At 50.8% G+C, this 121,739-nt stretch overlaps 6 protein-coding genes and 1 long non-coding RNA gene across 7 annotated transcripts; 5 read left to right on the plus strand and 2 right to left on the minus strand.

Moving 5' to 3' along the window:
- Nucleotides 1-635: 635 nt before the first annotated feature.
- COQ8B (coenzyme Q8B) lies at nucleotides 636-21,834 on the minus strand. The gene is made up of 14 exons (XM_083516215.1): nucleotides 21,460-21,834; nucleotides 18,696-19,007; nucleotides 18,171-18,237; nucleotides 17,522-17,599; nucleotides 14,686-14,808; nucleotides 13,323-13,408; nucleotides 12,938-13,078; nucleotides 12,656-12,737; nucleotides 10,372-10,465; nucleotides 8,364-8,505; nucleotides 6,819-6,926; nucleotides 6,656-6,721; nucleotides 5,029-5,115; nucleotides 636-2,204 (listed from the first exon to the last, which is right to left on the minus strand). The coding sequence occupies exons 1-14, from the start codon at nucleotides 21,595-21,597 to the stop codon at nucleotides 1,902-1,904; spliced, it is 1,827 nt and encodes a 608-aa protein (XP_083372341.1). The 5' UTR covers nucleotides 21,598-21,834; the 3' UTR covers nucleotides 636-1,901.
- A 17,458-nt stretch (nucleotides 21,835-39,292) lies between these two features.
- Nucleotides 39,293-70,071, plus strand: ITPKC (inositol-trisphosphate 3-kinase C; the record flags this gene model as incomplete). The annotated part of the gene is made up of 7 exons (XM_083512577.1): nucleotides 39,293-39,745; nucleotides 60,041-60,140; nucleotides 64,150-64,363; nucleotides 64,479-64,683; nucleotides 66,251-66,352; nucleotides 67,088-67,159; nucleotides 68,894-70,071. 7 exons carry the CDS (start codon nucleotides 39,293-39,295, stop codon nucleotides 69,095-69,097), a joined length of 1,350 nt encoding a protein of 449 aa, XP_083368703.1. The 3' UTR covers nucleotides 69,098-70,071.
- A 2,056-nt stretch (nucleotides 70,072-72,127) lies between these two features.
- LOC310712944 lies at nucleotides 72,128-74,397 on the plus strand. The gene is made up of 2 exons (XR_014529026.1): nucleotides 72,128-72,536; nucleotides 72,861-74,397. It is a non-coding gene; the product is annotated as an uncharacterized lncRNA (long non-coding RNA).
- On the minus strand, nucleotides 73,400-87,025 carry ACTMAP (actin maturation protease). Its single transcript, XM_083516328.1, has 6 exons — nucleotides 86,643-87,025; nucleotides 83,750-83,818; nucleotides 81,248-81,372; nucleotides 79,978-80,107; nucleotides 77,729-77,799; nucleotides 73,400-75,562 (listed from the first exon to the last, which is right to left on the minus strand). The coding sequence occupies exons 1-6, from the start codon at nucleotides 86,816-86,818 to the stop codon at nucleotides 75,219-75,221; spliced, it is 915 nt and encodes a 304-aa protein (XP_083372454.1). The 5' UTR covers nucleotides 86,819-87,025; the 3' UTR covers nucleotides 73,400-75,218.
- A 245-nt stretch (nucleotides 87,026-87,270) lies between these two features.
- Nucleotides 87,271-93,912, plus strand: SNRPA (small nuclear ribonucleoprotein polypeptide A). Its single transcript, XM_083516340.1, has 7 exons — nucleotides 87,271-87,425; nucleotides 89,080-89,178; nucleotides 90,261-90,433; nucleotides 91,143-91,319; nucleotides 92,348-92,521; nucleotides 92,793-92,881; nucleotides 93,362-93,912. The coding sequence occupies exons 2-7, from the start codon at nucleotides 89,106-89,108 to the stop codon at nucleotides 93,519-93,521; spliced, it is 846 nt and encodes a 281-aa protein (XP_083372466.1). The 5' UTR covers nucleotides 87,271-87,425; nucleotides 89,080-89,105; the 3' UTR covers nucleotides 93,522-93,912.
- Nucleotides 93,913-95,479: 1,567 nt separating this feature from the next.
- On the plus strand, nucleotides 95,480-102,130 carry MIA (MIA SH3 domain containing). The gene is made up of 4 exons (XM_083516397.1): nucleotides 95,480-96,266; nucleotides 99,475-99,608; nucleotides 100,731-100,841; nucleotides 101,847-102,130. The coding sequence occupies exons 1-4, from the start codon at nucleotides 96,134-96,136 to the stop codon at nucleotides 101,868-101,870; spliced, it is 402 nt and encodes a 133-aa protein (XP_083372523.1). The 5' UTR covers nucleotides 95,480-96,133; the 3' UTR covers nucleotides 101,871-102,130.
- A 7,944-nt stretch (nucleotides 102,131-110,074) lies between these two features.
- Nucleotides 110,075-115,947, plus strand: LOC310712908 (rho-related GTP-binding protein RhoU-like). The gene is made up of 3 exons (XM_083516360.1): nucleotides 110,075-110,349; nucleotides 112,153-112,211; nucleotides 114,577-115,947. Exons 1-3 carry the CDS (start codon nucleotides 110,163-110,165, stop codon nucleotides 115,027-115,029), a joined length of 699 nt encoding a protein of 232 aa, XP_083372486.1. The 5' UTR covers nucleotides 110,075-110,162; the 3' UTR covers nucleotides 115,030-115,947.
- Nucleotides 115,948-121,739: the final 5,792 nt, after the last annotated feature.

A 121,739-nucleotide genomic window follows, 5' to 3' on the forward strand; every position in this document is an offset into this window, starting at 1 on the left:
GTTTGCTGTCTTTACCTCCCCGCTCCCAGGTAGCCTCCTTTATTGCTAGCATCCCTTATCTCCCTCCCGATCGCTTGCCGATTAGCAGCTTAGTTTCAACACCCACTTCCCTCTTTCAAAAAAAAAAAGAGCATGATCTGCTTTTTGCCCCTGGGCAATTCGGCTCCAAGAACCACACATTCGCTCCATAAGACGCACAGACATTTCCCCTAACTTTTTAGGAAGGAAAAAGTGCGTCTTATGGAGCGAAAAATATGGTAAATCACCTTTCTAACACATTTTAGTCCCAGAAATCAGTTGCCTCTTTTCATCCCTCCCTCTTTCTCTGTTTTCTTTCTCCTTTCTCTCCCCCTTTCTTTTCTCCCTTCCGCGCTGCCCTCTCTCTTAATTATTCCTAACCTTAGTTTTGTTTCTATATACGCTTTTCTCTCATTTCCTTGTGTCTTTCGGATTTGATTATCCTAATATAATTTCCCCACAGATGGGGTCATCAAGTATGTGATCGTTGTCTAATGAGATGTGCTATGTTTCTCCCTATTTGTTTTCAACTTTTCCATTCTTCAGCCACTCCCTCTGCCCTAAAAAATAAAAAAAAATAAGCAAGGATGAGGAGCTAAGACGTCAGAGCCACAGGACAATATCAAAGCATTTATCTGAGCTTTAAAAAAGATTATATATATAGAGAGAGAGAGAGGGAGGGAGGAGCCCCTTCTCCAATAAAAACCGATACCAAGCAGTGAAAAGCCTTGCTAAATTTGCAGAAGTGTGACAGGTCATTCTGATGGATCAGATGCTTCTTTCATTTCTCAGACTGGGTGTTGGCTGTTTTGGACACTCTGGGGTGGGGGCTGGGAGGCCCTCCCTGCGCAAAAATGCCCCCAAACTGCAACTCGTGCCCACTTTTGGCCCACAAAGGAACAGCCGCTTGCTTTTCTGGTCCTCAGCACCTCCCCGTTTGGATGGCAGAGAAAACACACGGACACCGTTTTTTCATTTTAAAAAACACCTGGTAGCTCTAATGGGCAGAGACACTTACAGACACACACACACTTTGGCCACCCAAGTCAGGCCCGAGACCCAGTTGCTTCTGCCAGATCCCTCTCCCCCCAGATCTCTCGCTGCCTTTCTCTCTTCTACAACACTTAAGCCTTCGTCTAGCTGCCCCAGCTTAAAGTCACACCCAAGTTTATATATTAAAAGCAGGAGGAGGGGAGGGGTCCCTTTCACGGGTGGGACAAGCCCCAGCTCAAGGGCAGTCTAACAGCGCTCATGTCCTCCTGATTCAAAGGCCACAGATGGAGGAAGCCAAGACTCTCCTGGCTGGAGTTAGGAACCGGAAAGGGACATGGGGACGGATGGATCTCCTTGGGGGCAGCAGCGAAGCTCTTTTATCATTCCCGGGAGACTGACAGCCCCCAAATCACTTGAGCTTCTTCAAGCCTCTTTGCTTGGCAATGAGAACCGTCGGTTCCTACAAGGGAGTCGATTGCAAGGAGCGCCAAACCTCGCTGATTTGACCGCACCCTTTTGGGCGGCAGCGGCGGCACCTCAGTTCTTGCTGCCTTAGGGACACCGGGCCTGTAGGGGGCAGGAGAGCAGGCAGGAGGCCAAGTGAGGGTGTGGGGCAGAGCCGGCTGGCGCTACCCCTTCCCTTGCTCAGAGGAGACCGCCAGAGGGGTTGAGGATGGAGGTGCCAGGCCAGACGGCCATGTTAGAAGGCAGGTCTAATACCGGCCAGCGGCTGGTCCAAAGAAAGACCCCCGCTTGGCCGAGATGCTGCCCCACAGAGGGCCCCTGCCCCACACAAGCTGTCCCGGCAGCAGAATGGTCAGGGCTCCCTTGTGGAGAGTTCCGGCCGGCTGGCGAGCTGCAGGATCCACTGGAAACAGCGGAGGATCCCCCTAGACCCTGCCGGCCATGGGAGCTGGGTGCTCCCCGGCCAAGTACCGGGCATAGGCCTCTTCGAACATCTCCCGGCAGGGGATGGCGGCCCCGAGTCGTGCGCAGATGAGGAAGGACCCGGCGATCTTGCGGTGCAGCGAGTAGCTCTCCTCCGGAGGGGGGCTGAGTCGGTGCTTCAGCATCACGGGGATAAGGTCCTGGATGCAGCGAGTGGTGCGCTGGGTGCTGAAGTCGAAGGGGCCTGGCGTGGAGAAGGCCTCTCCCAGGATCATCACGGCTTCCACATGGGCGTCCTCAAATACCTGCCGGGAGAAGGAGGGAGGTCAGTCCAAGGGCAGGGGTTTCTGGGACTGGCTGCACAGGTAGGGGGTCACAGGGGCTGACAGGAAGGGGAAGAGGGGTTCCTGGGCATGGGCAGACTGCCTTTGCCACTTCCTTCAGCCTTGGTCAGACCCCACCTGTGTCCAATTCTGGATGCCGCAGTTTTAGGAGGGTGTTGAGAAGCAGGAAGGCGAGCAGAGGAGGGAGACAGAGATGATTGAGGGTCTGGAAACCAACCCTGATGAGGAACGGTTGAAGGAGCTGGGAATGGTTAGCCTGGGAAAGAGGAGACTGAATGCTTTAATAAGTAAGGGGAATGAGATAAAAGAATGAATCTACCGTATTTTTCAGTCTATATGACGCACTTTTCCCCCTCCAAAAATTGAGGGGAAATGTGTGTGCGTCCTATGGAGCGAATGCAGGCTCCTTGGCTTCAGCGATAGCAACGCTAAGCCTCCAAAGTGCAAAGGGAGCGCTCCCTCCGTGCTCCAAAGGCTTTGCGTTGCTTTTGCTGAAGCCTGGAGAGCGAGAGGCGTTGGTGCGCACCGACCCCTCTCGCTCTCCAGGCTTCAGGGATAGCCGCGCGCAGCCCCTCCGGCAGGGAGAGGTTGCGGGGGCTAAAGAGGAAGCCCAAACAGCCAGCGGGATGGATCCTGCTGGCTGCCTTGGCTTGTGACATAGCTGCGCGCAACCCCTCTGGAGGGAGAGATTGAGCGCAGCCTGTACGCTGCTGTTTGGGGCTGGGGGGAAAATATTTTTTTTCTTGATCCCCCCCCCCCAAAAAAAAACTAGGTGTGCCCTATGGTCCGGTGCGCCCTATGGAGCGAAAAATATGGTACTTGCAGGCCATAATGTGCCTTTCCCAAGCTGTGGGTCCCCAGATGTTGTTGAACCACAACTCCCATCACTCCATAACTAGCAAGGCCAGAGCTCAGGGATGATGGGAGTTGTAGTCCAACAACATCTGGGGACCGACAGGTTGAGAACCACTGAGATAGAGGCACTGGGTTTCACTAGGGGGCGCTGCCCTACCTCGAATCGGCCAGGAAGGAGGGCTTGGCCCCAGGGCTCTCCTGTCTTGCGTTCGAATCCCCTTTTCTGGGTGCAGAACCCTTGCAGGATTAGGCAGGCCCAGCAGCACAACATGGGGTGGAACTGGGTGTGGGTGGGTGCTGGAGGAGGCGAAGGGGATGTGCAAGGAAGGAATTGTTCGTCGCTGCCCCCTTCTCTTCCTTTTTAAACTTCAAAAGATGTGTCCATGAAAGAGCCTTTCTCAACCTGTAGGTCCCCAGATGTTGTTGAACCACAACTCCCATCACCCCTAGCTAGCAAGGCCAGAGCTCAGGGATGATGGGAGTTGTAGTCCAACAACATCCGGAGACCCACAGCTTGAGAACCGCTGCCATAAAACCTTCAAAGAATCTAAAACAAACAAGCCAGCCCCCCACCCCCAGCGAAATCACCCAATGGCAGGAATGGCAGAGCAACTGCCCAGAGGAAGGGGGGGGCAGAGAATGGCACCCCACTCTGGACAGTATGGGACTCATCGACTTTGCAAACCTAGTGCCCTCCTAAGAAGAGCCTGGCTGTGGGATTACAGAAGAAAAGCCTCCTATTCTACCCAAAAGAACCGAAGACTCCAGATAGACTGCCGCTGGATCTGGAGGCTCCATAAGAGCGTGAGAATAGCCTGCCGGATCGGGCCAAAGGGGGCCCCATCCAGTCCTGTTCCCACAGTGGCCAAGGAGACGATGCCTCTTTGGGGAAACCCACAAGGATAAGGGGGCTCTCTCCTCCTGCGGTTCAGAGCAAAGGGTGCCCAGAGGCGTCGCTGCCTCTGACTGTGGAGGCAGAGACCCGCCATCCTGGCTAGCAGACGCCAATAGCTCTCTCCTCCTCTGTGAATTTGTGCAAGCCCCTTCTAAAGCCATCCAGACGAGTGGCCTTCACTGCCTCTTGTGGCAGGGAGTTCCACAGTTTATGTGCTTCATGAGGAAAGTCTTTTATCTGCATTCAGCTTCATTGCAATGACCATGAGTTCTAGAGTTATGAGAGAGAGAGAGAGAGAGAGAGAGAGAGAGAGAGAGAAACTTTCCTCTCTTCCTACGATTGTTGTTTAGTCGTTTAGTCGTGTCCACCTCTTCGTGACCCCATGGACCAGAGCACGCCAGGCGCTCCTGTCTTCCACTGCCTCCCGCAGTTTGGTCAAACTCATGCTGGTAGCTTCCAGAACACTGTCCCACCATCTCCTCCTCTGTCGTCCCCTGCTCCTTGTGCCCTCCATCTTTCCCAACATCAGGTTCGTGAGGTGGCCAAAGTATTGGAGCCTCAGCTTCAGGATCTGTCCTTCCAGTGAGAACTCAGGGCTGATTTCCTTCAGAATGGAGAGGTTTGATCTTGCAGTCCATGGGACTCTCAAGAGTCTCCTCCAGCACCAGAATTCAAAAGCATCCATTCTTCGGCGATCAGCCTTCTTGATGGTCCAGCTCTCACTTCCATACATCACATACCATTTTATAATCTCCTCTCTGTAAGCAGCAAGAGCTCTGGTGCTCCTTGAGAAACTTTGTGACTGTTAAACTAGCCTAAGGTGGACAGGCAGGGACAAAGACCATCGCAGCAGATCGGTGGCAGGGGGGGGGGGAGATTTAAACCTCCCCTCCTCTTCCTTCCCCCCCCTTCCTGGCTCACAGCCTCTTGAAATCCACCCGCTCTGCCCAGCGCCCCTCAATGCCAACCCAAAACGTTGGTTCCTGCTCAATCTGGGGCAGCAGCTGAGATTAATCTCCCGACGGACACACTCACCTTAGTCTCGAACCCCGTCATGAACTTGAGGTCTTTGGACTTCTGCAGCACTTTGGCCCGGTCTCCGTCTGCCGCGGCCCTCACCACCTTCGCAGAGAGGAAAGAGAGGGGCTGAGGGGTGGATATTGGGGGGCTCAGCCCTGCTCTAGCCAGCAGCTGACATTATATAGCCACCACTGGAACCCCACTTCCCCAACCTGCTAAATATGCGTGGGGGCTAAATATGCGTGCTGCTATTAGGATTATTATTTTTTTATTATTTTGTGTATTATGTTAGGAATGAGGTTACAGGGAACCAGGCAGAGGGCCTTCTGGGTAGCCTGCCCTGTGGAACGCCCTCCTGTAAGATGTCAAACAACTATTTGACTTTTAGAAGACATCTGAAGGCAGCCCTGTAATAATAATAAAATAATAATAATAATAATAATAATAATAATAATAATAATAATAATAATAATAATATTTATACCCTGCCCATCTGGCTGGGTTTCCCCAGCCACTCTGAGCAGCATATGGCATATATAAAGGTAAAGGTAAAGGTAAAGGTACCCCTGACCATTAGGTCCAGTCGTGACCGACTCTGGGGTTGCGGCGCTCATCTCGCTCTATGGGCCGATGGAGCCGGTGTTTGTCCGCCGACAGCTTCCGGGTCATGTGGCCAGCATGACTAAGCCGCTTCTGGTGAACCAGAGCAGCGCACGGAAACGCCGTTTATCTTCCCGCCGGAGCGGTTCCCATTTTTCTACTTGCACTTTGACGTGTTTTCGAACTGCTAGGTTGGCAGGAGCAGGGACCGAGCAACGGGACCTCACCCCGTTGCGGTGATTTGAACCGCCGACATTCTGATTGGCAAGTCCTAGGCTCTGTGGTTTAACCCACAGCGCCACCCACGTCCCAATGGCATATATAAAACATAGTAAAACATCAACCATTGAAAACTTCCCGATACAGTGGTACCTTGGGTTACATACGCTTCAGGTTACATACGCTTCAGGTTACAGACTCCGCTAACCCAGAAATAGTGCTTCAGGTTAAGAACTTTGCTTCAGGATGAGAACAGAAATCATGCTCCGGCAGCGCGGCAGCAGCAGGAGGCCCCATTAGCTAAAGTGGTGCTTCAGGTTAAGAACAGTTTCAGGTTAAGAACGGACCTCCGGAAGGAATTAAGTACTTAACCCGAGGTACCACTGTACAAGGCTGCCTTCAGATGTCTTCTAAAAGTTATGTAGTTCTTTATCTCCTTGACATCTGATGTTTTATTCTGTTTTTAATATTTTGTTTGGAGCTGCTCAGAGTGGCTGGGGAAACCCAGTCAGATGGATGGCATATAAACAAGAGAATTATTATTATTATTATGCTCTGAAGTATGTTGTTATTATTATTAAATGACAGAGATAACACATTACGGAGGTGATGGAAAAGGCCAGGAAGTTAAAATGGACACATGCAGGCAAGAGGCGACTCAGGCTGATGGATTAAAGTAGGGTGAGTATGGAGACCCTGGCCTTTCCAATGGCCGAGGGGACGCCCACCTGTGTGATGCCTGGACCATCTAGAAAGCAGCCATCTACCCCAGGAGGGATGTGAGATGCTGTAAAAGGAGGAGGAAAAGATAACTGGTACTCACCTCAATGTAATTGTCAGTGAACTCTTTGCTGAAGTCTCGGCTGGCCCCAAAGTCCAGCAGGGTCACCTGCGAGGAACGAGGACGAGGGGTTAGACGCGCCTGCAGTCTCTCGCGCCTGGGAAATATCTCACCCCCACCCCGGGAATCCGGCCCAAACTCCCACCTTGTGCCTCTCGGCATCGTAGAAAAAATTGGACCAGTTTGGATCGGTCTGCATGAAGCGGAACTCAAAGACCTCTCGGAGGCACAGGCGAAGGATGTGGGAACAGATCTGCGGGGAGAAGGAAGAGAGGGAGCCCCCCTTTATTTTTTAGATACTTTTAGTGGAAGGAAAGGCAAAATTTAAAGGAAGAAAGTAAGAAAAGGTACCAGAAGAAAAGCATTAGGCGGCAGCAGGGCAGACACAGAACAGGAATTTTGCTGCTTAATGAATACTTTAAAAATATTACCAATATGTTGAACACACGGTGGACTTTACAAAATCGTTAATCTTAATTCCCTTGCTTTCTTATCATGTGTACACCAGGTGAATGGAGAGATGGAAAGAATAAAATGGAAGAGAATGCGCGAATTGTGTCTTATTTTCATGTAACCTGGAATGGCCATTCATCCGTTTGCCTCCTCGTTCACAAATGATGTGAAATCAAACCATACTGCAAGAACCCTTCCTCTTTTACTAGATCCTACTAGAGACTGTTTATTATTATTATTTTCCTGCCAGGCTACCTGCCAGACTCTTGAGTGCCACTAGTCCAGAGAATGACTAGCTAAAGCGTTTCCCAGAACCTCGCTAGAGACATTCTCGCTGCGAGAGATGAACTCCTTGGTTTTTTTCCATCTCTTTATTGGCTTCAGAAAATCAATTTCAAAGCGCCAAATACAGAGGAGGCACAACAGTTCGATCGGGGATTGGAGATGTTTCCTTTAATGCCTGGCCCAGAAATCTGCAGCCTTGAGATCATCCTATTGCACGGTGCTTGCCATTTGGCAGCATTTATGCATAGCTGTCAACTTGCAGATTTGAAAATAAGGGACCAGCAGCCTCGAAAATAAGGGATCAGCAACCAAAATAAGGGATTTTTCGGGCACAGGTATGTACAACATCTGAGCCCCTCCGAGCCAAAGGCAGAAAGCCCAACCAGCAGCCCAACGAAGCCTCAAGCGGTGGTTCCCACAGCGCAGCAACCCGGCATAGGGGATGCAGCAAGGAAAACCACTGTCACCTCTCCGCTGGGAAGCGCTGAGCAAAGGCGAGTCCCCAGGCAACGCGGCCAATTTGATCGGCACAAGGCATGCAAGCTCCACCCCCCAGTCGTTCTTAGACTCCTTATTGGGTGAGCAACGCAGCCAAGCAACACAGTTGGAGCCTCCCTCCTCCCTGGCCGGCAGGGAGGGAGGGAGAGGAGCTGCTTCCTTTGAAACCTGGGAAATTTAAGGGACATCATCAATAAGGGACAGCAGCGGGACACAGTGCTGGGATAAGGGACTTTCCCGCCAAATAAGGGACGGTTGACAGCTATGCATTTATATAGCTTTCCCTGGGAAGGCAGGAAAGGGGGCTGCAGCCGCCTGGGGGGGGGGCAAATGCTATGAAGATCTCCTATAGAGACGCTCCGTTTTGGGGGGTAACGCCATCCACAGAAACCTCTCCTTCTCTACCCAAGCTTTCTCTGCAAAGAGAGCCCTGTATCCCTGGCCCCCGCCTCACCTCGTTCCGCAGCTCCTGGCTGAGATCCTGGCAACGGTCCAACGGGACGCCCCCCGCCAGCTCCATCGACAGGACCCTGTGGGTGGACAGCTCCTCTACCACCTTGGGCACTTCAAAGAACGGGTCTCCTTCCAGGAGGTGCCTGGGGGAAGATATGATTCACCAAGTGGGAGAGCCGCAAGACACCAAGCCCCCCCCCCCCAAAAGGGTAGTTGGTCCTGAGGCTACAGGGGTCCTCCAGCCGGGTCCCAAAAGGCACCTCCCTTTGGAGGAGGTATTATTGGGTTATTACTTTTATTTTTATTTTATATACTGTGATGTTTCTACGTGAACTGCCCTGAGACCTCCGGGTATAGGGTGGTACATAAATTACCGTATTTTTTGCTCTATAAGACCCACTTTTTCCCTCCTAAAAAGTAAGGAGAAATGTGTGTGGGTCTTATGAAGCGAATGCAGGCTGCACAGCTATCCCAGAACCCAGAACAGCAAGAGGGATCGCTGCGCAGCGCTCCCTCTCACTGTTCTGGCATCTGAGATTCAGAATATTTTTTTTCTTGTTTTCCTCCTCCAAAAACTTGTGGTCTGGTGCGTCTTATAGACCGAGCAATACGGTAAATAAATTTTAATAGTGGGCTCTGCCCCAGCTCCCGCCCACTCCTGTGGCTCAGTGTGGCACAGCGTCCGCTATGGAGACAGAAGTCCCTGGGTTCAGTCCCTGGCAAGAACTCTTGAAACCAGGTCGTGCTGTTGCTGCCAGCCAGGGTTGACTCTCAGGGCAAGGCAGCTCCCCACTTTCCCGAGTCAATTCCAAGAGCTGGCAGCCCTGAGCAGGACCGCCCGGGGAAGCCGTGCTGGCATTTCCTTGTTAGGGGAAGGGTTTGCAGGGAAGGGTCTTGAAAGGCTGGGTAATCTCCCAGGAGGAGCAAGGCCAGGCCAGGGGTTTGCTCTCAGCTACCTGAACTTCCTACAAATACCTAAATACAGATGGTCATTTACCCTCGCTAGATTCAACGTGCTGCCATCTGCCTTACTGCAGGGCAGATTCGAGGGTGAAGCATACGCGGAACGTGTCTGCCCCTGTGGCTTGATGGAGGTAGAAACTGTCTCTCATGCCATTTCTACGGGAATATACGCTCGGTATTTATTACCCCTGCTATGCAAAAATCTCCAAGTGAATCCGAAGTTCAATGTCTAAAATCCCTGGTAGAGGACAAGGATCCTGAGATCACGCTAAGGGTAGCCAAATTCTGTGCGACTGCCGTAAAACGTAGGGAACAAGCTGTGCTATCATAATGATTAAAGCCTTAAATGATAATTTTAGGTTACATGTTAGTGACTAAGTTTTAATTTACAGTTGTGCCTCGCAAGACGAAATTAATTCGTTCCGCAAGTTTTTTCTTCTTGCGAGTTTTTCGTCTTGCGAAGCACAGTTTCCCATAGGAATGCATTGAAAATCAATCAATGCGTTCCTATGGAGACCGTCCGGGGACAGAGGGGAAGCGCCGCGCACCTTCCCCTCTGTCCCCGGACCTGTTTTAAAGCAAGGGAAGGGGCAGCGGGGAGAATCGCTTCTCCCTGTTGCCGCCCCTTGGTTCAAAAGGGGTCCGGGGACAGAGGGGAAGGCGCGTGCGCGCCTTCCCCTCTGTCCCCGGAGATTGCGGGGCTGGCAACGGGGAGAAGCGATCTTCTCCCCGCCGCCCCTTGCTTCAAAAGAGGTCCGGGGTGCGGGGGCAAGCTTCGTTTTGCGAAGCAAGCCCATAGGGAAATTCGTCTTGCGAAGCAACTCGAAAACGAAAAAACCTTTCATCTTGCGAGTTTTTCATCTCGCGAGGCGTTCGTCTTGCGGGGCACCACTGTATATATATATTTTTAACTGTTGCTACATCTGTATTGTCCCTGTTATACCTAATTGAAAATTCAAATGTATCCCTATCATGTTTTATGACTTCCTTGATATTGTTTGTGGGCTGGAACTGCTCTGTGGCCGAAATAATGAATTCATTTGTACCTGAACTTCCGGGCGCACTGAGCCTCCCGCTGGTAGTCGCATTCCCACTCCAGCTCCTTCTGAAGCACCTGCAGGGTGTTGTCAGCAAAGAGGCCTGCAAGGAAGCAGAGACGGGCAGAGGCTGCTCAGCCATGAGAGCACAAAACTGGGGAACTCCCTGCTGCAGGAGGGAAAGACCCGCCATCCACCTGGACGGCTCTCAAGGAGGACTGGACAGATTCAGGGAGGAGGAGAGAGCTCTGGCGCGCAGGTCCCGCTTGCAGGTTGCTACGTGGTAGGTCATGGGTAGGCAAACTAAGGCCCGGGGCCCGGATCTGGTCCAATCGCCTTCTCAATCCGGCCCGCGGACGATCCGAGAATCAGCGTGTTCTTACATGAGTAGAATGTGTCCTTTTATTTAAAATGCATCTCTGGGTTATTTGTGGGGCATAGGAATTCGTTCATCCCCCCCCCAAAAAAAATATAGTCCGCCCCACCCCCCCAAGGTCTGAGGGACAGTGGGCCCAGCCCCCTGCTGAAAAAGTTTGCTGACCCCTGTGGTAGGCCCTTGTGAGAAGATGGACTAGATGTGAAAATGTACAGAATGGAATGGCATACTGTCAGGGAACTGACATCGGAGCTAGAGGCAGAGGGAAGGCTCTCAAATGATGCTGGAGAAGGGCCCAGCAGGGAGAGAGGAAGCTCCGCAGATGGGGAAGCAAATCAGCGCAACACCAGGGATATAAAGGGGCTGATGGGGGAATCGGCGAGAGGGCTCCAGGACTCTTCACCAGACACCAGCGGGGAGAGCACAGGTCCTCCGCTACCCACGCCCACCCTGCGCAGAAGACTTCCGCGCAGAGAGAGGAGACTGGGTGTCAAACAACTTTTATGTTGGAAAAGATTTAAGAAACGCCCACTGACGGATTCTGCTAGCGACTGAGGCAGCCACGAAGGCAGCTGCCCAGACTGAAAGGTTTAGCAAGGCAACAAAGCCTGGAGAGGCGGCAACTTACGCACGAGCAACCCATACACATTACACATACAAAAGGTGAACAGGTAAAATCTGTAATGGTACACTGGGCAAGGGATCTGAGGCATAACATTCAGATTGCGGATTGGGAAAGGTTATGGAAAACAGATTTGAAATTCACAGCATGTCCTACGCTGAAAGAAAATTATATGAAAATGATGTGTTGGTGGTATTTGACTCCTAGTAATCCTAGTAAGCTAGCAAAAATGTATAAAACAAGTACAAATACCTGCTGGAAATGTAAAGAAAAAGAAGGTAACTTTTATCATATGTGGTGGTGGTATAAGGCAAGAAAGGCTTTCTGGGAAATGATATACAATGAACTGAAAAACATGTTTTAAATAAAGTTTAGGGGGGTGGAATCCAGAAGCCTTCTTATTAGGAATTGTAGGTACCAACATCCCAAAGGAACTCTTCATGTACACGACAACAGCAGCACGGATGCTACCAGCCCAGAGATGGAAAGAAGAAATTGAGTCCCTAGCAGAGAGGAATAGCAAACCAAGCTATTAGACTACGCTGAAATTGCAAAACTGACCGGAAAGCTCAGGGACCAAGAAGACAAAAACTTCCAAGAAAGAAGGGGGGGGGGAAATTATAAATTATTTAGGAGACCATCGGAAGCAGATGAAAACAGGATTTTAATCTCACTTGTAATGTAACAAATACTATGGACAATATGGACAGATGTAAAATATAGATTATGAAATAATATGCTGTTGAAAATGTTGACAATAGGACCCATGGAAGGGATTGGGCGGGAAGTCTCGATTCAGATAAATCTCTCTATATGGATATGTATTTGGTTTTGTTATAAATTTATACCTGTAAAATCAAATAAAAACGGTTTTTCAAAAAATCTGATTTCTTTCCACAGGGCCTGCAAGACAGTTGTTCCGCCTGGCCTTTGGTTCGGAATCAACTTGATTCCCTCCCCCTCTTTCCTTTCTCCTCCTGTGTTGGAACTCCTATTTGGGGACTTCCCTGGCTTTTTTCTGGCCCACGTAGGGCCAGTCTGGAAAGTTAGCCTTGGTGAAGACTTGACATTTTTATCCCCCCAAAACTGAGTTTCCACTGAAATGAGGCTGCATTTTAATGTTGCATTTTAATCTTGTTTTTAAGCTGTATTCAATTGTTTTAAATTTGGTGTTAGCCGCCCTGAGCTGGGGAGGAGAGGGAATAAATAAAATTTATTATTATTATTATTAAGAAGAGGAAGAGAGAAGATGGGACTAGATGAGCCCCCTTTGGCTCACCTTGTGTTCTCCTTACCTTCTGGGAGCATCATGCTCATCTTAAGCACCACCAACAGGTTATCCACATCACTTCGGATGCTCTGAGCAATGCCTGGGTACTGCAGGAGGAGAGGAGGGAGACGGAACGTCAAGACCGGCTGCGCTGCCAAGGGCTTCCAACCCCAGCAGACCAGAGTCTTGCCTCGCAGTCAAAGTCTCTCCCTACAGGCTCTGCCCTCGCCCCGTGGCCAGAGCATCTTCCTTGCACAGTCCTGGGTTCAAATCCCGGCAACTTCTCCACGTTTGGGCCAACATTTACCTGGATCTTCATGGCCACTTCAGTCCCGTCCTTCAGCACCCCAAGGTGGACTTGGCCGATGGAGGCGGCCGCAAAGGGCGTTTCCTCAAAGGAGGCGACTCTGTCCCGCCAGTCAGTGCCCAGTTCTTCCACAAGGACACCCTGGAAGGGGAAGAGCAGAGAGTCCCTGGAGCAACACGCTGGAGAGCTGCCTCACACCATCAGCGGCTGCCACCTGGACCGAGGCAAACCCCGCGGGCATCTCCCTGCGCTGGCAGCGTCTCAGTGTGGCAGCTGAGCCGGACTTCCCTGCTCAGAGCATCCATGCCAACCCTCCCACCCAACCACAGGCAGAGGGCAAAGGCGGCTTCCCTCGCAGCCCCTGCCCCACCCCACGGCAACGCACCATCATCTGAGAGGGCGGCATGAAGTCGGCGCTTTGTCGGACGCGCTGGAAGATCTGCTGCAGCTGGGGGCTGATGAAGCTGTTGTCTGCGGGGAGAAGCGGGCGTCCCAAAGAAACTGTTTTTTAAATATCGTTTGCACTGCTGCAACCCACCCTGCTGGCCTGGAGAGGCTCTTTGGTTTTGGCTCGGGAGGGCAGTCCTTTGACGGGTGGGGAGGACTCCCTGGTCCTGAATGGGGTAACTGTGCCCCTGAAGGACCAGGTGCGCAGCCTGGGAGTCATTTTGGACTCACAGCTGTCCATGGAGGCGCAGGTCAGTTCTGTGTCCAGGGGAACTGTCTATCAGCTTCATCTCATCTGGTACGCAGGATGAGACCCTCCCTGCCCGCAGACCGTCTCGCCAGGGTGGTGCATGCTCTGGTTATCTCCCGCTTGGACTACTGCAACACGCTCTACGTGGGGCTACCTTTGAAGGTGACCCGGAAACTGCAACTAATCCAGAATGCAGCAGCTAGACTGGTGACTGGGGGCGGCCGCCAAGACCATATAACACTGGTCTTGAAAAACCTACACTGGCTCCCAGTATGTTTCCAAGCACAATTCAGAGTGTTGGGGCTGACCTTTCAAGCCCTAAATGGCCTCGGTCCAGTATACCTGAAGGAGCATCTCCACCCCCATCGTTCTGCCCAGACACTGAGGTCCAGCTCCGAGGGCCTTCTGGTGGCTCCCTGACTGTGAGAAGTGAGGTTACAGGGAACCAAGCAGAGAGCCTTCTCGATAGTGGCACCTGCCCTGTGGAACGCCCTCCCACCAGATGTCAGGGAAATAAACAACTATCTGACTTTTAGAAGATATCAGAAGGCAGCCCTGTTTAGGGAAGTTTTATTCTGTTTTTAGTATTCTGCTGGGAGCAGCCCAGAGTGGCTGGGGAAACCCACCCAGATGAGGGGGGTATAAATAATAAACTATTACAGCGGTACCTCGGGTTAAGTACTTAATTCGTTCTGGAGGTCCGTTCTTAACCTGAAACTGTTCTTAACCTGAAGCACCACTTTAGCTAATGAGGCCTCCTGCTGCTGCTGTGCCGCCGGAGCACGATTTCTGTTCTCATCCTGAAGCAAAGTTCTTAACCCGAGGTTCTATTTCTGGGTTAGCGGAGTCTGTAACCTGAAGCATATGTAACCTGAAGCGTCTGTAACCCGAGGTACCACTGTATTATTATTTTATAACGTTCCAGGCTTGCGGGGGCGGACCTCTTTGCCAACCAGCCAGCAGCCCCACCAACCCTCCCATCGATTCTGAGCATCCCCCCACGGGAAGATGCAGGAAGGAAATGGGAACACCCCATTCTCCCCCCGAATACCTTGAATGCTCAACATCTGGCCAATCTTGAGGGCAGCCCCACGCATCTTGCAGAGGGTATCCACTATCCGCTCAGCGTTTGCTTCCGACAGGAAGGGGTTGGAGTCCAGCAGGAAGCTTGCGTCTGCAGAGGGGGAGGGAAGAAAGATTCGCTTGTGCCTGGGGTAGCTGGTCTCTCATGGGAGCAGAATATGAGCGTCTCCACCCCCATTGTTCAGCCCAGACACTAAGGTCCAGCTCCGAGAGCCTTCTGGCGGTTCCCTCATTGCAAGAAGCAAAGCTACAGGGAACCAGGCAGAGGGCCTTCTCGGTGGTGGCACCCGCCCTGTGGAGCGCCCTCCCACCAGATGTCAAAGAGAACAACAACTACCACTAGTACTAAAAGAGCTTTAGAACTGATTCAAGAATTTGGTCAAATGGCAGGTTTTAAATTGAACAAGTTAAAAACTAAGGTTTTAGAGAAAAATTTAACACCGATTGAAAGAGATAGGTTTCAGAATGAGACAGGATTGACTGTGGTGAAGAAAGTGAAATATTTGGGGATTAACATGACAGCCAAAAATGGGAATTTATTTAAAGACAACTATGAAAAATGCTGGGTCGAAGTGAAAAAAGATTTAGAAATCTGGTCAAACTTGAGGCTTTCACTGCTGGGTCGTATTGCTGTGATAAAGATGAACGTATTGCCAAGAATGTTGTTTCTGTTTCAAACATTGCAAATTGTGCACAAAATGGATTGCTTCAAGAAGTGGCAAAGAGATATCTCTAGATTTGTCTGGCAGGACAAGAAGCCCAGAATAAAATTTAAGATATTAACAGATGCAAAGGAAAGGGGTGGATTTGCCCTGCCAGACTTTAAACTTTACTATGAATCAGCAGCATATTTATGGTATGATAAGGTCAAAGCACATAAAGCATTCAAAAACCACATTGTCAGGAAAGCATTGTTTAATGTCTGGGTAAGATATAAAGACTTATTGGAAAATAAAACCCCAAGGTGGTTGTCACCAATGGAAGCAAAAGCTCAGAATAGGCTCAATATGGAGGCCAAATGGCCGACATATTGGGAAATTTTGGAACAAGAAGGAGACAAATTGAAATTGCAGAGTTTTGAAAAATTAAAAAACAAAGTGAGAGATTGGTTTCATTATTATCAGATAATGGAGGCATATAATTTGGACAAGAAAATCGGCTTCCAGGTGGAAAAGTCAAAATTAGAAACAGAACTGTTAGAACCCAAAACTAAGAATCTGTCAAGAACGTATAACTCAGGATGAAACAGTGAAATCCGCTATGATTAAATGGGCACAAGATGTTGGACATAATATTATGTTTGCTGACTGGGAACAGTTATGGACCACAGATATGAAGTTTACGGCATGTAATGCTTTAAGAGAGAATATTATGAAAATGATATATTGGTGGTACATGACCCCAGTCAAGCTTGCAAAAATCTACCATCTGCCCGATAATAAATGTTGGAAATGTAAAGAAACGGAAGGTACATTCTTTCACCTTTGGTGGACGTGCCCAAAGATTAAGGCCTTCTGGGAAATGATATATAATGAACTGAAAAAGGTATTTAAATATACCTTCCTGAAGAAACCAGAGGCCTGTCTCCTGGGCATTGTCGGCCAGTTGGTGCCAAAGAAGGACAGAACTTTTTTATGTATGCAACAACAGCAGCAAGAATACTCACTGCAAAGTATTGGAAGACACAAGATTTACCCACTCTGGAAGAATGGCAGATGAAGGTGATCGACTACATGGAATTGGCAGAAATGACTGGCAGAATCCGAGACCAGGGAGAAGAGATAATGAAAGAAGACTGGAAGAAATTTAAAGACTATTTACAGAAATATTGTAAAATTAATGAATGCTAGAAGGATGTTGGATAGAAACTAAGGGGTTTCCAGCTGTAATGCTTTAGGAGATACGAAAAAAAGGTTTACAAATGGGTAAAAGCTTAATGGTAAGGATTTGCTGAACTAACAAATTGAAGTGGAATACAAAGAAGGGAGGTATGAGGAGGTCTGGGGAAATAAGTGTAAGGAAGATATGTTATGGAAAATTATCTGTTTTTTAACTGTTTTTATGTTGTATTTTATTTCTTTTTATTTTTTATTTTAATTGTTATATTTTAAAAAACTTTAATAAATATCTTTTTTAAAAAAGAGAACAACAACTACCAGACTTTTAGAAGACATCTGAAGGCAGCCCTGTTTAGGGAAGTTTTTAATATTTAATGCTGTATTGTTTTTAACACTCGATTGGGAGCCGCCCAGAGTGTCTGGGGAAACTCAGCCAGATGGGCGGGGTATAAATAATAAATTATTACAGTGGTATCTCAGGTTAACTACTTAATTCGTTCCGGAGGTCTGTTCTTAACCTGAAACTGTTCTTAACCTGAAGCACCACTTCAGCTAATGGGGCCTCGTGCTACTGCTGCGCCGTCGGAGCACGATTTCTGTTCTCATCCTGAAGCAAAGTTCTTAACCCCAGGTACTATTTCTGGGTTAGTGGATTCTGTAACCTGAAGCGTATGTAACCTGAAGTGTATGTAACCCAAGGTACGAATGCTATATTATAATATTATTATTATTATTATTATTATTATTATTATTATCCTGCTGGGTCAGGCCAAAGGGGGCCCAGCTAGTCTGGCATCCTCTTCCCTTGAGAGCAGAAGAAGAGTCCAGCCACTTTTTGAGGCAAGGCCAGCCCCAGCCATGCACCCCGGCCCTCCAACTCCTTAAAAGCAGCCCCTTGTGGCCTCGCACACACATGCAAGAGATCATGAGTGCACAGGGCAGGCCCTTCTCTCACACCTTCCTTACCCTTGATTTTTTGCTCCCCGTTAAGGGAGTTCCTCGCCACTTCCACCAAGGCTCCGAAGCCCAGGCCCACAGCCAGACCTGGAAGGGAGAAAGGATTGTATGAATGGCAGATGGGGGGGCGGGGAATAAAATGAGTCCAGTCTCCCCCCCCCCTCAGCCCAGTCTCTCCCACCAACAGCTCCAGCTGCCCCTCCCCACCAATGTGGAACCCATAGGAAGGTCTAATCTGCAAACATAAAGTACATTAGGATCGTTCTCATGAAATGCTTAGGATTGTAATTTTATGAGTGGAATATTCATTTCAAGCCATTCATTCTCAGCCCTCTCCAATTCCCAAATGACAAGATTTATTGCGATAGTTTAATACTTCTTTTTCAGGGGGGAACTTGCTACAATTCGAGGGCCTGTCCGGGTTAGTTTTTGTAGATGCGCATTCAACTTCCACGCTCCTGCAGCCGTTTACAACGTTCCACGACTGGCCCTTCCTCTGAGCAACTGGCGTCTGTCTAAACATTCCGTGACATCACGGCAGCCAAACCAATGGCAGCAAAGCATGCAAACGAATGGCAAAATCGAGTCGCATCACCCTGGCATTCTCTGTGATGCAACAAACCCTCAGCTGCGAATGCTGCCGCCTGGAGGATCTCACCTCCAAAATTCGCAAGGCGTCCAACGCGGGTCACTGGTACTTTCCGCTCGCGGGCTCTCTCGCTGAGCTGAGGAACAAAGCAGGCGGCAGAAAAGTTAAGCCAGCCAGATGCTGGGGGACAAGGAAGGCTCACCCCCTCTTGCGAGCTCTCCAGAAACATCTGGGAACAGAACGTTAAGGCAAGATGGGTCCACCTTGGCGCGTCCAACCAGCTTATTTTTATGCTCTTAAGCATAAAGTTTCTAGAGTTGCGATCTGAACTATTTTCCCAGCCAACAGCGGCAATTAGCAGCAGTACCTGTGCATATACCTTAACCCAGAGCTTTCCAAACTGTGTGCCGCAACACACTTGCTTGTTGGCTGCGTGTGGGTGTGTTGCGAAACGAAAAAGTGTGTCACGAACAGGGAACGTTTGGAAACTTCTGCCTTAAGCGTTGTGCTGAACGTTGCATCCCTGCTGGATCCTGGTTGGCTCAGGGTTCAAGCCACCCACTTCCCCCCCTCCCCACGAGACCCAGGCCTTACCTTCTGCCTCATTTTGCCCAGACTCTCCTGGTCTTTCCTCGGCCGAGATTCCCTCGCCTTCTGGATGTCCTCCACTGTGAGACCTCGAAGCGGCGCACTCTGATGAATCAGACGGGGGCAACCAAAGCTGGAGACTCCCCAAAGCCCGGGTGCCCCTGTGGGCATGGGAAGTGGCTGGTCACCAGAATGATCGGCAGCCCATCCTGTGGCACTTGCGGTGTGACAAGAGTTTTCCCCCTGCAGGAACCACCTTCCCGGGCAAGGCAGGTTTTCCTGCTCCTCCCGAGGAGATGCTGGGAGCGCCACGGTTTCCTGCGAAAAGCAGAAAGCAGATTGCTGTTTCCTGCCAGGTCCAGGACACAGAGATCTCAGCCCCCCAAACCCAATTTCTTCTAAAGCGCTGGGATCAGGTGTGCCAACTCTCAGGGGCAGAGGTTTCATTAGCCCCCTCAATATTCCTTAGCAGGGCGCTCAGCCCCAGCCCCCCAATATTGAGGGGGCAGAGGAGGGCAAGCATCAAAGCATCTACCACCTCCCCCTGGTACGCAGGCTAAGACCCTCCTTGCCCGCAGACTGTCTGGCCAGAGTGGTGCATGCTCTAGTTATCTCCCGCTTGGACTACTGCAATGCGCTCTACGTGGGGCTACCTTTGAAGGTGACCCGGAAACTGCAATTAATCCAGAATGCGGCAGCTAGACTGGTGACTGCGAGTGGCCGCCAGGACGATATAACACCAGTCCTGAGAGATCTGCATTGGCTCCCAGTACATTTCCAAGCACAATTCAAAGTGTTGGTGTTGATCTTTAAAGCCCTAAACAGCCTTGGCCCAGTATACTTGAAGGAGCATCTCCACCCTCATCGTCCAGCCCGGACACTGAGGTCCAGCGCTGAGGGCCTTCTGGTGGTTTCCTCATTGCAAGAAACAAAGGTACAGGGAACCAGGCAGAGGGCCTTCTCGGTGGTGGCACCCGCCCTGTGGAATGCCCTCCCACCAGATGTCCAAGAGAACAACAACTACCAGACTTTTAAAAGACATCTGAAGGCAGGCAGCCCTGTTCAGGGAAGTTTTTAATGTGTGACATTTTAATGTATTTTTAATCTTTGTTGGAAGCCGCTCAGAGTGGCTGAGGAAACCCAGCCAGATGGGCGGGGTACAAATAATAAATTATTATTATTATCAATGGAAGGCTAAACCAGCCTGCAGGGGCAGGGAGTCCCACATGTACCACACGCCGCCACCCCCCACCCCCCCAAAAAATGGAAATTGCAGAGGTCAAGTAATGGAGCGATTCAGCATCCAGGGAAAAGGTGACCTCGTTTTCTGCTTCTTGAGCTTTCAAGGCCATTACCCAGCAGGGAAAACTGAGCCTGCCTGTGTGCTAGACATGTATCTATCTATCTATAAAAATATATAATATTGGGACAGCAGTTCCCAGTGGAGGTGGACATCCTGGGCTCCACAAGGCACAGTGGCTTTTGTGTGTTCATCAGGAGGCAGATTGGGACGCGGGTGGCGCCATGAGTTAAACCACAGAGCCTAGGACTTGCCGATCCGAAGGTCGTGGTTCGAATCCCTGCGACGGGGTGAACTCCCGTTGCTCAGTCCCTGCTCCTACCAACCTAGCAGTTCGAAAGCACGTCAAAATGCAAGTAGATAAATAGGTACCGCTCCGGCAGGAAGGTAAACGGCGTTTCCGTGCACTGCTCTGGTTCGCCAGAAGCGGCTTAGTCATGCTGGCCACATGACCCGGAAGCTGTACGCCGGCTCCCTCGGCCAATAAAGTGAGATGAGCGCCACAACCCCAGAGTCTGCCATGACTGGACCTAATGGTCAGGGGCCCCTTTACCTTTACAGGAGGCGGATTGGACTTGTGCCGTGTGGACACATCTACGGACGAAGGACGGTATACAAATTTAATACACAATAAAAGCATCCTCCTCCGAACCCCTCACTTCCCTGTAGCAGTGACCTCCCCAGGTTGTGTAGAGAAGAACACTGCTATTTAAGTGGCAAGCGATTTCTATTTTGGCTGCAGGCGTCAACATGCTTAACCGGTTGGGTCTGTCTCTTGGAGCTGATTTTCATCCCTGAAGCCAGGAGTTTGAGTTTCAAAGGCCATTTCAGCCCTGTTCTCCAGCCACCTTTGGGCAGAGTCAGCATCCATGACCCTCTTCCAGCAGGGAGGGTAATGGCATAGTGGTTAAAGTGTCAGACTGGGAGAGGCTGGGGTTCGAATTCCCACTTTGGATCTTGGGGGACAGCCGCTGCCTTTTCTGAGCCTAACGCACCTCGCAGGGTTGTGGTTGTCGTTGGGATTAAACAAAGGGGTAGGGAAATTAACTAAAGAAGAGAAATTAAGAAAAAGGGGAATTTTTTTTTCTGTATATGTGTTTTTTCCTTTTCTTTTTTGCGCTTAATGTCTGTATTTTTGTATTTTATAACTTTGTATGTTGTGTTTTTTCTTTTCTTCTTTCGTTTTTGTGCTCAAAGGAGGGCTGTAGATGCAACATATTAAATAAAAGCAGCCGCACAGAGGCCTCTGCCCTGCAGGGATCAGCGCAATCATAGAGGCCGGTGTGCAGTTTCACGCTCACAAGGGCATTGCACACTTGCGAGACTTGTTGCACACTTATGAATGAGCACTGGGTGCTGGACCCTTGACCCTGACCCAGCAGGGTCCTTCTGACGTGTAGGTTGGTGCCCAGAGCCCCAGCCCAAGACTCTCCACACACACCCCACTTCCACATACCCCCACTGACTCACCCTCCTCTTCCTGCAGCTGTCAGGTCTCCCCTCGGAGCTGTGGGTCCCGGAGGAGGGTCGTGCCAGCCTGGCCCCCTCAGGGGCGACCCTCCCCGCAGAGCAGCTCCCCAGGAACCGGAGCCCCCGCTTCCAAGGCATCTCGGCCGGGGGGGGAGAGGAGGGGACCCAAAAGGCCCTGAGGGGGGCAAAGGTCAAAGGGCGCCAAGAGAGAGGGGTTCGGGTGAATGAGAAAGACCCCCCCCAAAAAAGAGCGGGGTCAAAGTTCACCAAGTCCGGGTATGGGGGGAGACTGTTCCCACCGCGGTCCGACCCTCGCCGCTCGCTTCTCCCCTCCTCTGGCCACCGGCATTTGCTTCCGGGTCCGGCTAGTCCCGCCTCCCTTCCGGACGGGCGCGGCGGGCGTCCAATCAGTGGCCCCGCGTGCTTCCCCGGGCGCTGGAAGGCGTCGGCCAATCAGGGCGCGAGGACCCGCCCCCGCCCGCTTTGATTCATTCATTTCTCTCCCGCTCGCCCCGCCCTCGTTCTAGCGCCCATTCAGGAGGAATCCGTTCGCCGGTGGAACTCGCTGCTACGGGAGGAGGGCGGCCGCGCCCCGCTGCTATTCTTAGCTTACGTTTTTAATTTATCTCCCGCCCGAAGATCCCCGGGCGGGTTGGCAATATTAGAAAGAGATGGAGCCTGTCGGATGAAGCCTCCTGATCTCCCGGTGGCCTTGCAAAACAGCTCCCGGGGGAAATCCGCCAGCAGGATCCGGGCACAGGGGCAACTCTCTCCCTAGCCCTCTCCTCCTCCGTGAATCTTTGGAATCCGCTCTTAAAGCCACCCAGGCTGGGTCATGGGGCAGGGAGTTCCACCGTTTAACTAGGCGCCGTGGGAAGAAGGACTTTGTATTGCTGTTAGCATCCGTTGGTCTCAAGAGTCAATGGCGAGCGGAGGGGGGGGTTGAAGTCAAACCGGGTCCCCAGATGTTGTTGAACCACAACTCCCATCACCCCTAGCTAGCAAGGCCAAAGCTCAGGGACGATGGGAGTTGTAGTCCAACAACATCTGGGGACCCACAGGTTGAGAACCACTGAGATAGAGGCACTGAGTTTCACTAGGGGGCGCTGCCCTACCTCGAATCGGCCAGGAAGGAGGGCTTCGGCCCAGGGCTCTCCAATCTTGCATTTGAATCGTCGCTGCCCCCTTCTCTTCCTTTTTAAACTTCAAAAGTGGGGATGTGTCCATGAAACAGCCTTTCTCAACCTGTGGGTCCCCAGATGTTGCTGAACTACAACTCCCATCATCCCTAGCTAGCAAGGCCAGAGCTCAGGGATGATGGGAGTTGTAGTCCAACAACATCTGGGGACCCACAAGTTGAGAACCGCTGCAGTGCCCCCCTTTGGCTGCAGAGGCTGGAAACTTGCAACTGCTGCCTCCTTTGTGGTTTTAGCAGCACCAAATTGACACCCCTGGGTGCAAGCCTGTGCCTGGAGGTCCTAGGCCACCTTTGTGACAAGGCCTTCCTGATGAGGTCCCAAGGAAAGCGGAGAAAGACGTTGGGTACCCACTTGGCTGCAGGAATTGCCAGAAGGAGGCGTACAAGGCACCGTCCAACTGCCTTAGGGACTCCGCTCCGGATTTCTGTTGTTAATGGAAAAATCCGAGGGCTCCCTTGGACAAAAACAAAGACACCAACCAGGATAACTTGGAGCAAAACAGCAGCCTGTAGGTTTATTGAAGACTGTCGTGACAGGACTCCCACCCACAACAAGATGAAGCAAAACGGAAGCCCCGAACAAAAGAAGACCCCAACTTTAATTAGTTATTAATCCCCCAAACTACACCCCCAAGACTACATCACAAAAAGGAGGAGTTGAGGGAGGGGTGGTGGTGGTAACCTGAGTGTCCTGTCACCTGGCTGGTTCCCCCTTTCCCCCTCCCCATGAGTACTTTCCAGGTGACAGAGGGGAGTTTGCAGTTTCCTGCCCCCAGAGGGAAGAGCTGATCATTGTCCTTTGTTCCAGTCCATGCTGAATCCACTCCCGTATGCAAGTTCTTTGTGATCTTGATGGTCTTCTGTCTAGGACCATCAGGGTTGGCATAGCAACTGGGCAGGGCTCCTGTGGATGTACAGTGGTACCTCGCAAGACGAAAAGAATCCGTTCTGTGATTCTCTTCGTCTAGCGGTTTTTTCGTCTTGCGAAGCAAGCCCATTGACGGATTAGCGGATTAGCGCTATTAGCGGCTTTTAGCGGCTTATCTGCTGATCGGATCAGATGATAAGCGGCTTAGCGGCTTAGAAAAAGGGGGGGAGGGGAAAAAACCCGCAGGAACTCACAAGACATTGTCGTCTTGCAAAGCAAGCCCATAGGAAATTCGTTTTGCGAAGCACCTCCAAAACGGAAAACTCTTTCGTCTAGCGAGTTTTCCGTCTTGCGAGGCATTCGTCTTGCGAGGCACCACTGTACTGGTATGCTCAAGGGTTATGGCTGCCCTGTATCAAACCTTCCCCATTTTGTAGTCTTTCCTTCATGGAGTAAGATAAAAGTGGAACGGTGCAGATCCGATGTATGGTTGATTTTCTATGAATTTATAACAGAAGCGTAGCCTATGTAGTGTGTGTGTGTGTGTGAAGTTTGTACAAACTGAATGATTGGGGGGGGGGTTTCCTGCGACACTGTAGAACAGGGGTCAGCAAACTTTTTCAGCAGGGGGCTGGTCCACTGTCCCTCAGACCTTGTGGGGGGGCCGGACTATATTTTTTGGGGTGTGTGTGTGTGGAAATGAACGAATTCCTATGCCCCACAAATAACCCAGAGATGCATTTTAAATAAAAGAACACATTCTACTCATGTAAAAACACACTGATTCCCGGACCGTCCGCTGGCCGGATTTAGAAGGCAATTGGGCCGGATCCGGCCTCCGGGCCATAGTTTGCCTACCCATGGTTTACTCCCGAGCCTTTTCTTCTCCTGAAGATATCCCACAAGGCAATGGAGATTTAGGTTCAGAGTTTTCCTTCTCCTAGATGGGCTCCCTTCCCAGGTGGGCGAGCCCCACCTGACCCTCACGTCCCTAAAGCATTCGCAGAAACCACCTTTAAAAAAAAAATATTTAACATACAGTGGTACCTCGGGTTAAGCACTTAATTCGTTCCAGAGGTCCGTACTTTACTTGAAACTGTTCATAACCTGAAGCACCACTTTAGCTAATGGGGCCTCCCACTGCTGCCGCACCGCTGGAGCATGATTTTTGTTCTCATCCTGAAGCAAAGTGCTTAACCTGAAGCAATATTTCTGGGTTAGCGGAGTCTGTAACATGAAGCGTATGTAACCTGAAGCATATGTAACCCGACGTACCACTGTAATTGTTTCAAAATACTGCAAAATATTGCAAATACGTACATATATTTCTAATAAGCACATATATATGAAAAGATGAATAAAAGAGAAGAAAAGAAAAAAGAAGAAGAAATAAAGAGAAAAGAAGAAGAAAAGTTGGAAGGATTTCTTCCAAGTTTATTCTACAAATATCTTAATATGAAAATAATAATAAAATTTCATTGATTGACTTCTATCGCTTACGCTGCACTTCCTATATACATTTTAAGCAAGATTGTATCTGTCATTCTGTATTTTTCCCATACAATCTCACACAAATATTCTAATCAATAAGTTCAGAAACCACCTTCTTGACCTTTGGACCCACCCTTGGCCTGGTCCCCTCCATCTGCCAGAGCCAGTTTTCGCATGCAGGATCAGTCCCTAACAAGCAGAAGGTTTGAGACCCATCAGCTCCCCTCACCTGTTTTGGCCGGCCAGTCGAAGCTGTTTCCCAGGGTGTGACCATCGCATGCTGGCCGCTTCTAGGAGCGCCAGGTGAGAGCAGAGGGCAGGATGGGGGATCAAAGGTGGACAAACTACCCCAGCAGGAGCATGGTTTGTCTCCCAGCAGAGGTACCATCCCTCCCCTAACACCCCAGAAGTATTTATTATTTCAATATAGTTTCAAGGAAAAGGTCTTCTTGCATGGTCAGTAATGTATGAATATTGTAATAAACGAAAATCTGCCCTTATTCCCTTATAGAGTCCTTTGTAGGTTTTCCATCAGTCGGAGAAAATAACAGAGGCCAAATGAAAGTTGGATATTATATCCAAAATCTCTAGCCCAGTGTATCATCACTGCTTTGACTTCTGTTAACCAGAAGGTTGGTGGTTTGAGCCCAGCCAGCGACAGATTCCAGGCAGATTTCCTGGAATTGCAGAGGGTTGGACTAGATGACTCTTGGGGGTCCCTTCCAATTCTATGGTTCACTGTATCGCTGCCTGCCTGCTTTGGCTGCCTTCTCCTCTGCCACCCAGGTGGTGGTACAGCTACATTTCCTGCCATTCTCAAGCTTATCCGAAAAGACATCGCTCTCGCGAGGGACTTCCCGTCTGTGCACAAAGGAGCTGTAAGTGGAACCGATATTTTGGTCCAGCGCTTGAGCAGCTTGGGAGTAAGATGTCCTCAGCAGCATCCTGGAAAAAGCTGGGATGGTGAATGCAAAGCAGATGGAAAGTATCAGATGGAGATTTGGAAGGGGCGGAATCGCAAGGCTGCCATCAGTGACTCAGGAGGAAGCAAGTCACAGGGAATCAGGAAAAGCACCAGGCATTTAACAAGACCTCGGATTTTCCCAGCTCACAATTCCCGCCTGCACATATTGTGGATAAAACATTTGGCTCAAGTTGGTGAACATCAGCCTTGGATGAGTCAGGTCCCGAAATTCCAAAACCGAATGAAAACCTCTTGGGATTATACTACAATACGCTCATTCCTAAACATTTCTTCCAGAAGGTGTGGTTCTATAATGGATCCAAACTACAAGAAAGAAGATTCCACCTAAACATTAGGAAGAACTTCCTGACAGTAAGAGCTGTTTGACAGTGGAATTTGCTGCCAAGGAGTGTGGTGGAGTCTCCTACTTTGGAGGTCTTTAAGCAGAGGCTTGACAACCATATGTCAGGAGTGCTCTGATGGTGTTTCCTGCTTGGCAGGGGGTTGGACTCGATGGCCCTTGTGGTCTCTTCCAACTCTAGGATTCTATGATTCTATAAGGATACAGGCCCCCACAAGCAGTGGCGTAGCGTGGGGGGTGCAGGGGGGGCCGGCCGCACCGGGTGCAACATCTGGGGGTTAGGGTTAGGGGGCGCAAATCCACGGGTTAGGGGGGCGCAAATTACTTGCCTTGCCCCGGGTGCTGACAACCCACGCTACGCCACTGCCCACAAGGGATGTGATATGTGTGTTTCTGGGATGGCTAACCTGCTTCCCAGGGCTTATATATATAATAAGGTCTTATATATATAATAAATGTTCATAATTGTACCAAGCAAACACATACATAAATATATAAACCCCATGTCTGAAGCAGCACAGGAAAACAGCCTGGAAACCATTTTGACTCCGAAACTGACCAAATGATTTCTCTGCAAGGTCAAGGAAAATGGAAACGCCTCCCCATTGTCTTTTCATTCACAAATCCCGTCTTAAGGGTATATGTCTGTGTATGAATAGGGTGAGCCTGCGAGCTGGCTCAGGAACTAAGTATTTATCATTTCAAAAGACTGGCCAGGTTCCCCAGGGTATCCAATCAAGTAAGCGTTAACCTGCCAGACAGGAGGTAAACAACGCACTCAGATTTCTGTTGTAGACCGCCTCTTCTGTGATGTAGGTATGATGTGTCTGGGGGGATGGTCTTGAGCTACACCCCTTCTGTGATGTATGTATGATGTTTCTGGAGGTGGTCTTGGACTCCAGGGCGGGCAATTTAAAATGTTTATATAAGGGCGGGCACACCTTGGTCTATATAAGGGCAGGGCTGCGGGTGGTGCTGTGGGTTAAACCACAGAGCCTAGGACTTGCCGATCAGATGGTTGGCGGTTCAAATCCCTGCGATGGGGTGGAGCTCCTGTTGCTTGGTCCCTGCTCCTGCCAACCTAGCAGTTTGAAAGCATGAAGTGCAAGTAGATAAATAGGTACCGCTCCGGCGGTAAACAGCGTTTCCGTGCACTGCTCTGGTTCACCAGAAGCGGCTTAGTCATGCTGGCCACATGACCCGGAAACTGTACGCCGGCTCCCTTGGCCAGTAAAGCAAGATGAGCACCGCAACCCCAGAATTGGCCACAACTGGACCTAATGGTCAGGGGTCCCTTTACCTTTACTCCTTGGTTCTGGGTCCTCCTCCTTTCCTGCGTGTGAAGGGAGCACCCTGTTGCAACTGTTCAATAAAGATTAGACTTACTAGCTGCTTTGCTTCTCAATATTCTCTGCTTGGCCTCTGTTATTTTCTCCTACCAATGGAGAACCTGCAAAGGACTCTATCAGGGCTTTTGTGTCCCCCATAAGGGAATAAGGGCAGATTTTTGTATATTACAATTCCTCACTATCCCTGACCATTGGCCCTGCTGGCCAGGGCTGGTGAGACTTAGGGGCCCCACAACATCTGCAAAATGTTTGACAAGGGCCGTGGCTCAGTGGCACAGCCTCTTCTTTGCACGCAGAAGTTCTCAGGTTCAGGTTCCCAGCAGCATCTCCAAGCAATTCAGGGAGTGCTGAAAAATTTGACAGTGCAGCCAGCTGCCAGTCAGAGTATGCACCGCTGAGAACTGTTACACAGATTTTAAGGTGAACACTAATAATAATAATAATAATAATAATAATAATAATAATAATAATAATAATAATTTATTATTTATACCCCGCCCATCTGGCTGGGCTTCCCCAGGCACTTTGGGCAGCTTCCAAAAAAATATTAAAATACTGTAATACATCAAACCTTAAAAGCTTCCCTAAACAGGGCTGCCTTCAGATGTCTTCTAAAAGTCTGGTAGTTGTTCTTCTCTTTGACATCTGGTGGGAGGACGTTCCACAGGGCAGGTGCCACTACCGAGAAGACCCTCTGCCTGGTTCCCTGTAGCTTGGCTTCTCGTAGGGAGGGAACTGCCAGAAGGCCCTTGGAGCTGGACCTCAGCATCTGGGCAGAACGATGGGGGTCGAGACGCTCCTTCAGGTATACAGGACTGAGGCCGTTTAGGGCTTCCAAGGTCAGCACCAACACTTTGAATTGTGCTCGGAAACGTATTGGGAGCCAATGTAGGTCTTTCAAGACTGGTGTTATATGGTCACGGCGGCCGCTCCCAGTCACCAGTCTGGCTGCCACATGCTCCAGAGAAAACCAATCCTTCACTTTTCAAAATATTGAAATATTGCCGGGAGGGGGGGGGGGGAGATAGACACTTTATTTGAGTTCACAGAGCAGTCCCAGAGCTATCTTGACTCTTATGTTTATTAATAACATTATTGAATAATTAATTAAATATACTGCCCTGTACTTATAGATCTCAAGGCAGTTCACAACATAAAATTACAATATAAAAACTCCAAATAAATAGCAAAAAGAAAAACAAAGGCAACCCAATAATTTCCCCCTTCCACAACACATTTAAAAGGGCATTAATGACCCCAAATATTTCCTCTGTAGTAGAAGGATTTGCTATGGAAAAACCTTTCAGATAGACTGGCTGAATCCTTGTCACTTGCAAATCCTTCAAAATCCTATAAATAGATAAACTTCTCACATGAATGGGGTAGCAGCAATGGATTCCAGAACTGATGTATTTACCATTTCAAAAGAATGTCCAGACTGGTCAGGATAATGCAATCAGCCAGCATTATCAGGTATCCTGACAAACAGGTGACAAGCAAACACTCCAGTTTCTGTTGCATTTCTTCCTCTTTCCGTGATGCTGATATGATCCTTTTGGGTGGTCTTTGGCTAAAGGGTTGGGCAAATTCTTAAGTCTTTAAAAGTTGCCACACACCTTTCTTCTGGGTCCTTTCTTGCAAGGGGACAGGGCAGGTTGCTTTATTGCAACAGAAAATAAAAGCCTGCCTTGCCTGGAATCATTCTTCTCTGACAAATACCGGTACTTAGTTCCTGAGCCAAGTCATAGGCTCACCCTATTCATACACAGACATACCCTTAAGACAGGATTTGTGAGCAAAAAGACAATGAGAAGGTTCCCCACCTCCTCCCTCCTTGCAGAGAAAACATTTGGTCAGTTTGGAAGTGAAAATGGTTTCAGGGCGGTCCTCCTATGCTGCTCCAGACATGTGATCTACACATCTATGTATGTGCTTGGTTGGTACATTTATGAACATTTATTATATATATATAGGACCTTAATTTTTTTTTATTTCAAAGGGTAAAACAGGGAGTTGGCTTTTACAGCCCAACTCCCCATCAAGGGACCCCGTGTCCCCTAAGTTTCTCAGAGAAGAATGTGTTTGTCATTACAAAAGACTGGCCAGGCTCCCCAGGGTATCCAATCAAGTAAGAATTAATAGGTAACCTGCCAGACAGGAGGTAAACAACACACTCAGATTTCTGTTGTAGACCGCCTCTTCTGTGATGTAGGTACGATGTTTCTGGGGGTGGTCTTGGACTCCAGGGCTAGACATTTAAAATGTCTATATAAGGGCAGGCACACCTTTGTTCTGGGTCCTCCTCCTTTCCTGCGTGTGACAGGAGCACCCTGTTGCAACAGTTCAATAAAGATCAGGCTTACGAGCTGCTTTGCTTCTCAATATTCTCTGGTTGGCCTCTGTTCTTTTCTCCGACCGATGGAGAACCTACAAAGGACTCTATAAGGGCTCTTGTGTCCCCCATAAGGGAATAGGTAAAGGGACCCCAGACCATTAGGTCCAGTCGTGACCCACTCTGGGGTTGTGGTGCACATCTCACTTTATTGGCCGAGGGAGCCGGCGTACAGCTTCCGGGTCATGTGACCAGCATGACTAAGCCGCTTCTGGTGAACCAGAGCAGCGCACGGAAATGCCGTTTACCTTCCCGCCGGAGCGGTACCTATTTATCTACTTTTTGATGTGCTTTCAAACTGCTAGGTTGGCAGGAGCAGGGACCGAGCAACGGGAGCTCACCCTGTCACGGGGATTCGAACTGCCGACCTTCTGATCAGCAAGTCCTAGGCTCTGTGGTTTAAGCCACAGCGCCACCCGCGTCCCCCATAAGGGCAGATTTATGTTTATTACACCTTATATCATGAACTAGATGGAATAATGGGTTCAGTAGAAGACAGCGTCCGATGTTCCTCTGCAGGGCTGCCGGCTGGCCACTCTGATGTATCCAGAAAACATCAGCAATGCATAAACAGAATAAGGGAAGGGAGGCAAGATTTGACAGAAGGCAGCTGAGGGGTTTGGCAGCAGCAGAGAAGCTTCGAAATCAGCCTTTGACGGCCTGGCCACTTCCTGTGGTTTTGGACTAAAATTGCCACCAACCCCAGCCAGCTGATTTAAGCCTTTGCTTTACAAAACACCTTTCTGTTGTTTCGGGCATACTGTATTTTAGGCAATGCTGTTATGATATTTGAGGTGCCAACGGACAGGAGAAATGGGGGGTGGGACAGCGGAATTGTAGGCTCCCGCGGTGGAGAGGGGCAGGATCATGCAAGAGGTCAGAGCTGGGGGGATGCTCAAAATCCAGACGCAGTTCTAGGTTAACAGTGGGAGAGAGAAGAAAACCAAGACTTTGGGGTGTGGGGTGGGGTGCCATACTGGAGTAAATGTTTTGCATGCAAAAAGCTTCAGAGTCAGTGCTCTCCCTGCTCATGCAGAAGGATTGTGATAGGAATTTTGAGGTCTTAGATATACAGTGGTACCTCAGGTTAATTACTTAATTCGCTCCAGAGGTCTGTACTTCACCTGAAACTGTTCTTAACCTGAAGCACCACTTTAGCTAATGGGGCCTCCTGCTGCTGCTGCGCCGCCGGAGCACGATTTCTGTTCTCATCCTGAAGCAAAGATCTTAACCTGAAGCACTATTTCTGGGTTAGCGGAGTATGTAACCTGAAGCGTATGTAACCCGAGGTACCACTGTATGGTAATGTTCATAAGCGTACCAACCAAGCACATACATAGATCAGCACAGGAAGACCGTCCTGGAACCATTTTGATTCCTGAACTGAGCAAAGGTTTTCTCTGCAAGGTCAAAGTGGAAAACCTCCCATTGCCTCTTTCCTCACAAATCCTGTCTTAAGGGCACATTCAAGATATTAAGGGCACATTCAAGATATGAATAGGGTGTGAGCCTGTGACCTGGCCCAGGAACTAAGTATTTATCATTACAAAACACTGGCCAGGCTCCCCAGGCAATCCAGTCAAGTAACACAGGAGAAAAACAACATTCAAATTTCTGTTTAGACCACCTTTCTGTGATGTAGGTATGATGTATCTGAGGGGTGATCTTAGGTTACACCCCTTCTGTGATGTATGTATGATGTTTCTGGGGGTGGTCTTGATCTGTTGTTTAGTCGTTTAATCGTGTCGGACTCTTCGTGACCCCATGGACCAGAGCACGCCAGGCACTCCTGTCTTCCACTGCCTCCCGCAGTTTGGCCAAACGCATGCTGGTCTCTTCGAGAACACTGTCCCACCATCTCGTTCTCTGTCGTCCCCTTCTCCTTGTGCCCTCCATCTTTCCCAACATCAGGGTCTTTTCCAGGGAGTCTTCTCTTCTCATGAGGTGGCCAAAGTATTGGAGCCTCAGCTTCAGGATCTGTCCTTCCAGTGTGCACTCAGGGCTGATTTCCTTCAGAATGGAGAGGTTTGATCTTCTTGCAGTCCATGGGACTCTCAAGAGTCTCCTCCAGCACCATAATTCAAAATCATCAATTCTTCGGCGATCAGGTCTAGGTTTGCCATCGCCTTTCTCCCAAGGAGCAGGCGTTTTTTAATTTTGTGGCTGCTGTCACTATCTGCAGTGATCATGGAGCCCAAGAAAGTAAAATCTCTCACTGCCTCCATTTCTTCCCCTTCTATTTGCCAGGAGATGATGGGCCCAGTGGCCATGATCTTCGTTTTTTGATGTTGAGCTTCAGACCATATTTTGCGCTCTCCTCTTTCACCCTCATTAAAAGGTTCTTTAATTCCTCCTCACTTTCTGCCATCAAGGTTGTGCCATCTGCATATGTGAGGTTGTTGATATTTCTTCTGGCAATCTTAATTCCGGTTTGGGATTCATCCAGCCCAGGCTTTCACATGATGAATTCTGCATATAAGTTAAATAAGCAGGGAGACAATATACAGCCTTGCCGTACTCCTTTCCCAATTTTGAACCAGTCAGTTGTTCCATATCCAGTTCTAACTGTAGCTTCTTGTCCCACATAGAGATTTCTCAGGAGACAGATGAGGTGATCAGGCACTCCCATTTCTTTAAGAACTTGCCATAGTTTGCTGTGGTCGACACAAAGGCTTTTGCATAGTCAATGAAGCAGAAGTAGAAGTCTTTCTGGAACTCTCTAGCTTTCTCCATAATCCAGCGCATGTTTGCAATTTGGTCTCTGGTTCCTCTGCCTCTTCAAAATCCAGCTTGCACTTCTGGGAGTTCTCGGTCCACATACTGCTTAAGCCTGCCTTGTAGAATTTTAAGCATAACCTTGCTAGCGTGTGGGTCTTGATCTACCAGGTGGCAATTTCAAAAGTTTTTATAAGGCTTTGCACGCCATTTTTCTGGGTTCCTCCTCCTTCTCCTGCGTGTGAGGGGAGCACCCTGTTGCAACAGTTAATAAAGACCAGGCTTACTAGCTGCTTTGCTTCTCAATATTCTCTGGTTGGCCTCTGTTATTTTCTCCTACCAAAGGGAACCTATGTAAGGACTCTATATGGGCTTTTGGATACCCCATAAGGGAAGAAGGGCAATTTTTGTTTACAACAGGATCTCCAGTGAAACAGTGCTGGGGTTTATCTTTTCTCTCTCTGCCTCAGAGTTGCTAGCCAGAAAGGGCAGCCAAGGCTGGGCTCAAAGGGGGGCTGGCTCTGGCAGCTTTCTGTGCTCACAAGGTCTGCTTTTCTTTGCCACTTTCTAAGCAAATAGGGTGGAAGTCGAACGGAACAAAGGGATCTAAAAATGTAGGTATTATCATCATTTGGCTAGACCCCAATGTGTCCCAAAGTCAAGAGATGTAGTTTGCGGGCACACGAACTAACCCTGTCTGTGGTGCCTACCCCTTTACCCGAAATGACGAGACAAGAGACCAGAGTATGGGTTCAAATTGGCCACAACTTCATTGAACTTCAGAAGTGGGAAACTTGGCACAGGCCTTGGCAGGTAACCCTCTCAGCCTGCCTGGCTGAGGATATGCAGGCAGATGAGGTCCAGCGAGAGGGCGCTGCAAAGCGCAAACTTACATCATGCCCTTCCACCAACCTCGTCCTGGGAGTTTCACCTACATGCCGCCGCTCTAGGGCCAGGGACTCCCGGTTTTTGCCCTTTAACGGGCCCTGCAAGCGCCGCCGCATGGGGAGGGAGCATGAGTGTAACCCCCCCCCAACTTGATGTTAGACTAAAGGATACCTTGCCAAGGCCTAAAAACCACCAAAGTTGTGACGAAATACTACAGGGAAGGCGAAACCTGCCAATGCAGGGAAAATTCCTTCCCAGTTCTGAATGCAGGAACCATCTTATGACCGCAGCAGCACCCGCTGACCTGGAACGCAAAATATTAGTCTGTAAGGAAAGAATCATTAACTTGAAGATCGCTGACCTAGGATGAAATTATGGAGGCAAGCAATTATTAATTTGAGGGTGGGTGGGTGGGAGATCCTGGAAGGAAGAGCAGCAAAAGAGGCTTGAGTCCAGGAGTCAGCCTCTTTTCTTTTGGCCTCAGGCCCACCCCTGGCCGGCTGTCCATTGTCCTCCCTGGCCGAGGGCGGGTCAAAGGCCGGCCCAAGCAGGTGGGTGGCACCTGCCCAGGTGAGCCTCGCTCGGTGCCACAAACCCCGCCCACCTGTGGGGAATGGAGGGCGGATAGCCTTCCATTTAGATAGGTCTTTTTTTAATTCCCCACAAGAGAGGAGTGCAATTTCAGGAATGCCATTGTATCAACGCATGCAGGGGTGATATGATAGCCATGTTCAAATATATAAAAGGATGTCACATAGAGGAGGGAGAAAGGTTGTTTTCTGCTGCTCCAGAGAAGCGGACACGGAGCAATGGATCCAAACTACAAGAAAGAAGATTCCACCTAAACATTAGGAAGAACTTCGTGACAGTAAGAGCTGTTTGACAGTGGAATTTGCTGCCAGGGAGTGTGGTGGAGTCTCCTACTTTGGAGGTCTTTAAGCAGAGGCTTGACAACTATATGTCAGGAGTGCTCTGATGGTGTTTCCTGCTTGGCAGGGGGTTGGACTCGCTCTTCCAACTCTATGATTCTAGGATTCTAGGATTTTTTTCATTCTCTGCTTTGCCATGACCCCTAATAGGTGGGTTAAGATGTAACGAAATTGCTCATGGTTCCAGGGAAAGCGCCAAGAGCAGCCTTGCTCGAGGTCTGCTTTTCTGCTTTTGGCGCAGGGCCTTGGATGAGGCAGGGAGCGAGCCCTGACTCCTGGGTTCTGCTCCTGCCGGAATTTGGGGGCGAGAAGGTTGCTCAGTTTCTTCTGCTCCTTCTTCCTTTCGCAGGGATCTTATAAGAGGAAGAGATGCTCAAGGGGTGTGCTCAAGAGAGCGCCAGGACAAGGACGAAATTGCTGCGCAGAGGAAGATGTTTTCTCCACCAAGCAAGTGTGCAAGAGCCTGTTTCTCAAGCCTCTTCCTGTGTGCGGTTTATGTTGCACTTGGCCGAGCGTCACTGGGGCAAGGAGCAAAATCAGGGAGCGGTGCGGAGAGCTTCCCCTCCCTTTACAGCAGCTTGCAAGAGCTATCTTAGTCGAACTGGCTCTTTGCTTTTATTTGCTTTTAATTTTTTTAAGACCCTTATGACTTTGATTTCCAACAGGCGGTGCCTGAAATAGCCCAAAGCCTGCCGGAAACTTCTGTGGTATCAAACACCCAGAAATAAATTCAGAGCAAGGACACAAACCTAAGAAGAGCATCAGATGCCTCAAAGCATACATTAGCCAGTACTGGCGACTTTCTCGAAATCTGGTGCCCTTTCATTGCATTTTCAATCATAGAATTGTTAATGGAGAAATCTGAGGGCTCCCTTGGACAAAAAAAACAAGGACACCAGCCAGGAATACCAGAGCAAAACAGCAGCCAGTAGGCTTGGTCTTCATTGAAGACTGTCGCGACAGGACTCCCACCTGCCACCAGGTGGAACAAGATGGAAGCCCCAAACAAAAGAGACCCCATATTTTATTAGCTGCTAATCCCCATGTTACACCCCCCCCAACTACATCACAGTTACATCATGAAAGGGGAGGTCTGGTGGCAGTAATCTGGGCATCCTGGACCCTGCCCCATGGTTCCTCTTGCCCTTCACCAAACACCTATCAAGTGTAGCAAGAGAGATATTTACATTTCCCTGTTTCCCAGTCAAGTCAATCACACCCTTTGGTCTTCATCTGGGTTTGTTCTTTCTGGAACGGCTACCTGTCTGGCACTCAGGTATCAGGATGCCAGGAATTATCACTCAGGCAGAGGGGCTGCTGAGTAGCTGAGCTCACAGGTCTATATGATTTTTTTGAAGTTTCCCCAGTGAGCCAGTACATAGGAACATTTATCAGTGAATTCTTACATTTGGTATCGTGCAGCAGAGGCCCTTTGAATAGATAGGAAGAAACTGTGATGAAGTGTTTTGTGGGGACAAATCACAAAAATGATTGTGCTGATTTTGGTAGTGGGCTGCATGTGCATGATATCTGCTGGAGGGACAACCCCCCCCCCAACCTATACATAAATTCCTGCAACAGAACATGGCATGGTGTATTTTCTTGATTTTCTCCCCTGGAGGGACAGGGTGGGAATGAGGGAAGGGGCGTTTCCTGGAATTTGCAGACTTCATCAAAAACCAGCGGAAACAATTTCTTTAAAGAAAGAGTACCCCTGAGCATGTACAGAATGCCTGAGTACGTTTGACCTGGACCGGGAAGACTTGGGTTCAAAGGTGGACAGCACTCATCCTGATGACCAAGGAGCCAGTCACTCCTAAGCTTTCCGGGAGCCATAAATGGCGAGGGCCGCATTCTGCCCAAGAGTGATTCACTCTGCCCTGGGGGGGTTATGTCACTCATTCTCTGGAGTCGTGTGCCGGATGGATGTCTCCTGCCTCCGTCATCCTCCTGAATGTGTCAGCAAATGCCACAGCGCTGAGAAAAAGGCTCTCTTTTGTCATTGCAAGACAAATCGCCCCAGCGGGGTGTTGAGTAACCCACACATGCCAGCCAGTTTCCTCCCATGAAGTTCTTTTTAAAGTTCAGAGATTTGAACTATGAACTTTTAGAGAACAACCAGCTTTCAAATTTGCCTTTTCTCCCCACAAGACGCATCGAGTCATCAAACGATGCATACATTTAAAAAAATAAAAAATAGCAATAATTACGTAGGTCACCATCGTCTCTTCCATGCCGCATTTTGGTCATTTCAGAATTTGATTTGATTCCTAGGTTGCTTTTCACTCACATGAATCTCAAAGCGGCTGACAGACAATAAATAACAATAACCTAGTAAAATATAATAGGACATCTCAAATACAGCATAAAGCAATTAACCAGCCATCAATGAAACAATTACTGTTGCACACCACCCTGGGATATTCTGATAAAGGGCAGTACTGTATATAAATTGAATTAACAACAATCTATAAAATACTATTAACAAAACAGCAATTAAAAAATAAGCTGAACATCAAAATTACAGCAGGAGTCTAATTATTATTTGATTAGCAAATCAATACGGCATTTATGATTTATAAAACAAATGTGACAACAGCAACGAAACAGCAACTAACAAAATAAGCTAAGCGTTGTTAAGTTCAGGCTGCAAAGTTAAGAGCCTTGTGATGCTTGCAAGGGGGCCATGACCTTTGCGGCATTGCAGGGGGTTGGACTAGATGACCCTCAGGGTCCCTTCAAACTCTAGAAGCCCATGAGATCTTGTGGCACCAGAGATCTCTTGATGTGCTGGGCTCTGGCCCACAAAGATAGCTGTGGCGGCAAGTGGTTCCGATGAGACACAAAGCAACTTAAAATAATTATTTTAAAATGTGATGTGGTTGTGTTTGTGGGGGATTCGTGTTTTGGGTACCATGCTGTGTTATTTCTCTTTAAAATTCCGAATAAATCGAATGGCGCATAACAGAACAATATAAGGACAGCAAATGGCTGCTTTCATTTCACATTTGCCTGCGCAGGTTGGAGAGGCGATTGCCGTGACCAAAGCAGCTTTCCTAAGTTTCTGAGAATCCCAATTGGGGAGAGTTCCTTGTGGTCGGATCCTGCTTGTGGGCTGTTGTAAATAAAAATATGCCCTTTTCCCTTATGGGGTATCCAAGAGCCCATATAGAGTCCTTACATAGGTTCCCTATTGGTAGGAGAGAATAACAGAGGCCAAGCAGAGAATATTGAGAAGCAAAGCAGCTAGTAAGCTTGATCTTTATTGATCTGTTGCAACAGGGTCCTCACTCACACGTAGGAGAGGAAGAGGACCCCCAAAATTGCTGTGCAAGGGCTTATAAAGACTTTTGAAATTCCCATCCTCTAGATCAAGACCACCCCCAGAAACATTATGCATACATCACAGAAGGGGTGTAACCTAAGTCCACCCCTCAGATACCTCCCACCTACATCACAGAAATTTTAATGTTGTTTTTCTCCTGTCACAGTTTATCTCCTGTCTAGCAAGTTACTTGATTGGATTTCCTGGGGAGCCTGGCCATTCTTTTGTAGTGGTAAAATACTTATTTCCTGGGCCAGGTCACAGGCTCACACCTTATTCATATCTTTGAGACAGGATTTGTGAGGAAAGAGACAATGGGGAGGCTTTTCCAGTTTAACCTTGCAGAGAAAGGATTTGGTCAGTTTAGGAATCAAAATGGTTCCAGGTTGGTCTTCCTGTGTTAATCTATGTATGTGCTTGGTTGGTACACTTATGAACATTACCATATATCTAAGACCATAAAATTACTATCACAGGCTTTCCCCCCGGGATGTCTGGCTGGCCACTGTGAGTATAGGATGCTGCACTGGATTGACCACTGGCCTGATCCACCAGCCAGGATCTTATGGAACCTCCAGGTCCAGAGGCACTCTATCTCGCTTCCTATGTTTTTAGGCCATTAGGCCATGGCGAGAACAAGATGCTGGAAATGTATATTGTTGTTGTTGTTTATTTAGTCCTGTCCGACTCTTCGTGACCCCCTGGACCAGAGGACGCCAGGCACTCCTGTCTTCCACTGCCTCCCGCAGTTTGGTCAAACTCATGCTGGTAGCTTCGAGAACACTGTCCCACCATCTTGTCCTCTGCTGTCCCCTTCTCCTTGTGCCCTCCATCTTTCCCAACATCAGGGTCTTTTCCAGGGAGTCTTCTCTTCTCATGAGGTGGCCAAAGTCTTGGAGCCTCAGCTTCAGGATCTGTCCTTCCAGTGAGCACTCAGAGCTGATTTCCTTCAGAATGGAGAGGTTTGATCTTCTTGCAGTCCATGGGACTCTCAAGAGTCTCCTCCAGCACCATAATTCAAAGGCATCCATTCTTCAGCGATCAGCCTTCTTCGTGGTCCAGCTCTCACTTCCATACATCACTACTGGGAAAACCATAGCTTTAACTATACGGACCTGTGTTGGCAGGGTGATGTCTCTGCTTTTTAAGATGCTGTCTAGGTTTGCCATCGCTTTTCTCCCAAGAAGCAGGCGTCTTTTAATTTCGTAACTGCTGTCACCATCTGCAGTGATCATGAAGCCCAAGAAAGTAAAATCTCTCACTGCCTCCATTTCTTCCCCTTCCATTTGCCAGGAGATGATGGGCCCAGTGGCCATAATCTTAGTTTTTTTGACAGGCTCTCCTTACGTCCTGATGAAGCCTCCGGGCCAGGCGCAGTCTATCTGCCTCCCTGGGTTCTTGGGGGCATTTGGCTACTGCGTGACCCGGAGGCTGGCCCTGATCCTTGCGCCCCGATGCAGCCCCCCCGCCACTGGGGCTCCCGGCCTTCCCCGCAGGGTTGTTGTTGCGAGGGTAGACCTGGGGCGGGCGGCGAGAGCAAGCGAGGCCGCCGTCGGGGCTCCTCCCGCGGGGCGCGCCCAGGGCGGCGGCTCCACCTCCCGGGGCGGAGCGCAGGCGGCGGAGCCAGCCGGGCAGCTCGGGCGCAGCAGCCCCGCGGCCGGAGGGACGGAGCGCGCGATGCGCCTCGACGTGGGAACCGCCGCTGCCACGGCACCCCCGACGCCCTCGGCGCCTGCCGGGCCGGCCGCGCCCCCCTGTCCCGGTCCCAGCAGCAGCGGAGGAACCGGCGGGTCCGGAGATGTCCAGGTGAGGCTTCCCCTCCTCGCTCCGGGGTCATCCTGCCGGGCAAGGGTCCTCATCCTCTTGCGGGCTTTCTGGGGAGCCAGCCCCGAGAGGGCGGTCCGGTCCTAAGCCAATGCGCCTGGCTTGCAAGGTCCGGAGGGCTCGGTCCGATTTCCAGAATTGTGGTTTTGAGTTGGGATTACCTGTGTGGCAGCGGGTAGGGCTAGATGGACTCTCGGGGTCCCGAACAACTCCGCAGGTCTGTGATTCTCCCCTTATTACAGAGGGGACTCCGCGTGCGCTTGAAAGACCCAGCGGAGCTTTTCTTCCTTCCTTCCTTCCTTCCTTCCTTCCTTCCTTCCTTCCCCTCCATTCATTTCTGCGCGTTTTTTTAACGGGGAAAGAGGCTAAATATCTAAAAATGGGAGAGATCCGCATAGGCACCAGAATCCAGAAGCTGGTCTCTCTTGGGCTTTGTTTCTTAAATTTCCGTGGCGAACTTGCATCCCCTTGAAATCGGTTGGGATTACTTTCGAGTAAGCACGTTCTAGGGATGCGTTAAGTGAACACTTGCCCTTGCTGTAGTTGTATTTTTGAGATATGGAAGGTGCAGATTGGGCTGCTCTGGCTCATAGGACTCTTGTGGGTTACCGAGATAACGCAAAGCACTTTGAACTCTTGCAAGAAGCCGCACGCCTTCAGCGTTGTCCCATTTGCCCCCCCCCCCCGCAATCCTGTATGGGGATCCAGGGTGCTGGACAAGGGCCAGAGAGACCCACATGCAAATCCTCCTTCAGCTGGGATGCTCATCTTTGGCCAGGGCCTCTCTCTGCAAGCCTGACCTACCTCAGAGGGTTGTCGTAAGGTTGAAACAGAGTGAGTGTTGAGAATCAGGTACATGCTGGCTGTACATGGAGTAAATGATAGATAGATGCGTGTCTACATGGTGGCAAGTCCACTGATTCCAAAGGGGCTAGTAGTATAAGGTAAAGGTAAAGGGACCCCTGACCATTAGGTCCAATTGCGGACGACTCTGGAGTTGCGGCGCTCATCTCGCTCTATAGGCCAAGGGAGCCGGTGTTTGTCCGCAGACAGCTTCTGGGTCACGTGGCCAGCATGACTAAGCCGCTTCTGGCGAACCAGAGCAGCGCACGGAAATGCCGTTTACCTTCCCGCTGGAGCGGTACCTATTTATCTACTTGCACTTGGACGTGCTTTCGAACTGCTAGGTGGGCAGGAGCAGGGACCTAGCAACGGGAGCTCACCCCATGGCGGGGAATCGAACCGCTGACCTTCTGATCGGCAAGTCCTAAGCTCTGTGGTTTAAACCACAGCACCATCTGCGTCTTATAGTCCTATAGTAATAATAAGAATTTATTATTTATACCCCGGCCACCTGTATGGTTTGGTTAGCGAGTGAGTGTCCTGGAAAACCACCATCTACAACAGGGGTCGGCAAACTAAGGCCCCTGGGCTCAGTGGCGTAGCGTGGGTTCTCAGCACCCAGGGCAAGGCAAGTAATTTGCGCCCCCTAACCCGTGGATTTTAGCACTCGAGTCTTTTCCGTGCCCCCCCAGATGTTGCGCCAGGTGCAGCAGGCCCCCCTGCACCCCCCACGCTACGCCACTGCTCCCACCACAAGTCTTCAGGACAGCCAGGCTGGCGCGGGGAGAAGGTCTCTCCGCCCCACCGCCAGGCTTCGGAGCATCCTTCCGAAGGCTGGCGCGGGGAGAAGGTCTCTCCGCCCCACCGCCAGGCTTCGGAGCATCCTTCCGAAGGCTGGTGCGGGGAGAAGGTCTCTCCGCCCCACCGCCAGGCTTCGGAGCAGCCATCCGAAGGCTGGCGCGGGGAGAAGGTCTCTCCGCCCCACCGCCAGGCTTCGGAGCAGCCTTCCGAAGGCTGGCGGCGGGAGGAGGTCTCTCCGCCCCACCGCCAGCCTTCGGAGGAGGTCCGAGGACAGTGGGGTTCCTGCTTCCTCGAGGAGGGCCGGCCAAACGCGCCCCCCCTCCACAAGGTCTGAGGGATTGTGGACCGGCCTGCTGCTAAATCTTTTGCCAACCCCTGCTCTACAAAGTGGGCCAGGAGGACAGGATGAGACCCGGCAGCCCTTTTGCTAACCCTGCAATCCAAGGGGTGGACTAGATGACTCGTGGGGTCCCTTCCAACTCTACGGTGCTATGAATCCCATGGTGGAGAGGTCTCTCAATGGCCCCTAGCCAGGGTGGCAATGCCCTTCCTGCGCAGTCGGAGGCAGTAAATGTTTCTAAATCCCAGTTCCTAGAAGCCCCAGGAGGAGGGGAGAGTGTTGCTCTTGGCTCGGATCCTGCCTGCGGGTTTCCCATAATGGGCATCTGGTTGGCCCCCATGAGACAGGAGGCAGGACTAGATGGGCCCCCTTGGGCCTGATCCAACTGCGGCCTCTTCTGACATAGTCTACACACAGACACATGCATTCAAACCGGAGTTTCGGTTTGCTTTGCATGCTGCAAAAGGGAAGGGAAAATTACACCGGTAGGCAAATGTTTGCAATTGCCGCTGGCTCACCTGAAAAATGTTCCCGTTGGCCCAGCGCATGGTGGGAGGTGGAGCAGAGGAGAGGAATCTGCATTATACTCAAATCAGGCTGCTGGCGCGTCTAGCTAAATGTTGTTGTTTAGTCGTTTAGTCGTGTCCGACTCTTTGTGACCCCATGGACCAGAGCACGCCAGGCACTCCGGTCTCCCACTGCCTCCCACAGTTTGGTCAAACTCATGCTGGTAGCTTCGAGAACACTGTCCCACCATCTCATCCTCTGTCGTCCCCTTTTCCTTGTGCCCTCCATCTTTCCCAACATCAGGGTCTTTTCCAGGGAGTCCTCTTCTCATGAGGTGGCCAAAGTATTGGAGCCTCAGCTTCAGGATCTGTTCTTCCAGGGAGCACTCAGGGCTGATTTCCTTCAGAATGGAGAGGTTTGATCTTCTTGCAGTCCATGGGACTCTCAAGAGTCTCCTCCAGCACCAGAATTCAAAAGCATCCGTTCTTCGGCGATCAGCCTTTTTTATGGTTCAGCTCTCACTTCCATACATCACTACTGGGAAAACCAGAGCTTTAACTATACGGACCTTTGTTGGCAAGGTGATGTCTCTGCTTTTTAAGATGCTGTCTAGGTTTGTCATCGCTTTTCTCCCAAGAAGCAGGCGTCTTTTAATTTCGTGACTGTCTAGCTAAACATGGTTAGCTAAATATTGTCAGCACTGACCCCCGGCAGCAAAGGTTTGCCAGGGTTTCCGGCTGGGGACATTCTTGCCAGGCTTACCTGGAGCTGCCAAGGATTGAACCTGTGTCCTTTTTCTTCTTGCTGCTCTGGCCAGCCTGCTGCTCAAGGCTGCTCCCCCCCCCATGGAAACCCATGAAATATGTCCTCACCCATCTTATGGGCTTCTCTCGCTCAGGCGCAAGGGCTCACACTGTGCTGCCAAGGGCCTTTGCTTGGCCTCTTGGGCCTTGTATGGGGTGGGGGCAGGCCCTGCCATCTGAAGCTGTGCTCTGGGGCACACCCCCTCCCATATACACACTTGTAAAGTAAAGGTAAAGGGACCCCTGACCATTAGGTCCAGTCGTGACCGACTCTGGGGTTGCAGTGCTCATCTCACTTTACTGGCCGAGGGAGCCGGCGTACAGCTTCTGGGTCATGTGGCCAGAATGACTAAGCCGCTTTTGGCGAACCAGAGCAGCACACAGAAATGCCATTTACCTTCCCGCCGGAGTGGTACCTATTTATCTACTTGCATTTTGATGTGCTTTCGAACTGCTAAGTTGGCAGAAGCAGGGACCGGGTAATGGGAGCTCACCCCGTCACGGGGATTCGAACCGCCAACCTTCTGATCGGCAAGTCCTAGGCTCTGTGTGCTTTAACCCACAGCGCTACCTGCGTCCCATACATACTTGTAGGATGGGGCAAATGAGCCTTCCCACTGGTCAGATCTTTTCTGCTTCATAGAAATATGAATGGTTGGCTTCTCAGTGGCAAGGATTCCTGAAGCTTACTATTTTTATCTGTTGCGTTTATTATATCCCACCAGTTTCGGCCAGGAGCTCAAAGTGGCATACGCCGTTCTCTCCCCCCCCCATTTAATCCTTTCCTGTGAGGTGGGTTAGGCTGAGAGGCAGGGACTGGCCCCCACGCTCGACCAGTGAGCTTGGGGGCTGAGTGGGTGGATTCGAACCCTGACCTTTCTCAGGTCACAGTCCAGCACTCTAACCACTACACCAGCTGGCTGTTTCATCCTAAAAAAGCTACCTTGTGGCCACATCAACATCCTGTGGGTTAGCTTGGTGGGAGAGCATCTCTGTAGCATGCAATGGGGGCATTTTCGCAGACCCCTATAGTTGGAAGGTACCCCGAGGGTCATCTAGTCCAACCCCGTGTAACTCAGGAATCTTTTGCCCAACGTGGGGCTCGAACCCACAACCCAGAGATGAAGAGCCTCATGCTCTACTGACTGAGCCATATAGAATCATAGAATCCTAGAGTTGGAAGAGACCACAAGGGCCATCGAGTCCAACCCCCTGCCAAGCAGGAAACACCATCAGAGCACTCCTGACATATGGTTGTCAAGCCTCTGCTTAAAGACCTCCAAAGGAGGAGACTCCACCACACTCCTTGGCAGCAAATTCCACTGTCGAACAGCTCTTACTGTCAGGAAGTTCTTCCTAATGTTTAGGTGGAATCTTCTTTCTTGTAGTTTGGATCCATTGCTCCGTGTCCGCTTCTCTGGAGCAGCAGAAAACAACCTTTCTCCCTCCTCTATGTGACATCCTTTTATATATTTGAACATGGCTATCATATCACCCCTTAACCTCCTCTTCTCCAGGCTAAACATGCCCAGCTCCCTTAGCCGTTCCTCATAAGGCATCGTTTCCAGGCCTTTGACCATTTTGGTTGCCCTCCTCTGGACACGTTCCAGTTTGTCAGTGTCCTTCTTGAACTGTGATGCCCAGAACTGGACACAGTACTCCAGGTGAGGTCTGACCAGAGCAGAATACAGTGGCACTATTACTTCCCTTGATCTAGATGCTATACTCCTATTGATGCAGCCCAGAATTGCATTGGCTTTTTTAGCTGCCGCGTCACACTGTTGGCTCATGTCAAGTTTCTGGTCAACCAAGACTCCTAGATCCTTTTCACATGTATTGCTCTCAAGCCAGGTGTCACCCATCTTGTATTCTCTCATTTTTTTTGCCCAAGTGCAATACTTTACATTTCTCCCTGTTAAAATTCATCTTGTTTGTTTTGGCCCAGTTCTCTAATCTGTCAAGGTCGTTTTGAAGTGTGATCCTGTCCTCTGGGGTGTTAGCCACCCCTCCCAGTTTGGTGTCATCTGCAAATTTGATCAGGATGCCCTTGAGTCCATATGATTAACAACAACAGTAATAATAATAATAAATTTGCATAACACCCTATTCCCACAGGTCACAGGGCGGTTCACAGGATAAAACCACAATATAAAAACACAACATAATCAAAATACAACATAATAAAAGCAAAACACAACATAATCAAAACTAAAACAACCCTGTAACTCCCGAGGGTTCAGTCCTCGCTGGCTTCCTCTCCAGGAAGAACTGAGGGAGATTCTTGCTTGAAAAGCAGCCAGCCGAGAAGTGCTGGTGTTTGTGTGTTATCACAAAGTTCCCCCCAGGACTCCTGGCTGAGCTAAGCCTTTTCAGCTGAGACTTCCAGCAAAAAAACACACCTTGTCCTCGGTCCTTTGCAGGTGAGATGGAGCTGACAGACAGTCATGTGATGGATAGTGTGAGGCTCTTGGTCTGGAAAGTTGGGGGAAATGTAATTAACCAGATCTAATTATAACCCAGGAGGCGGCCAAACGAGGAGCAAGCCCTTCCCCTTGACCTTATCTCGTACTCTTCAATTCATAATTTGTTCCCCTGACCCAGTTAGCCACTGACATGCAAAGTGATTTTTGTCAACCTGAGATCTGAACGGCAAAGCAAAATACAACAACATTTAGCTATTTTCTGAATCCTGGACCTTTTGCTGCTTCTTGGCAATTTACAGTCACACTTTCCTGTTTTTTTAACACACGTTTTTCGTAACAAAGGTCTTGGGGAGAGAGGGAAACTTGACTCTTAACCTTATATATTTTTCCTCCTGTGAAGCGAAAGCGCTTTTGGGTGAGCCAAACCGAGAGGGTTTCCCCGGCCCTGACTGGAGTTCGAGGAAAGTATTGGTGTCTTTTCTAAAACAACAACAACAACTAGTTGACAACACTGAAACTTTTTTTTTAAAAAAAAAGAAAGACTGAACCGTGAAGTCTTGCACCTTTTCTCTCTCTCTCACCAAAACATTTCCACATTAGCTGGCAGCTCTTGCCCCGGGTACAAAGCAAAATGTTCCCCTTCCTGATGACGCTTTTTGAACTTTGGCACTTGCAGAATGAGTGTGCATTTGTGTGTGATCTTTTGCAGCAACAGACTGGGGCTTTTCTCATTTAGGGGAGAGGGAGAGATTAGCCTCAGAGGGCATGGCTTCTCAAAGGATTGTTGAAAAACATAGCTGGGATTCTGCGAATTTTTGAGAACTGCTCATTTGACCACAGATCTCTGCTACCATAGCAGAATGGGACCTGGATTGCCGGGGTTGGACTAGATGACCTTTGGGTACCTTCCACCTCCGCACTTCTGCGATTCTATCTTGCACAGGCCAGAGATCTCTGGTTTCTCCTTCTTTTCATAACGTAAAATCAAAAGGTAAAGGTAAAGGGATCCCTGACCATTAGGTCCAGTCATAGACGACTCTGGGGTTGCGGCGCTCATCTCGCTTTACTGGCCAAGGGAGCCGGCGTACAGCTTCCGGGTCATGTGGCCAGCATGACTAAGCCGCTTCTGGCAAACAAGAGCAGCGCACGGAAATGCCGTTTACCTTCCCGTCGGATTGGTACCTATTGATCTACTTGCACTTTGACGTGCTTTCGAACTGCTAGGTGGGCAGGAGCAGGGACCAAGCAACGGGAGCTCACCCCGTCACAGGGATTCGAACCACCGACCTTCTGATCACCAAGTCCTAGGCTCTGTGGTTTAACCCACAGCGCCACCCGCATCCCTGTGTCAAAAGATATAGACAAACAAAAGCGGAAACATCAACAAAGTCACAAATGACAGAGGGTATATTTCCCAAATAGGCAGAGTAAAGTAAAAGCAGCAAAACAGATCCCAATATTTTGTGATGGGGGGGGGGAGAGGATATTGTATATATGAATCTGACACATCATAAATGAAATTCCACCGATCAGTGTGGAAACGTCCTGGTTCTTCTTAGAAACACACAGTTTGTGGGTTCTTTCCTCTACAATAGCCAGAGTCTGCATCTTCCTCTCTTGCAATGAGAGATTTCAAGGTCTGCAGTGTCTTCCATTTCTGTGCCAAAGAAGTTCTTGCGGCGGCCAGCAACCCGGGCAGAGGCTCCTTAGACGAAGTTTCTGATCATCCTAGAGGCTTGACCGGCTTAGGGTTAACGCTGTTAACATTCCTGGCAGTGCCTCTGAGAATGTGCAGAGTTCATTTCCGCACCACCGCGAAACTGCCACATGTGGGTAGCAGGGTTAACGGGCCGGGCTTCTGGGTCACAATGTGGCCTCAGCGCCTCTTTCTGTGAGCAGCATCCGGGTGGAATTGTTCGCTCTGCAAAGGAGGTGTTCACTTCCTGCTGCACAAATAATTCCCATTTCCAAAGGCAGCACCAACCTGCCGGTGATTCACTCACGCTTCTCTCAGAGGCACCGAAACCAGGCCTGGCAGGGCTGGATGCGGCCTGGAACTCGGAGATGCCAGCGGGCTGACTCACCCTGCAAGAGATGGCTCACCCGGGACTGGAGATACCTGTTTTCCCAAGAAGGTTGGTGCCTTCTTCCTGGCTCTGATGCTGCCGTTTTGTGGCTTGTTTGGGCAGGAGCTGCGGGGAATTGAGGGGGATTTTCTGCTTACGCTCATTCCCAGACTGGGCATTGCGTGGATCTGGGTCTCCCGAGACTGGCAGATGCCAACTGAATCCAGGAGCGCCTTTCAATTGCGCATTTAAGCGTGGAAAGGATCGCATTGTTTCGTTCTTGTTTCTTCCTGTGATGGTGATGATGCTTGGGGCATGAATACTACTATTATTACGATTATAGCTATTTATAATTCAACCCTTTTCCTGCACCAGGGACTCAAGGCAGCTTGCGCAAAACTAGAAACAACACGGTTAAAATGCATAAAGCTAAATGCATAAAATGGATGCGGGTGGCGCTGTGGGTTAAACCACAGAGCGTAGGGCTTCTCGATCAGAAGGTTGGAGGTTCGAATCCCCGCAACGGGGTGAGCTCCCGTTGCTCCTGCCAACCTAGCAGTTCGAAAGCACGTCAAATTGCAAGTAGATAAATAGGTACCGCTCTGGTGGGAAGGTAAACGGCGTTTCCGTGCGCTGCTCTGATTCACCAGAAGCGGCTTAGTCATGCTGTTCACATGACCCGGAAGCTGTACGCCGGCTCCCTCGGCCTATAAAGCGAGATGAGCGCCACAACCCCAGAGTCGGTCACGACTGGACCTAATGGTCAGGGTCCCTTTACCTTTAAATGCATAAAGATCAGTTTCAGTCATTTGTTTCGTGAAACCTCCACGTCGCTTGATTGTAAAAACAGGCAAACCTCAAAGCGGTTTACAAAAAGAGAAAACAGTAAAATCAAGAAAAACATACGATGCTTTACAACGTGCAGAAAATCAAATTAGAAAATAGAGAAAAGGCAATCATTAAAAGGTAAGGAGACACTCATAAAGTTAAAGCAATATAAGAAACAAATCTATTAAAATATAGCAAACAAAGCACCACAGCACTGTTAGCAGCCCTTTCCTTGCAAAGCTGTCAGTTCCTGGAGGCCTGTAGGAATAAAACTTTCCTCATGGTTCATGGATGGAGGCCGCGGACTGGCAGGGAGGCCCAAGGATGGAGCTCTGAGTTCAGGGCAAGGTGAACTTTTGGAATTTACAACCACAAAATGCAGCAGCCATGGCAGCCCTTTAAAAAAAACCAACCCAGAAGCGTTTGACAGAATGAGGGCTGTCTTTTTGCAGATTCCTGTGGGTTCAGAGTTTCCTATGCATGAAAATGAGACTTCAGAGGCCCAAAGGGAAGAATTTAGGCAGGCTGAAAGCTTTCGTTTTCCCTGTGCTGACTGTCTTATGAGAATCTGGCGTTCTCTGAGCAGGGGCTGGAAATAAACATCTCCTGTTCCATCTGCCCCCAACCTGAGATCTCGCTCACGGCGGCGAAAATATCGGCACGTCTGTGTCATTGGAAGGGCACGTGATTCTGGGAATGAGCTGGCCGTGTGTGATCTGGGGAGATCCATTCACCTCCCCTGTCAGAAAGAGACTGTGATGCCGGGGGCGGGTTGGGGAATCCCTGCGGCCTCTGCTTATATTCAGATTGACATGGCACAGATTAGACAGCTGTGTTTTTCTAAGCTGGCCGGGGCTGATGGGAGTTGTGGTCCAAAACATCTGGAGGGCACCAGCTTGGCAAAGGCTGGAGCAGATATTCAAAATTGTTGTTGTTATTTAGTCGTTTAGTCGTGTCCGACTCTTCGTGACCCCCTGGACCAGAGCACGCCAGGCACTCCTGTCTTCCACTGCCTCCCGCAGTTTGCTCAAACTCATGCTGGTAGCTTTGAGAACACTGTCCAACCATGTCGTTCTCTGTCGTCCCCTTCTCCTTGTGCCCTCCATATTTCCTATGCAATATTTTTCTTTACAGCACTGGACTTTCCTTTCGCTTCCAGGCATATCCGCAACTGAGCGACCTTTTGGCTTTGGCCCAGCCGCTTCATCAGCTCTGAATCTACTTGTACTTGTCCTCCGCTCTTCCTCAGTAGCATGTTGGACGCCTTCCGACCTGAGGGGCTCATCTTCCAGCATCATAACTTTTATATGCCTGTTGTCTTTGTCCATGGAGTTTTATTGGCAGGGATACTGCAGTGGCTTGCCGGTTCCTGCTCCAATTCAAAATACAGTGTGCATTACAAATGCGAGGGGAGGGGGGAATCCCTGAATTCAAGAACTAAAGTATTTATCGTCTCAAAAGAATGGCCAAACTGGCCAGGCAATGCAATCAGTGACCATTATCAGGTGTCAAGGCACACACCCAAATTTCTGTTGCAGACGGCCTCTTTCTGTGATGTCTGTATGCAGGATGCTTTCTGGTGGTCTTTGGCTAAGGAGTTGGGCAGGTTCAAAAGTCTTCAAAGGTTCTTGCACCCCTTTGCTCTGGGTCCTCACCTCCTGGCTAGGGGAACTCGGTTGCAACAGGAAAGCAAACACCTTCCTCGCATTCACTGGATCATGCCCCCACTCAGTTTTCTCTGATAACGAACTTAGGAGGACACTGAATCCCTTGATGGAGAGTTGGGCTGCAAAAGCCAATCCCAAATTTTGCTAGAACAGCCAGAGCCATCTTTCCCATAGGGCTTAGTGGTGCGTTGTGCCAGGGCGCCGGCCTCTCAGGGGGTCCCTAGCCAGTGGCTTCCCGGACCATTTGCGGGTCGGATTGGGAAGGCGATTGGGCCGCATCTGGCCCATGGGCCTTAGATTGCCTACCCCTGCTCTAAACAAAGGAGAAGTCCACTCCCTGCCACTCTGTCACCAGTGGGGCAGGAGTTGGAAACTGATGAACCTGTCAAGGCCTTACATTGAACTCAGTATTGCACGCACAGGCGGGCTTTCCCAGATTTCAGATGGGGGACATTTCCTGGTCTACCTGACTGCACCTGGGGCTTTCTGCAGGAAAACAGATGTTCTGCCACTGAGCTGTGGTCCTTCCCAAGGTGCCACCGATGGATGATCTGGTTTGGGGGCCTGTGAGAGAGAAGAGGAGGGTTTGTGGGAGAGACCCAGAGGGCTCGATGACTGTCTCCAGCGTCGGCCCCCAGGGGGACTGGGATGGGCATGGAAACTGCAGGGTGCCGTGGGCGGATTAAGTGTTGGCATGAATTCAGACCCGCGAGCGGGATCTCTTAGGTTGCTGAAATGACTTGCAAGATCCTGGGATTCCCCCCTCAGGTGTGGAGGTCTGCTACTGAAGCTAAAAATAGATCTTTCTGCGAGGTTGAGAGCTCCCAGGCTGCCTCCTGCTTTGAAAATGAAAGAAAGGAGTGTAGAATGGGCTTTCGTGGTGACTTCAGCGTGAGTTGTGCTTGCCTCCAGCCAGTGACTTGAGAATTAATGTGATTCAGTTTGACAAGCTGGTTTCTCTCTACCAACCCCCCCCCCGGGGGGCTCTGCCTCGGTTTGCAACAAAATCTGGCTCCTTGCAAAAAAGATTAGCGGCCACCAGGAGCTACAGATCGCAGGACAATTTGGGGGAAGCTGTGGCGGCTTAAATGCTAGGTAAAGGTAAAGGGACCCCTGACCATTAGGTCCAGTTGTGGCCGACTCTGGCGTTGCAGCGCTCATCTTGCTTTATTGGCTGAGGGAGCCGGCGTACAGCTTCCGGGTCATGTGGCCAGCAGGACTAAGCCGCTTCTGGGACCCTGAGAGTCATCTAGTCCAACCCCTGCGATGCAGGGATCTCAACCTGGCCATCCCAAAATTGTTAATTTTTTTCTATGTTGCAAGCTGCCAGTTGAGCATGGCTTTAGCTTTGGAAAGGCGACACACAAACTGGACGGATTGCGGGCCAAGTGCAGTGCGTGCATAGCTGTCAACGTTTCCCTTTTTTTAAGGGAAATTCCCTTATTCCGAATAGGATTCCTCGCAAGAAAAGGGAAAAGTTGACAGCTATGATCTGTGTGTTTGGGTTCAGCTCTGCCCCGGCCTCCCCTTCGCTCCCATACTGGGCAGCTTCCTTTGCGCAGCCGCTGCCTCCTTGCGTACAGGACGCGCGCGCAACGTCTCTCTCTCGCGCGCTCTCTCTCTCTGCTTTTGCTGTCATGGAAAAATCGGCCGCAAGATTCCCCGGTTGCCAGGCAACGCGATGGGATCCGCATCATCAGCACCAAATGCCCCGCCCTGCGCGGGAGGGGGCGGGGCGAGCAGGAGGCGGGAAGGGGGCGGGGTTGAGCTGGATCGGAGAGCATAAAAGGGCCCCGCGCGCAGCCCGGCCGCAGAGGACTATGCGGACGCTCCCTCTGGCGCACGAGCTGCGCGCACGTCTGGATGCGGCTGCGGGCCTCGCGGGGGCTATGAGAAAGCTGGACCGGAGCGCCTGCAGGGTGAGGCTTTTGCTCTGCAATTTTGGGGTTCAGGGAGGGTGGGGGTTGGAAAGCAAGGAGCTGGGCGCGGTGGAGCGCGCTCTGCAGGTGCCCAGGGGGGGCATGTTCATGTCCTTTCCCCCGAAGCAATCGGTAGTCTTTTAAATGCGCGTGGGTTTTTGTGTTGGAAAACGCCTTGGGGTCTTCCGAGGGAGGCGGAATATCTGCTTGCAAGCGGTTTTCACCAAGTTGCAGCCGCGCTTAGCGGATCAGCTGTCCTGCTGGCGGGGTCCCTCGGTTCCAACGAAGTCTTAACTCAGAGCAACGCGCAGGATTTTACTGGGGCTCGTTTAAGTGCCAAGGATCTGGTTGGAGTCAGTCATGCCGGTGCAATTGGAGGAGTCTATTCGGAGTGGCTCCGGCCGGGCAGAATGGTGGATGCAAGTCTTCAGGGAGGGGTGGAGCATCCAAGCACCCCCCGCCCGGCCCAATGTGAAGTGCAAGCGAAGAGTTTTGCCGGGGAGGGCGTAAAAAAGTATTGTGTGTGTCCCGCAACCCCTCGACTCTCAGTGGTTCTCATTTGGGTCAGTCTCTCTAACCTACCTCATGGGGCTGTTGCGAGGATAAAGTGGTTGTTGTTGTTGTTTGTTGTTAATTAGATTTATATACATAGTAAGATCTCGGGGCGGATCACGGAATAAAAATGGAGAGGGTGGGAAGGCTTGTGTGCCACAAGCTTGGAGAAAAGGTGGAATAAAAATGTAAGGAGATTTCAGCGCTGTGAATCTGTCTGCAGAACTTCTGCCGCCTCTGTTCTCCATCCTTTAATAGTCGTGGATGTTTTGGGGTGAGCCAAAATGTTGGCGGGGGGGGGGACTGATCTTCCTACTCAGTGGCGTAGCGTGGGTTGTCAGTACCCAGGGCAAGGCAAGTAATTTGCGCCCCCTAACCCGTGGATTTGCGCCTCCTAACCCGTGGATTTGCGCCCCTAACCCTAACCCCCAGGTGTTGCGCCCGGTGCGGCTGGCCCCCCCTGCACCCCCCACGCTACGCCACTGTTCCTACTGGAACACGAACCTAGGAAGCCTCTGAACCTGAGCAGCACTGCTACCCTCCTGGCATGCCTCGGTTTCCCCCGTGAGAAATGCATTGCTGACGTTTCCTCCACTGTAGGGGGCTGGACTAGATGTCCCTTGAGGTCCCTCCCCACTCTGCAGTTGTGTGATTCTGTGGGGTGGGAGGGAGAGAACAGGCTCTACTCTCACCGCTGACTGTTTACAAAAGGCAGGTGGAAAACTTGGCACCGGCCGCTCAGGGCGCTGCGCCCGCAGGCCCGTGCCAACCAACCCAACCTGTCAGGGCAGGTGGAACGGCTGAGGTTTCTGCTGTTTCCATTTCCCATGAAGATCTCTCCCGTGCTTTTCCCCCCATCCCGCCTGGGGGGCAGTTGGAAGCAGATCTTGGAAAGACAGAGAGAGAGGGCAAAAGGGCAGCCTGGGCGTGGAACAGGTTTGGGGGGAGTGGCGAGGGTGGCAGGCTGCAGCTGTGTCGCTCGCCTACCAAAGCTCACTTTTGCAAAAAGGCCCAAAGGCTTTGAACCCAAGCGAGATGGGCTGGGTATCAATAATAAAATTACTATCATCATATTAACCTGGAAGCTGGAAAGTTTTCCCCAAGGCCAGTTGTGTGGGTTCTGACTCGATCCTTGTTGACAAAAGAGAAAGCACTCTGTATGCGCTCAGAAGCACCCTGTCCGTACGTGTCGTGATTTGAGCCCTGGAACCTTGTGAAAAAGGAAGTTACGGAGCTGGAAGAGGGTCAGCTCAAGGGAACCAAAATGATAGAGAAGATGCAGCAACATTTGGGGCTATTTAGCTGAGAGAAAGAGCAAGTCAGAGGAGGAAAGAGAAATGGAAAAATTATTCATGGCCTGGAGAAAGTGGACCGAATCAGTCAAAACAAGGGGACTTGTGGGCACCCAGTGAATGCTGGAAGATTCAGGACAGCTCAGAGAAAGGCGTTCCTTTGTTGTTGTTTAGTCATTTAGTCGTGTCCGACTCTTCTTGACCCCCTGGACCAGAGCACGCCAGGCACTCCTGTCTTCCACTGCCTCCCGCAGTTTGGTCAAACTCATGCTGGTAGCTTCGAGAACACTGTCCCACCATCTCGTCCTCTGTCGCCCCCTTCTCCTTGTGCCCTCCATCTTTCCCAACATCAGGGTCTTTTCCAGGGAGTCTTCTCTTCTCCTGAGGTGGCCAAAGTCTTGGAGCCTCAGCTTCAGGATCTGTCCTTCCAGTGAGCACTCAGGGCTGATTTCCTTCAGAATGGAGAGGTTTGATCTTATTGCAGTCCATGGGACTCTCCAGAGTCTCCTCCAGCACCAGAATTCAAAAGCATCAATTCTTCGGTGACCAGCTCTCACTTCCATACATCACTACTGGGAAAACCATGGCTTTAACTATACGGACCTTAGGCAGCGCAAAGGTAAACTGTGGAACTCCCTAACACAGGAGATAGGGGATTGGACAAATTCATGGATAATTATGGGACACAGCTCTCAGTTGCTACCACCCACAATGGCTGTGTGTGTCACCCACTCCCAGAGGCAGAAAATGCCTCTGATTGCCAGTTGTTGGACAGCAGAAATGTTGTGCTCAGGTCCTGCTTCTCACTGGGGCATCTGGGTGGCCACTGTGGGAACAGGAGGCTGGACTGGATGAGACCTTGGCCTGATCCGGCAGCCAGGCTGCTCTTAGGCTCCTGTGGAACCTCCAGGTCCAGAGGCAGTCTATCTAGATTCCTAGTTTATTTGGGGGATTTGGCCCCTGTGGCAATAATAGTAATAAATTTTTATCTATACCCCGCCCTTCCTGGTCCAAAAACCGGGCTCAGGGCGGCTAACAACAAATTTAAAACACTTTAAAACACTTAATTATAAAAACAGCATAAAATACAGTATAAAAACATGAATGACAATGAAACTCAAAAATCAATTTAGGGGATTTAGATAATCCCCAGCACTAGCTGGCTGAATTGGTCCTACTTGGGCCAGCGAGGAGGCCAGGGGAGAATTAGCTGTGAGATCCCAGAGCGGGTGATCTTCATAAAAGGGGAGGGGGAGGGAAGAGAAGGGAAATAAAAGGTCAGGCTGAATTCAAATTAAAGGCCAGGTGGAATAGCTCTGTCTTACAGGCCCTGTGGAAGGAGATCAAGTCCTGCAGGGCCCTGGTCTCCTGGGACAGAGCGTTCCACCAGGTCGGAGCCATCACTGAGAAGGCCCTGGCCCTGGCGGAGGATAGTCTGACTTCCTTAGGGCCCGGGACCTCTAAACTGTGGTTATTCATGGACCTTAAGGTCTTCTGCGGGGCAGACCAGGAGAGGCGGTCTCGGGGATACGGGGGCCCTAAGCCACAAAGGGTGCTGGACTAGATGGGGTCCCCGTTGGTCTCATCCAGCAGCCGAGCTCTTCTGATACTCTTGCGTTCAGATCCCCGAGGAAAACCAGCAACAGAGCAGAGCCATCCTGGCTAGGAGCTGCCTCCAGCCACCTTGTCCTCCATGAATTTGCCCAATCCTAGTTCACACAGGATGGTAGAGTTGGAAGGGACCCTTAGGGGTCATCTAGTCCAACCCCCTGCTTCAGTACCTCCGGAGGTTCGAAGCCACCCAGGTTGGTAGCTGTCACTGCCCTCCTGAAGGAGCGAGTTCCATAGCTGAACTGTACGCTCTAGGCGATTTGCACTACGGTTCCCATGGGTGGGAGTTGTAGTCGAAAGTGTCTGGCAGGTGCCGGATTGAAGACGATGGCAGAAGGGCATGGCAGAGGGGAGGAATTGTGGCTGGGCATGTGAGTTATTGGCTTGGCTTTGTATTTTCATTTTTTATTCTTCTGTTGTGAAACTACCCTGGTATCTTCGGAAGAAGGGCAGTAAAAAGATTTTAATAATAATAAAAAATCAATGGTGGTGGGGACCAGCTCAGGAGTTGGAGCCAAGACCCCCGGCCCTCTCTCCCTTGGCCCCTTCTTATAAACTTGGCAGTGGCTCAGCCCTTCCAATTTCAAAGTGAGGAAAACCAAGGGTGCTTCTGAGCATATGCAGAGTGCCACTCACTACCATCCCGAGCAAGTCTTCCTTGTCTCACCTGGGCAATAAATAAGGCTTGGCCCTTTGGCAGGTGTCAACTCCCCCCCCCCAGGCAGTTGTTTGCTTTTCAGCTGTGGCAAATTGAGCAACCCCCCCCCCCTTGCTGCCTCCTGCTCACAGTGGAAACTCTGTCATGCTGTGGTTAGCATGTGGGAGGAAGAGGGAGGTTTTTCCGCTGAGCTGAGGTGCAACTGGATGGACCCAGATCACAGCAGATCTCTGCTTGTGAGCTGGGGTAGGGTGGGGGGACGAAAGTAGGAGCGCCGTGGCCTGCCTGGGGTGGGGGCTGCGAGTGAAGAAGGGTCCCCTAGAGTCATCTAGTCCACCCCCTGCAAAAGAAGCAGGGCCCCTTCAGTGGTGGCCTCCAGGCTTTGTGCAGGATGCCTATACAGTGGTGCCCCACAAGACGAATGCCTCGCAAGACGAAAAACTCGCTAGACGAAAGGGTTTTGCGTTTTTTGAGTTGTTCCGCAAGACGAATTTCCCTATGGGCTTGCTTCGCAAAACGAAAAGTCTTGCGAGTTCTTGCAAGTTTGTTTCGTTTTTCTTAAAGCCGCTAAGCCGCTAATAGCTGTGCTTCGCAAGACGAGAAAACCGCAAGACGAAGAGACTCGCGGAACGGATTAATTTCGTCTTGCGAGGCCCCACTGTACCAGCCCCTTTCGGCTTTTTGCAGCTTCAATCAGGCCAGTGGTTCCCAGACTTTTTGGGAGGGTGCCCACCCCCCCTTGGTTCCATAAACTCACCCCCTGTGAGCCCTTCCTGACCCTATGGAAAGCATTGTTCGGAACAGCGATTTGCATGGGCTTCTTAGGAAGATAAGAACGCCATAAAACAAAACGGTGACGATTCATTGTGCATGTATTCAAAATCCAGTTAAAACTATTTGGCTCAATTACTCGGGTTGTTACGTATTTTGTGTTCTCGTTTTGTTCTTTATGACGTGAACCGCCCTGCGATCTTTGGATGTATGCAAATTTAATTTTTTAAAAAACTGAGAACCCCCAGGGAATCTCATTCCACCCCGGGGTGGGTGGGGTTTACCACTGCCCACTCTGAGATCCACTGAAGGTGGGGGGTTCAATCTCTGCTCTCTTAGCGTCTCTTAGTCAGGCTGGGGAAGAAGACCAGCCCAGATTCCTGCACTGCAAGGGGTTGGGCTGGATGACCCTTGGGGTCCCTTCCAGCTCGACATTCCTGTGATTTTATGACCGCTGGAGAGCCACAGCCTGGCTGCATGGACAATACTGTTGTTGTTGTTTAGTCGTTTAGTTGTGTCCGCCTCTTCGTGACCCCCTGGACCAGAGCACGCCAGGCACTCCTGTCTTCCACTGCCTCCCGTAGTTTGGTCAAACTCAAGCTGGTAGCTTCAAGAACACTGTCCAACCATCTCGTCCTCTGTTGTCCCCTTCTTCTTGTGCCCTCCATCTTTCCCAACATCAGGGTCTTTTCCAGGGAGTCTTCTCTTCTCCTGAGGTGGCCAAAGTCTTGGAGCCTCAGCTTCAGGATCTGTCCTTCCAGTGAGCACTCAGGGCTGATTTCCTTCAGAATGGAGAGGTTTGATCTTCTCGCAGTCCATGGGACTCTCAAGTGTCTCCTCCAGCACCATAATTCAAAATTCTTCTTTATGGTCCAGCTCTCACTTCCATACATCAATACTGAGCTTGGGAGAATTTCCCCAACTAATTTAGCAATGACGACTCTACAGGCTGTGTGTCTCTCCCCCCTCCCCCCGCCGGTGAATTCCAGTTCTGCTTTTGGAAATATGGGGTCTAATTGGGTTTCACAAATAAACGGAGAACGCAGGCAGGGTAGGCCGGCTGTGGGCAGGATCCAGCCCCTGAAACAGCCTGATCTGGCCTTTCTTCCAAATTTCTTTATTAATTTTCCACATTTATAACAAATATAACATATAAAACACACAAAACATGTCACAATACTAAAAAATAAAAAGCCATATTCCTTCTTATATTCATTTTCAATTCCATTGTTAAGTGATTTCTTCAAACCCCCCTTAACTGAATTTCATTATATCACCTTGTAGCAGTTCTCCCAAACGTCTTTCCAAATAATTAGTTCCTTCAGGTAACTATATACAACTCTTTTCTTATTGTCTTAAATCCATATTGCTATGCCACATTCTTATTGTTATCCTAGGCCTATTTAGTACTTTCAAGAACCTTCTCAATTACCTTATATTACAATATTTAGCTAAATAGTCTTTAAATTTCATCCAGTCTTCTTGGTATTCCTCCTCTTTCTGCTCGCGGATTCTTCCAGTCAGGTCAGCCAGCTCCAGAAACTCCAACATCTTCATCTGCCGTTCTTCAACCGTTGGTATTTCTTGAGATTTCCAATTTTTTGCTAATAGCGGTCTGATCTGGCCTTTCTTCACAGACAGCTTCCGCCGTGGCCACCACTGTCTTAGTTCTGATGATTGTAGGCCCCTCAAGGCAGAGACCTCCATCTCTACTTTGTTTTGTACATTGCACACAGACTGCGCGGGAGAAATAAATGCCGGTTTATTTGGTGGAGGTGTGGTCGCATTCTGCTTGTGGCTCTGCTTATCTGGCTGCGTCCATCTCAGCCTGCCAGACCCACCGCCTTCCCTCAAAGTGGGGTGGGGTGGATTTGGGGAAGAGGAGATGGAACCCAAGAGGCAAAGTTCCCTGTCTTTCTCTTTTCGCTGCTTCTTATATATGTATTTTTAAAATATGAGCTCTCTTGGGAGCTTGTGGACTCCCTTGGAAGTTTTTAAGCAGAGGTTGGGTGTCCACCTATCCTGGATGCTCTAGTGGGCATCCCTAGATTGCAGGGGGTTAGACTAGAGCACCTTTGGGGGTCCCTTCCAGGTCTACGATTCTATGAAAAACTACTCTCCTCCCGGGGTCTTCTAAAGACCTGTAATTTGGATGCCTGTTTGAATGTTTGGAGAAGAGTGTAATGGGTGAAATTCCTCCTTTCCTGTAAGATCAAGGTGGATTTGACAGAATTTATTTCCTGCCACTAAACTGAGCCATCATACATAAACTCTGGGGGGCACATAATAATAATAATAATAATAATAATTAATAATAATTTTTATTTTTATAATAATAGCAATAATAATTAAAAATAATATTTTATTTATAATAATATTTTATAAATATAATATTATATTTATACCCCGCCCATCTGTCTGGGTTTCCTCAGCCACTCTGGGCGGCTTCCAACAAAATATTAAAATACAATGGTCTGTTAAACATTAAAAGCTTCCCTAAACAGGGCTGCCTTCAGATGTCTTCTAAAAGTCTGGTAGTAGTTGTTGTTCTCTTTGACAGCTGGTGGGAGGGTGTTCCACAGGGCGGGTGCCACCACCGAGAAGGCCCTCTGCCTGCTTCCCTGTAACATGGCTTCTCACAGCCAGTGAACTGCCAGAAGGCCTTCAGAGGACCTCAGTGTCCTGGTAGAACGATGTGGGTGGAGACACTCCTTCAGGTTTAAATAAAGAAATAATAAAAAGGTAGGACCCCAGGTCCAAAATGAGCTGGACACCTGCGCTATCCAGCAGATTTTTCACCTCTTTGTGTAGAATTATAGAATTGTAGTGTTAGAAGGGAACCCCAGGGGTCATCTAGTCCAACCCGCCGCAATGCATGTATTGCAGCTACAGAATCCCGGGTGGATGGCCAGCCCAACCTCTGCTTAAACACCTCCAGTGAAGGACTGGGGACTTGGAGCAGCTGTTTCTGTAGTGGGTGAGCACCTGCCTGAGTTTTGCACACTTCACTATGCTGTGGCATCTGCTTAAGCAGAACAGGGCGTGATGGAGTAGAGCGTTTTGCCTGACGTTTCAGATACGAAATTCTTGCTCCTGACCAAGTGGAAAGGGTCACAGTTCTTCCTCCCCCCTTTGATTGCCCCCAAAAGGGCCCCAATTCTCCTAAGGCTCACGGTGCGTTTCCTTTCGTCTGCAGAACAAGCCCTGGAAGAAGCTGAGGAACATGGTGCAATGGTCGCCCTGTGTGGTTTCTTTCCGCAAGCGCTACCCCTGGGTCCAGCTGGCCGGCCATTCAGGTAACTCTGGGGTTGGAGGGGAGGAGGAGGCTGGTTGGGGTGGGGTCCTGCAGGGGGGGGGGAGCATGTGTACAATTGTGGCCGGGTCTCCAGGCAGACCTTGGAATCTGGGGGGGGGGGGTAGGAAGAAAGGCAGGGGATCCCCTCTGGAGACGCCTCCCCCCGACAAGTTAGGAACCCTCAAAAGGTTCCTAAGCGCTAGAAATCATGGGTAATGCTGGCAGGCTCAGGAAAGCCCTTCCTTGTGAACCTGCGGAACTCCCTGTGGCAGGAGGCAAGCGATGGATACAGACTTGGAGGGCATGATAATTATTATTATTATTAAAATAAAAAAATTCCTTCCAGTAGCACCTTAAAGACCAACTAAGTTAGTTCTTGGTATGAGCTTTTGTGTGCATGCACACTTCTTCAGATACACTGAAGCTCATATGCACTTCTTCAGATGCACACGAAAGCTCATACCAAGAACTAACTTAGTTGGTCTTTAAGGTGCTACTGGAAGGAATTTTTTTATTTTGACTATGGCAGACCAACACGGCTACCTATCATCATTATTATTTATTTATTTATTTATTTATACATACATACATACTACTCCAAGACCCTACCTACCAACCTATAAAAACAGATCCCACCACCTATCTGGAAAAAACCACCAAATCCAAAATAAAAGCCTCTCCTATCAGTGAAGAAATCCAGCTAAGAATCATCCCCAGAGAAAAATCATCCAGATGCCCCAAACTCTACGGCCTCCCCAAGATACACAAAGAAGGAACACCACTCAGACCAATAGTCAGCTCCATAGGCTCACCTCTACAAAATCTCGCTAAATTTCTCGCTAAGCAACTTCAGCCCTATGCAGAATCCATCTCTTCACACGTTACAAACTCCTTCCAGTTCATAGAAACAATAAAGAAGCAAAACCTACATCCCGATGACCTACTTGTGAGCTTCGATGTTGTATCTCTCTTCACACAAGTGCCCATTAATGAAGCCTTGACAGCCATTCAAAACAAATACAATCCCCCCGAATACATCCTGGACCTGACCAACCACTGCCTAACCAACACGTACTTCATCCACAATGGACAAAGATACAAACAGATAGAAGGAGCACCTATGGGATCACCCCTCTCACCGGTCATCGCAAATCTGTACATGGAACACTTTGAAACCAATGCTTTAGACAAGTCAGAACACAAACCCAAACTTTGGCTCAGATATGTTGACGACACCTTTGTAATTTGGCCACACGGGAAAGAAAAACTAGACAGCTTCCTCACACATCTCAACAGCCTACACCCCAAAATACAATTCACTATGGAAATAGAAGCCAACAACCAGCTTCCCTTCCTTGACGTCCTAATCTACAAAAAACCTGATGGCTCCCTAGGACACACTATCTACCGGAAAAAAACACACACCAACCGCTACTTACATGCTCAATCACACCACCACCCTGCACAAATAAACTCCGTAGCCAAGACCCTCATCTCCAGAACCAAACGCCTGGCTGACAAAGACCACTTGACAACTGAGTTACAGAATCTCTCAAATGTGTTAATCGCCAATGGATACCAGCAAAACAGGGTTAAGAAGCTAATCCAAAAAGAAACACCCCCCAAAAACCAAGACACGGAAGAAAACAATGGCATGGCCCTCCTTCCTTATATCAAGGGCACTACAGATAAAATTAGCAAAATCCTCCATAAACACAATATCAAAACAGCCTTTTGCACCAACCAAAAAAATAGCCAATATCCTCAGAAACCCCAAAGATAAAATCCAGTTGGAAAACCAAGGGGTCTATGAAATACCCTGCAAAGTCTGCCCAGCCACGTACATTGGACAAACAAACAGACGAATAAATGCACGTATCGCAGAACACAAGAATGCCGTCAAAAAAGAAGAAAAATCTTCCTCTCTTTTCCAACACATGAAAGAAACAGGACACGAAATTAATTTTGCAGATTCCAAATTGCTCTTTAACATGGAACATCACCACAAGAGAATAATCATGGAAGCCATCGAGATAGAGAAACACCCTCACAACATGAACAAGCGTGACGACACGTCCCGCCTGCCAGACATCTGGAAATTAGCCCTCCCCACAAAAACCGACACCAGATCCAGAGGCACACAGAACGCCACCACCAATCAACCACACCAGACCCAAACCCAGACCCTCTCCACAGATAAATTACAGACACCATCCAGTAACCAAACCATAGTGGCACCTCCGGATGCTGCACCCCCCTGCAATCCCTACACAGATCTGGCTGGCACAGGGCACAAAACCACAGCTCGCCCCTATACACGAAGCCAAGCCAAAGCACAACTAAGTGCAGTACAGCCATCTTCCCAGAAAAACTCTTCACAAATTCAAGAGGTCAAGACACGAAGGCTTTAGCAACTAATCCACACCTAATGACCCACCTAAGTGGTACTCAGAATATCACTCAAGAAATCACTCAAGATATCCCTCAAGTAATTAAGGAACAAAAGAAGAAAAGAACACTAGCCTGGGAACTTCCCCTCTGCCCAGAACTTTTGAGGCAATACACCACACCCCTCTACAGTATTTATAGGAACTCAAACACTGAGATCCCGCTCTGTTCCAGTAACAAGAAGCCGAAAGCACCAGCCTGAAGATGACGAGTGAGACCTCGTCGAAACGTCGCCTAGACACCCCAACTTTTACACGGGAAGACACCCGAGGACACCAAAACCTGCATACATACATACATACATACATACATACATACCCTGCCCATCTGGCTGGGTTTCCACAGCCACTATGGGCTCTGGGCGGCTTCCAACAAAACACTAAAATACAATAACCTATTAAACATTAAAAGCTTCCCTGTAGTCTTCTAGTCCAGGCCCCAGCAATGCAGGAAAACGCAGCCATCCCTGCCTCTTGTGGCAGTGGGTTCCACAGCTCGCCCGCCTTTCCTCCAAACTAGAAAAGCCCCAAATGCTGCGGTTTTTCTTCTTGCTTCTTGCTCCATCCCCACCATCATTTCAGTTGCCCTTTTCTGAACTCTGCAATATCCTTCTGGGTGGGGGGAGGGGAGGTGACCAGGACTGGACATGGGATCCCAGATGCAGCTGCACGTTTGCATTGGGACACCAGCTTTCAATATAATAAGAATAACCACCACCACCACCACAACAACATATTTATACAACAACAACATACAGTGGTGCCTCGCAAGACGAAAAGAATCCGTCTTGCGAGTCTCTTCGTCTTGCAGTTTTTTCGTCTTGCGAAGCAAGCCCATTAGCGGCTTAGCGGCTTAGCGCTATTAGCGGCTTAGCGGGCTTAGCGGATCAGCTGATAAGCGGCTTAGCGGATCATTTGATAAGCGGCTTAGCGGCTTGGGGAAAAGGGGGGGAGGGGGAAAAAACCGCAGGAACTCACAAGACATTTTCGTCTTGCGAAGCAAGCCCATAGGAAATTCGTTTTGCGAAGCACCTCCAAAACGGAAAACCCTTTCGTCTAGCGGGTTTTCCCTCTTGCGAGGCATTCGTCTTGCGGGGCACTATTTATACCCCACCCATCTGGCTGGGTTTCCCCAACCACTCTGGGCGGCTTCCAACAGAACATTAAAATACAATAACCTATTAAGCATTAAAAGCTTCCCTGAACAGGGCTGCCTTCATATGTCTTCTAAAAGTCTGGTAGTTGTTTATCTCTTTGACATCTGGTGGGAGGGCGTTCCACAGGGCGGGAGCCACTACCGAGAAGGCCCTCTGCCTGGTTCCCTGTAACTTGGCTTCTCGCAATGAGGGAACTGCCAGAAGGCCCTCAGAGCTGGACCTCAGGGTCCAGGCAGAACAATGGAGGTGGAGACGCTGCTTCAGGTATACTGGACCGAGGCCGCTTCCTTTCCCAATGCTCTTCTGGTGGCCGCTGCAAGCGCCAGGGGTCGTGCTTTGCCCCGAGGGCAGCATCTCCTGCCCCCTGACCAACTCTTCTTGATACCTTGTCTCTTCTCCCCCGCAGGCAACTTCAGGGCCGGGGATTTTGGCTGCATCCTGAAGAAGTACTGCCCCAGCGAGCAGCAATGCCTGGAGCGCCTGGTGTGCGACGCGCTGCAGCCCTACGTCCCGGCCTATTATGGGGTGGTGGAGCGCGATGGGGAGACCTACATCCAGATGGAGGACCTGCTGGCCGGCTTTGACGCGCCCTCCATCATGGACTGCAAGATGGGAGTCAGGTGAGCCCTTCAAGCCACCTGGGGAGGGGATACCAGGAGGTCATCCAGCCTGACCCCGAGACAGAGGAGCAGCGTCAAGATGACCTTGTGCTTCTCTTCTCTCCCCCCGGCGCAGGACGTACCTCGAGGAGGAGCTGGAGAAGGCGAGGCAGCAGCCCTGTCCGCGCAGAGACATGTATGACAAGATGGTGGCCGTGGACCCGGCGGCTCCCACGGCGGAAGAGCATGCACAGAGCGCCGTCCTGAAGCCCCGCTACATGCAGTGGAGGGAGACTCTCAGCTCCACCACCACGCTTGGCTTTCGCATCGAAGGCATCAAGGTGAGCGACCGCAGCAGGGAGGGGCACTCTTTTTTAAAAAAAAATATCGTCTTTATTGATATAAAGTACAATCATACATTACAACGGAATAAACACGAGAATGAAAAACAAAAGAGAAAAGGGGGAAAAAAGAAAGAAAAACAAACAAAAAAAGAATTATCAATAACGAAAAGAATCAGTTAAAAAGACAATCATTTACACAGCATCACAAAGTCTTCTGAGAAAAACTTCCAGTCGTTTTCATTGTACTTTTTATATTGTCTTCGTTTTATCGCACAGTTTATTTTATGCCTTTTTCTATATATTCCTCTAAGATGTGGGTTAAACCACAGAGCCTAGGACTTGCTGATCCGAAGGTCGGCGGTTCAAATCCCCGTGATGGGGTGAGCTCCCCTTGCTCGGTCCCTGCTCCTGCCAACCTAGCAGTTCGAAAGCACGTCAAAGTGCAAGTAGATAAATAGGTACCGCTCCGGCGGGAAGGTAAACGGCGTTTCTGTGCGCTGCTCTGGTTCGCCAGAAGTGGCTTAGTCCTGCCAGCCACCTGACCTGGAAGCTGTACGCCGGCTCTCTCAACCAATAAAGCGAGATGAGCGCCGCAACTCCAGAGCCGGCCACGACTGGAACGAATGGTCAGGGGTCCCTTTACCTTTACCTTTTATCATTCAATTCTGCTAGAATAATATCATTTTTACAATATAATCTTATATACTCCTTGAATAATTGCCATTTCCTGTATATTTTTTGATTCGGGGCTCCCGTGACTTTTCCAGTCAGCTTTGCTAATTGAAAATACTCGATCATGAGTGTTTGCCAATCTATTATTATTGTTGTTCGTGTTGTTTCACTTCTGGCTACGAGTATTCTTGAGTTAGGGAGAGCTGTTCTGGTGCTGGGGGCCTGCCTGGGGCATCTAGTTGGCCCCTGTGAGAAGAAATGGCCAGGCTAGATGGGCCACCTTTGGCCTAGTCCTCAGCTAGGCTCTTCTTACGGTCTTACAGAGACTCCAGCTCCAGGAGCAGTCTATCACGATTCATAGGTTCTTATGGGGATCTGTCCACTGTGAGGACAGGATCCAGCGGCCTCTTCTTACGCTCTTATGACTGTGACGGGGGGAAAGTCCAGTTTCTGAAGCTGCCAGGGCTATTCGTAGTAATGCACCAACCTTTGCATTTGAATAAATTCAGTCCCAAAACAAACCAGGCACAGCTTTGTCCTCACAGCCTCTAAAAAATTATTTCTCCATGGCCACCGGGAAAGCACAGAGGTGGAGCCTCTAAGTTAATGTTTTAATGTTGTATTTTAATCTTGCTTTTAAGTTGTATTTCAATCAATTTGTTTTTATATCGGGTGTTAGCTGCCCTGAGCCCGGTCTAGGCTGGGGAGGGCAGGGTATAAATAAAATTTTTTATTATTATTATTATTATTATTATTATTATTATTATTATTATTATTATTTATTAGTCCCTTTGGCTCTGCTCATCGTTGGATCCTGGAGACGCAGTGCTGGCATTTAAGGCTGCCTCGTTTCCCGATAGTCTGACATTATTTCTCTCTTTCTCTTTTCAAGAAAGCGGACGGCACCTGCAACACCAGTTTCAAGAAGACTCGCCAACCGGAGCAGGTGACCCAGGCCTTCTGGGACTTTGTGGACGGAGACAGGAGAGTCCTGGTGAGGGTCCCGATTCTGCCCGAGGGCACTAATCCCTTTGCAGGGAGGGGGGCCCATTTGACACTTTCCATGCTTTTCCTTCACATGCCACTTTTGAGATTTCTGTGGCCCCCTGGCCACTTCCGGTTTAGGTTTTTAAACCTTTTTGTAAAAGCATCACTAGAATTTTCACAGTTCAGTTTTCAACCCCTTACTGTGCTTCTTCAAGTTTGGCTTTCTTTAAAACTTGCTATTTAGGTTTTCAAACTTTTTTTTGTAAATTCAGTATTAGAAACTGTACTTTTGAGTCTTCAATCCTTTATTACTGCGCTTTGCTTCAGCCCGGATTATAATAAGTCAGAATTTTGGGGGTTCTACCCTTGTTTGAATTTTGGTCATTTAAAGTTTATGATTTTTCTATTTCCTTCTGAGGAAACTATATAGTTCAGTGAAATGAGGTTTGTAGCCGGCATCCCGTTAAGGCTTTGTTTTATTTTAGGGTTTTCTATTTTTTCCCCTTACGCTTTTTGATTTTTTATTATTTAGTTGATTTCCACAAGGTAATATTTCTAGCCGATTACTTCTCATTTCAGGGATTTTCAGTATTTCATTTGTTTTGTGCACTTTTGGGAAAAGGGAGCCCATCTCCTCCAGGGTTTTCCTGGCACCTGCCCCAGCCGTGGCTCTGGGAAGGCCGTAGAATTTGGGAAGGCCTTATCGTATATCCTCTCAGGTCTCTCCTTCTTCTTTCCCCAGACAAGCTACCTGGAGCGGCTTCAGGAAGTCAGGATGGCGCTTGAACAGTCCGAGTTCTTCAAGACGCACGAGGTGGGTTTCTCTCCGTGGAACGAGGTGGGGACTTCTGAGGGCATCTGGTGGGCTGCTGCAGGGTCTTGGGTCCTTGATTTTGGGGGCCCTGCTTCTCATTCCCCCGCCACGCTCAGGGTACTTTCCCATCTCATTTTGGCTTTCCGTTTGCATGGTGCCTTTCTAAGGTAAAAGGCAGTTTGCAAGCTCAAGAAGCGGCAGGATGCGCAAGGAAGATGGCACATCAATCTGATCCAGTGCAAACAAGCCTTAATCTAAAAGCAAAGGCTTAAATGGATCCCAATCCATTAGGAGAGTACGCAGTAAAATTAACTTTCAGGATCTGGATAGTTAGCCTTGGTGAAGACTTGACGTTTTCATCCCCAAAAAGGTTTTTGAGTTTGTGCTGAAATGAGGCTGCATTTTAATGTTGTATCTTAATCTTGTTTTTTTAAGTTGTATTTCAATCAAATGTTTTATATCTGGTGTTAGCCGCACTGAGCCCAGTTTTGGGGAGGGCGGGGTATTTTCCACACAACAACAACAAAAAAGCAAAAAATAACAATACACAAAAACAAGCATATATAAAAAACAAATCCAATTCTTACAAATTAATAATATAAACACTAAAAAGGAAAACAAACATTGACTTCCAACAATCTCACAGCACCTCCTTTACATCTCATTGTATCTTCCTGTTTTCCTGTTTATCTCTATCCTAACATCTAGATATAAATCCCTCTTTCTGATCCTTTCACTTCACAAGGTTATTCCAAACTCAGCCAGATTTCTATCCTCGAACCTTGGCTTTTAAGGTATTCATTTAGGCACTCCCATTCCTTTTTCACTTCACTTTTTGGTTTTCGTCTTATTGTATCTGTAAATTTGGCTAATTCTAAATATACTGAAAGCTTACATAACCATTCTCCCCTAGTGGGAAACTGATTCCCTTATTTCATGAAATCTATGCACCGCTTGATTGTACCCTTCAAAGTGGTTTCCAAAAAACTAAAAGCAAGAAAAAATTGCAACTCTTTTTTAAAAAACGCAGAGTTACAATAAAAAAAGATGTAAGATTGACACCAGGAATTTCTAAGCGTCTGTGTAGAAGGGTTGGCCAATATCTGCTTTTCATCATCGCAATATCTCGCCAGCGAAACATTGCAATATACCAGTATGTCACAATAATGGCAGGCATAGCTGTCAACCGTCCCTTATTTGGCGGGACAGTCCCTTATCCCAGCGCCATGTTCCGCTGCTGTCCCTTATTGATGATGTCCCTTAAATTTCCCGGGTTTCAAAGGAAGCAGCTCCTCTCCCTCCCTCCCTGCCGGCCAGGGAGGAGGGAGGCTCCAACTGTGTTGCTTGGCTGCGTTGCTCACCCAATAAGGAGTCTAAGAACGACTGGGGGGTGGAGCTTGCATGCCTTGTGCCGATCAAATTGGCCACGTTGCCTGGGGACTCGCCTTTGCTCAGCGCTTCCCAGCGGAGAGGTGATGGTGGTTTTCCTTGAGGCTTGAGGCTTCATTTGGCTCCTGGCTGGGCTTTCTGCCTTTGGCTCGGAGGGGCTCAGAAGTTGAACATACCTGTGCCCGGAAAATCCCTTATTTTGGCTGCTGGTCCCTTATTTTTGAGGCTGCTGGTCCCTTATTTTCAAATCTGTAAGTTGACAGCTATGGTGGTAGGCTTGGCGAAGCAAGGGTGCTTTTAGCACAGTCATTCATGTTCTCTTTTTTCTCTTCCTTTCTCTCCCAGGTGGTGGGCAGCTCTCTTCTCTTCATCCACGACCAGACGGGTCTGGCGCGGGTGTGGATGATCGACTTTGGCAAGACGGTGCCGCTGCCCGAGAAGCAGACTCTGACTCACCGCCTGCCCTGGCAGGAAGGCAACCGCGAGGACGGCTACCTCTGGGGCCTGGACAACCTCATCGCCATCTTGGAGAGGATGTTGGGGGAGTGAGCCAAGAAGATGCAGCCGGAGCGTCGAGACGGGGGGCCACCTTGGCTCCCCCAGGACTCTGCCGTTTAATTTATTCAGCCAGATATGCTACTGGAACCAGGGGGATACAGGGCCTGGGGCAGAACTGGAAGAACCCCAATGGCCTTTCGGAAGGGGCCAGCTGGTTTTTGCACCGCTAAGTTTATTTATTGGCGTGACGGACGTGGTGGAACCCCCCCCCGACTGCTGTCCTGCACGTGGTGGACAGTAAAGACTTCTGTGGACCAAGGCAGAACTTACCAGGGGCGTTGGGACTGAGTTTGGGGACGTGGGATTATTGGGGTCCCCGGTTTCGGGTCAAGACTTTGAACCACAGTGCTGGCCGTGCCCATCTCCCAAATGTCGGGAGAGACTGGAAAGCTGGGGGAGGGAGGGTTGGAGGTGGGGCTTGCCTCTGCTCCTCCCCCAAATATGCCCCTCCCACACCTGAGCCACAGCTTGGAAGCCCCGTCAAGCGAAATACTTGTGTTTCTCTTCAGGGTTTGGTGAATAAAGAGAAACTTGCGTCTTCCCTCTGCTTTGACTGTTAGGTTATCTGGGCGCCTGGAAAGTTAACTCTGCCCAAGGCAAACAGTTTGCCAAGTAGTTTGTTGCTTTTACAACCTGATGCACCAAAGGGCTTGGGGGAGAACAGCTTCCCCAATTGCTGCAGATGGAGTTCCCCCGCCCCAATTGCTTTGCCAGGGCCAGGCTGCCTATTTCTTGGGTGCTGAATCTGGGTTAGTTTTAATAAGCAGAAACCAGCGGGTAGGATCTTCCTGTGTGTGTGTGTGTGTGTGTGGTTTTTTGTTTATGGTGGTTGGGAGGGGATTGTGGCTGTCCTTCGTCCCGCCAGAGAAGGGAGCCACTCCTCTGTATTTGAATGTATGTGCTTCTGTAAATTTTTATATGTTAAAAAAGTTTTTCTTTTTTTAAGGGACATAAAGAACTACAAGCAATGTGCTGTTGCGTCTTAGCTTTATTTCAAGGTTGGATAATGAGAGAGAGAATGAATGAATGAATGGATCTTCAGAAAATCTGGCTTAGCCTTTACCAATTTAGCCTTTACCAGTTCTGACTTAGCCTTTGTTTAGGGGTGTTAATGGAGACACCTGAGGGCTCCCTGAGGAATACCAGGGCAAAACAGCAGCCAGTAGGCTTGGTCTTGATTGAAGACTGTCGCGACAGGACTCCCACCTGCCACCAGGTGGAACAAGATGGAAGCCCTGAACAAAAGAAGACCCCAACTTTTATTAGCTACTAATCTCCCATGCTACACCCCCAAGACTACATCACAAAGAAGAGGGGTTGAGGGAGGAGTTGTGGTGGTAACCTGAGTGTCTTGTCACCTGTTCCACCTTTCCCTCTCCCCATGAGTACTTTCCAGGTGAGAGAGGGGAGTTTGCAGTTTCCTGTCCCCAGAGGGAAGAGCTGATCACTGTCCTTTGTTTCAGTCCGTGCTGAATCCACTCCCATATGCAGGTCCTTTGTGAGTGTGATGGTCTTCTGTCGGGGACCATCAAGGTTGCCATGCCAACTGGGCAGGGCTCCTGTGTATGTGCTGGTATGCTCAAGGGATTATGGCTGCCCTGTATCAAACCTTCCCCATTTTGTAGTCCTTCCTTCATGGAGTAAAATAAAAGTGGAACGGTGCAGATCCGATGTATGGTTGATTTTCTATGAATTTATAACACAAGCGTTGCATATGTCGTGTGTGAGTAAGTTTGTACAAACTGAATGATTGGATGGGGGGGTTCCTGGGACGGGGGACAGATTCCTCCCTCCCCAGCCCATGGTGAAAGAAGCCCACCTGTCCCCATGCACTTCTCAGAACCACAGAATTGGAAGGGACCAAAAGAGGTCATCCAGCCCAACCCCATTTGTTTGGCTCCTGGCCCCCTAGTTTTTCATCTGCACCCGCACAGATGAGAGTGGGGCTTTACAGGCTGTGACCCACAGAGAAGAGGGCTGGAAGACTGCCCAGCAGAGACTGGGAGGCATGACAGGCAAGACCCCCAGCCCAGTTTGCACGAGGAGCTACAAGCCTTTCCCCAAATCCTGCCCAGCGAGACAGCCTTCGTGACAGAGATCTATTTGTGAGGGTTCAAAGGTCCCAGCAGGGAGGGACCGGCAGACGACTGTCACCCTGGAAATCCTAGCCTGCGTGCAACAAGGAAAGGGGAGCTATTTTGGGAGCAGGACACAAAGACTGCTCCATTTCCCGTTGCCAGAACCAGAGACCCTCCCCAGGAAGGGTGTGGAGCAGGAGAGGGAGAGATGGAAATAGCATTGGAGGGGGGGGGGCAGGCTGTGGTTTATGTCAAAGCGGGTGCAGAATGCTGCAGAGAGGCTCCTCACGGGGTCCCTGCCATGGGAGCATATTCACCCAGTGCTTCTCCAGCTGCATTGGCTTCCGGTGGAGTACAGGGTCAGATTTAAGGTGCTGGTTTTGACCTTTAAAGCCCTTCACGGCCTAGGACCCTCGCACCTATGGGACTGCCTTTTTCCTTTCTCCTCCTGCAATGAGGCTACATTTTAATACCGCATTTTTCGCCCTACAGGACGCACTTTTTCCCCTCCAAAAATGAAGGGGAAATGTGTGTTCGTCCTATGGGGCGAATGCAGGCTTTCGCTGAAGCCTGGAGAACGAGAGGGGTCGGTGCGCACCGACGCCTCTCGCTCTCCAGGCTTCAGGAGAGCCCCACCGCCAGACCCACAAGCTCGGGGGACAGTGGGGAGGCGCAGCGCGCCTTTCCCGCTGTCCCCCAACTTGGTTAGAAGGCTGGCGGAGGGCTTCCCCCTCCTCCAGCCCCGCAAGCTCCCAGAGCCATGCCAAAGCTGCACGCAGCTTCGGCATCGCTCTGGGTCCTGTTCTGGGGGAGGGGAAAATAATTTTTTTTCCGGTATCCCCCCCCCCAAAAAAATCTAGGTGCGTCCTATGGGCCGGTGTGTCCTATAGGGCGAAAATACGGTATTTTAATGTTTCAATATTTTAATGTATTTTCATTTTGTTTTTAAGTTGTATTCATTCAACTTGTTTTTATTATTGCTTGTTAGCTGCCCTGAGCCTGGCCTTGGCTGGGGAGGGTGTGGTATAAATAAAAATTATTATCATCATTATTAAAGGACCCCATGGACCCTGAATGCTGCTCCTTCCAGGCCCCGAAGCAGCCCCAAAGCCAGCAGTCTCCTTGGAGTGGTTTCACCCACAAAAACAGGAACCACTCCGCCCCTTGGGGCAAATCCTTTCACGCAGAGATCTCTCGAGGCACAAAACTACCACTCCTTTGCCGTTTTAGCTCTTTTAATTTTTGAAAGTGCTTTCCATCTTCTGTACATGGAACAGGCATGCAGCCGTGGGGAGCAGGGAACCATTTGCAGAGGTGGGGAAACTGAGGCCGAGAGGGGTGACTCACCCAAGGCCAAAATAAAAAAAATTCCTTCCAGTAGCACCTTAAAGACCAACTAAGTTAGTTCTTGGTATGAGCTTTCGTGTGCATGCACACTTCTTCAGATACACTGAAACAGAAGTTGCCAGATCCTTCTATATAGTGAGAAGGTGGGGAGGGGTATTACTCAGATGGGTGGTGGGAATGGGAGTTTGGCAGATAGCTGAGATGAGCCTGTTGACGACTCTTAACGACTGCAATAGGTCCTATAGGAAAAGGCAAGGGGTGAGAAGGTGAAAATTTTTTATTTTGACTATGGCAGACCAACACGGCTACCTATCTGTAACTCACCCAAGGCCAGACACACACTCCCTAGCAGAGGCAGAACGGGACCCAACATTTCCTCCCCTTCTCTCTGTTGGACGCACATTCCCTCAAAATCACAGCTTTGGCAACGCAGCTCAATGCAGAAGGCACTCCCGGAGGGCAGATTTATCTCTCTGTTTCCCCGATTAGCTTATTCTATTGTGTTCTTTTTTAAAAAAATGCACACATGGTTATTATTGGCGTTGGACTGGCTTGGCTCCAAAAGGAAAGGAAAATCCAGGCTTTTTTATTTTTTTTTGTCCTTGAAAGCTCACTATTCTGGGAAGGCAGCAGTGAAGAGATGGCCTCTTGCTTTTCCTGACTGCCCCAGAGGCCTCAGCCCAGCCGGCCTCCCCTGAGGGCCCACCTGCACAGCTCTGGACAGCTCGGCCCATTGCGAGAAGTGAGGTTACAGGGAACCAGGCAGAGGGCCTTCTCTGTGGTGGCGCCCGCCCTGTGGAACGCCCTCCCATCAGATGTCAAAGAGAACAACTACCACAGTTTTAGAAGACATCTGAAGGCAGCCCTGTTTAGGGAAGTTTTAAATATTTAATGCTGTACTGTTTTTAACATTTGATTGGGAGCCGCCCAGAGTGGCTGGGGAAACTCAGCCAGATGGGCGGGGTATAAATAATAAATTACAGTGGTACCTCGGGTTACATACGCTTCAGGTTATATACGCTTCAGGTTACAGACTCCGCTAAGCCAGAAATAGTACCTCGGGTTAAGAACTTTGCTTCAGGATGAGAACAGAAATTGTGCCGCAGCAGCGGGAGGCCCCATTAGCTAAAGTGGTGCTTCAGGTTAAGAACAGTTTCAGGTTAAGAACGGACCTCCGGAACAAATTAAGTTCTTAACCCGAGGTACCACTGTATTATTATTATTATTATTATTATTATTATTATTATTATTAGGGATTTGGTGTTCTTGGTTCTGTAGCAGAGAAGACCAAGTCTTCCTGGGCAGAAAAGAGCTGGCTGGAGTGCCCTTCTCCAAGAGAGTGTCTGTCACACTCCTACAAAATCCAAACAGGACCTTTTGGTATTCCAAAAAACCAGGGGCTGGGTCACTCTTTAACCTGAGATGCAACACTTTGGGGCGTATGCAAGCTGACCAACTCACTGTTCTGTGTGCAGCAGCTACGAGGAGGGCAGGCGGCCCCCGGGACCCATGCAGAGGTGCAATGGGCTGCCTCTTTCGTGGGCTCTCACATCAGCAACCTGGTCAGCCTGGCCCACAGGCAGGGAATGAAGAAATAGCCTCCTAGTTATCAACTCCTCCTTCAGAAGCCAAGGGGCTTGCCAGCTTTAGGTGATGGAGTGAGTTGCTGGGGTGTTCATGTGCTGGGGCAGGAAGAAGAAAAAAACTCTGTGCTTGCAGCTGGGTAGGAGTCCAGGCAGTGGGGCATAGTGGTTTGAGTGTCAGCCCAGACCTGGGAGGCCAGTGTTCACAAAAAAAACCTCGGCCATGAGGGGTGGTTGTGAGGATAAAATGGGAAGCAAGGAAACAATGCAGGCCACCTTGAATTTCTAAAAAGTAAAAAGCTGGGGTAAAGGTAAAGGGACCCCTGACCATTAGGTCCAGTCGTGGCTGACTCTGGGGTTGCGGCGCTCATCTCGCTTTACTGGCCGAGGGAGCAGGCGTACAGCTTCCGGGTCATGTGGCCAGCAGGACTAAGCCGTTTCTGGCGAACCAGAGCAGCGCACGGAAACGCCATTTACCTTCTTGCCAGAGCGGTACCTATTTATCTACTTGCACTTTGACTTGCTTTCGAACTGCTAGGTTGGCAGGAGCAGGGACCAAGCAATGGGAGCTCACCCCATCGCGGGGATTCGAACCGCCGACCTTCTGATCGGCAAGTCCTAGGCCCTGTGGTTTAACCCACAGCGCCACCTGCGTCCCAAAAAAGCTGGGGTATGAATGCAATAAAAACACGGCCTGTTCCTGTTTCTTTCCTGGGCAGCTCAGCTGGCAAGGAGAGCTACCCGCTGGTGGACGTGGTCTCTCACCTGAGACAAGTCCATTTCACAGAATTTCTGAGTCGGAAAGGGTCCCACGGGTCATCTAGTCCAACCCCCTGCAATGAAGGAATTTGTCCCAGCATCCTCTTTCCAGGCAGGCCAGGTGCCCCTGTGACGCTCCTAAGGCACAAAGGCATGAGCCCTCCCCGTGTCTGACCCCTGCAGTTGGGACTTGGAGGGTATACTGCGCCTGCACCAAGAGGCTCCACAGCTATCGTGCCCAATGGCTGTTGCTAAAGGTCCCATCTGCATCCACAACTTATTATGGCTCCTGGTCCGTTTGGTTCCAGTCGGAGCTTCGGAAAGCAGTTCCTCCTCCTGGCCAGCTCAGCGTGGCCGGTAGCCCTCTGGCCCAGCCGGCCGCAGAAGCACAGCCTTCCCACAAAGTCCCTCACGCACCCCCCCAGCTGGCACGATGTAGACCTTTCCGCCGGCTGCCCGCTTGGGGCTGAAGTCCGTCAGCTGCCCGTTGCTGGCCTCCACCTGGGAGTAGCGCCAGAGCTGGTAGCGGCCGCTCTTGCCCTGTTTGGACAGCAAATACGTCTCTGCTGCGGGAGAGTCCAGCGAGAGGGTCGAGGCCACGGCTGGGCTGGCATGGAAGAGGCCCCGGATCTCTTCATCCTCCTGGCAGGCGGCCAGCTGGACACTGTCCTCCAGACCCAGCAGAGCTCCTGGGTAGAAGGAGAGAAAAGAGAGAAGTCTATGGAGGTGACGTGGGTGCGATTGTTGGGCAGCCCTGGTCCTGAACTGGCAGCCTTTGGCTCGCAGGGAACCCATTGAGCTGGCACTTGGGTCTGTTTTGCACCCAAAGTATGGCCAAGGGGTGCCGAAATCCCAAGGGAGCAGAAAAGACTTGTGACCACAGCTGCTTGGATGCTATTGGCCCAGAGATAGAAAGAAGTCCGTACCAGAAAAGAATGGAAGATTAAGTTGATGGATTATGCCAAAATGGCAAAAATGACCGGAAGAATCAGAAATTAGGAAGACCAAAATTTCAGTAAGGAGATTTATAATTTATCTTAAAAACCATTGTAAACAGCTAAAATCGTTAGTAGGATTGGATTAACACTTGTAGTTTAATGTTGAATTTTGGACATACAGTGGTGCCCCGCAAGACGAATGCCTTGCAAGACAGAAAACTCGCTAGACGAAAGAGTTTTCCGTTTTGGAGGTGCTTCGCAAAACGAATCTCCTATGGGATTGCTTCGCAAGATGAAAATGTCTTGCGAGTTCCTGCGGGTTTCCCCCCCCCTTCCCCCCCTTTTTCTAAGCCGCTAAGCCGCTTATCAGCTGATCCGATAAGCCGCTAAAAGCCGCTAAAAGCCGCTAATAGTGCTAATCCTCTAATCCGTCAATGGGCTTGCTTCGCAAGACAAAAAAACCGCTAGACGAAGAGAATCACAGAACGGATTCTTTTCGTCTTGCGAGGCACCACTGTAATGGAGATGTAAAAGATCTGGCTTATCATAAAAGATGCAGGAGGAAATGATTAACGATAGGACCCACAGAGGGAAGTCCAGGAGATTCTTTGGAATCTTGTTTTTATGTTGTACGTTGGATAATTGACTGTAAAGCTTTAATCTGAAAAACCAAATAAATTTCAAAAAACAACAACCAAAAAGTACAACCATAGAGCCCAAAATGGTGTGCATCGTTCTCTCTTCTCCATTAATCCCCAACAATAACCTTGTGGGGTAGACAAGGCTGAGAGGCTGTGACTGGTCCTCAAAGTCACACCCAGGGAACTTCGTGGGCGGAATTTGAACCCTGGTCTCTCTGAGTCCTAGTCTGGCACTTCAAGCACCGCTCTGGCTTGACCATGGTGGATTTTGCATCTATTTATGCTACAGAATAAGGGATGTGGGTGGTGCTGTGGGTTAAACCACAGAGCCTAGGACTTGCCGATCAGAAGGTCGGTGGTTCGAATCCCTGCGACAGAGCTCCCCTTGCTCAGTCCCAGCTCCTGCCAATCTAGCAGTTCAAAAAAGCATGTCAAAAGTGCAAGTAGATAAATAGGTACCGCTCTGATGGGAAGGTAAACAGTGTTTCCGTGCGCTGCTCTGGTTCTCCAGAAGTGGCTTAGTCCTGCTGGCCACATGACCCAGAAGCTGTACGCCGGCTCCCTCAGCCAATAAAGCGAGATGAGCACCGCAACCCCAGAGTCGGCCACAACTGGACCTAATGGTCAGGGGTCCCTTTACCTTTACCTTTTATGCTACAGAATGCCAAGCTGTGCTTGCATCACAAAGTTACACACACACCCAATGAAAAAAATGTAAATGCAAGGAGTGCAAAAGAGAAAAAAGCTGGTTTTGAGCTATGAGTGCAGAATTAGGTAATAATATTGTGGTTATGGTTTGATAGACAGATGACAGCGCACAGCAGAAGGGGAGAAACGACAACTCCATGGAAAAAGGGGTGCGAAGTCAACAACAAAAACAGTAAAGACGTAATTGTGTTTTGACTGTATATGATAAAATTGTTGAAAATTATAACAGCAAAAAAAGGGGGGGCTTTAAGCATTTGCTTCAAAGCTAGAGCAGAATAAGGGTCCCAAGCAGGGGATGGTTTGAGAGGTTGCAGGAGAAAGTTGTTGGTGCAGATTGGGGAGTCCTATGCCCCGGAACTGAGCTTTGAGCAACTGAGTGCAAGCAGTGGCCTGGGAAGAGGGAGGCCGAAGGCACACAGGACCAGCCTGGGCACTGCTGCCCCCTCCTGGGCAGTGCCCTGCCTTGCCAGCAGAGCCATTTCTCTCCTCTGGAGCCTCGGAGGAGAGGGAGCAGCCAGGCACCGGCCGGCTCCCGGCGAGAAGAGTTGCAGTGAACTGGGGGACGTACCTGAGGCAATGGCCCAGTGAGCCTTGTAGCCGCTCCGGAGGCAGGGCTCGTGGTTGGAGTCTTCGTCGTAGCTGTGCTGGGTGTTAAGGTCTGCTTGAAAGAGAGTCTTGCTCACATGGGAAGAACAGAGGACAAGGAGGGCCGCTTGGGGCACCTGTCTCACCAGAGAAGCCTGGAAGAGGGCCTGGCAGGAGGACAGCCCCTGGGGCAAGGCAGACCCAGCCTTGGACCAACTCATCTGAGCTTGTTTTCTGCTGCTACACTCTAATGTCCAGATCAGGGGTCAGCAAACTTTTTCAGCAAATCTTTCCGCAGGGCCTGCAAGACAGAGCTGTTCCACCAGGCCTTTGGTTGGGGCACAGCCTGACTCCCTCCTTTGGCAATCTTTACAGTACTTTAGTTTATGGTTGCCATCAATTCTGATTTTAATTAATTCTTATGATGTTTTTATAATGTTGCACTATTTTAGTGTTGTTAGCCGCCCTGAGCCCGGCTTCGGCTGGGGAGGGCGGGATATAAATAAAATTTATTATTATTATTATTATTATTATTAGCAGGGGGCTGGTCTACTGTCCCTCAGACCTTGTGGGGGGTCGGACTATATATTTTTTTGGGGGGGGAGGAATGAACAAATTCCTATGCCCCCACAAATAACCCAGAGATGTATTTTAAAGAAAAGGACACATTCTAGTCATGTAAAAACACGCTGATTCCCGGACCGGCTGTGGGCCGGATTGAGAAGGCGATTGGACCAGATCCGGGCCCCGGGCCTTCGTTTACCTACCCATAGTCCAGATCAAGTCAAGGGAAGTCCTAGTCCTGCTCTCTTCTGCCTTGTCCAGATCCCACCTGGAGTCCTGTGTCCAGTTCTGGACACCAGTTTAAGGAGGTGACTGACAAGCTGGAAAGCGGGAAGAAGGACGACTGAGATGATTTAAGGGTCTGGGGCGCTTGAAGGAGCTGGGTATGTTTAGCCTAGAGAAGAGGAGATTGAGAGGAGATATGACAGCCGTCTTCAGATATCTCAAGGGCTGTCACATTCAGGAGGGAGCAAGCTCCTTTTCTCCAGCTCTGGAGTTAGGACTTGAACCAATAGCTTCAAGTAACAAGAAAGGAGATTCCAACTAAACATCAGGAAGAGCTTTCTGACAGTAAGAGCTGTTTGGATGGATGGCGGCTAATGGATTGAGGTTGAATCCTGACAAGACACAAGGACTGTTTTTGAGGGACAGGGGGCGGGCTGGTGTGGGGGGACTCCCTGGTCCTGAATGGGGTAACTGTGCCCCTGAAGGACCAGGTGCGCAGCCTGGGAGGCATTTTGGACTCACAGCTGTCCATGGAGGTGCAGGTCAGTTCTGTGTCCAGGGCAGCTGTCTACCAGCTCCCCCTGGTACGCAGGATGAGACCCTCCCTGCCCGCACACTGTCTTGCCAGAGTGGTGTATGCTCTAGTTATCTCCCGCTTGGACTACTGCAATGCGCTCTACATGGGGCTACCTTTGAAGGTGACACGGAAACTACCACTAATCCAGAATGCGGCAGCTAGACTGGTGACTGGGGGCAGCCGCTGAGACCACATAACACCTGTCTTGAAAGACCTACATTGGCTCCCCAAGAACGTTTCCAAGCACAATTCAAAGTGTTGGTGTTGACCTTTAAAGCCCTAAACGGCCTCGGTCCAGTATATCAGAAGGAGCATCTCCACCCCGATCGTTCTACCCGGACACGGAGGTCCAGCGCTGAGGGCCTTCTGGCAGTTCCCTCATTGCGAGAAGCAAAGCTACAGGGAACCAGGGAACCTTCTTGGTGGTGGCACCCACCCTGTGGAACGCCCTCCCATCAGATGTCAGAGAGATAAACAACTACCTGACATTCAGAAGACATCTTAAGGCAGCCCTGTTCAGGGAAGTTTTTAATGTGTGACATCTTAGTGTATTTTTGGTCTTTGTGGAAGCCGCCCAGAGTGGCTGGGGAAACCCAGCCAGATGGGTGGGGTACAAATAATAAATTATTATTATTATTTGACAGTGGAATGGTCTCCCTTGAGGGTGGAGGACTTTTCTTCATCAGAGGTTATTAAGCGGAGATCAGATAGGCAAATATCAGGGATGACTGTACTGCACTGCAGAGGGTTGGACTAGATGACCCTGTGTGGTCCCTTCTAACCCTACCATTCTAGGAAGTAAGCAAACATGAGAAGCACCCACCCCAGCTCCCCATATCCCTACCCTTTCCCACCAGGAAGGATACGGTATCAACACAGGGAAGCCTTGGCTAAGGTGACGAAGGATCCTTTGGTAGTTTTCTCCCCCCAGGCCTCCAGAGAGCAGCTCCGCCTGGCAGGGGAACACCTCCTCAGCTAGCGTGGACATGTCGGCAGCTGGAGCAAGCAGACCAAAAGGGCAAGGGAGGAGTTGGGGGGCTGGGGTCAGTGGCGTAGCGTGGGTTCTCAGCACCCGGGGCAAGGCAAGTAATTTGCGCCCCCTAACCCGTGGATTTTAGCACTCGAGTCTCTTCCGCGCCCCCCCCAGATGTTGCGCCCGGTGCGGCAGGCCCCCCTGCACCCCCCACGCCAGTGGCGTAGCGTGGGGGGTGCCAGGGGTGCCAGCCACACCGGGCGCAACATCTGGGGGGGGGGCGCGCTCGCTGCCTCCGGAGTCGCCGAAGAGCCTCGGGCGCAGGCTGTAGCAGAGCCGCATGTCTCGCGGCGCCCGGCTGAAGGCGCCCGGCAGGCAGCGGCTCTCAGCGCTCGCCGCGGAGGACGCGCCAGGCAGCCCCTCCTCACAGCCCCGCCTCCGCCGCTGCTGGGCCGTTGCATTTTCCTCGCCTCTCTGCCCCCCTCCTCCTCCGGGCAAGCGGCGTCGTTTGGGCAGCAGCGCCAGCGGCAACTCGCAGGTTAGAGGTTAGGGGGGGCGCAAATTACGTGCCTTGCCCCGGGTTAGGGGGCGCAAATTACTTGCGTTGCCCCGGGTGCTGACAACTCACGCTACGCCGCTGCCCCACGCTACGCCACTGCTCCCACCACAAGTCTTCAGGACAGCCATCCGAAGGCTGGCGCGGGGAGAAGGTCTCTCCGCCCCACCGCCAGGCTTCAGAGCAGCCTTCCGAAGGCTGGCGGCGGGAGGAGGTCTCTCCGCCCCACCGCCAGGCCTCTTTGAGCCGCTTAATTCCCAGCAAGCAATTAGCAGTCTCGCTCCACCTCCTCCTCCTCCCGGCTTTGCTGCTGCTGCTGCGCGGCTCTTTTCCTCCACCGACGGCGCGCTGCGCCTTGGAGAGGTTCCCGCTTCCTCGAGGGGGGCCGGCCAAACGCGCCCCCCCCAATGTTGCGCCCGGTGTGGCCGGCACCCCTGGCACCCCCACGCTACGCCACTGGCTGGGGTGCTCCCAGAGCAGCATCTAGGCAGGCCCCCCACCACCACCCTGCCACTCAGTCTCTGCCAGGCTCATGCAGGGAGATGAAATGGATCACAAGCCAAAATTTGGGCAGCGGTGTCTGCCATCCCCCTTCTTGGCGACCCACCTGAGAACATTTCCCCCTGGGCTGTGTAGCCTCTCTCCAAAGCCACCTGAACAATTGTCTCCAGGGAAACAGCCTTGGGGGGAGAAAGCAGCGCCCCAGCCATCCACAAGGCCACCAGGCCACACCTGGAGGAGGAGGAGGAGGAGAAGGAAGAAAAGCAGAGAGGTTGGACCACTATACTAAAATCTGAGCCCTACTTTTATTTTTTTAAAAAAGCCTTTTGATATACGATATCTTTATTGTCATTGTCCCATGCAGAACAATGAAATTGCAATCTGAGAAATGTATACATGCTGAAACTACTACTTAAGAACATATCCATTGTTTTGTCTCATCTTCTAGTATATATGGGATTATATGGTGTATTTGGTTGGCACTGTAATATTGCTTCTATATTGGGGATTCCCCATCCCCCTTCTGCGGTGGGGAGGTGCAGGTATTTGGGGCTTATTCTTGGGTTTTTTTGTATGAGAAGATAAAGGTGTGTAGTTTTCTCTGCCATCTGCGGATTTGGGTTTGGGGAATCCAGACTGGGAGGGTTTGGAATAGGTAGGTTAGTTTTGGGAGGGTGATCATTTTGATCATGACTATTTTGCCTGAGAGGGTGAAATTCATGTTGTCCCATCTTTTTAGGCCTTTGTTTATTTGTCGCCACAGGGGCTTGTAGTTGTGGAGGTATAACTTATTGAGGCTTCTGGTTATTTGTACCCCTAGGTATCTGAACTTGGTGTGGCCAAGTTTTATCTTGGTGACATTAGTGAATTCTTTTTGGGTGTGAGGAGGGGTGTTGAAGCACGTAGCTTCTGACTTTCCAAAATTTACCTGTGGGCACGACACCATTGTACTTAAGAACATATGAAGAGGCTGCTGGATCAGGCCAAGGGGACTCCATCTGCTCCAGCAACCTCTTCTCACATTGGTCAGCCACATGCTCCTTGTGGGGAGGCCACAGGCAGGAGCTCAGCACAACAGCAGCCCCTTCTCCTCCTGCAATTTCCAGCAACTAGTATTCAGAAGAACTGCTGCCTCCGACAGTGGAGGGCATAGCACAGCCAACCTGGCTAGGAGCCATCGATAGCCATGAATTCATCCAATTCTCTTTTAAAGCCATCCAAGTTGGGGGCCCTCCTGTGGGAGGCAGTTCCAAAGTTTAACTGTGTGTTGCATGAAGAAATACTTTCTTTTACCTGCCCTGAATCTTCCAACGTTCAACTTCATCGGATGCCCACAAATTCCAGTGTGATGAGAGAGGGAGAAAAACCATTTCTCTATCCACTTTCTGCATGCCTGCATTTCGTAAACTTCTCTCGTGTTGCCTCCTGCTGGACATTTTCCTAAACTGAAAAGTTTATTGCACTTGCTTCTTGTTTTCCTAGCCCTGCCCGTGAAGGTGAGAAGGGGAAGGAGCAAAGCAGTGCCAGAACACCCCATCTTCTTGGCATCTGTGACCCTCAGGGTCCCTTAAAGGTAAAGGGACCCCTGACCATTAGGTCCAGTCGCGGATGACTCTGGGGTTGCGGCGCTCATCTTGCTTTATTGGCCGATGGAGCCGGCGTACAGCTTCCGGGTCATGTGGCCAGCATGACTAAGCCGCTTCTGGCGAACCAGAGCAGCGCACGGAAACGTCATTTACCTTCCCACTGGAGTGGTACCTATTTATCTACTTGCACTTTGGCATGCTTTCGAATTGCTGGGTTGGCAGGAGCAGGGACCGAACAACGGGAGCTCACCCCGTTGCGGGGATTCGAACCACCAACCTTCTGATCAGCGAGTCCTGGGTTCTGTGGTTTAACCCACAGGGTCCCTTACAACTCTCTAATTCTACAATTCTAAGAACTGGCTCAGTTAGCACTGCCCCCTGGCTGGACCAGGCAAGGACTTGGACGCTTGTACTAGTTTTTGACCCTGGCAGGAATGTATATTCCCCAGGGATATCGCCTCTTGTGCGGCCACTCAGAATGTGTCAACTTAGCTGCCTCGAAAATTTGAAAAGACAGGCACCGGCGTAGTTTGAATATTGGTCCTTAGATAGCCTTGGGGTCTGGCGGGCTTCTGGGCTAGACTGGGCTTCTGGAAACCCAATTTTGTACCTGTATTTGGTTGCTAGGGTCATCTGGCCCTAGCCTTGCATTTAGATCACCCACCAGCAGGACCTTTGCCCCAGGACCTGGACGCTTGCTGTCACACAAAGAAAACTGTACTTTCAGTGCAGCGATGAAATATACACAACCCTGAAACATCCCATCTAAAAGCAGAGGCCTGGGACCCAGGTTCAAGCCCCTTCTCCAGTCTGAGAAGCTACGGAGCTCTCTAATTCACAGGGCTATTATGGGGATAAAACACTGTTTTGTGTTCCTCGGAGGAGGGGTAAACTATTAACATAATTCTGGAGTGCATGAAAAGGTATGGAGTGGTTGTGCAGCATAGTCCAGACTCCCACCTCCTCAGCAGGTTGCTACTTCACAGTTTCCTTTTGCAGTAAAGAATAAATCCCATACTCACTGGGGGCCTTCTTGGATTAAGGAAGACACGGGGCGGTTGAAAAGGAGCCACTGCAAATGCATGCTGAAGCTGGAAGAGAGAGATAGAGAGAGAAATAGAAAGAGGCCCTTAAGAGCCACTTAGGGGGCCGGTCCAACATTAGCAGCACTTTCGCCCCCTGCATAATTAACAAGGCTCTCCTCCCCAAACACTTAATAGGAGCAATCTAGGGAAGCTGCCTCTTGGGGGTGGGGGTGGGGTGCTCCGTGGCTTACAGGAAATGGAAATGGCAGCAATGCGAAATTGGAGCCGTAATGAGACAAAATGGACCACGTTAAAAGGCAAGCATCCTATTTCCAAGCGGAGAGAACCTTTTGGAAGTAGAACATTTCAGTGGCACGTTGCAAATGGAACCATCACAGATGCAAGCCCCTAATCAAGCATTAAGAGAAATTGGCTGGGGAAATGGCGCAAGGTGCCCCCTGCCCTGAATGTTTTCAGCAGTATTTGCAGTGACACAGAGCTTCTCTTTTGTCCAAGCTGCTCACACCAAATATAGATGCCGCAGGTTCAGGCTGATGGTTGCGAAGCCAATCTGCTGTTTTTAAAGCCAAAAAACACACACACAGGTAGTGGAAGAGGATACCGTGAACACGACATAACCCCAACTGCCCCTTTGAGCAATGAAGCTTGTAGACATCGTAGACATCACAGCATCTCAATAGTGCCATTAAGTCTACTGGCAATCTTTGCCAACTGGATTCAGTATAAAGAAGCTTGACTAAAGTCTACGAAATTCTACAATTCCATGATTCTAGAAATCACACAATCCTAAGCTTTTAAGAAAGCATATGGTGCAGTTTACACTTCTGTATTTTAAATGAAACCTAGGAATGTAGGCAGACTGCCTCTGGACCCAGATGAACAGGTATCCCCAAACTCGGCCCTCCAGATGTTTTGGGACTACAATTCCCATCATCCCTGACCACTAGTCCTGTTAGCTAGGGATGACAGGAGTTGTTGTCCCAAAACATCTGGAGGGCTGAGTTTGGGCGTGCCTGCATATGGACATAAGAAGAGCCTGTCTGCTGGATCAGGCCAGCATCCTGTTCTGACAGTGGCCAACGAGGTGACTCTTTGGGATAGCCACCAAGCAGGGCTTGAGCACCAGCGCAACTCTCCCCTCCTACAGTTTTGGAAGCACTGCTGCCTCCAAGGAGCCATCCGCAGACAGCCCTCTCCTCCTCCATGCATGTGTCTTATCTCACGTGAAACCACTGCCATCCAAGACATTTTCACAAGGACTATGGCATGGGCAGCAAGACTCTGATGATGGTGATAACGATAATACTAATAATAGTTATACCTCGGGTTACAGACGCTTCAGGTTGCGTTTTTTCGGGTTGAGGACAGCCGAAACCTGGAAGTACCGGAACAGGTTACTTCTGGGTTTCGGCAGCCGCGCATACGCAGAAGCGCTATATTGCGCTTTGTGATGCGTAGAACACAACTTTTGTGGCGATCACACAGGGCCCCGGACGTTTGACGGTCTATTGACCCTGTGCCACTACTGTAATTGCTTTCTTCGCTGCCACCAACCCGTTTCTCACGGGTACACACGGAGTCCAGTCAGTTGTTAACATTAACAAATAATCAAGTTTATTTTTATAGGCATGAACAAGCTTATGGTTACAGTTAATTTTTCTTGGCAGTTTCTTAATCTTAGTCCCTTAACCGTCCTATTCTTTCCTAACAACTTCAAACTGATTATCCCAACTATCTATCTGACTCCACCTAACAATTCCTCTCACAACAGAACTCGACCAACCCACAGACTATTCCTCCCTCCTCCTTCTTCAACCGAATCACAACCCGCGTGTGCGCAATGCGGGTTGCAAATGTGTATCCCGCATGGATCACGTTTGAAACCTGAGCGTCCACTGTACCCCACTCCTCTGACTGTGTGGCAGCTGCCCCTCTCCTTCCTCCGAGACAAGGAGGGAGAACAGCACTCTAGGCAGCACCGCAGAGACCTGAAAAGCGCCCCTCCTTGTAAAGAAACTGAAGGTACTTTTTTTTCACCTTTGGTGGACGTGCCCGAGGATTAAGGCCTTCTGGGAAATGATATATAATGAAATGAAAAAGGTACTTAAATGTACTTTCCCTAAGAAACCAGAAGCCTTTCTCCCGGGTATTGTCGGCCAAATGGTGTTAAAGAAGGATAGAACTTTTTTCTTGTACGCTACAACGGCAGCAAGAATACTCATCGCAAAGTATTGGAAGACACAAGATTTACCCACTCTGGAAGAATGGCAGATGAAGGTGATCGACTACATGGAATTGGCAGAAATGACTGGCAGAATCTGAGATCAGGGGAAAGAGACGGCGGAAGAAGATTGGAAGAAATTTAAAATTTATCTTAAGAAATATTGTAAAATTAATGAGTGCTAAAATGTTATGGTTATAAAAAGTAAGTGGATTACAGCTGTAAAGACTAAGTAGAAGAAAAAGAAAGGAAACAATTAGATAAAATTAAGGGGGAGGATTTGCTGAAATAAATTTTGGAATTGGAATGCAGAAAGGGGAGGTATGGGGAGGTCGGTGAAATAAGTTTTAAGAAAAAAAGGACTTGAAATTATACATGTTTGTTTTTGTGTTTGTATGTTTGTATTGTGTGTGTTTATATAAATTGTGAAAACCCAATAAAATTTTTATAAAAAAGAAAAGAAAAGCGCCCCTCCTGACCCCCACTGAGAGTCAGGGACCCCCCACCCACGACCCCCCACAACTGTACCCCACTCCTGACTGTGTGGCAGCTGCCCCTCTCCTTCCTCCGAGACAAGGGGAGAGAGCAGCACTCTGGCGCCCCTCCTGACCCCCCCACCCCCCCACGACCCCCCCAGGCGCTCCCCACCTGGCCCTCCGGCGCCTCAGGAGCTCCCGAACACCGTCCTGGTCCCCAGGGTCCACTTGCTCCAGCGCGGCCTTGAGGAGCTGAGCCCCACATAGCCTGGGGGGAGGCGGAGGGGGAGGAGGGGGTGGGGGAGGGGGCAAGGGTGCTGCTGCAGCCCCCTGGGGTGCTCTGGACATGCTTCCGCTTAGCAGGGGCCTGGGAGGCCTTTGGCATCGGGAGGGTCCATGGGTGAAACTTCCCTCAAGGAAAGAGGGGTCACAGGTCAACGCAGGTCAAAGGTCACGCCGGTCTGGCATGGGGCAATGCGAGGGGCGCTTTCCGTGACGCCTATTCTCACCGCCGACTCTTCCCTCGCCCGGCTTGCCGTGCTATTACGTCATCAACAGGCGACAACGCAGCCACCGCCTCTCCGCCCCTCAAATGACCGCTTTTTTCTTCAACAAATCAGCGAACAAGGACTACGGGACCGGGGTGACTGGCAGGCCATGTGGCCCTATCGGCGGACGCGGAAGGAGCGCCCAATCAGAACCTTCTGTTTGGAAAGGGGCGGGGGCAGAAGCGAGACCGCCGCGTCGTTAGGGGGCGGGGAAGAGGGAGAAGAGGGAGCCCCCAGGCAACCTCTGATTGGGCAGCGCGGCGCCCAAGAGAAGAAACGCCGTTACGCGGCTTGCTGATTGGCGAGTCCGAACTGGGGGGCGTGGCTTGGTTCCGCGCGCCGGGAAGGACGAGGCGTCTTTCTTTCTCCTCGTCGGCTGCCGCCTGCGCTGGGCCTGCGTCGAATCGGTGAGGCATCGGGCGTCGGGGGGGCCATCGGGGCGGGAGGCGACGCGGAGCCGGGAATGGCGGGCCGGGCCTTCCTGGCGGCAGCGCGGTTTTTGTCCCGCGGTCCATTTTTCGATCCCGGCAGCGGGCGGAGGCGCCGCAACATCCGGGCATTTCCCCTGCTTCTCGGCACTGGACACCCGGGCATTCGCCGTTGCTCCGCTTGCCTTAACATCCGGGGCTTTCGGCCTGTGCCTGATCCAGCAGCCAGGCTCTACTTGGGTCAATGTGGAACCTCCAGGTCCAGCGGCAGTCTATCTGGATTGCCAAGTTCTTTGGAGCATTGGGCCCCTGGGAGAAGTGGAGGCTGGGCTACAAAATCATCATCACCATTTTATTTGTATGCCGCCTTTCCACAGTTAAAACAACGCTCAAGGCGGCTTACAATATGAAAATATTTACATAATTACAAATATAGCAAAATAGTCATTAAAAATATGAATTCTGGTGCTGGAGGAGACCCTTGAGAGCCCCATGGACTGCAAGAAGATCAAACCTCTCCATTTTGAAGGAAATCAGCCCTGAGTGCTCACTGGAAGGACAGATCCTGAAGCTGAGGCTCCAAGACTTTGGCCACCTCAGGAGAAGAGAAGACTCCCTGGAAAAGACCCAGATGTTGGGAAAGATGGAGGGCACAAGGAGAAGGGGACGACAGAGGACGAGATGGATGGACAGTGTTCTCGAAGCTACCAGCATGAGTTTGACCAAACTGCGGGAGGCAGTGGAAGACAGGAGGGCCTGGCATGCTCTGGTCCAGGGGGTCACAGAGAGTCGGACACGACTAAACGACTAAACAACAATAAAAGTCATAAAAATAAAATACATTAAAAGCTACATAACCCAACTGAACAAATTCCACATTAAAATAAAGACACAAAAAGTTAATACCAGTAACAACGGCAAAAACTTCCAACGAAACTTCTCCCACAATACCCCAATCCTTGCTGGGCAGCAGCCACAGAAGCAGTCTTTATGAGGCCTGTCAGGCCCCGCCCTGGGCCAGGTGGGGAGAGGCAGGAACAGGGCCCTCTGGCACTCAGCAGGGGAGTCCTCCCTGGGCAACATGGCCCCCCTTGGCCCGATCCACCAAGATGTTCTTAGGCTCTTGTCTCCCTTTTTCCTGTGTTTTGGAGCCACTCAGTGAACAGTATTGGAGGGGAAAGGGCCAAATTTCCCTATAACTGCTGCCTCATCTGAGAGCCAGTGTGATGTAGTGGTTAAGAGTGGTAGACTCGTAATCTGGGGAACCAGGTTCGCGTCTCCGCTCCTCCACATGCAGCTGCTGGGTGACCTTGGGCCAGTCACACTTCTCTGAAGTCTCTCAGCCTCACTCACCTCACAGAGTGTTTGTTGTGGGGCAGGAAGGGAAAGGAGATTGTTCGCTGCTTTGAGACTCCTTCGGGTAGCGATAAAGTGGGATATCAAATCCAAACTCCTCTTCTTCATCTGGACTAGAAAGCTGTTTTGCGTTGTTCAGGAGGGTCTGCATTAATGCTTTCTGAGGGGTGGGGGCAGACTTGGCAGCAGCTGTGCCTACTTTTGAATAAGTGTGTCTATTGTTCAGAAATGTGCCCCATTTCTTCCTGTTCTGACAAGTTTTGTTTTGCCCCTCCAGAGTCTGCTGTTGACAGTGTGGTCACGATGGCTGTCCCCGAAACACGGCCCAATCACACCATCTACATTAACAATCTCAACGAGAAAATCAAGAAAGATGGTGAGAGGCTGTTTGGTCCTCCTTTGTTTCTTACCGGCTCATATCTCAGATACTGTCCCAATTTCCTGAATTTTGCATAGAGAAGGTTGGGGTGCTTTTGGCTCCCAACTTCCCTCTGTAGTACTGGGCGTAGTTTGAGTGTCGTGAGTGCCCATCACAGTATGTAAATTGGCAGGATGCAGGTTCCAATAATCTAAACTATGATTATTCACGGCCCTTAAGGTCCTCTGCGGGGCAGACCAGGAGAGGCTGTCCTATATGGTATCTGCATTGTGCGTTTTCCTCCCTGGCCAACCATGCGCTCCTCTTTCCACCCCCCAGAGGATCCAGTATGCCAAATCCGACTCTGACACCATCGCCAAGATGAAGGGCACTTTTGTGGAGCGGGACCTCAGCGAGAAAATGTACAGTGGAGCCTCGGGTTACGTTGCCTCCAGCTTATATCACCCTCGGCTTGCAACCTCCACAAACCCGGAAATACCGGAACAAGTTGCTTCCGGGTTCGCACCATTTGCACACACGCAGAAGTGCTAAATCATGGGTGCGCAGACTCGACGCTTTTTGTTGCGTCGTTTTCGGGTTGTGGTGGGGCCTCCGGAACAGATCCCTGCCGTAACCTGAGGTTCCGCTGTAAAACAAAATAACAGAACTTATTTGCTGAACGCCCACTGCTGGTCCCGTGCTGTGCAGGGTTATGTAAACCAAAATCAGCCCTTTGAACTTGGGCAAAGTCAGCAGCCAAAGTTGGTGCGGCTGCAGCTGCCGCTTTGAGTGAGCCTCACACAGAGGTAGCTGGCCTGAGGCCGCCAAGCTGCATTCGGTTGGCCTCCTGCCGTGCAGCAAAGCCCAGGAAGTATTTGAGGAACACAAGGACTCCCCTCTGTGTGCCCCCTTCCAAGAGGCACAGGGAGGGCAATTTCTGTGCACCTGTCAGCAGAAGACTCTCCCCAGGGAGGCTTGTCTGGCACCGACTCTGCCATCCTTCCAGCACCAAGTAAAGACCTTTATATTCTCCAGGATGCTTAGACAGGTTTCCTGGGGTCAAAGTGTAACTGTGTGTCATCTGTTTCCCCCCTCTTTAGAGCTGAAGAAATCCCTCTATGCCATTTTCTCCCAGTTTGGCCAGATCCTCGACATCCTGGTCTCCCGCAGCCTGAAAATGCGGGGACAGGCCTTTGTCATCTTCAAGGAGATCAGCAGCGCAACCAACGCCTTGCGCTCCATGCAGGGCTTCCCCTTTTACGACAAGCCCATGGTAAGTGGGGGCTGCATATGTGGGGTGAGGCCGCCGCCTTTGCTCCTTGGCGAAGAGGGAAAGGCCCACCTAGGTTGAGGCTTTAAAAGTTTATAATAATAATGAACTTTTATTTATACCCCGCCCTTCCTGGTTCAAAAACCGGGCTCAGGGTGGCTAACAACAGATTTAAAACAATAGATGCAACAAAAAACAGCATAAAATACAGTATAAAACGTGAATAACAATAAATTCAAAAATCAATTTAGGGGGGAAACCATCCAGTATACATTAGATGATCACCATAGCTAGCTGGCTAAATTAGTCCTATTTGGGCCGGTGAGGAGACCAGGGGAGAATTAGCTGTGGGATCCCAGAGCGAGTAATCTTCATAAAAAGGGGAGGGGGAGGGAAGGAAGGGGAATAAAAGATCAGGCTAAGTTCAAGTTGAAAGCCAGGCGGAATAGCTCTGTCTTACAGCCCTGCGGAAGGAGGTTAAATCCTGCAGGGCCCTGGTCTCAGGGGACAGAGCATTCCACCAGGTCGGAGCCATCACTGAGAAGGCCCTGGCCCTGGTAGAAGATAATCTAACTTATTTAGGGCCTGGGACCTCTTATTCATGGACCTTAAAGGTCCTCTGCGGGGCAGACCTGGAGAGGCGGTCCTGTATGGTGTCTGCATTGTGCATTTTCCTCCCTGGCCAACCAAGCGCTCCTCTTTCCACCCCCAGAGAATCCAGTATGCCAAGTCCGACTCTGACATCATTGCCAAGATGAAGGGCACGTTTGTGGAGCGGGACCGCAAGCGAGAGAAACGGAAGCCCAAAGGCCAGGAGGTGCCAGCCGCCAAGAAGCAGATCCCTGGGGGAGCGGCGCCGGTGGCCCCTGCCGTCCAAGGCGCTGTGCCGGTGAGTATCCGGATCTGGGTGCCCACAAGTCGCTTTCCCTCTGCTGGGACGGGGCAGTAATATCTGTCTTGCATGATCTCTCTAGATTGCTCCCGTTTCAGTCTACTCCTTGGAGACCCTTTTCCCAGTTGGGCTATCCTACCATAGGGTGATGGGGCAGATAACAGAGTTTGGGACGTTGATCCTTCAGAGAAAGCACAATTTGCAAATGTAAAGAGATTCTGGTTGCAGCTTTCTGAGTTGGACCTTGGGCCTCTGGGTTAGCCCTCCTTCCTGCTGTGACGATGATGATGATAATAATAGTAATAATTCATTATTTATACCCCGCCCATCTGGCTGGGTTTCCCCAGCCACTCTGGGCGTCTTCCAACAGAATATTAAAATACAATAACCTATTAAACATTAAAAGCTTCCCTAAACAGGGCTGCCTTCAGATGTCTTCTAAAAGTTGGTAGTTCTCTTTGACATCTGGTGGGAGGGCGTTCCACAGGGCGGGTGCCACCACCGAGAAGGCCCTCTGCCTGGTTCCCTGCAACTTGGCTTCTCGCAGCGAGGGAACCGCCAGAAGGCCCTCGACTCTGGACCTCAGCATCCGGGCAGAACGATGGGGGTGGAGACGCTCCTTCAGGTATACAGTGGCACCTCAGGTTACAGACGCTTCAGGTTACAGACTCTGCTAATGCAGAAATAGTACCTCGGGTTAAGAACTTTGCTTCAGGGTGAGAAGAGAAATCGTGCGGTGGCAGTGGGAAGCCCCATTAGCTAAAGTGGTGCTTCAGGTTAAGAACAGTTTCAGGTTCAGGACGGACCTCCGGAACGAATTAAGTACTTAACCCGAGGTAACACTGTACTGGACCGAGGCTGTTTAGGGCTTGAAAGGTCAGCACCAACGCTTTGAATCCCTTCTGCTCCCTCTGTCCTTTTAGTGGGTTGAACCGAGCAAAGAGGGGGCTCCTTGGAAGCCTTTCTTTTGGCCCCAGAGTATTTGCAGTTTGTCACATGTGTGTTTTCTCTCTCTGCCTCTGTAGGGCATGCCACCCATGAACCAGGCCCCTCGTATGATGCACCACATTCCAGGCCAGCCGCCCTACATGCCCCCTCCGGGGATGATGCCTCCCCCAGGCATGGCACCTGGCTCCATCCCCCCGGGGGCGATGCCACCGCAACAGATGCTGCCTGGCCAGATGGCTCCAGCCCAGCCGGTGAGTGGGGATGGGGAGAGGACTGCCCAGGGCTAGGCGGGGCAGAAACACAATGCAGAAGCCACTGGTTTGGTGGGTCTGGCGCTGATCTGCCATCAGGCAAGATGGCGGGCCTGTGAAGTTGTGGGTGAGATGGGAGCAGAGTGGGGCATTGGCAAGAAAGGCCTAGCCACGCTTGCGTTGGGTGGGGGGCAACCTGCCTCCCCTGCCCTGAGGGCTCAGGGTGTCTTCAGAGTGTTCATCATGCCTGGATCTTCCTGCCTGTTTGCAGCTGTCAGAGAATCCCCCGAATCACATCTTGTTCCTCACCAACTTGCCGGAAGAGACAAACGAATTGATGCTCTCCATGCTTTTCAATCAGTAAGTACCTGGCTGTGTTTCTTGCCACTAGGAGGGGCAGACGGAAGTTTCCGATCTGCGGTGCTCTCTTGGGAAGGCAAAGCTGGGGCCGCCAGGGGAAGGCTTGCTCGGTGGTTGTGACAGTTGTGTTGTGGGTCTTCTTCAGTTAACCACACCAGTTGTGTTAAGACAGCTTTAGTTGGTTAAAGCAGCAGCCGCTGGGGAACCCACAAAAGCTCTGCTGCGGAGCCAGAATTCCTTCCTGCTCACCGTGCCCACATATCCCCCCCCCCAAAAAAAATCATTTCCCCAGGCCCCTGAGCAACACTCCAGTTCCCATCTCCACCTCGTCATTCCTTCCCCCTCCCCTCCATCTTTGCCCTTGGACCGGGGTCCGTCCTGGTCTTCCATTCCCATGTTGCCTCCCTTTCTCTCTACTTTCCACCCTCTGGTTCCCGTGTTGGGGTGAAGCCTTCATCTCCTCTTGCTCCCCCCCCCCAGGTTCCCAGGCTTCAAGGAAGTGCGTCTGGTTCCCGGGCGCCACGACATCGCCTTTGTGGAGTTTGACAACGAGGTTCAGGCTGGAGCCGCCCGTGACGCTCTCCAGGGATTCAAGATCACGCAGAACAACGCCATGAAGATCTCCTTTGCTAAGAAGTGATGCCTCCGCTGTCCCTGGGCAACTCTCCCCCTGCCCTTTCTAGTTAGTGCCTGCGAAATGGTTTTTTGGGGGGCGGGGCTGTTGTTCTGTTCTGTTCTGTTCTGCGAGGTAAGTGGTGTGTGTGTGTGCGTGAGAGTGAGAGGGAGCTCAGCAGCACAAAAGGGCACCCAGATCTTGCTGTTCCTGAGCCAAGAGACCCAGACAAGCTGCCCCCTGGCTACTCTTGGGGACTTGGAAGTTGTGTGTGTGTGTGTGTGTGTGTGTGCGTACACAGGCAGCTGGGGATAGTAGCCGACTCCTTGCAAAAGCATTGTACCCAGGGTCTGACGGCCAGACATTGCACCTGGAGCTTTTCTGTTTTGCAATAAAACAACCACCGGTTTATTTTTCACCTTGGACTTTGGCTCTTATTAACTGGAGACTCCCAGGTCATCTTATTTGGAGGGGGCTGCACACCGTATTTCCACACACAATCAGCCTTGCAAAGAGCGCACTGACTATTACTGGCCTGTCCTCCCAAACAGACCAAAGTTAGTTACAGAAACTTAGAGGAGATTCTTAACATGTCATGGGCAAATAGCTATGTGGGTGTTCTAAAACCTACTGGCGCATCCTCCCTCACCTGTATCTTTGTAGGCATAATAATAATAATAATAAATTTTATTTATATCTCACCCTCCCCAGCCGAAGCCGGGCTCAGGGCGGCTAACAACAATCAAATAATCAAACAGTCAAATAGTCACACAATCTAAACATATTTCATTATAAAAATTAATTAAATCAAATTGATGGCAACCAATTAAGCAAAATTCTGTGCAGGTTGCCAGAGGAGGGAGTCAGGCTGCGCCCTGACCAAAGGCCTGGCGGAACAACTCTGTCTTGCAGGCCCTGCGGAAAGATGTCAAGTCCTGGAGGGCCCTGGTCTCTTGTGGCAGAGCATTCCACCAGATTGGAGCCGCAGCTGAGAAGGCCCTGGCTCTAGTTGAGGCCAGCCTAACCTCTCTGAGGCCTGGGACCTTCAAGATGTTTTTATTTGCAGACCGTAGGTTTCTCTGTGGGGCATACCAGGAGAGGCAGTCCCGTAGGTACGAGGGTCCTAGGCCGTATAGGGCTTTAAAGGTTAAAACCAGCACCTTAAACCTGATCCTGTACTCCACCGGGAGCCAGTGCAGCTGGTATAGTACCGGATGAATGTGATCTCGCAGCGAAGACCCCGTAAGGAGTCTCGCCGCGGCATTCTGCACCCGCTGGAGTTTCTGGGTCACTCTTCTCCAGCAGTCAGGATGGGGCTACTGTCTTATTTATTGCAATCACAACCCGGTTTTTTCTCCATGGAGCAAAGGTGGCATAGACATCATTCTCCTCCCTCCACATTCAATCCCCACAACAGCCCTGCGAGGGAGGGTAGTCTGAGAGTGGCCTGAGGTCATCCAGTGAATTTCCTGGCCAAGTGAGGCATTTGAGCCCTGATCTTCCAGGTCGGGGTCCCACACCCTAACCCAACACACCAGCTTCCTTTTGCTCTTGCCTTGCAAGTGCCAAAAAGAAGCCTCGGGGGTCTCACTCTTCAGCTCCAGGGAGCTGAGGCTGATGGGCTTTCAAACTGTGCACTGGAGGAGGCCAAGAAGCTGGCGTGAGTTTCGATAGCCAGCTGCGGGCATCCGTGGGAAGGTGGGTGCACACTGGGGTAGGGGGGCTTAATCCTAGGGTTCCCTCTCTACACCAGGCCCGTGGTTCCCCAGCAAGCATGGCGTTTCCTCGCTCTGTATCAAGTGCTCCTTATGCCCAGGGAGAGAACACATTTTGTTTGGGGGAGTTGGGACAAGTTCAGCAGAAACTCATAGTGAACAAGTTTCCTTCTGAAGTTGGGGGTGTGGGTGCCTTGCTTGGTCGACCTGAGCAGCTATGCTTTCTGTAATTTCTGGATAAAGTAAATAAATCTGGGGTAACTCTTGCTGCACCCTTCAGGACAGAGACTCCGTAGCCAACTGATCCCCTGCCTTGTCTTGTTAATAGCTGTTGTGTAGTCCTCTGTCCTGGGCAGCTGAACCCCGGCTTCCTGGCTCCCTTCCAGGCCCTGTTTTGCTCCTTTTCCTGCCCTCCCGAGAAAGGAGGGCAGCACACAAGGTAGTCTGTGTGTGGACAGGGAGCCCTTTTCTTCCAGGGCTGGCCTGTTCTGCCGTCTGCTTCCTGTTTAGCCAGGCAGCAGACCCAGATCGGATCCATTTGCTGTGTTTATTTGAAGCCTTACAAAGTTGTGCAGCTGGCAGAAAATTAGATTCAGAGTTCTTGGCCCGCTGTGTCAGGCTTGTGAAATCTGGGAGAAGGGGAAGGCAGTGTGAAGATCTGAGTTAGGTAGGTGTTCCTGCAACACTATCCCCTTCCATCTCTGGGGGCTGGATCCTTGCTCCTGAGAAACTGGAGCGTTGGTGGACGTTCCATGACATCAGGGTAGCTCAGCCAGCAGGGGAGAGGGTGGGGCTGGCAGGCTTCGGCCAACGATGCCGCCTGGGCAAACCTAGACAGGCTACAAACGGCATCTTGTCCCCGTCTGGGAGGCTGAACAGTTTTTGCATCAGAGAAGCCTTTGTGTGTCCGGCCAGTCTGCAGAAATGGGGGGTCCTACTTGGGGCACCCTCGGGGCCTCCCTTCTACTCCTCGGTGCCCTTTGGGGACCCGTGTGGGGCGGGCAGCAGATGGGCAAGCTTGCGGACAAGAAGCTGTGTGCCGACGCCGAATGCGACCGTGAGTCCCCTCGCCTCTTTGTTGTGGAAGATTGGGGGGTGGGGAGGAAGAGGTCCTCTAGGAAGCTCAGCGAGATGGGGGAAAGGGTGCCCCACAATTCGTTCCCAGGAGCCAGAAGTTTGGAACAGGAAAACGCAGGAGGGAAGAGGGTTCGAATCCTGATTGCTCTTTCTCCACAAGCATCCGGTTGGCCACTAGGGAAGCCCCTTTTGGCCTGACCCAGCAGGTATTTGAAGAACTGGAAAAAGGATAAACTATTGGGGTCCAGAATACCTTATCTGGGAGTGGACAGTGTGTTGGGCTTCTTTATAAAAGTGCATGGGATGCAGAAATAATTTTTGTTCCTCTCCCTTAATACGAAGGCTGCCTCTTGCATAGCAGTTGTTGGGGGGGGGGCAGCAATGAGGAAAAGGGTCTGTTGTCCTCCTGTCCTCTGTGTTTCCATTTTAAAAAATGTTACTTGATGCTTATTCAAAGATATATAAAAATTCATACACGTTAGAAGGTTTCTTTTTATAAGGCACTGAAATAAGACAGATATTTACCGTAGTGGGAAAGAACAGAGGCAGAAAGGAAAAAAGAAAAGAAAGCAAAAGAAGAGGAAAATAATAAAGATAAAAAGACGTCTGGTTCTCTGTTCTGCAGCAAAATATAGTCTTCATTCATTAACATTCAACCACTCTATCTTCTATAAACCCAATATTTTTTCAATCTTCAAATGCATTTGTTACAAGTTTGTTGTATCTTTCATGCAAAAAGTATCCAGTCCTTAAGAAATGTCAGAAATTATTTTTCTCTAATGCGTCCTGCACGTTTCCTACGAAGCACCAGGGCGGACTTTCTGAGAGTACGCTGTTCAAGAGCAGAACAGACAACCTCGCAAGGCGGTCGACTCTCCTTTGTTGGGGCTTTTTAAGCAGAGGCCAGAGAATGTTTTTATGATCCTTCCTCCCCAAAGGGAGCAGTGTAACAAGATTACGTAAAGACAACTTTAAATGCCACTTTGGAGCGTGGGGTTAAAACCAGCTGCGTTGAAAACTTCCACTGGCCAAAAAGCCTGGACAAATCACTCCATTTCTATCCCAAGGAGCTTACAATAGTTCTCCACCTCTTTTTATCCACACAACTACCCTGTAGGGTAGGTTCGGCTGTGAGACACGGAGCAGCCCAAGGTCACCCAGGAAGCTTGACCCTGGCTGAATTCGGATTCAAACTCTTTATTTATTTATTTATTTATTTAATTTAAATTCATCATTAATACACATATCCAAGCATACAAACATACATTTCATGCAATCCTTAAAAATGTTCAAACATACTTACACTCAATCCCACAAATAGTTCCTTTCCCCATCACCATCCACCAACCCTTCACCCCACCTTTGTGTTTGACTTCCAATCTACTCAATTACAATTTCTTTCCACTTCTATTACTTTCTTTCACACACCTTTACCCTAATTTCACACTTCTTTTTCTATTAGACATTGTTTTCCATCTTATTTGATATTTCAGTATTTGAAACGGAATTTGTTTATTCTAATAGGAGTTCTGATTTTTCGATATGATTTTGCAAGTATCTTTTAAACACCTTCCAGTCCCTATCTATCTTTTCTTTTGAAATCCTTCCAATTTCTTCCATTGTTTTGGATATATTGTAATACTCCAATAATTTGGCAAGCCACTCTGTTTTTGTCGGTATTATACCACTTTTCCAGTTTATCGCAATCAATAGCCTTGCTGCTACTGTTGCATATAAATATAAGGTCTTATCTTCTTCCTTTAGACTTCCTGGTACTATTCCCAATAGAAAACCTTCTGGTGTTTTCCTAAATGAGTATCTAAACATTTTTTTCATTTCATTATATATTATTTCCCAAAAATCTTCTTCAAACTCTTGACTCCCTAGGAAGAGTGAGGATGCTTCCCTTCCCTTGGGACAGAGAGCTTTCCAAAGCAATGAGGGGAGAGACTTGCGACTTCCCACTTCCTCCAGTTGCAAAGGATTCCATCCTTCGATTTTACATTCCAACTCTTAAAAAATAGCTCCTGAGCTTTGGTTTTCCTCTTCCCTTGCGGTTCTTATTTCCTTGTGTGCTGTGGTGTTTTTTTAATCTACATTGTAAGCCTGTGGGGCAGAGACTTGTCTTGTGATTTTGGGCAAGCTGCCGCCCTGGGAGCCTCTTTGCCTGAAGACATAGCTGTCAGCTTACAGATTTGAAAATAAGGGACCAGCAGCCTCGAAAATAAGGGATCAGCAGCCAAAATAAGGGATTTTGCTATTTTTAAAGAGTTACATACATTGGTAGGATTGACAGATGCTGTCAATCCGGCATGAGGCGGTTGTGGCGCCGCTGCAGCCGCTGAAGCACCACCCTTCTGCATCCCTCCCCATCCCCTCCTCTTCCTCCTCCCTTGGGCCGCCTCCTCAGCTGCCACCACCGCTGCCGCCTCCGGGCTCGCGGGCAGCATGGGCGAGAGTCTCTCTCAGGCGGGGAAGGGCTGATGGAACTCCTCGCGCCAGGATGACAGCGCCAGTGCATGCTCTCTCGCGCGGCGGAGGACCCCGAGCCACTGCTTCCCTCCCGAGCCGGACGAGCATGAAACCCGGGAAATTTAAGGGACAGCAGTAAGGGACAGCAGCGAGATACGGCGCTGGGATACAGTGGTGCCCCGCAAGACGAATGCCTCGCAAGACGGAAAACTCGCTAGACGAAAGAGTTTTCCGTTTTGGAGGTGCTTCGCAAAACAAATTTCCTATGGGCTTGTTTCGCAAGACGACAATGTCTTGCGAGTTCCTGCGGGGTTTTTTTCCTCCCCCCCCTTTTTCTAAGTCGCTAAGCCGCTTATCAGCTGATCCGATCAGCAGATAAGCCACTAAAAGCCGTTAAAAGCCGCTAATAGCGCTAATCCGCTAATCCATCAATGGGCTTGCTTGGCAAGACGAAAAAAACCGCTAGACGAAGAGAATCACAGAACGGATTCTTTTCATCTTGCGAGGCACCACTGTAAGGGACTTTCCCGCCAAATAAGGGACGGTTCACAGCTATGCCTGAAGAGAGGGGTACAGATGCTCTGATGTGGGCATGGCTTTGTTGGGGGGAAGGAGAGGACAACCCTTCCCCAGACGCATCACGTGGGCGCCATGTTCCTTTGGGATGGTGGGATTTCAGGCGGCCCCCTGTGCTTCTCTCCCCCCTCCCATCGCAGATCCCATCTCCATCGCAGTTGCTCTACACGACTACATCGCGCCCGACTGCCGCTTCATCCACATCCAGAGGGGCCAAGTGGTCTACGTCTTCTCCAAGCTGAAGGGCCGTGGTCGACTCTTCTGGGGAGGCAGTGTGAGTAGCTGCCAGGGGGCGCCAGTTGGCTGTCAAATCGCGGCGTGTCGGGGTTGGGCTAGATGGCCACCGGGAACCCTGAAAACTGGGAAGCAGTGAGCATGACCTGCGTTGTCCCAGATCCTGGGTCCCCATAGCCGTTGCCCTGGGTTCGGATCCTGCTCCTGCCCCTGGCTATGTCCTTCCTGGGCCTTCTCCATGTGATGGGACTCTGTGGAGAAGCTGGTTGTGTTCCTGCCTCCCAAACAGGGGCAATAAATAGTAGGGGATGATCTCTGAGTAGGCAGTTAAATTGTAAGGTAAAGGTGTTTTAAGCATGGTGTGCACCATATGGCTTGAACCTGCCTTATATGTACCACATAATACCTGTTCCAAACTTTTAGTGGCCTTTGGAACTACCTGCCTATTGATCTTTTTGGGTCGCCTGCTACTAACATCATTTTGTTTAGACAGGCCTGTCCAGGTGATTTAGAAAGCGGCCGCAAGTTTAAATTTGCTATTAAGTATATTGTTGGGATGTGGGTGGCACTGTGGGTTAAACCACAGAGCCTAGGACTTGCCAATCAGAAGGTCGGCGGTTCGAATCCCCGCGACGGGGTGAGCTCCCGTTGCTTGGTCCCTGCTCCTGCCAACCTAGCAGTCCGAAAGCACGTCAAAGTGCAAGTAGATAAATAGGTACCGCTCCAGCAGGAAGGTAAACGGCGTTTCCGTGCCCTGCTCTGGTTCGCCAGAAGCGGCTTAGTCATGCTGGCCACATGACCCGGAAGCTGTACGCCGGCTCCCTCAGCCAATAAAGCGAGATGAGCGCCGCAACCCCAGAGTCGGCTGCAACTGGACCTAATGGTCAGGGGTCCCTTTACCTTTACTAAGCCTATTGTTATTCTTTAATGTGTTCAGCAGCCTTAAGTTATCACTAAGGAAAACCAGCAACAATAATCTTATTGTTTTGCAAGCCGATTTCTGGTGTTGTTGTTTAATCAAGTGTTGTATAAATTTGATGAAAAAGCAAATCATTTAATCGCATGAAGGTGGCACTTCCCACAATAGCCAGCAGAGGGAGCCCCTTCTATTGGGAAAACGGACCCAGGTGTGTCCTGCTCCACCCCCTTTTTTTTGGCGCAGGTGCAAGGAGACTATTATGGGGAGCAGCCAGCCCGCCTGGGCTATTTCCCCAGTTCCGTCGTCCAGGAGAATCAGTACCTGAAGCCAGGCAAGGTGGAAGTGAAGACTGACGTAAGTTTGGGGTGACTTGGGGGTGGGGGTGGGAGGGGGCACGGTGGGGAGAGTTCCCCCTTTTCCATGAAGGACCAGGTGCGCGGCCTGGGAGTCATTCTGGACTCAGCTGTCCATGGAGGCGCAGGTCAATTATGTGTCCAGGGCAGCTGTCAACCAGCTCCATCTGGTACGCAGGATGAGACCATACCTGCCCACAGACTGTCTCGCCAGAGTGGTGCATGCTCTGGTTATCTCCCGCTTGGACTACTGCAACGCGCTCTACGTGGGGCTACCTTTGAAGGTGACCCGGAAACTACAACTAATCCAAAATGCGGCAGCTAGACTGGTGACTGGGAGTGGCCGCCGGGACCACATAACACCAGCCCTGAGAGATCTGCATTGGCTCCCAGTACGTTTCCGAGCACAATTCAAAGTGTTGGTGCTGACCTTTCAAGCCCTAAACAGCCTCGGTCCTATATACTTGAAGGAGCGTCTCCACCCCCATCGTTCAGCCCGGATGCTGAGATCCAGCGCCGAGGGCCTTCTGGCGGTTCCCTCATTGCAAGAAGTGAGGTTACAGGGAACAAGACAGAGGTCCTTCTTGGTAGCGGCGCCCACCCTGTGGAACGCCCTCCCTTCAGATGTGAAGGAAATAAGCAGCTATCCTATTTTTAAAAGACATCTGAAGGCAGCCCTGTTTAGGGAAGTTTTTAATATATAATGCTGTATTCTTTTTAAAACTCGATTGGGAGCCACCCAGAGTGGCTGGGGAAACTCAGCCAGATAGGCGGGATACAAATAATTTTTTATTATTATTATTATTATTATTATTATTATTATTATTATTATTATTATTCCATCCCTGAACCCTTTCCCTGCCTCCTCTCCTTGTCCACTGGAACACAAGATGCGAAAAGCATGTGCCGTCGGGCGGGGAGAGCAGCCCCCTACCAAGTGGGGCAGGTTGGGAGATTTGCATTTTGGGGTTCCCTGCCTAGGAGGAGCAACCTTCCTTTCTTTCAGAAATGGGACTTCTACTGCCAGTGACTCAAGCAGACCGGATTGGGGTGACGCCCCAGCTCTCGATCCCGGAGACCGCGCCAGCCTTGCAGGGTAGGCTGCCTGGGAGTCTCACGCCTTCTCTGCCTAGTTCTCTCTAGATGGCTGCTGTTTTCCTACGTGGGCCTTGCAAGGGGGGGGGCGCATCCTGCATCTGCCCCCCAGGTGTAGATGAAGATGGGAGCTTCAATTGACACAACTGACCCCTTGCGCCCTTGAAATAAAGTGCTTTCTGAGCAAAAACCGTACTGCTTTATTTTATTTATTTATTAAATTTTTTATTAGATTTTCCACAGTGATAACACAAACCACAAAGCAAAATGATACACAGAAACAGAAAAAGAAGAAAGAAGAAAGAAAGAAAAGGGGGGGGGAAGGAAGAATAAACAGATAAACAATAACAACAAACTTAATTCTTCACAAATCCAACCTTTTAAACATCCTGGTTGACTTCCTCAAATCCCTCCCTTCTGAGTTTCCTTGTAGAATCATAGAATCATAGAATCATAGAGTTGGAAGAGACCACAAGGGCCATCGAGTCCAACCCCCTGCCAAGCAGGAAACACCATTGTAATTAAAAGTAACAGCTTTCCAATATCATTATTAAACTAAAACAATTTCCAATTATAGTCCATCTTATTCACTTTTCTTAACATTCTAAATCCCATTTATTTAATTATAACTTAATTTAATCCTAGGCCTATTTTTGATCTTGAGAACCGGAGAACACAAGAAAAGCCTGCTGGGTCTGGCCATTGGTCAGCATCCTATTATGGGAAACCAGCAGACAGGATTCGAACACAGGACCAATATTCTCCCCTCTTGCCGTTTCCAGCCACGGGGGTTCAGAAGCCTGGCTGCCTCCGAAGAATGGCGATCCTGGCTAGTCACCATCCCTAGCCCTCTCCTCTGTGAATTTGTCTCATCCTCTTCTAAAGCCATCCAAGTTGGTGGCCCTTTGCTGCCTCCTGGGGGAGGGAGTTCCACAGGTTAACATAGCAGCAAGGTTGGCTGCCAGAGGGCTTCTGAACCCCACTTGCTCCCGTGCTCGGATCCTAATTGCTGCTTTCCCAAAACAAAACAACAACAAACCTCTGCTTATGTGAAACATATTCAATAAACACACAAGACGTAACCGGCTCTACGTTTGAAAAAATAATGTATACTATTCATTGTATTGAATTGTAGGTTTCAACAGAAGTAACTCAAAGTTCAACGGAAAAAGTAGAAGACCCAGTAAGGTAAAGGTAAAGGGACCCCTGACCACTAGGTACAGTCACGGACGACTCTGGGGTTGTGGCGCTCATCTCGCTTTATTGGCCGAGGGAGCCGGCGTACAGCTTCCGGGCCATGTGGCCAGCATGACTAAGCCGCTTCTGGCGAACCAGAGCAGCGCACGGAAACACCGTTTACCTTCCTGCCGGAGTGGTACCTATTTATCTACTTGCACTTTGACATGCTTTCGAACTGCTAGGTTGGCAGGAGCAGGGACCGAGCAACGGGAGCTCACCCCGTCGCGGGGATTCGAACCACCGACCTTCTGATCAGCAAGTCCTAGGCTCTGTGGTTTAACCTACAGCGCCACCCGCGTCCCTTTAGAAGACCCAGTGGCTCAGTTCATTTTCTAATCAGTTTATGCATAAGGTCCATATACAGTGGTACCTTGGGTTAAGTACTTAATTCGTTCCATAGGTCCGTTCTTAACCCAAAACTGTTCTTAACCTGAAGCACCACTTTAGCTAATGGGGCCTCCTGCTGCCACTGCGCCGCCGGAGCACGGTTTCTGTTCTCATCCTGAAGCAAAGTTCTTAACCTTAGGTACTATTTCTGGGTTAGCAGAGTCTGTAACCTGAAGCGTCTGTAACCTGAAGTGTCCGTAACCTGAGGTACCACTGTATGTGAAAGTGTCTATTCCACCTGTCTGTTCATAGAGTCCAACAATCCACACAAAGGGTTGTTACAGTTCCACAGTTTATGCAAAAACTGATTAGAGAATGCACTGATCCACTGGGTCTTCTACTTTTTTCCGTTGAACTTTGAGTTACTTCCGTTGAAATCAACAATTCAATACAATGAATAGGATATATTATTTTTTTCAGACGTACAGCCAGTTACATCTTGTGTGTTTATTGAATAGCTTTCCCAAAACAGGCTGGCTGCAAAAAGAATATGGAAAAATTGGATTTCTAAATAGGCAAAAATTTAATGTTATAATATATTAAGATCAAAGATCAGGATAATAAGGAGGGAAAGAAATTGCTGAATTAATTAATTGAATTGGAATACAAAAAAGGGAGGTAGGAGGTCAGGGAAATAAGGATATGAATGTAAGATATGGAAAGGTTGATTTTTTATTTTTCCTTTTTCCCTTTTTTCTGTAAGTGTACTTATTTTTTTTATTATTCTGTATTTTCCTTGTATTTTTATCTTTGTCTTTTACTTTTGTATTTCTTGTTTCTATGTAATCCCTTTTTCTGAAACTTTAATAAATATTTTATTAAAAAAAAACAAAACAAAACAGGCTGGCTGCAAGCCTAAACGGCCAGCTCTTCTGATGCGCTCGGGAGTCCACCAACGGTCATTCCCCTCTGCTCATGCTCAGAGGCGCTCTTCCACCCGGAGCGCTGCATGCTCCGCGGTCACATCGGGGCTGAGTCTCCAAAGTCAGCTGCGATCTGCTGCCCTCGCCGAACCATCGCCTCGGGGGAGAGAACACAGAGCTGGGCATGGGCAGATGCCAGCGGAGCCTGTTCTGCCTAGGAATGTAGGTCAACTCTCTTTCCCTGCTTGGCAGCAATTTGCCTCCCCTCCGCAGCCTGGCAGAGCCCCCCCCCCGGGCTCCAGCCGCCGCCTTGACCCAGTTCCTGGGCCTTGGCAGAAGGCCTGGGTCACAGCTGCTGCCCCAACGCCCCCACGATACCAGCACAATCGGCCAGTTTCTCAGGTGGTTGTGTCATGGCCCCATCAGGCTGGCATTGCCCCTGCCCCCTGGCTGGGATGCCCCCGCAGCCCACTGCCTGTAGGGTGAAGGGGTTCAGAGGCTTCCTTCTCCTCCCTGCCCCCCCTTGCTCCAGCCCCACCACCTCTCAGCTTTCCAAAGATTGCTATCTGCTCCACAAGCTGACGCATGTGAGCAAAGTCCGTGGCGCCACGGGATTAACAGAAGCAAGAGGCTGGCGCTTGGCCTTTGAACCAGAGGGGGACCCAGGGCAGTAAGGGGGGGCTGGTCATGTGCCAGAGGGACAAAAGCATTGGGGGGGCAGGCAGACGGTGCCAAAGTAGGCAGCTCTCTGTTTTCTCTGGGGACGCAGAGCAGAGAGTGGTGTGCATTTATTGAGTGGGAAAAAAAGCAGAAACACAGAGGAAACAATAACAAGAGAAAAGGCCGGTGATAAAATAACAATAGACTTAAAATAGATCGGGACTAATGTCAGCTTTCTAAACCTCAGGGCAGGGGCAGAGGTCCTGAATGGGGTGACTGTGCCCCTGAAGGACCAGGAGCGCAGCCTGGGAGTCATTTTGGACTCACAGTGGTCCATGGAGGCGCAGGTCCATTCTGTGTCCAGGGTAGCTGGCTCCATCTGGTATGCCGGCTGAGACCCCACCTACCTGCAGACTGTCTTGCCGGAGTGGTGCATGCTCTGGTTATCCCCCGCTTGGACTACTGCAATGCGCTCTACGTGGGGCTCCCTTTGAAGGTGACCTGGAAACTACAACTAATCCAGAATGCGGCAGCCAGACTGGTGACTGGGAGCGGCCGCTGAGACCATATAACACCGGTCTTGAAAGACCTACACTGGCTCCCAGGACGTTTCTGAGCACAATTCAAAGTGTTGGTGCTGGCCTTTAAACGGCCTCAAAGGCCCAGTATACCTGAAGGAGCATCTCCAGCCCCATCGTTCAGCCCAGACACTGAGGTCCAGAGCTGAGGGCCTTCTGGTGGTTTCCTCATTGCGAGAAGCAAAGCTACAGGGAACCAGGCAGAGGGCCTTCTCGGTGGTGGCACCCGCCCTGTGGAACGCCCTCCCATCAGATGTGAAGGAAATATGTCGTTATTTTTAAAAGACATCTGAAGGCAGCCATGTTTAGGGAAGTTTTTAATATTTAATGATGTATTGTTTTTAACACTCGATTGGGAGCCTCCCAGAGTGGCTGGGGAAACTCAGCCAGATGGGTGGGGTATAAATAATAAATTATTATTATTATTATTATTATTATTATTATTATTATTATTATTATTATTATTATAGCAGGGGCCGGAAAAAGTGCAGTGAAAGCGTTTGTCAGGAGTCAGGGAGTTCCAAAATGCACAAATGTGGAAGCGGCATTGTGTGGCACCTGTGCCAGCTTTGCAGATTGGCGCAGCTGAGGGGCACACATGGAAGAAGGGGGTCTCTGAGGGAAACTGGTTTTCACTCAACCAAGCAGAAAAACCTTATCCATGCTCCGAGGCTGACAAGAACTGTGTTGTTTTCAAAGTGGCTTGCCAATGCCTCTGTTGACTATTTTAGCTAGCCGTCACCTGCACCCACAACCCCCTTGAGTAGAGGTACCCCCCCACTTTTCGGTTCCAGGAGCACAGACATGGGTGGCGCACAATACCCATTTCACAGGAAGAAGTGGTGAGGCTCAGACTCCCCCTGCAATAAAGAAACCGAGATAAAACGCAGACACTCACACCAGCAGGCGGCAACTCCAACCAGCTCCCCCCTTCCCACATGCCAATCCTGTGATTCCTGAATTGCAGGGGGGTTGGACTAGATGACCCTGGGTGTCCCTTCCAACTCTGCAGTTCTGCGATTCTCTAACCCATTCTCATTTTAAAATAAAACAGGAGGGTCAGGGGTTCCTGGCTGTTGCCAGGGGTCTGTGGGTCTCCCTCATCCAGTGCCCTCCTGGGGGGCAGGGCTTGGGTGGGGTCTTCCCAGGGAGAGGAGATGTGGGTCAGCTCAAGGCGGCTTGGGTCTCGAGTGCGGTTTCCAGTAGCTGGCAGGAGGGAGTTCTCCTTTTGCTCAGAGCATTGCGCTCTCTGGGTGCCTGATTTACCTAGGCAGATCCGGGCCAGGCCGGGAGGAGCTGTGGGAAACGGTGAGGACTAGGAAGCTGGATTTCTTCTGAACCTGTTTGTGCCTGAACACCCAGCTGCTCCCAGTTTCTCCAGCGAAAGGAAAACACACACCCTTCGCCGTGTCCATGACCTGACTGCCTTCAGAGAAGGAACCTGGAGCCAAACGCTTTAGGGAAGCTTTTAATGTTTGATGCATTACTGTATTTTAATAATAATAATAATAATAATAATAATAATAATAATAATAATAATAATAATAAATTTAAATCCTGCCCATCTGGCTGGGTTTCCTGAGCCACTCTGGGCGGCTTCCAACAGAATATTAAAATACAATAACCTATTGAAACATTAAAAGCTTCCCTAAACAGGGCTGCCTTCAGATGTCTTCTAAAAGTTTGGTAGTTATTTTTCTCTTTGACATCTGGCAGGAGGGCGTTCCACAGGGCGGGTGCCACCACCGGGAAGGCCCTCTGCCTGGTTCCCTTTAGCTTTGCTTCTCACAGGGAGGGAACCGCCAGAAGGCTCTTGGAGTTGGACCTCAGTGTCCGGGCAGAAGGATGTGGGTGGAGACGCTCCTTCAGGTATACTGGACCGAGGCCGTATAGGGCTTTAAAGGTCAGCACCAAAACTTTGATTTGTGCTCGGAAACGTACTGGAAGCCAATGTAGGTCTTTCAAGACTGGTGTTACATGGTCTTGGCGGCCGCTCCCAGTCACCAGTCTAGCTGCTCCCTACAACGACCCTGTGAGGGAGGTTACGAGGCTGCGACTGACCCAGTGAGCTTCATGACAGAGCGGGGATTCGAACCCTGATCTCCCAGGTCTTTTTGTTGAAAGCCGCCCAGAGTGGCTGGGGAAGCCCAGCCAGATGGGCGGGTATAAATAAATTATTATTATTATTATTATTATTATTATTATTATTATTATTATTATTTATTTATTTATTTCGAATGTGCCTTAGCTGGCTCCTCACAACCCCCCTGAAAGGCAGGCCCCCACCTCTCCTCCTTCAACTGGCAGAGGCGAGATCCAAACCCAGAGTCTTCCTGCTGAGTGAGGCTGCCCCAGGCCGTAGAGCAGAATCATAGGACGGCAGAGTCGGAAGGGACCCTCAAGGCTCATCTAGTCGAACCCCAAGCAGACGCCCTCCCACTGAGCTAGGAATGCAGGATGTCCAAAAACCTGGCTGAGGGAACAGAGGGCCCTGGCGGAAGGGGCGGGGGCCAAGCAGCCTTGAGCCCCAGCACCTATCGGGTGGTGCTGTGGGTTAAACCACAGAGCCTAGGACTTGCCGATCATAAGGTCGGTGGTTCGAATCCCCGCGACGGGGTGAGCTCCCGTTGCTCATTCCCAGCTCCTGCCAACCTAGCAGTTTGAAAGCACATCAAAGTGCAAGTAGATAAATAGGTACCGCTCTGGCGGGAAGGTAAACGGCATTTCCGTGTGCTGCTCTGGTTCGCCAGAAGCGGCTTAGTCCTGCTGGCCACATGACCCGGAAGCTGAACGCCGGCTCCCTCAGCCAGTAAAGCGGGATGAGCGCCGCAACCCCCGAGTCGGCCACGACTGGACCTAATGGTCAGGGGTCCCTTTACTAAGTTAGGATTCGCTGACCCCACACCTAACGGTACTCCTCCGGCTGCCTGGGCCTCAGAGACGGAAGACCCCAAATGAGCTGGCCCCTATTACCCCCAACCCCTGGACAGACAGAGTTTGGCTCATCTGGGTCCTCGGTGGGGCCAAGGTGGGCAGCTGTGATGGAGGCACCTTCTCGTTCGGTGGCCAAGGAGCAGCTGGAAGAGGAGAAGGTGGTGTTGGCACCCCTCTTTGGAGGGGGACCCCCCTGGACTGTCTGCCACCTGCCTCCCTCGACGGGGCACAGGCGAGGGACAGGACAGAGGTCTCGTCTGCCTCGGCATCTGGATCAGACCCGCTTTCAGGGCCCCGGTGCCAATGTCCTAGGCTGGCCGGCTGCGTCCACCCTCCTTTCTACTCTTGCTGCCGGCCAAACCGGTTTGGCAGGATCCGGGAGCGCAGGCGGCGCCAGGGCCAGGCGAGTGCCCACCCCACACGGAAGAAGGCGCCTGGGCTAAGAACAGGAGCCTGCCGGATCAGGACAGTGCCGCCCCCCCCCCCGTCCAGGCTCCTGTTCTCACAGGGGCCCCAAGGGAAGCGCCAAGGCTGGATCCAAGCGCAATAACGCGTCAGGGGAAGCCCAGGGTCAAGAATTAAGCTGAGTCCTTCATGAATTTTCCCATTCCTCTTTCAAAGCCATCAAAGTCCTCCCCCCCGCTCCGGCCTCTTGTGGGAGGGAGTTCCGCCGTTTAACTCTGCGCTGCGTAAAGAAGCCCGTCCTTCAATTTATCCCGGATCTTCCAATCTTACCAAACAAGATTGTTAACCCGGCTTGGCCAAGGCTGGTGTGAACTCTGGGGGAAAGGGGCCACGTCCAGCCTTGCGGGGGGGGGGCGCGTTGGCGCCAGGGGGTCGTGCACAAAGTGTTTTGGACCGGAGGACCTCCTGCCCCCCCGCCCCCCAGCTTCCCAATTTCCAGTAACGCCTCGGGTGTGTTTCCTGTTTTCGCTGGGATGCGCCGTCCAGGGCGTCGGGGGTGCTTTTCCCGGCTACTGTCTGATGCGCAAAGCAGGAAGACGCCCCCTCCAGAAAGAAACACATTGTCAGGAAGGACATGTTTTCCATTTCAGAGAGACAAAGCAGGGAATGGGGGGGGGGGGGGTTGCAGGAGGGGGCAGGGAGCCTGGCTTCAGCCCACAGCGCCGCCCTTTACGCATGGCAGGGAGGGTGAGACTGGATGACCTCGGGGGTCCCCACCCCCTCGACGATCCTGTGATTTCCTGAGGAATCCCGTCCCTCGAGCCGCCTGAAGGGTGTTCATAGAACCGAGGAGTCCTGGGAAGGGGACCCCCGACGGTCATCTAGTCCCACCCCTGTTCCATGTGGGATCTAGGCTGGGGAGGGGGCTCGCCGCCCTCCCCGTCGAGGGCGGAGGCTGCCGCGAGGTGAGGGGGCAGGTACAGACCCCGCCCCCGCAAAGGGGCGTGTCCTCCTGGGCGGGGAGGCGTGGCCCCGACGAGGCGCTCCACTCCCTGCCTGCCTGTCTGAGCCCGGGCGCACAGCCTGGAAGGAGCGTCCGCTGCCGCCGCCGCCTCTCCGCCCGTCCGCCCGCCCGCGCGTTTTCTGCGAGGGGACCCCGCGATGCCTCCGCAGGGCGAGTCTCTCCCGCCGGTGCCCCCGCGCCGCCCCCGCGAGCAGCGGCGCCTGCGGGGCCTCGAGTGCGTCCTGCTGGGCGACGGCGCCGTCGGGAAAACTAGCCTGGCGCTCAGCTACAGCACCAACGGCTTCCCCGCGCGATACGTCCCCACCGCCCTCGACCGCTTCTCCGGTACGCGAGCGATGCGCGGCGGGGGTGGGTTGGGATGGATGACCTCTGGGGGTGCCCTTCCCGCTCCGCGGGGACAAGGAAGAGCAACGACGACACTGGTTCCCGGGAGGTTTTGTTTTTTTATCCGCGGAGGTCATTCTTCAGCTGCCACTGCAGGGGGTTGGGATGGATGACCTCTGGGGGTCCCCTAACCAACCGAGCAGGTCTGTGATTCTACATGGGGCGTGGCTAGTGCCCAGTGCGATGCCTGCTCAACAGCCAGAGGGCATCGCCAACGTTGCAGGTTTACCTGCTCCCCAAAGAGAGGCCCTGCCCGGAGCCCGGTTTGCAGGGGCTCCTGCAAAGCCTTTTTCACGGGAGACCCCGGCAAGAGCCTCTTCCTCCTTGCCTCGTTCTGCCAGGAAAGATTTGCAGGCCTGGAGTCGACTGCATCCGAGTTTTCCTTTCCTAGTTCCTACCTGGCGAAAGACAAACTTTCATTTCACCAGAGTAGCGAACGCTGCCGGAGGAGATCTATGGATGACGCGGGAAATGCAAACGAAACAAATGACGTCAGAATAATAATATTAAATTAAGTATAAAAGTGGTTGGGGGTTGGCCTATATGATCGCTGGCGTGCCTCCCAAACTACGACGCAGTGAATAACAAGAGGTTTTGCAACGGAGAATGGGTCGGGGATTATTGAGTTGTGCTCCCTGCCCTGCAGGAGTTGGGCTAGAATTTTATTATTATTATAAGTATTTTATTAAAATAACTTCATTCGTAAAGAGATGACCGGGGGTGGGGGATTAAAGAGTGAGTGGGAATGAAAAAGAAGAAGAAAATACTGTCACCATCCATTAATATGCAGGTGTGTATATTACAAATAATTGCCAGTAAGCTAATATATTCTGCATAAACTCATTCCAGATAGAATTATATTTATCCAAAGAGAGTCTGCTTCTCCAGCCATGTATTAAGGGGAATTGTCTCTCTCCTTCCCATTCATCAATATCAGCCTCTGTTCCGGGTTCGAGTCCCGGCGGAGTCACCAAAAAAAGAAATTAATATCAGCAACTAAGCTAGATGACCCTGGGGGGAGTCTTCAAAGGAGTCTGTCAAGAACCACAGTTCTCCTTCTGCCAGGGATCCTTGAGCTGCAACCCTTGTGTTCCATGGGGTTGGGCTGGATGACCTTTGGAGGTCTCTTCCGCCTCCAGTGCCAGGGAGACTGAGCAGGAAGGCGCTGGGCTCTGACTTCCACCTCTGGGCGAGTGAAATCCCTGGTGCCGTGTCTTGACCTTTAAAGCCCTATACGGCCTAGGACCCTCGTACCTACGGACCGCCTCCTGGTATGCCCCACAGAGAAACTTACGGTCTTCAAATAAAAACATCTTGAAGGTCCCGGGCCACAGAGAGGTTAGGCTGGCCTCAACTAGAGCCAGGGCTTTTTCGGCCGTGGCTCCGATCTGGTGGAACGCTCTGTCACAAGAGACCAGGGCCCTGCGGGACTTGACATCTTTCCGCAGGGCCTGCAAGACAGAGCTGTTCCACCAGGCCTTTGTCCAAGGCACAGCCTGACCCTCGCTCGGCAATCTTCGCGGAGCTCTGGCCCAATGGTTGCCAGTGGCTTGAATTAATTAATTTTATAATGAATGATTTTAGAGTGTTGTTTGTGCTGTACTTTTGTACTGTTTTATTGTTGTTAGCCGCCCTGAGCCCGGCTTCGGCTGGGGAGGGTGGGATATAAATAAATTTATTATTATGGCTGGGTCTGTCTTCCTTCCCAACTCTGACCCCCCGTTTTTCTGTTTCGCCCCCCAGCTGTGGTGCAGGTTGACGGAGACCCCATCCGGCTGCAGCTGTGCGACACCGCAGGGCAGGTAAGGAGGCCGGACGGGATGGGCTAGGGACTGACCTGGACTTGGCACTTTGACCTGGCCCTTCCTAACCGTCCCTTGGGCCTTCTTGAGGTCTAGCAACTTGCTTTCTAGAATCTATTCCCGAGGGTTGCAAGCCTGCCACTGAACCGCTTTCCCCTCCGTAAACGGCGCAGCTGGCTTCCCCTCCCCGCAACCTGTAAGGGCAAAGGTGTCCCGGAGGCGAGAGGCGCAGGTGGGCTTTGCAGGGCCACATTTATTTGGGGCCCTTCTTTGCGCCTCTCAAATCTCTTTGCGCCTCCCAAATCTGGCTTGTGGGGAATCTGAGGAGGGTCGGCTCTGGTGTCCGGGGTCGTAATACAGACACGTAGATATTGATCCATTCTGGTTGTGATTGCAATTGGCCTTTGAAATAGACATACAGTGGTGCCTCGCAAGACGAAAAGAATTCGTTCCGCGAGTCTTTTCGTCTTGCGACGTTTTTCGTCTTGCGAAGCACGGTCCGTCGCAACTGCGCCTCTTCAAGCGGCTTTAAAAAAAAAAGCGCAAGATGTTTTCGTCTTGCGAAGCAAGCCCATAGGGAAATTCGTCTAGCGAAGCAACGCAGAAACAGAAAACCCTTTCGTCTAGCGAGTTTTTCGTCTTGCGAGGCATTCGTCTTGCGGGGCACCACTGTATTGCTTAATTTTTACTTCTACAAAAAAAAACAAACCTTTGTCAACACAAGAAATATAAGACAAACTAGAAGACACCCAAATGTCCTGGTTAACACATCACCAATTACATGCCTTCGTAAACAACCCAGCAGTAAAATCAGCAGCAACTAGGCCCCTGACAACCTTCGAAAACCTCCTTCTAACAACAAAGGGACACAGTAAAGGGATGGTATCCGCAGTATACAAAATACTACTACAAAATCCCACAAACTCCCTAGACCCACAGCGCCACCCGCATCCCAAAATGTGGTCTAAACCCCCCTTTAAATCCGTATCAACAAAAAGAGAAGAACTCACTCTGAAACTCACCTACAGGTGGTACCTAACACTAAGAAAACTAGCGCTAATACGCCCAGGAACCTCACCAAAATGCTGGAGAGGGTGCACCTCCACAGGCACATGCCTCCACATGTGGTGGGAGTGCCCCAGAATCCAACTATTCTGGGCAACAGCCATATGAGAAATAAGTAAAATAACCAAACAAGTATTAGAAACCACCCCAGAACTGGCCTTACTAAACGTCTTCCAAGACAATAATGCCCATTTACACCACAAAGAACTCATAACCCACCTACTTTCAGCAGCCAGAAATGCCATAACCAGACACTGGAGAGACCTGTCAGGAGGAAGCATGAACCAATGGTGCCAAATAGTATGGGAAACAGCCTTACTAGAAAAATTAACCAATAAACTGAAACTGACACGGGGACAAACAGAAGAAGATGCCTTCACCCCGGTATGGCTCCCCTTTATCACACACACAGCCAACAAGACAATGACAAAAATCCACCAACGGCATACAAATCAATATGGCTTAAGGTAAAGGTAAAGGGACCCCTGACCATTAGGTCCAGTCGTGGCCGACTCTGGGGTTGCGGCGCTCATCTCGCTTTATTGGCCGAGGGAGCCGGCGTACAGCTTCCAGGTCATGTGGCCAACATGACTAAGCCGCTTCTGGCGAACTGATGGGGACGCGGGTGGCGCTGTGGGTTAAACCACAAAGCCTAGGACTTGCCGATCAGAAGGTCGGCGGTTCGAATCCCCATGACGGAGTGAGCTCCCGTTGCTCGGTCCCTGCTCCTGCCCACCTAGCAGTTTGAAAGCACGTCAAAGTGCAAGTAGATAAATAGGTACCGCTCCGGTGGGAAGGTAAACAGCATTTCCGTGCGCTGCTCTGGTTCGCCAGAAGCGGCTTAGTCCTGCTGGCCACATGACCCGGAAGCTGTACGCCGGCTCCCTCGGCCAATAAAGCGAGATGAGCGCTGCAAACCCAGAGTCGGCCATGACTGGACCTAATGGTCAGGGGCCCCTTTACCTTTACCTATGTTTGCATATATGTTGGAAGCTGCCCTTCCTCCCTAGAAGGGGGTTGGCTTAGATGACCACCAGGGAGCCCGCTCCCAGCCCTGCGGTTAGAATCAACGGGGGTCATCGTTTTCTGACTCACCGGAGCGCTTTAAAAAGGGGTTGCCTGGCCACCTGCCACAGATTCTGGAGTGGCGATTCCTGCCGCCTTGCAGGGGTTGGTCTAGATGACCCCTGGAGGGCCCCTCCCAGCTCTGCGGTTCCCTGGTTCGGTGCCCGCAGGAGTGCCAGCTTGCAGGGCGCCCCTCTCTCACTCCTCACGGCCGCCCCTCTTTGCCCCCTCCCAGGACGAATTCGACAGCCTGCGGCGCCTCTGCTACCCGAAGGCGGACGTGGTCCTGCTCTGCTTCAGCGTCGTGTCTCCCACCTCGTTCCAGAACGTCTCTGAGAAGTGGCTCCCCGAATTGCGCCGCCACTGCCCCGCCACGCCCGTCCTGCTGGTGGGCACCCAGTCGGACCTGCGCCAGGATGTCAAGGTCCTCATCGCCCTGTCCCGGCGCCGGGAGAAGCCCGTGTCCCCCTCGGCCGCCCGCACCCTCTCCGCCAAGGCCGGTTTGCTGGGCTATGTGGAGTGCTCGGCCCTCACCCAGCACAACCTGAAGGAGGTCTTTGACACGGCCATCACCGCAGGGCTGCGCTGCGCCCGCGGCCCCCCGCCCAAGCCGCAGCGTCGCAGCACCGCCAGCCGCATCCGGACCCTCTCGAAGGCCTGGTGGAGGAAGCACGTCTGCCTGTCCTAGCGCCGGGTGCAATTCCTGCATGGCCCTGACCCCTTCCAATGGGTTTGCCTGCAGACTGGATCAACTGAGGGGCGTAGGCTTTTGAGAGGGGCCAGGCTGGGCCAGCCTTCTTCGCAGGGACATCGGGCGGAATCTCGGCAGGGCCAAACAGATCTCGAAAAGGATCCCAAAGACGTTTCCTCGTCTCCGAGAGGGACGGGGCCGGGCTTTCATTTAGGGACGCTCCGTTGGCTGGAGAGAGCGGATGCTTCTGAACGGCTGCGTTTGGTGTCCTGGTCGCTGGTCTCCCTTTTGGGCATGTGGTTGGCAGCTGTGAGAACAGGAGGCTGGACGATTGACCCGAGCTTCTCATGCTCTTGTGGAACCTCCAGCTCCACAGGCAGTCTATCTGGATTCTTAAGTTCTGTGGGGGTATTTGGCTACCGGGAGAACTGGACTTGATGGTCCACTGGCCTGAAGCAGCAGCCAAGCTTCTTCAACGTTTTCATGGGACCTCCAGCTCCAGAGGCAGTCTATCTGAATTCTTAGGTTTTATGGGGGTAATTGGCCCCTGTGTGGCTGGACTAGATGGGTCCCCTTTGGGCCTCATCCAGCAGCCGCGCTCTTCTAATGTTCTTGCGCTTCCCCCCCACCTTGAGATTTGGGACCTTCAGCTCCCAGCCCCACTTGGAAGGGCGATATATTTGTAGAGCCTGATATCTCTGGGGAGATGGGACGAGGTTGGGGGCAGATGCTTTGGGGAGGCTGTGGCTGGAAGCTTTGCCTCCCCACCCCCAAAAATAAAACTTCTGCACCTGGTTTAGCTGAGAGTGCGATGGAGCAGCCCCTTGCCCAGAGGGGGGGGGGTTTACTTGCGGAAGTGTGAGATGGGGTGACTTTTTTAAAACCACTTGAATCTGAAAATTTTGGGAAAACTTTGTACAGTGGGAAGAGAACCCCCCCCCCCGGGCCACCTAGTCGAAGCCCTTGCAACGCAGCAAGCACAGCAAACTTTGGTTCTTGGTTTCGGAAGGAGAATATTTCGGGTGGGGGGAATAGTTTCTGAAAACGAAAAGTTGTAGAGTGATTTTTTTTACGCCATTTGTGACTTTCTCCTGAGATGAAACCCAGACCTTGAATCTGCAGTGTGTGTGTGTACAGTGGACGCTCGGGTTGAGAACGTGATCTGTGCGGAATGCACGTTCGCAACCCACAGCATTCGCAAGCCGGGGGTTGCGCTTTGGAGCTTCTGCGCATTCGCGGCCGCCAAAACCTGGAAGTATTCCATTCCGGCACATCTGGGAGGTTGTGGTGGTCCGTAACCTGAAAAAACGCAACCCGAAGCATCTGTAACCCGAGGTATGGCTGTATATGGTCTGACCCAGGCAGCATGGTCAGACTAGGACCAGGGTTCGAATCCTCGCTCGGCCATGAAGCTCCCCAGGTGTGACGTTGGGGCTCAGCCACCGCCTCTCTCAGCCTGACATACCTCACAGGGCTGCTGTTGCAGGGATTAAATGGGGATCGGGAGAACTAAGTGTCCTTGGATAGAGGGGGATGGAGAGGCAAGAAAAGAATTACAGTGGTGCCTCGCAAGACGAACAGAATCCGTTCTGTGATTCTCTTCGTCTAGCGGTTTTTTCGTCTTGCGAAGCAAGCCCATTGAAGGATTAGCGGATTAGCGCTATTAGCGGCTTTTAGCGGTTTATCTGCTGATCGGATCAGCTGATAAGCGGCTTAGCGGCTTAGAAAAAGAGGGGGAGGAAAAAAAACCAGCAGGAACTCGCAAGACATTGTCGTCTTGCGAAGCAAGCCCATAGGAAATTTGTTTTGCGAAGCACCTCCAAAACGGAAAACCCTTTCATCTAGCGGGTTTTCCGTCTTGCGAGGCATTCGTCTTGCGGGGCACCACTGTAATAATAAAACCCAAAGTTGCGCCCCCAAATAAAATCCTGTGAGACCACCTGACGTCTGAGCCCTGTTGCCCCCCCCCTTGCAAGGAGGCAGGTGGAAATGTGCTTTTTTTGGGGGGGGAATTCCCCCACCTGCCCATTTTCTCTTTCCAGGTCCTCCTTCCCTTTGCCTTGCAGGGAACCTGCAAAACTTCCCCTCCTTCCCCTTCATTTCTCTTTCCATGGGAAAAAAAAATAAAATCCTGGGAATTGGGAGCTGCTTTCTCTTTTTTTTCCGTTTCCTGTTTCTCCTGCCCCCCTCCACCTGTGTCCTTCCTGAAAAGCATTTTTTTTTTTTTTTGCAAGCTTGAATTCTCCAGCCTCCTGGCTGCAAAGGGGAGGGGGGAAAGTCTGCTTTGTAGTTCTCAGTGCAATCGCCTCCCCCCCGAAAAAAATACCACCCCACACACGTACAGGAATTTGGAAAATTACAAAAGGTGACGGGTTTTCAATTTTGCTGCAACGCAGAGATGAAATGTGTGCCGCTGCTTTTCTTTCTCGGGGGGGGGGGGTCAGAGAACAGCCTCCCCCCCCCCCGCAAGAAAAATCTCTAGGTTGCATTTGCACAGGAGGATTTCTGACTTTTTTTGTGGGCGGTGGGGGGAGGAAGCTCCCTTTGAAGTATTTTCTCTCGATTAAAAATAAGCTGTTTACTTTCCTCTCCTGTGTGAATGGCTGCCTTGGGTCTGGTTGCCCCCCCCCCATGGGGGTCAGAGGCGGAAGGGAGGAAAGGGACTTGGGGTTTCACCCCCCCAAAAAAAAGGGGGGTGGGAAGAGAATCACGTGCTCCACCTGAAGCCCCGTTGGAGGAAATGTTGGGGCAGAAATGCAATAAATGAACAATGAGTAAAGATGTATTTTTGTTTCTCCCTCATTCATCATGACTTGGGCCAGAGTTGGCTGGGACCCCATGGGACATCTAGTCTGACCCCCTTCAATGACTATATGTGATAAAGAGATGGATTTTGTGTCTATGTCCTGGGCTCCGTTTCTGTCTCTGCGATTCCCCAATAGCCCCCACTTCCTCCTCCCCCCCAATGTTTTGTCACGGTTCCCTTTTCGATATGACTCCCTTCCAAGCAGAACGCCCCCTTTTGCCCCTCTCTCCAAATCCCAGAGACAGAGGTGAAGGTTCTAACCCAGAGGTTGCCAACGCTGTGCCCTCCGGATGTATCTGGATAATAAGTCCCATCATCGTTGACCACTGGGGCTGATGGGAGTTGGAGTCCCAAAAACCTCCGGAGAGGGGGGCACTGCTGTCCCTGCCATCTCGGCTGCCCTCTGCTCCAGCTAATTCGGTGAGTAGGGGAAAAGTACTCTGCACATGCTCAGAGGCTCCTGAGCTTTAAAGGCACAGCTTCGTGTCCCTGGGCTGCACTTTGGCCTCCGTGGCCTCCGTGGCAAGTCTGGGCCTGTTAATATTAACAGGACGGCAGCGGACATGTCAGCCTCGCTTGCATGTTCTCTGCTGGGGCTCCTCTGAGAAGTTGCTTTTCCTGCCCCTGGAGGAAGAATCTTCGGCTGGGAGACGCTGCCTCAGGCCAGGCGATTGGGGGAAGCAGCCGGAAAAGGGGTAAGAAGGGAACAGAAACCTGGGAGGCTGGAAGCCCTGCCTGCCTTTCTCCTCCCTCCTGGCTTAGGCGCCTTCTTTTGATAGACACTCATGGAATTGTAAAGTTGGAAGGGGCACCCAGGGGTCATCCAGCCCAACCCCCTGCAATGCAAGAATCTCGGCTGAAGAATCCTTGACCGACGCCCATCCAACCTCTGCTTAAAAACCTCCAAGGAAGGAGATTGCACCACCTTCTGAGGGAGCTGGAAGCCAGAGCTCGCTTGCTCACCCTTCCTCCCTCCCTCCCTCCCTCCTTTCCTCTTCCTCCCTTCCCTCCCTCCCTCCTTCCTTCCTTCCTTCCTTCCTTCCTTCCTTCCTCCCTCCCTCCCTCCCTCCCTCCCTCCCTCCCTCCCTTCCTTCCTCCCTCCTCTCCCTCCTTTCCCCTTCCTTCCTTCCTTCCTTCCTTCCTTCCTTCCTTCCTTTCTTTCTTTCTTTCTTTCTTTCTTTCTTTCTTTCTTTCTTTCTTCCTCCCTCTTTCTTTCCCTCTCCACCTCCTGCTTCGCTCCTGCCTGCCTCCCTCACCTCTTCCTGGGGGTTTTCCGGAGCCTGGGCTCCAGGCCCACAACCTGGCAGCTGCCCCACCCTGCTCTGTGGGGCAGAGGGAGGCTGAGAGCCTGCAGGCCTCCTCCTCTTTGGCGAGGGCAGCCAGCGCTTCTTGGGTGCCCGCCTGCCTCATGCCTGCCACCCCTGGCACCTTCCCTCCCCTGCTGCAACCTGCCCAGCTGCCGCCATCTTATCGGGGCATCAAAGGCGGCCTGCTGGCACACAGCCCGGCCTGCCAGCGGGCGCCGGATGAGGCCCAGGAGTCCTTGGGATTTGCCCTAAGGGGTGTGCCCAGCCGTTCCACCGGATGGGGTGAAAGGGGCAGACCTCTTCCCCCTGAGCATGTGCAGAGTGCATCTCTTGATGACGAGGCAGGGCAAGCTGCAGGCAGGCCCGGATCTCCTTCCTCGTCCTGTTATTAAAGAGGGCAACCTTGGCATTAGAGTTTAGACTCGTCGGATGGCAGAGTCGGGAGGGGCCCTCCAAGGGCCATCTAGTCCAGCCCCCCCAAATGCAGCAATCGCATTTCAATTGGAAGCGGGGCTCAGCGATGCCAGCCTTCATTTTGCCATCCTTCATCCCGTGGGTTACAAACCGGTCAGACAGTATAACGCGGCACGGGCATAAAAAGTGAAGGAACAAGAGTGCCTCTGAGCGCGTGCAGAGTGCACTTGCCTCACCACTCAACCGCAGCCGGTTGGAGGCAAGCAGACACCTGCCCTGGGGTGCCAGAGCCTGCAAAGAGAGGGGGGCAGTCTAGGCGCTGATCAGCCATGTTGGGGGGGGCAACCAGCCTGGGTCCCCTGGAGCGCCCCCCTTTCCTCAGCCCCACATTCCCCGGGATGGGGGAAGCTCTTGGCCTGAGGCCTCCTTCCTGCCAGGCGGGGGTTCGACTAGATTCCAATTCCTGGGTTCTGGAGCGGCTGCAGGACTCCTGGGTCCTTCCCCGGACTCCTGGGTCCTCTCCCTGCCCTCGTGCTCCAGGGCTGGCAGGCTCCTTGCCTGGCCCCACCCTGCTGCAGGATCCAACTTGATATGGGGGGGGCAATAGGAGGAGGAGGAAGGGCCCTAGCTGCACCCTCCCTGCCCATCAGCACCCGCAGGGGGCGGCTGCCGGTTTGGCAAGGACAGGCTGTTCCTGCCGGAGTTGGCGCTCAGGTTGGCCTCGCCCGCCCCCCTACCTGTGGGCCTCGCAGGGAGGGCGTGTAGGGGCTTGCATGGCGGGGGGGGGGCAGGGAGGGAGAGAGATGGAGGAAAGTGGAAAAACTTGGGGTGGGGGAGCAGTTGGGTTGCCTTTAAAGTGGGCACGGAAAAGGGTTTGCCAAGTTGTGCCAGCAGGGGTGCCCAGGATGCCCCTTGGGCTCGTCAAAAGCTAAGATCCTGGAGCCACAGACTTGCAGGCTTGGAAGGGACCCCCAGGGGACATCTAGTCTAAGCCCCCGCAATGCGGAAATGCATCCAAGACAGATAGAGAGGTTCGGCCCCATGGGTGGGGGCTGTGGGGAAAAAAAGGGTAAATTCCACGCTGGGGATCCTCGGAAAGGAATTGGGAATAATAATAATAATAATAATAATAATAATAATAATAATAATAATTTATTATTTATACCCCGCCCATCTGGCTGGGTTTCCCCAGCACTCTGGGCGGCTTCCAAAAGAATATTAAAATACTGTGATACATCAAACATTAAAAGCTTCCCTAAACAGGGCTGCCTTCAGATGTCTTCTAAAAGTCTGGTAGTTGTTGTTCTCCTTGACATGGGAGGGTGTTGCACAGGGTGGGTGCCACCACCGAGAAGGCCCTCTGCCTGGTTCCCTGTAACTTGGCTTCTCGCAGTGAGGCAACCGCCAGAAGGCCCTCGGTGCTGGACCTCAGTGTTTGGGTAGAACAATGGAGGTGGAGACACTCCTTCAGGTATACTGGACCGAGGCCGTTTAGGGCTTTAAGGGTCAGCACCAACACTTTGAATTGTGCTCGGAAACGTCCTGGGAGCCAATGTAGGTCTTTCAAGACTGGTGTTATATGGTCTCGGCGGCTGCTCCCAGTCACCAGTCTGGCTGCTGCATTCTGGATTAGTTGTAGTTTCCGGGTCACCTTCAAAGGTAGCCCCACATAGAGCGCATTGCAGTAGTCCAAGCGGGAGATAACCAGAGCATGCACCACTCTGGCGAGGCAGTCCGTGGGCAGGTAGGGTCTCAGCCTACCTAAAACGGATGCTGCTGTACAAATCTCTGCCGCGGCCGCATTGGCAGTCCTGTGCCTGGTTCTGGGTGCCTCGTCTCAAAACAGAGATCGAAGAGCTGGAAAAGGTTTCGAACATGATCGAGGAAGGGAGGGAGTCACTGTGGCAGCATTTGGGACTTTGGAGAAGAGCTAAAAGACAAAAGGTTTCTCAGAATATGCCTAGGGGGAGGGCATTGTTGTTGTTTAGTCGTGTCCGACTCTTCGTGACCCCCTGGACCAGAGCACGCCAGGCACTCCTGTCTTCCACTGCCTCCCGCAGTTTGGTCAAACTCATGCTGGTAGCTTCGAGAACACTGTCCCACCATCTCGTCCTCTGTCGTCCCCTTCTCCTTGTGTCCTCCATCTTTCCCAACATCAGGGGCTTTTCCTGGGAGTATTC

The sequence above is a fragment of the Podarcis liolepis genome (assembly GCF_965112155.1).
Source record: "Podarcis liolepis genome assembly, chromosome: 7".
NCBI classification, from domain to species: Eukaryota; Metazoa; Chordata; class Lepidosauria; order Squamata; family Lacertidae; genus Podarcis; species Podarcis liolepis.

Coding starts and splice junctions, on each gene's coding strand:
- ACTMAP (XM_083516328.1), bottom strand. CDS start 86,818: ATGTCCAGAGCACCCCAGGGGGCTGCAGCAGCACCCTTGCCCCCTCCC. Junction 83,819..86,642: donor CTGAGGCGCCGGAGGGCCAG/GTGGGGAGCGCC, acceptor TCTCTCTTCCAG/CTTCAGCATGCATTTGCAGT. Junction 75,563..77,728: donor TCACTGGGCCATTGCCTCAG/GTACGTCCCCCA, acceptor CCTTCTACCCAG/GAGCTCTGCTGGGTCTGGAG.
- MIA (XM_083516397.1), top strand. CDS start 96,134: ATGGGGGGTCCTACTTGGGGCACCCTCGGGGCCTCCCTTCTACTCCTC. Junction 99,609..100,730: donor GACTCTTCTGGGGAGGCAGT/GTGAGTAGCTGC, acceptor TTTTTGGCGCAG/GTGCAAGGAGACTATTATGG. Junction 100,842..101,846: donor AGGTGGAAGTGAAGACTGAC/GTAAGTTTGGGG, acceptor CCTTTCTTTCAG/AAATGGGACTTCTACTGCCA.
- LOC310712908 (XM_083516360.1), top strand. CDS start 110,163: ATGCCTCCGCAGGGCGAGTCTCTCCCGCCGGTGCCCCCGCGCCGCCCC. Junction 110,350..112,152: donor CGCCCTCGACCGCTTCTCCG/GTACGCGAGCGA, acceptor TTCGCCCCCCAG/CTGTGGTGCAGGTTGACGGA. Junction 112,212..114,576: donor TGTGCGACACCGCAGGGCAG/GTAAGGAGGCCG, acceptor GCCCCCTCCCAG/GACGAATTCGACAGCCTGCG.
- SNRPA (XM_083516340.1), top strand. CDS start 89,106: ATGGCTGTCCCCGAAACACGGCCCAATCACACCATCTACATTAACAAT. Junction 90,434..91,142: donor CCTTTTACGACAAGCCCATG/GTAAGTGGGGGC, acceptor TTCCACCCCCAG/AGAATCCAGTATGCCAAGTC. Junction 92,882..93,361: donor CTCTCCATGCTTTTCAATCA/GTAAGTACCTGG, acceptor CCCCCCCCCCAG/GTTCCCAGGCTTCAAGGAAG.
- COQ8B (XM_083516215.1), bottom strand. CDS start 21,597: ATGCCTTGGAAGCGGGGGCTCCGGTTCCTGGGGAGCTGCTCTGCGGGG. Junction 12,738..12,937: donor AAGTGGCCATGAAGATCCAG/GTAAATGTTGGC, acceptor CTCCTCCTGCAG/TACCCAGGCATTGCTCAGAG. Junction 5,116..6,655: donor TCACTGACAATTACATTGAG/GTGAGTACCAGT, acceptor CTCTCTGCGAAG/GTGGTGAGGGCCGCGGCAGA.